Source organism: Delphinus delphis, chromosome 17, assembly GCF_949987515.2.
Source record: "Delphinus delphis chromosome 17, mDelDel1.2, whole genome shotgun sequence".
In the NCBI taxonomy this organism is placed as follows: domain Eukaryota; kingdom Metazoa; phylum Chordata; class Mammalia; order Artiodactyla; family Delphinidae; genus Delphinus; species Delphinus delphis.
Window position 1 is genome coordinate 78,886,156 of NC_082699.1, and position 137,741 is coordinate 79,023,896.

Sequence of the window (137,741 nt, forward strand, 5' to 3'; positions counted from 1 at the left end):
CATCAGAAACCATGGAGGCCAGACAGAAGGAGAACAGTATTTCCCAAGCGCTGAAAGAAAGAGCTGAAGTTCCGACTTCTATGTCCAGGGAAAATACCTTTCAGGCATGAAGGTGAAATGAAGACATTCCCAAATGAAGGATTTCTCTCTCTGTGGAAATTTCATAACCTCCTGTGGGTCTATCATGGTTTTGAAATAAAAAGTTAAGGGAATAAAAAGGGCAAAAGATTTGAAAAGACATACCACCGAAGAAGATATTCAGATTATAAACAGGCATATGGGAAAATATTCAACGTCACTAGTGACTAGGGAAATGCAAATTCAAACCGTGCTGAGATACCACTTCATACCTATTAGAACAGCTGAAATAAAGAATACCAACCATACCTGACAACGTCGAGCAACAGGAACGTTCACTGCCGGTGAGAATGTAAACTAGGACAGCCACTCTGAAACACAGTCTGGTGGTTTCTTATCAAGTTAGACGTACACATAATGCGGGGCCCATAAGATTCCTGGTAAGTGGATACCTACCCTAGGAATTTACCCAAGTGAAACCAAGACTCATGTTCGCAAAAACCTGTACACAAGTGTTCATAGCACCTTTATTTGTCATAACCCCAAATTGGAAATAACTGGATGTCCTTCAAAGGATGATGGTTAAACCAGCTGTGGTACCTGCGTGCAGTGGAACGGTCACCAGCAGGAAAAAGAAAACAGCAACAGTGCGGGTGGATCGCCACAGCTTTACGCGGAGCAGACGAAGCCAGCCTCAGAATTCGGCAGCTGTGTGAGTCCCCGGACAGGACAGCCTCGAAAGAACAAAACTGTAGTGATGGAGGACACACACGTGGTGGCCAGGGATGAGGGGTCAGGGGAAGGCGTGAGCACGGACGGGTAGCCTGGGGGAGTTTTGGCGGGGACGAGACTGTTCGTATCCTGATAGTTGTGGTGGACAAACACCAGCTTCTCCAGGGCAGACAGGTTTGCCACTCCTCCCTCGTCTGGCCACAGCACGTGGCAGGCAGACACACATACATGTGACAAAGCCACGTGCCCGCGCTCTTATACAAGTGAGGTCTGCACAGACCTCGTGTATTTGTGTTTACATTCGCATGCATGAGTGTCCGCGTGTGTGACACGTGTGCACGCCGGCTGTGTTTGTGCAGTGCACCATACCTGTGGCCTTGCCCGTGTGCATACACGTGGGTGCACACGTATGCATGGGTGTGGTGTGCGTGCCTGTGCCTCTGTGCATGCGCACCTGCACTGCGTAGCGTGTGTGCACACACCAGCGTACGTGCAGGCACACGTGGGTTGCACACACAGGCACGTGCCAATACACCTGCTTTCCCTCCAGAGTCAGCCGTGACAGAAGCACTGGGGGTGGCACAGGGTGGGCCCAGGCCCGGCCTGGACTGAGGGGTGTCCTGCCCGCCCCGCTCAGGCCCCCACTGTGGCAGAGCCGTAGGGGTCACTGACCAGACTCTGGGCACAGCTGCGGCCAGGGGCAGATGTCAGGAAATCCAGCTCAGTGCCTACCCTCCAGGCAATGCCTGAGCTCAGTCCAGATCCTCAGACCGCGTCCCCTCTCACCACGCGTCTGCAAAATGAGTGTCCCGTCTCCCTCGCGGACTCTGAGGAAAGCAGGACACGTGGGCTGTGGACACACCAAGAAGCCCTCCAGTCAGGGCGGCCCTGCCCCACCTCGCCCGATGCCGGGACGGTGCCCACTGCCCTCGCCTTCTGAAGCGAGGCTTCCGCAAGTCAGGAGGTTGGCACGTAGACTCGGGACGGTGGAACTGAAGCCCTGGAGCTCTCTGCTGTGGCCCTGATCTCGGCTCTGGGAGAGGCCAGACGGCTCCTTCCCAGGACCCAGGGAACCTCGGCGCCAGTGGAGGTCCCAGGAGCCGAGCCCCTCCCCTCCAAGGAAACCCAGATTCCGCTCTTGGCAGGGTGGGTCCAGGCCGGCTGGCTGCACCAGGAGGCAGGGGTGCCGTGCTTTGGGGGGTGGGCACATAGGTGAAGGCACCACCCACCTTCAGATCAGCGCTCTGGCTCCAAGGGCAGGGAGGGGGCGGGGCGGGGAGAAGCCCTGTGTCTTTTCTCCTTTTATGAGTTGGGAAATGGCCTTCCCCACATTCTCAGGGTTTGGGGAGCTGCTGATCTTCACGCGTCTAAATCTGGGGCCGGCAGGTCGCGGGCGCCGAGGGCACTAAGGAGGTCAGCCCAGGAGGGACAAGCTGCACAGCCCCGACCCTGTTTGTGACCCATATCGCCGCCCATGGCACTCGGGATGCCGCCCCCGGGGTGCAATGTGATTCTGGGGATGGGGGTGGGGGTGTGCTGAGACCATCACTCCTTACACACATGCACACACGCGCACACGCACATGCACACACGCACACACACGCACTGGCCTGCTCTCCTTATAGATGGCCCCTGGGCGTGTCCCCTAGGCCCCTCTCTCCCCACACCTCATCTGAGAAGCTCTGGGTCTGTCCTGGGCAGGAGCCGGACCAGGCAGCCCCTCATGCCAGGCCCCGGGGTGATCCCAGGCCAGGGCGGACCCTCCATTTCATTGCCTCCGCGCCCTCTGTCTGTCAGCTCCACCAGACACCCTGCCCCGCCTGCCACGTCCCCTCCCACCCCCGCCGCCTTTGCCTTCGGGGAAGAGTCTGGCTGCAGAAACAGGAAAAGTCAGAGGTCGAGCAACACAGACGACCTACCGAACAGTGAAGTGACCGGCCCCAGGCCTCATGACCTTTCGGGCTCAGAGCCAGGATCTAAGCCCCGCCCCGGCTGGGGACTCCCATCACCCGCCTGACAGCAACATCACCCAGCCCCCAATCCACCAGCCACCTTGCCATCCATCTCCTTGGCGCCACGCCCTCCTCCTCGTAACAAGCACCCCGCCCTGCAGCCCCAGCACCCCCAGCTGTGCTTCTGTCGCGTCACACACTGTGGCGGCAGCACCGGGGAGAAGGGCACAGGCGGCCAGCGGCACACCTGTCCCGCCAGCTCCACCTTCACCAGGCCCGTAGGCGGCATCACCCTCCTGCCCTCCCCTCCCCACGGATGGCGAGCTCTCCCTCGGGGCGCGGGACCCTCCAGTACACATTATACTCTTCGGAGCCTGCGGCCGGCCGGGCCCTGCTCCAGGTGCCAGGTGAGCCTCACCTGGAGCTGTCCGGGCTCGCACTCCCCCCGCCCGGTGCCCGGGCCTTGTGCGCTCAGCTGGCCGCTCCCCTTCCCAGAATGAGCACTAACGCACCCTCTCGGATGGCTGGGCTGGGTGTTGGTTTCCTGTTTATTTTCTTCCTCTTTGTGTCAAACTCCCTTTTCTCACTCTAAACTGGCACGAGAGGGGGATTCACAATTCACCCTCCCGGCTCCCATCCCAGCACACGCACCTCGCTGCAGTCTTAATCATCTAGTTTGTAATATTTCATCTCCCCTCCCTTTCATCTCCCTCCGAACACCTCGACCGGTTAGAATAAACATGTAGTTTTAATTCTGAGGCACCTAATTTAGTCTGGCAGGCAGCGTTCCGCCACTCACTGGCATGCACCTCCGCTGAGTCACACTCCAGCTCACCAGGCACGCCGGCCCCCGCCCACACTGCCAGGGGCTGCGTGGGGAGAGGGCTCGGGGCCGCGTTCCCAGGAGGCAGGCCTGGGACAGGTGGCAGTGCCCTCCCCCAGTGGTGTCCTTTCCTGGAGAGGCCGCAGGACACCGCCAAGGACTCCAGCGTCACTCACCTTCCTCTCTCCAGGGCTGGGCCATGTACGCAGGAGGGCCTGTCAGCAGGTGAGCGGGTAGAGGCCCCCAGGCCGGTAGCAGTTGCCCCTTCTTGGTCTCCGTGGGCATATTTCTGGCCCCTCCTCCCCTTTGCAGGGCTTGGTCAGCAAGGTGGACCTCATTCTGGGTGGCTCCTCTCAGACCACTCAGAGGCCATTGTCACCTCCCTGGAGACCACCGACACCCGACTGCATTGCCATCCTTGACCCCGGCCTGGGGCCTGCCACTCTGCTCTCTCTCCCCTGCCCACCAAGCTGCTGGGCCTGGCCGTACGTTCCACAGGTCACAGGAGTTGACAGGTGACAGGTGAGGGGTGGCACCCGGCCTGCTTGAAGCAAGGGTGCCTGAGAGGACGGGAAGCCGGAGCCCCAGCCCTGTGTCCCCTGGCCAGGCCTGGCTCTGATGAGGCTGGAGGGCTCACCCAGGGGGACCTCAGACCCCCACTCGCCCAAAGACCATGTTGGAACCCATTACCTTAAGCAGTTGGCTGCAGGTGATTTAACATCCCTAAGTCAGTGGACATCTTGCCTCCCAAGTGAAGTCTTCTCCAGCTAGTCTGTTTTTCATTCATTCATTCATGCATTCATGGGTCATCTGCTCATTCATTGGTCCAAAAAGTGTCTGGCTGGCCAGGAAGGAGGGGCTCCAGGGATTCAGAAATGAGCTGTGTTGGAAGATGGGCTTCTGAAGCCAGGAAGGTTGTGTACTTAAAGCTGAGGCAGTGGGAGTGAAGACAAGCCCCCAGGCCCTGGGGTCTCTCTCACGGGCCACAGCTGCCACTCCCGCCGCTGCTCAGAGCAGGAACCTGAATCTGGGTTACACCTGGACCAGGGCCTGGCCTGCGCTGGCCTGGGCATTTCTGCCAGTCCCAGGGCCTCCAGGCAGCGGATCTGAGGCCTCTCCAAGTCCTTACTGATGATCCGCTCCAACCTGCCCATCTCTGTCCCTTCCCACTCAGCTTCCAAAGCCGACGGAACACCTGAGGGACAGGAAATGACGAATGGCCACCGTGTGAGATTTCATTCGTGCCCCTAGGCAGGACCTGCTACAAGGACAGGGGAGGTGACGGCCAGCTCCCCAAGGGTGTGTGTGCCCCAGGGCTCATCCACACTGGACAGCTCAAGCTTCACGGGCCCTTTGGCCCAGCGCTTCTCTTCCTGGATGCACATCCCAGAGAAAGTCCACCCTGTGCACCAAGGGGTCACCCGCAGGACGTTCCACCCAGCTTGCTGTGGAGACGGCAGCCAGGCCCTGCTGGAAGCTCGTCCACAGAGCCGCACCTGGGGAAACGGAAGTTCCGGGAATGGGAGAGAGGATGGATAAAAGGCCTGTGGCCCCATCCAGGATGGAGCACCTCGTGGCCGGGAGGATGAGGCAGCACTGGGCTACAACCTTCGTGTGCATTCTCCCCACAGGGCTGAGTTAATTGCTGAAAGGAGTTAGCTTGGGACACCACTCACCCATGTCTCAGGGGCCCATAGACCGCGTCAGTTCACTGTTTGGATAAGTGCGTACCGCCCGGAGATGTAGAGAACGAGGCAGAGGTGTGATTGGCTCAAACACGGGCAGAAGAGGGTCCACGTGTGCTGGGAAAGTCACAGAGAACCTGTCCACGTTAGCGAGGTTTTCTCCCCTTAAAACCAGAAAGATCTCAGGCCAAACACTAAGCTCTGATGAAGCTGGGTCCTGGGCCGGGGCTCCCCCATAATTGTTGCCCCCCCATACTTATCAGCATACTTGAAACATTATATAGGGACTTCCCTGGTGGTCCAGTGGCTAGGGCTCCACACTCCCAATGCAGGAGGCCCAGGGTTCGATCCCTGGTCAGGGAACTAGATCCCACGTGCCGCAGTTAAGACCCGGCGCAGCCAAATAAATAAATATTTTTTTTAAAAAAAAAGTGATATAAGTTTCAAGGGAGAAAAATGCATCTATTAACTCCTCACCATGAAGGTGTAAAATGCTGATGACCCAGCAGCCCTGGAGGCTCTGGGCAAGCGCAGCGTTCCCTAAAGGGAACAGGGGCTCATGGGGGGCCATGGGGCTCCTTGACCAGCAAAGGTGGCAGGCTCAGAGTGGAGCTCCTCCTGGACCCTCTGCAAACATCTCGGCGGGTTGGTTCCCAAGGTGGCAGAGTCTACATCTAAGCCCGTCTGAAGAGTTTAGGGACCAACCCCAACCTGCTCAGGGAGAATGGGCCCCCCTTTCTCTCTCCCTGCGGTACTGACCCCGCCAGCTCCCAGGGGCGCTCAAGTTGGTTGATTCTCAGAAAGGATCCTTTGCAGCCACAGCTCCCTCCCTGGGAATGTACAAGTCCGGCTGGGTGACACCCATAAGGAGACTGGCTGGACCCTGTGGAGGCTCGGGGGTGGCATTCAAGGCCACACGGGGTGCAGCAGGGTGAGCACATCCTGGTTTCAGGAGAACAGACCCCCGGGCTGGCTCTGCTCTGCCTGGCAGCGTGATCTGGGCCTGCGTGCTGGGTCGTGTGTGGATGTGGGTGTGTGTGATCGTGTGTGAGTGGGGGGGTGGGGGTTGGTGTCTGCGTTTGTGTGCCAGTGTGTGTGCACAAGGCTGAGACCAGCAGTGAACCTGGAACCAACAGAGCCCTGCGGGCCCTGTGGAGCCAGGTTCTAGGACGAGGGCAGAGAGGGGCAGGAGCAGGTGCCTGCCTGGCCCTGGACGCGGTCATGGGCAGGGTAGGGAAGAGGGCCGCAGAGGGGTGGAGGCTCTTGGGGTCTAAGGAGCTGCTCCCTTGTCTTATCGTATCTCCACATCTGGACTCATTCAGGCATCTACTCATCACACACTGGCCAAGTAAGGCAGCTCCTCGAGGTAGGGGCCAAGACAAACGAAGAAATAAGGATGCCCAGGCCATGCCACCCGAGTGCTGAGAGAGACAGCACAGCCTGAGGGGGCTGCCTGGGAGAACAGGATATGGGGAGAGCACTGAGAAAGGAGCAATTCCCCACCCTCCCAGAGCTCCAGATGAGGAGGGGATGGTGGACTAGCCACAGGCAGAAGGACAGAGGCATAAGATAAGCCAGCCACTGGCTCCAGAATCTTCGAGGAAAGAGGCACAGATTCCTGACTTTGGCTTCATGAGTCATCCACACCGGGCAGGCCCACGCTCTTCAACATCATCAGAATCACCACTGCCCTTACCATCACCATCATGATCACCATCACCACCACCAGCACCAGCACCACCAGCCCCATCACCGCCATCACCATCATCACCATCACCATCATCACCACCACCATCACTATCACCACCATCATCACCATCACCATCATCACCATCACCATCATCACCATCACCATCATCACCACCACCATCACCATCACCACCATCACCATCACCACCATCACCATCACCACCACCACCACCACCATCACCACCATCACCATCATCACCACCACCACCACCATCACCACCATCACCATCACCATCACCACCACCACCATCATCACCATCACCATCACCACCACCACCACCACCATCACCATCATCACCATCACCACCATCACCATCACCACCACCACCATCATCACCATCACCATCACCACCACCACCACCACCATCACCATCATCACCATCACCATCATCACCACCACCACCACCATCACCATCATCACCACCATCACCACCATCACCACCATCACCATCATCACCATCACCATCATCACCACCACCATCACCATCACCACCATCACCATCATCACCACCACCACCACCACCATCACCACCACCATCACCATCATCACCATCACCATCACCACCACCATCACTACCATCACCATCACCACCACCATCACCACCATCTCCATCACCATCACCATCACCACCACCACCACCATCACCACCACCATCACCACCATCACCACCGCCACTATCACCACCATCACCACCACCACCAGCACCATCACCACCATCACCACCACCACCACCACCACCATCACCACTATCACCATCACCACCACCAGCACCATCACCACCACCAGCACCAGCACCACCAGAACCATCACCACCACCACCATTCTCCTCCCACATTAGGTTCTGGGTAGAGGACTGTGTACGTCAGAGCAGGCAGCTGGATAGCCAGGGCTATTGAGGAGTCGGCGGGAAGAGCAGGAGAGGATTTGTGGGATCCAGATCCTTGTCGGGGTCCTTGCTTGTCATGTGGCCTCGCACAACTGGCTTGTCATTTCTGAGCCTCAGCTCCCCGCCCTTTGAGAGCAGGGTTATTCTCCATGACCCCACTACTTTTCGATGTTGTTTTGAGAGTGAAATAAATTGAACTATTTGAAGGTGTTACGTAAATTTGAGAGTGGTGAGCAAATGTTATGCATTCTTCTCAGCATGTAGATTCCATTCCCAGCTGAGCCCCTCTCTCTGCCCCCCCTCCCAGCAACCACACACTTACCAGGTCCTGGGAGTGTGAGGTTCCAGGAACCAACCCCAGGAGCTGGAAGATTGACGCCACCTTTGACTGGAATGCAAACAACATGCAAATGAACAAGCAAATTCCCTCTCCTCCTTCCGGAGGGCCCTACCTGGTCCTGGTTGGGCTGCCCTGCCCTGGCTCTTGTTCAGGACAGGTGGTGGAGGGACAGGGCTGCGGAGTTCCAGGCGGAAGGAGGGGCCTGGAAACACCACACGTCACAGAGCACCCAGCAGGTCCATGTTCTCGCCCTGTCTCTGCTCCACAAAATACCCATGCGTCTTCCGGAGCTGCAAGCTTCCCTCCCTCGTCTCAAACGTGGCATCCGTCCCCGTCACTCCGCCCTCCTCTCTCTCCTCCCTTCTGTCCTTCCTCCAACTTTCCCTGGGGGCCCTTGCAGGCCCCGGACTTGGTGTCCACCACCGGCACTTGGGCTCCAGGAGAGAGACTAACAAGAGGCCATGGCCCCGCAGTCCCAGCTCACGGTGCAGAGTGTCACCCTATGGTCCCCCGGGGGTCCGAGGCTACTCCTTGAGAAGCCTTGGCGTGGAGCTGCGTGTCTGCCACCCTCCACATGTCTGTCTGTCTGGCCACCCACCACCCGGGCTGGGCTGTGTCCTAAGTGTCAGCTAGTGAGACCTCCTGTTGGGGCCACGGGGATGGGACATCAGAGCCCGGGGGGGCAGGGGAGGACCCATGTGGAGGCTGAGGTGGTGTCCAGGGTCCCTGTGGACACCTGGGGCCTCTTTGGCACTCAGGGGTGGTGAGAGTGGGGTCGTGCACCTGTCCTGGGGGCCTGGGCAGGGCACCAGCTCGCGGGGGAGAACTCGGCCTGCGCCTGCAGGGGGGCCAACGCCTCATCCGTGCCACTTGGAGCCCGCGGGGCGCCAGGTGTGGTGGGCAGGTGTGCAAAGCCGCTGGGCCGTCTCAAGCCTCAGCTCCCTCGGCTCTGTGATCCCTGCGATTGTCTGCACTGATTTTCACTGCACGGTTTATTCAATGCTTAATCTCCCTCCACTGAAAGCTCCGAGAGCGGAGCGGCGTCCTCAGTCCCAAGGGCCTGCTAAGCCCAGGGGAAGGCCTGACAGAAGCCGGGCGGCTACTGGCACAGGCCCTGAGTCCACACAGCCTCTGCCCTGGGAACCGGGGCGGCAGGGGTGGCGTGGGGACTGGCCCGGTGTCAGCAGGTGCCAGGCCCACGGGAGGCGCCCGAGGAGGCCGGTCAAATGGCGGCCGTTGATAGCCACCCTCAGGGGTGCCTGGGGAGGGTCAGGGCTCAGTCTGTGATATGGACTAGGGATCAGTACGCCCAGGACCAGGGCTCAGTCAGGACGTCGTGAGGACTGGAAGTGGTGCTTCAGAAGTGTCCAGGGCCGGAGGCAGGAACTGCGTGTAACGACCCTCCTTCCCTTTCTGCCCTGTCCATCCTGAAGACCCCCTTTGAAGAACGAGTCCATGAGTCTCGATCGCACCTGGTCGGAGTGAAGGCTTCGGTGCCAATCCTAGTGCCCGGCTGTGTGAGCTTGGGCCAGTCACATCACCATTCTGAACCACGAGATGCCCAGCTCCAGGATGGCCCCACGCCTTGCAGCCTTTGGGGGTTACAGATGGAGATGGGCATACAGTGGGCTGGCCAGCACAGCTGCTGAGGACATGTCAGGAGGGTGCCCTTCAGCTGCCCACTTGCAGGGCCGTGAAGGCCCTTGGGCGCCCCCAGCCGGCCCCACCCCGGGTCCCCAGAGCAGCAACAGTGCCACCTGCGGGCTGGCGCCACCGCACCTCTCCCTGACCTGCATTTCCTCTGCCGGCCCCCGTGGGGGGTGGGGAGGGAAACCCGCCACTCGCACCTGGTTCTCAGTCAAGAGTTGTGACAACGAGTGGTTGAAAATAGTCTGAAACTATCCCAGCCTCGTCCTCCCCAGGGAGGGCAGGGCAGGCGAGGGGTGCCGAGGAATGGGCAGCACGCTCCGGTTACATAAGCTCGGCGCCCTGGGCGCCCCAGGCTCCCCGGGAGAAGGCAGATGGCTCAGCCCCATGGCCGGGAAGCCAGGTGTCCTGGGCCTGCGGACAGGTCCTGCGGGCAGGGCATGGGCTGTGGGCCCGGCAGAAGCTGCGGGGCACGGTTGGCCGCGCAGTCTTTCCCGGGCCTGAGGACCAGGTGGACGAAACTCTCCAATCCCTTGGTCCTGAGTCCCCCAAACAAGTGCCCCATTCCTCCTCGTTCCCCCAGAAGCCCGCCTGAGTCCCGCCTGATGGAGACCCTCCAGCGCCTTCGCCGCTCTGAGCCTTTCCCGGAGAGCTCAAAGAAACGACGCCGCCCAGCCGACAAGGGCAGCCTCGGCCGCAGAGGCGGGCTCGGCAGGGTCCAGAGTAAGACTGGCCGATCTGCCCCTCACCTCTGCCCACCTGCTCCCCCTCTCAGGAGGCATGTCCCTCTCCTGGGTACCCACACCCTAGTGCCCCCATGGCTTCGATGCCATCCACAGAAGCTGAAGGGAACTCTGTCTTTCCAGGCCTGGTGTCCCCCCGAGTGACCCTCAACCTGAGGTTTCTGCGTCCAGCAGGCCTGCTGTTCTCCAGGGCCTTAGGCAGAGGTGGTGAGCGGGGAGCAGGTGGAGCGCCGGGGCCCGTGCTGCAGCAAGAGAGCTTAAGGCCAGGCGTAGGAGGAACTTCCAAGGGCTGAGGGTAGTGACAGCTGGAATCATGGGCCAGCTCTTCCCTCCTGTCTCCTGCCCTTCCACTCCCGAGGCCCATCACTCAGCCAGCCAGCCCGGGTGTGGGTGGTGGCCCCAGAGGACCCCCGGGGCCAGGGCCACACTGAGGGTGTGCACAGTGGTCCACGGGAAATTCGTTCCTTGGCACTGGGGGCGGGTGGCAGGAGCTCAAGGCGTCAGGGCCAGACAGGGAACAAAGCCATGGGCAGCCAACTGCCGTCTGCTGCCGTCATGCCGCCTGACCCCAAGGGGCTGCAGGGAGGGGGTCCTGTCCTGTGGGCTGGGCTGAGTCAGGGCAGGGAGGCAAGCGGGCGTGGGGCAGGAGCTGGGCCCCAGCCAGGAAGCTTGGCACCAGAGAGCAGGAAAACTGGGGCTCTGGCGTGGAGCCCACACCTCCATTGGTATTTGCCATCTGTGCCAGGCCCTCCTTGATTTACTCATTTAATCCTGACAAAGACCACATAGGTGGTACTATTATCGTCCCCATTACAGATGAAGCAGGCACAGAGTGGGTAAGTTGCCTGAGGTCACACAGCTAGAAAGTGGAGCAGTCAGGACACAACCCAGCCTCCCGTCTGGCTGCAGCCACTGCACCAGCACGCCCTGAGGACACCCCACTCTCACCTGGACCCCCGATGTGTGGAGGGGACAGGTGCTGGGCGGCTCACGAGCTCTGCGGCCGAGCCTGGAGCCGCAGGTCACATGCTCGCCCTCCCAAGGGAGCCTCAGGACTCCTGGATGCCAGACCCCGGCAGGGATGGCCGGCCACAGCCGCAATAGGGCAGCCACCAGCCACACGTGGCTGTTTCAAGTGAAATTAGTCTAAAGTACGTAAAATTACAAATTCAGCTCCTCAGGCACACAAGCCACATTTCAAGGGCTCGGGAGCCACACATGGCCAGTGGTGGATGTGTTGGACGGTGCAACACAGAACGTGGCCACCGTCCATTCTGTTGGACAGCTCTGTAGGGCCATCTTTGGAGACCGGCCTTCTCTGCTCTTTGCCACTCCCGCCCCCGGCCCAGAGGCGGGCAGCCTGGGGAGAGGGGCAAGGGGATGGTGGGAGGGGAGGTCGGCCTCCCTGGGCCCTCTCACTGCCCACCTCCTGGTAACTCACCCTGACGCTGGCCCTGAACCTAGTCTGCTAGAACACAGACCACAACTGGGTCGCTGCTGTGTGTCCAGACCTGGCCTGGGCTGGTGAAGGGTGATGGTCCACGCAGGACCGTGGACTTCACGGAATGGAAGCTGCGGCACATCTGCCCAAGACCCACCATGTGCTGGCCCAGTCACCCAGCTCTGGGCTGGCCCTGGCGTGCAGAGCCCCTGTGGAGGGTCCCGTCACTGTCACTGGGCCCAGGGAGGGTCTCGGACTGTCTGACTTTGTGGATGGGCTGAGATGTGTCTGGTGTGTTCCCGGGATACAGCGAGGGGCCATGCCTGCCGATGAGATCACCGGGGAGGATGGAGGACTTCCTGGAGGAGGGGCCCTTCTGAGCTTCACCCTTTAGAACCCGTGGTTAACCGGAGGAGCTGGGAGCCCCTGGCCTTGCTGTCCTTCCTCCCCAACCATCCCTCCTCTTTTTCCTCCCCTCACAGTTGCACAGCCTGAAGGGACCAGGGCTGAGTGGGGTTGGGAAGGAGGGGGACCCAGAAGGCGGAGCTGCCACAGGGCGGGGCCCCGCTTCTGCTGAGTGGCAGTGCAAGCCCTTCGTGTCCTGGCTGGGAGGCTAATCATGGCATGTTGCATCCACAACTAATTATGTGCATGTGAATCAGCTAATTACTCACCATGCTCAGCGCCCGCCACCCCAACTCTGGCTGGCAAAGTTCACGGAGTGGTTGGAGAGGACCACGAATGTTCCCAGGCTGGGAATCCTGTGCAGTCCCCTACTGCCCAGCCCCCACGTGGCCTCTGAAGGCCCGAGAAGGGCTGCCAGATGCTAAGGGCTCTCGCTCCACCTCTGTCCCAGGAGCCAGGAGTCAGGGAGCTTGGTTCTAGACCACGCTGCTCCGCACGCGACCGCACGTAGGTCCCCCCTTCTCCCCTGAGGAGAGGACTGTCCTATACGAAAATGCTTGGAAATAGACAGGGCCTCGAGGTATGCTTCCTGCTGCTCCACTGGGGGTCCCCCCAGCCCCCCACAGAGTTCCTGTTTCTCATCCCTCAGGGATGCCTGAGCGTGGACACTCAGGCCTGGGAATAAAGAACTGGATGCGTAAGACTGCCGTGAGGACGGGGCTCAGAGTGGGACCAGGGCCAGGGCTCAGAGTGGGACCAGGGCTCAGAGTGGGACCAGGGCTCAGAGTGGGACCAGGGCCAGGGCTCAGGGTGGGACCAGGGTCAGGGCTCAGGGTGGGACCAGGGCCAGGGCTCAGCATGGGACCAGGGTCAGGGCTCAACGTGTGAGCAGGGTCAGTCAGAGCTCAGAGTGGGACCAGGGCTCAGCGTGGGACCAGGGTCAGGGCTCAGCATGGGACCAGGGTCAGGGCTCAGAGTGGGACCAGGGTAAGTCAGGGCTCAGTGTGACCAGGATAGGGGCTCAGAGTGGGACCAGGGCCAGGGCTCAGAGTATGACCAGGGTCAGGGCTCAGAGTGTGACCAGGGTAGGGGTTCAGAGTGGGACCAGGGTCAGGGCTCAGAGTGTGACCAGGGTAGGGGTTCAGCATGGGACCAGAGTCAGGGCTCAGTGTGTGACCAGGGTCAGGGCTCAGAGTGTGACCAGGGTCAGGGCTCAACGTGTGAGCAGGGTCAGTCAGGGCTCAGTGTGACCAGGATAGGGGCTCAGAGTGGGACTAGGGTAGGGGTTCAGCATGGGACCAGGGTAGGGGTTCAGCATGGGACCACGGTAGGGGTTCAGCATGGGACCAGGGTCGGGGCTCAGTGTGTGACCAGGGTCAGGCCTCAGCATGTGACCACGGTCAGGGCTCAGCGTGTGACCACGGTCAGGGTCAATGTGTGACCAGGGTCAGTGATCAGTGAGTCAGTGGCTGTGGTGAGGGATTGGTTCATGGCCATGAAGAGGGCTTTTAATGTCATGCGCTCTCTGCGGCTGGGGGAAGAAGTTCTAGAACCTGGATAGGGTTGACCTGCCAGGGGATCGTCAGTTTCAACCTCCTGTGCTAAGCCCACTCCGGGTTTCTTCAAGCTGTGGCCCCGCCCTCAGGTGGCTGTGAGATGGTCAAGGGTTTGCACAAGCTTTGGTGGAAGGTGCTGGATGTAAACTGGTAGCAAATCTCTGGAAGAGTGGCCATTGGCTTAGAGTTCTAGAATCCTGGGGTGTCTGGGCTGCAAGAAACCTTCAGAACCCTTCTGTCCCGGTACTCACGCGCCCATCGGGACACTGAGGCTGCAGCAGGGCCGGTGTGACTCTGTTCATTTCAGGGCACTCAGCTGGGTGTGGGCCTGGGGCAGTGGATAGAAGCCCTGCCCTGGAATTTCAGGGGCCATGCTGACTTTGCTCCCTCCTCAAGGAGGAGCATGGGGGCAGTTAGGCACCTCTGCTTCTAGGAGGGGGAACTGTCTGGGGTCTGGATCAGGAACTGGGGCAAGGGGACACTTTTCTAAAAGGGGCAAGTAATGGAGGGAGGCAAGGAGTCCCAGAGCAGGGAGGGGGAGACATGGCCCTGCTGAGAAGCCCCGTCTGAGGGGACACCACCTTGCGCTGGATGGCCTGGGTGGAGGGGGTCCCAGCCTTGCCCTGGGAACCCCAGGCGGGGGTCCCAAAGCAGAGGAGTGGGATGGCTGCTATCCTCCCCCATCCACGGGAGAAAGGTTGGTGGCAAAGCGGCAGCTGAAATCCTGACTCAGAGCTACCGGCACCCTTGGCGGGGCCTTGTGGCCTAATACCAGAGGACCCCTGGTGGCCACGAGCTGCTAGTGCAGGGAGGAGATGGAAGCAAGGGCAGCGGGCAGAGAGGATCTGGGCTAGGAAGGGTGGGAGGCGCAGATGGGGCAGCACCTCACCCCCACCCCGCCGGGGGCACCACCTCCATCTCTTCCCCCAGTTCAAAGACTTTGGGAAGAAGGTCCTTTCCCCGGGAGGGAGGGGGAAGAATAAGGCTGGCCTGGAGGTTGACTGGGAAACGGGCCTCCCCTGCCCTCCCAATTGCCTTGGGATCTGTGTCTCCCTAGCTCTTCCGACCAGCCCCTCAGGACACCCCTAGAGGCTTAGGCCACAGGCTGGCCTTTCGAGAGGGACTGGTTTGGACGGAGCTCCACCTGATGAGGGGAGCAATGTGCAGTGACCAGAGATGGTGCTGACTGTGGCGCTGATGTAGTGGCTCTGTCCGGGGGTTGTGGCAATGGTCATGGAGAGAGCAGTGTGGGGGTGGCTGCTGACATTCAGGTTGAGAATGGTGACAATGATTGCGGATTAATGTTTGGTGGTGACAGCGATGACACCCTGCTGGAGCCTCCTGGGAGGAAGCTGAGAAAAGCAGACGGTTGGACCAGATGCTGGGCTTGGGCAGCAAAGGCATTAGTGGACTGCTAAGATGATAAATGTATATAGTATTGGATATTCAGGCGGACCCAAAGAAGATTTTGCATTCAGAGTGGACCACAAGTTATGAAAAAGAAGCAAGGGGCTGGGAGGCATAAACATCCTGGTAGAGAAGGACCCTGAAGTAATCTCCCTGAGGTCATTCCTCCAAGATTCTGTATTTCATTCTAGGGAGGCCCCCTATGGGTATCTGGCCAAAGGTCTCAGAAGAAGAGGGACTGTTGTCACTTTAAGATGGGAGATGAAGCAGCTAAAGGGGCCATTTCCATCAGCTTATGGAAAACAAAATCTAAATATGCGACTGGGATGTCCTCACTGTCACCAAGTCAAAGGAGGATGCATGGAGGATGTGAATGTGGATGGAATGGCTGAGGACAGCTCCACAGGGTAAATGGTGGTCTGGACCTCACTTTCAAACCCTTGGCTCTTCTCCCATCCCCTCCCTCAGCGTCTCTCAGAACAGAGTACCCCTGAGGAGACTCGACAAATCCAACCTGGGCAGTTCAAACTGGCCCTTCCCACGTCCGCCAACCTCTGATCCTCTTGGATGGGGTCCAGAGTCTGTGCCTCTGACTCTGTCTCTTGCCCATCACTCATTCCATCTTCCATCCAACCCGCCCACCCACTCTCATCCACCTATCCATGCATCACCCTTCTAATTGCACGGCCCACCCCATCTCTTCAGCCCTCCACTCATGCGCCATCCATCCATCTATGCACCTACCCTGCCCATCCTCAGCCGCCTCTTTCCTCCATCCATCCACCCACCCTCCACCCTTCCATCTACCGTCCCACCCGTCTCTCTAGGCATCTGTCCATCCACCCAGCCTCCGGAGCACCTCCTCAATCTACACCCACTTACCTCATCCACCCTTCCACACATCCCATCCTCTCATGGACCTCTGTGCATTGTTCACGCACAACCCCATATAACTTCCTTCCCTCCATCCATCTGCCCTCTGTCTACCCATGCATCCCCCTGTCCACCTATCCACCCATCCATTTATCCAGCCGGCCAGCGGCAGCCACTCCTCGGCTCCTGGGAGAGGCAGAGGGCTGAGACCCAACTCTTGGTTTTCCTGCTGCATGGGGCAGGAGCTGGGCTTTCCTCGGTGTGCGCGCTTGTGTGCGTTTTACCCGTGCCCCCAACCCCGTTATCTCTCTCCCCTCCCCCACACCCCGCCCCCCGCTCGCGCTCCCCTCTAATGTGTGATCTGGAAGCTCTATAAAGCCTGATGTAATCCGTAATGCAGTCTCTGGCTCCCGATTCGGGATCCAGTTTCAGAGAGGGAGAGATTGGGGAGCGCCGGCAGCCCGGTGGGGGGAAGCAGCTCGCCTCTCTCCTCCTCCTTCTCCTCGTCCTCGGCCTCCTCCTCCTCCTCCCCGCGCCGCCCCGCCCCCGGCTCGGCTCGGCTCGGCTCGCCCCCCCCCCCCCCAGGAAGGGGAAAAAAGGCGAGAGGAGCGGGGCAGGCGACAGGAGCGGAGCGGCGGCGGCGGCCGGAGAGGGAGCGGCGGGCGCAGGCGGCGGCGGGCGCGGCGTTGGCGGCGGCCCCGGCGGAGCGAGCGTGGAGCCGGCGAGCCGGGAACACAGGCGGCCGCGCCGCGTCCTGGCCGGGCCCGGGCCCGCGCGCTCCGCATCGCCCGCAGCCCGGGCATCCGGACCTCCCCGGCGCCCGGGGGGCGCCGGCAGGCGGGGGGAGGGGAGGGGGCCTGCGCGCGCCGGCGGGTGCGCTCCCGGGGACGTCGCTGCTAGGCCTGGAGCGGGCCGGGGGCGACGGAGGCAGGAGGACCCCCCCGTCCGCCCGGACGCCCGGCTCGGCCGCCGGCGACGCGCGGCGCTCCTGGGTATTTGCAACTCGCCGGATCAAGTCTTCGCCAGCGGGGCCGCTGCTGCCGGGAAGGTAAGGAAGGCTCCGGCGCGCGGCTGGGGGCTGGGGGCGCGGCGAGAGGGGGTGCAGCGAGGGTGGGAGGGGGCCGGGGGAGGGGCGGACGCCCGGACTTCTTAACTTCGCCGTTTGGAGCTTCGCAGCTCCGAGGTTTGCGCTCGGAGCACCGGAGTTTGGACCCCCCTCTCCCCCCGCCCCCTGCCTCCTCCAGCGGCCGCGACGGAATCTGGCAGGTCTCCGCGCGCCCGCATTGGGAGGCTGAGGAGGGGGCGACCTGGACGTGGGAGAGGCTCCTCGGCGCTGCTCACCTGCCCCCAGTCCACACACACGCAGCCTGGCCGGGGTGGCAGGCCAGGCTGGGGAAGACACCCCCTCCCCGTCATAGGCACAGACCCAGGGCAGGCTGGGGAAGGCGTTCCCGTTGTGTCCTCACCACATACGGACGCTGGCAGGGGCCTCAGGGAGCCCCAGATGTCCCCACAGCCACACGCAGACCCAGGTAGGTTCAGGAGGGACACCCCAGTGTGTCCCCCTTCCCCTCATCATAGCCAGAGCCCCTACAGACATTGTAGGGGCCCGAGATGTCCTCCCCCACGCACAGTGCCTCCCTCGAAGCCTCACGGTAGACCCGGCACTGGCGGTGGACACTCCCCGGAGGTTCTCTTATCCCCAGATCGGGCGGAGGGCTACCCTAGCGCCCGTCCGCCCCCCTCCACACACACGAAAGCCCTGACTCGTTCCGTTCTCAGCTTCTTTTCCGCTCGCTCGGACAGGCCGCGCGGATAAGCCGCTCCGAACTTTGGGTCGGCCCTGTGCCCTCTCCGCGGGAAGCGGGGAGGCCAGGCGCCGGGCACTCCTCGGTCCCCATTCCCAGCGGGCGGAGGCCGCCGGCCCTCCGCGGCCGCCGCGCTCGCTTGGAGCCGCGCGGAGCTGCCTCGAGGAATGAGCCTGGCCCCCGCCCCCTCCCGGGCAGGCTGGGGCTCTGGGCCCGGCCGGGTGCCCTCTCCCACTAGTCTCCGCGGCCCCCTGGGCAGGGCAGAACGCGTCTCGGGCCTGCCTCGGGAGGGGGCGGCGGAGCTGAAAATCGCCGCGAAGCAAGGTGGCCAGGAAGGCTCGTCAGAGGATGCGGCTCCCAGCCCCAGTACCTCTGCCGGGCCGCGGCGGCTCCTGCTGGGGTCACTTCCCAGGCAGCCTAGAGAAAGCGCCCGTTCAGGCACCCAAACCCCGGCCCGCTGGGCACCTTACCCTCCCCACTTTTATTTTCGGCTTCCAAGTTTCTTGGAGCGCAGGGAGGCAGGATGGGACCGGACGAGTCCTAACCCGCCCCTCCTTCAGCACCCTTTCCCTCCGCGCGCTCCCCAACACGTCCCATTCCCCCGGGTCTGGGTCGAGGATTCCTTAGCGGCAACTACCGAGGAGTTGAAAGGTGTGCAGGTGTGTGGGTGGGCAGGGGGCGCGCACCCACGCCCCAGAGGAGCGGATTGGCAAACGTGGTGGGGAGGGAGCCGGGAGGTCTGCGCTCCCAACCCACCTTCGGGACCTACGGGGACCCCCAGTGCCTTCCGCCACTACACAGACACACGCCCCCTACGAGCAGCGGCCGCGCGGGCGGGGTGGAGAGGGCAAACGGGAGGCTGGGGTCCCTTTTCACATCCGGAGGTGGCACACGGTGTATCTGGGGTCTGAGGAGGCGGCCAGAGCGTCTCCTAGAACCCGAAGCCTTCCATTTCTTGGCGACCCCCGCCGCCGCGGAGGCAGCGAGGGAGGTCGAGGGAGAGAGCCGCTCCCTCACTACCGCAGGCGGCAGCGAAACTCTGCGTCCCGACGCCCGGGTGCCGCCGGGTCCTGCTTTGAGTACCCGAGCAAGGTCAAGCAGGCGAAGGAAGGGGCGGGGGCTCCTGGGCGCGCCCCCGCCCGTGCAGAGTCGGGGCCTTGGGAGGGGGTGTGGGCCGCCCACCGAGTCAGCCCCGAGAGCCCGCTGCCCGCGCCCGGTCCCCGGAGGCGGACGTTGCGCGCGTTCCGGGATCCCGGAGCGCCCCGCGCCCGGCCCGGTGCCCTTCCTCCCGGCTAGCTTGCTGGCGCTCGGCGCTGCTTTCAGACTTGTTGCTCCTGGATGCGGGGGACGGGGGGGGGGCCGGCCTGGGATCACCGGAGCCCGGGCGGCGGGGGGCCGAGCGCGAGGCCGGCGGGAATGCGCCAGGGCGGCGCGCGGCTCCGCGGGCGGGCGCGGCGCGGAGGCTCGAGCAGGGAGTTTGCCGCCTCCGATCCCGGAGAAGGGCGCTTGTCCCCGCCACGCTCCCGCGCGGGGGCGGAAAAGACGATTCGTCGCCCTCGGCATAACGCCGGTCTCCTCCAGACCCTGGGCCGGGAGGGGACGCAGCCAAGTTGTCGAGCCCTCCCTTGTCCGGCTCCGGCCCCTCTCGGACCTCTGTGGCCGCGTCCGTGAAATGGGGGCGAGGGTGGGGGTCTCGGAGCCCTTCCGGCTCAGGCCCTCGGCGCTCGTCCCGATGTCCAGCGTGCTGGGCCCGCAGCGTGCTGGGTCTGCGGCGTCCCGACCGGCCGGGTCCGGAGGCAGCTGGGCGCCTGCGGACGCGCGGCCGCGGGGACGGGCACGAGGCGGACCCGGCAAAGCCAGACGAGCAGCGGGGCTCGAGCAACCTCCCGTGGAGTCCTCGCCCCCCTGGCCGGCCCGCCCGGTCCGGCCCCGCCTCCGGAACGAGTCCTGGGGCCCAAGCCCGCCCCCTGGGGACGCCTCCAGCTCAGGCAGGGGCGGCGGGCGCAGGGCTGCGGTGGCGGTGGCGGAGGGCGGCGCGCTGTCGCGTTCGGCCGAGAGAGGGCGCCCGCGCCGCCGGCCGCCTGCCCGCCCCTTCCGTCTCTTCCGTGGCCCAGGCGCCCGCCCCATCCTGGGCAGCCCTGGCCGCCCCCGCCCTCTCGCCGGTGCCGCCGGTCCCTCCGCTCCCGCGTCTGGGCGGGAGCGCTGTGACCTGTGTCTCTCCACGCTCGCCTGGCCCCCGGACCTCCGTGCCCTGTGCACGGGCGTGAGGAGCATGTTTGTGTACATGTGTGCTACGCGTGCAGGTGTGTGTCCGGCCGGCAGGCTGGCGGCATGTGTGGGCAGGCACGCAAACTGCCACGTGTGTGTGTGTGGCGCGGAGCGGGTCTGTGTGGATGTGCGCCCTGGATGGCAGTATTTAACCGCACCACATTTTACCTGTGGCAGGTCCTGTAACTGGCTGTGTGCAAGAGGTGGACCCTTGGGAGTAAAGCTCTAACCCCGCCCCCCAAACCTCAAACCTGGAGGGTTTTGTTAACTCTATCCGAGCCAGCAAACCCACACTATCCCATTGTCCTCTGGAACCCTCTGGCCTCCAGCCTCCACGGCTGCAGCTGCGCCATCGGTCAGAGCTGTGATTTCTGTGTAAACACACACGGCCTGGATACCCTTGTGCACAGCTTGCACGCACACACATACTGTATGTGTGGGTGCCCACGTGTACACACTCGCACTAGTGGTGCAGCCCCGACGAGGAAGAGGGCATGCCCCCCACCCGGTGTGAAGGCTGGTGGGAATACGGGAGGAAGGAGACCCTGCTCGGCTCAGTGAATGGACCCTGGGGGTGGAAGGCAGCAGCCTGCAGGAGCCCAGAGGTGGGGCTCCCCGAGAACCCTCCACGGGGAAGTGGCAGCTAAGCTGGGAGAAGAGCAGTGGTGGTGGTGACGATGAGGAGGGTCTCAGTATGGGACCAGCCATGCAAAGGCCCTGTGGCAGGTGTGAGGCGTAGACAGGAGCTGGAAAAGAGGTGAATGGCAGGACCAGGGCTTCAGAGGGAGCGGGGCCAGACCGCAGATCCCTGTAGGCCTCGGGCTATGTCCTGGGAGTGGTGGGGGCCACGGGGGGGTGTAAACAGAGGTGATCACTTGGCCTGATGGACACGCCAAAGATAGCGGGTGCTCCTAGGGGCAGCCAGGTTGCATGGGGCTGCCCCGCCCACAACTGCGCTGGACTCCAGACTTCACTTGTCACCACAGAACAGCCATCACCCTGATACCACCTGAGAGCCCCATCAGTGCGCACCACAAACAGCCCACGGCACAGCACAGAACGCGAGCGTGCGCTGCCCTGGAGTCTGGGCCCCGAGGTGGACATTCATGTCCGGGGACATGGTGTCGCTCCGAGGACCCTGGGGCTGCAGGGCACCGGGAGAGCCCCTCTTCCCACCCACTGCCCATTTACGGTTGTTGGAAAAGTAAGGCCAGAGAGGGGAAGAGCTTCCCATTGGAACTTTGATTCCAGGCCTTTGCCTCCGCGCAGCTGCAGGCGACAGAGGCACAAGGCCCGCCCCCTGCAGGGCGGGGCTTCGCAGGGAGACCCCAGGGCCTGTGGCCTCAGCTGAGTGTAAACCCCTGGGTTCAGATCTCTTAGGGAGCCGTCCCTGCGTCCCAGTGTCCTCCTGGCTCCCAGGGTAGGGGAGGACGGGCGCCGCCGGGGAAAGCACACCGCGGGCGGGAGGGTGCCGCCCTGGGGGGCGGGGCTGCCAGTGCAGGTCTCGGGGAGGGCCCAGTTGTCCCAGAGGGATGCGAGTGCCTTCAGAACACAGAGAGCGCTGTCCCTGCTCCCCGCCAGAGCCCTGACCGTTTGGGTCCCAGCGCGCAGGGGCGCCTCCGGAAAGCCTTCCACGCACACACGTGCACACCTGCACACATTCACCCCGTACATGGCGACCCTCCCTGCTGCCGCGCACACGCTCCCTCACGCACTGCACACGCGTGTGCATAGGTGCCCCCGCGCACGCACACTGGTCCCTCCGCAGTCCTGTCCCGGTCTTGGGGTCCACCTCCCCGGCGCTCACCGTGGGCTGCAGGTTGGCTTGCCCTTTCTCCTCCGGGCCCGCCCTCTGCCACCCTCGCTCACCTCGGCCGTCCTGGAGAGAGGGGAGAGGGCGCCCCGTGGGTCTCGGGGAGGCCCAGGTCCGGAGCCTTGATACCTCTGGGCACCAGGTACCAAGGTACGTCTTGGGACGGCCAGTCCTGCCACAGCTGCTGGCACCATTAGGGTGGGTACAGGGGACGTCAGGAGCCAGGAGACCTGGGTTTCCTGAAGCACGTCCAGGCTAAGCACCCCCTTCCTCTGTTGTCATCCCCCCTCTCCCCACTCCATGCTGTCAGGACCTCTGCGTCCCCACCTGGCCAGGCTTATCCGGGACGTCCCTGGGACCTCAGTGTTGTCTGCCGGCCGCCAGGGCCCTTCCTGACCGCCTCTTCCGATCTTGTCACCGTCCTCACACCCTTCCCGTGTGGCCTTGGACAGGTGACCTTGGATGAGCCCCCCTTCCTGGGAACCTCAGGCACGGATCCTGGTGTGGGGTGTGGGTGGGCATCACTTGTAGGCCAGCCGCTGAGCGGGCGTGGAAGGTGTGTCTCCCTCTCTGGGAACAGGGGCTTAATCTGGGTACCGAGCAGGGGGACACAGAGGGGAGAGGGCAGTGACGTATGTCACACCCAGAATTTTAGGAGCCTCCCCTCCTCAGGAGAGTTCCCCGCTCCGGGGGTTGCCCCAGTTGATGGGGCAGACGCTCTCACTGTCCCCGCCTGGGACTCTCCAGAGAGCGTGTCTGTGTGCACGCGAGGGCATCGTGTGCGTGTGTATGCAACCACGTGTGTGCATGCCCGGGGCGCAGGACGCAGTGGAGCTCAGAGCGGGAGGGGTCCGGCAGGCTCAGGTAAGGCTTCTAGGACAGCCATCTGGCCCGTGTCCTGAAGGACAGGTGGGTGTCTGCTGGGCAGGGGCCAGGGCAGCGGGGGCAGCCCGGGAGCTTGAGGGCACGGGGTGTCTTCAAGGCCTACAGGTGGTTTGGGGTAACAGGCTCCTGGGCAAGAAGAGGTGTGATGAGGGTGAGGGTGTGCACGGGGAGGCCTGGAGCAGAGCCAGAGGGCCCTCCCTCCACCCCCCAGCAGTGGACCTTCCGGGGCACCTTTCTTTTTCCTCCTGGGGAGCTCTGCCTGGCCTCCGGCCAGATTCCCCTGGCAGCCCCTGTGCCCAGGCAGGCAGGTAGGCAGGGGAAGGAGGCCTCCCTGCCGGCAGCCCCGCCCCGCCCAGGCGGCCCCTCCCGCCCCGGGGGATACCTCACTGTCAAGCTCCACCTTTCTGCTGTGAGTGGAACATGGCCGGGGCCTCCTTGGGGGAGGCCTGGGGTGCGCCACACGCCAGTCAGGAGGGCTGGGGGCAGGATCTCCGAGCGGCGCCCCCAGCTCTGCTCATGAACGGAGGCTCTGCCTGTCGGCCTGACCTGCCACGGCCCAGGAGGGCGGCCCCCGCTGGGCGGTCAGGTGCCCCCGGGGGGCCTCCCCTGCGTGTTCTCCCAGCCCCACCCGGCCGCCGGCTCCGAGCCGCGGATGCCCACGCGCCCCTCCCCCAGTGCAGCCTTCCCCAGGACACACAGGCGGGCACTGTTCAGAGTGCCGGGCGGGACAACAGAGCGCCTTTTGTGGCTGGTGTCGGGGGATGCCATTGGCGGCCTGGGGTGGGTGGGGAGGGATGGAGGCAGGGCCTGGGTCAGGCCTGTGTGTTGGACAGTTGCGGTGGGGTGGTGGGGGGGTGGTGGTGGGGGGGGAATCCCACGGACTGAGGTGAGGCTGGAGGCTTCTGGAGGCTGATGGGTGGGCATCCAGCCCACGCCCCTGAGGCGCCCAGGGCTTCTGATCGAGGCCAGGGGCTGGATGGTCCCCCGTGCGCAGATACGTCTGGGACGGTGGTGGGAGGAGGGCGCGTCACCCCTCAGCGGGCGGCGACCCTGCCAGCTGTGAAGTGGGGCCGCTGCTGCTCCTGCCTCCTGGGGTCCCGTGTGCGGTCAGCGCTCAGTAACCAGCCACCGTCTCCCTCTCTCGTCGCCGTGACTCCAGATCCCCGTCCTCCGCCTGCCGTGGTCGGCTCTCTGGGGTCCCCCACCCCTCACCCCGAGGCCACCCTGCAGGCTCTGAGAGGCCGCGTGGTAGGTTCGGGGCAGAGGCTGGCCAAAGGGGTGGGGGCCAGACACCAGGAGGGTTTCCCTGCAGCAGGGCAGTTTGGCCCTGAGAAGGTGATGGGAGAGGCGGGGGCCTGAGGGGGCTTGGGTGCTAATTGGCCACCGTCCTTGGGACCCCAAGATGGGCAGGGGGTGATGGATGCCGCAATGACCCAGGTTGGGATATGGGAACCCGAGGACCAGACAGGGGGCCTGCAGCCCCAGGGAGACAGTCCCCCCGTGAGCACCTCTGGAGAGGAGCGACCCGCAGCCTCGCTGGACCCCGGCCCCGAGGCCAGGAGCCTCCTCCAGGCCCCTCACCTGTGGTCGCCAGGCTTGTAGAGTTTGACCCCCAGCGGAGGCCTGGGCGCTGGGTGTGGCCGAGGGGAGCAGGCGTGAGCCAGCCCGGGGGAGCCACAGCCCCAGTCACCTGCACCCAGTGTGGAGCCGGCCTTCTGCCGGCCTGGCCCTTCTCTGAGGCCCTGCCTTGGCCTCCGTGGGGCTCCGTCCTGGCCATGGGCTCCCCCTCCAGGCAAGCACTCCTCTCCCAGCCCCAGTCCCTGTCCCACTGCCCTGCGCGTCCCATGATTAAACGCTGAGCCCTCCTCCTGCTGGGAGCCTTGCACAAGCGTGCTGCTACACGTGTGCGTGTGTGCGTCTGCAGACACAGTGCAGGCACGCACACACATGTGCGCCCACAGAGACGTAGGTGTTTGCACACGCACGTGCGTGCACATGTACGGGCACACGTCTACTCCCCCCAGCTCAGCGAGGGTCCCCACCGCCTATGGCCCACATGCTCAAGCTACAGGCCTGGTCACCTCCATGACCCTGTTTGTCCTCTGACCACCCTCCCAGCCCAGACACCACACAAGCCTCCCCCCGGCTCTCCCTGCCTGTGCCCCCTCCCCCATCAGAGGAATCCCCCAGTGAAGGTCGACGCTGTCCCCCTCATCCCGGGACCCTTCCCCAGCACTGCCCCCTCCAGGACACTATCCCTGGGTGCCAGGTGGGGTCAGGGGCTCCCCTGCACTCCCCACCCCGTCTCAGCTCTGCTTGCCCGGGCCTGGGATGGATTCAACTGGGCGGCCTCCACCACGGCTGTGTGACCTGGGGCCTGACACGGGCGTCCCCCGGACCAAGGCTAGAGGGGACCTCTGAGCCGTTTATCCAAGGCCTTGTTGGAGGGTTACAGGCAGGCAGTTAATGGGGATGGAGAGGCCTCAGCCTCTGGAAAGCACCTGTGGGTCTGTTGGGGGCGGGGCGGAGGGCAGGGTGTGGGGTGCGGGCAGGTGGAGGGTGAGTGACCGCTGGCAGGCACGGGAGCTGTCCGTGCTGACGGCCTGGGCCTCCTGCCCAGCTCTGCCCCGAGACCCAGCCAGAAGAGGCAGGGCCAGGCCAGTTCTGTGGCACTCAGACTCGGAGCTGGGGCAGCGTTCTGGCCAGCAGAGCCCTGCCCAAGGCCCGGGAGGCGTAGAGGAGGCCTGGCCCCTGGTGGCCCCAGTGGTCGGCGCTGTGGAACCCTGTGTGAACACCCCATGGGCGGGCCCTGCTAGGCCGTCTCCTGGCCCCAGGAGCCTGTCGAAGGCTCATAGCAGAGCCTCAGTCCCGGGGGTGAGGCGTCCTGAGCTGCCACTTAGCCCCTGTCCCCATGGGCGCCTCCCCAGGGTCCAGGCCAGCAGCGTCGCCTCCACATCGCAGCGCCCAGCCGGGGCCGGGGCCGCTCTCTTCTGCGTCCTGCACATCCTTGCCCTGCCTCCTTCCTCGCCCCCAGGCCAAGCCCTGTGCTGCCGCCCTTCTACGGGGCAGTTCTGAACGGGGCGCTGCCCCACACCTCATCCTCGCTTCTCCCTCTCGCCCGCTGTGCGGGACCCTGGGCTGGGCCTCGCTCCCCTGACAGGCCCTCAAGGAGCGGAGTGAGCTGGCGTGGATGAGGGCCAGCCAGCAGGGATGCTAGGAGGGCCCCGGCTCGGCCCAGCTCCCGCGGGCCCTGGGACAGGGGCAGGATCAGGGCCGGTTCTGCCGGGCCTAGGGCAGTGCCAGCTCTCAGAGGGCAGGGGCTTTGTGCGGCAGACCTGGGCCCAGACCCTGCCTCAGGCGCCCAGCACCAGCAAGCCCCCACCAGGGTTGTTCGTCTGTGGCCCCCACGTGCCCGTCCGCACAACCGCGCCATAGCAGGGGCCCCAGGATTGCTCCTACGGAGACAGAGTGCCCCGCGCAGGATCGAGCCCAACATTGGTCCCCTCCCCGCCACGAGCCCTGCTTCTCCTGTGCTTTCCCTCCACGCTGGGCCTGGCTGGGACGCCCCTCCAGGCCTGCGAGCCCACAGGGTGGTGGAGGCAGCTGTGCAGCCTTGAGGCTGAGTGTCTGAGACACCTGAGGCCGGGTGTGTGCGCCAGGCTGTACCCACATTCCACACGGGAGGGCTGTGGCGTGGGCCGCCAGGGGCTGGGGTGGGGAGGGGAGAGTGCGGGCCCGGCCTGGGCCGTCTCAGGACCGGGCAGGCCCCTCTGGGGGAAGGTGCTGTGTTTTGGGGTGGCCTTGACCCCAGGTCAAGGGGGATGAGTCAGAAGGAGTCGGCTGTCGCGTGGCGGGGGTCAGGGTGGTGCTGGGGAAACGCCCGACTGTGATCAGGGTTTCTGCTGGGCTTTGCCGACTTCCACCTGGGATTCTCCGGGGCATCGGAGAGGGTTTGTCCCGGGGCTGGGGCCCCAGCTGGGGGCCTGGTGGCTGCATTAGGTCCCAGCCTGGGACCAAGGGAGGGGGCGCTGCAGCCGGGGCTGGGGTTCAGGTGAGGTTTCGGATGCCATGGCCACCCCTGCAGGCAGCCTCCTAGGTCTGGGATTGACTGTGGGACCCTGGCCCCAGCCTCTCGGTTCCCACACATGGCAGTGGGTGGCCAGGGCAGGCGGCTGTGCTATGCTGGCGTCCGAGGCTGGCCCCCGGATGGCCTAGAGGCGCGACCAGAAGAGGGGCTTCCTGGAGGCAGGGGCCAAGTGCAGGGTCTGCATGAGGGGTCTGCAAGTCCTTTCCTCAGGGGACCTGAGCGTTGGCCACTGAAGAGCCCCACAGGGCCGCCCCTGGTGATCCGGAGCCCCTGCCGCGGGTGCCTGCTGCCCCATCTCTGGGTAAACCCGCAGGCCCAGCGCTGACCTCATGCCGGGAGAATGAGGCTGGGAAGTGAGGGCCTTGGCCGAGTCCACGCTGCCATGAGCGGGGCAGCCCGTGTCCAGCCATCCTGGCCAGCCCGAGGCCGCCCACGCCCAGCTCCCTGCTCTGCCGACGAGGCCTGCCAGGAAGGACGCCAGGAGGGGACTGCAGAGCAGTGACCGACCTTGTGTCGCCGGCCAGCTGGGCCCAGGCAGCGAGAAGCAGCGAGTCCCTGTGGGCAGGCGGCTGGCGTGCGCACGGTCGGCGGAGCCGAGGCGCCGGCACCAGGCCAGGCGGGCTGCGGGGGGCTGCCGTGGCTCCCCCCCCTTTGCCCACATGCTCAGCTGCTGCTGCCCGGACGACGCCCAGCAGGGGCTCTGGGGGGAGGGTGGGGAAGCTGAGGTTTAGGCAGAAGGAGCTTTGCAGGGTCCACGTGGAGGCGCGTCAGGACGGGCAGCGTTGGCTCCCCGGGCCCGGGACGGCTCCGCTGTGTCCCTGCTGACCTGGCCCGGGAGCTGCCCCCACCCCAGGTGTGAGCCGGCGGCACGCAGCCAGTGCCCACTCCTGGTGCAGCGCAGGTGACCCCAGGGCCACAAGGTTGGGGTCAATCTGGGGGTGTTCAAGTGTGGGTACTGCCGCCCCCTGCCTGTGACCCCGTCTGAGCCTTGATGTCCTCATCGTGAGATGGGAGGCAGGGAGCGGCCTGGCTAAGTGGGGAGGGGCAGGCCGAAGCCTGGTCCCGGTGGCGGCAGGTGACTCCGGGGCGGGGAGAGGGAGGCTCCCTGGCAGGAACATGGCTGGTGGGCCAAAGGGGGCACCTGAGTGGCTGTGTGAGCAGGAAGGGGGGGCAATAGGAGGTGGGTGGGTGTCACAGTCACAGCCAGAGACCCAGAGACGGGGCACCAATCCTACCCTCACCCCCCAAAAACTGGTCACTCCTGCTGTGACGAAGCAGAAGTGGGAGGGGTCTCTGCGCCTGCCCCGGGCAAGGCCCAGAGGGGCGGGGCTGCAGGGAAGCTGGGCAACGGCAGGAATGACCTGTCTCCTCTGCTCCCCTGCCCTGCTTCCCCTCTGGCTGGGTTTGCAGACGCTTCCCTGAAAGAGGGCTGGAGAGGGGTACGGTCTGAGAGGCCACAGAGGCCCAGGGGCAGCATGGCCTCCGTGGCCACCCCACGGCAGGCGGTCGGGCCCAGAGACCGTGGAGCCACGCCAGGCTGCCCAGCCAGACGGGCACAGCCGAGGCCCCTGTGGCCTGCGGCCCTGGCCAGGGCAGCCCACCGCTTCCTGCTCAGGCTTGGTGGGGGAGGAGGGGCCCCGGCCCCTGGCTCCTGCCCCTGCAGGTGGACATGCTGGCAGGTGGCAGACAGACAGGTGGGCAGAGCAGGTGCCTGAGAGCGAGGCCAGGGCCTATGTCGGGGGCCCAGAGCCCGGGGCGGGCACTGCCCCCAGCGTGCCAAGTCCCAGCCTCCCCCGGGGGCTCACACGAACCCTCTCTGCTCTTTCTCTTCCAGCTGCTGCTGGCGGCCACAGGCAGGCACTGGGGCCCCGGACGTTAGGAGCCGCCCCTGCCCACTCAGTCGCCTGAAGCCGTCTCCTCCTCCTGCCCTCGCTTGAAGGCCCTGCCCCCGGCCCCGGCCCGCTCCGCTCGCTGCTGCCGGACCCTGGCATGTCAAGGCCTGGCTCGCGCCTGCCTGCCCAGCCGGCGGAACCCTGGCGGCCCCGCGAGCTAGGATGAGGGGCCAGGCCGCCGCCCCGGGCGCCCTCTGGATCCTCGGGCCACTGCTGCTGCTGCTGGGGCACCAGGCGGGCCCGGCCGCGGGGACAGACGCGGGGCCCGGGGCCGAGCCGTGCGCCACGCTGGTGCAGGGCAAGTTCTTCGGGTACTTCTCGGCAGCCGCCGTGTTCCCGGCCAACGCCTCGCGCTGCTCCTGGACGCTGCGCAACCCGGACCCGCGCCGCTACACGCTCTACGTGAAGGTGGCCAAGGCGCCCTCCTGCAGCGGCCCCAGCCGCGTCCGCACCTACCAGTTCGACTCCTTCCTGGAGTCCACACGCACCTACCTGGGCGTGGAGAGCTTCGACGAGGTGCTGAGGCTCTGCGACCCCTCGGCGCCCCTGGCCTTCCTGCAGGCCAGCAAGCAATTTCTGCAGATGCAGCGGCAGCGGCCGCCGCAGGACGACGGCCCCGCGCCCCAGGACGGGCCCCCCGGTCCCAGCGACGACTTCGCTGTGGAGTACCTGGTCGTGGGCAACCGCAACCCCAGCCGGGCCGCCTGCCAGATGCTGTGCCGCTGGCTGGACGCCTGTCTGGCTGGCAGCCGCAGCTCACACCCCTGTGGCATCATGCAGACCCCCTGTGCCTGCCTGGGCGGGGACACCGGCGACCCTGCCTCCGGCTCCCTGGTGCCTCGCGGGGATGTCTGCCTGAGGGACGGCGTGGCTGGTGGCCCCGAGAACTGCCTCACCAGCCTGACCCAGGACCGGGGCGGGGATGGCGCTCCAGGTGAGTGACGGCTAGGAGAGGCCCTGGGGTGGCTCTCTGGGCATACGGTGGGTGGGAAGGGTCTTCTCTGCAGGGCTGCCCTGGCCACCGATCCCCCGAGCACTTCGGGGAAGCCAAGTGCAAAGAGAGAAGTTCTCTGCAGGCTCGCTGAGAATGGGCAGCCTGGGTGCTTGCCTCTGGCCCCCAGGGTGCTGGGGTGCCTGCCTCATGGGTGGTGCTTGCTAAGTGCTCAGGGAAGGGAGGGAGGGATGGAGGGAGGGAGGGAAGGAAGGAAGAGCGGGTCTCATTTCTCCCAGGATGAGGGAGTTTTAGATTCCTGGCTGCGGGGAGGGTCCCTCCCGGTCCCTCCCTTTTCGCAGGCAGGACCATTCTCATGGGCCAGCAGGCTGCTGTGGCCTGTGGCCGGGGTCTGCAGGGGCCTCCTGGGACACGGGAGAAAAAGTGAGCAGAGTGGACTCATGTGGTCAAGGAGATGCAGTGTGGGGCTTGCACTTGGTTACAGCCATGCAAACCGTCAAGCAGCAGTTAGTTACCCAGCGCCTGTGAGGTGTTCTAGGCGCCGGGGACACGCAAGGAAGACAAGAAACAACAAAAACAAAACAAAACAAAACAAAAGCCCCGCTCTCGCTCTCGTGGAGCTGCCTTCTGGGTCTGGGCGGTGTTAAACGGCAAAGCACAAGAAACAGGCACGTCAGGTGGTGATGAAGACACCGCAGGGGGAGGGACCCTGGTGGCGGGGCTGCATGTCACCTGGAGGTCAGGGGGCCATGTTCGAGGTTCTGGGAGGGGTGCGGGTGAGCCCCGTGCGGGTCAGAGGGCAGGGCAGGGCAAAGGTGGGGTTGGGCGTGTGCTCAGCTGGTCCCACCTTCTTAGCAGTTTGGGTTCCTCGGTGAGACGGCCACCTGCACAGGAGGGCGCCATCAGTGGAATGGGACACCGAGCGGGCCCCCTGGCATCGGGCAGGAGGGAGACCCTGTGCGTGCTTGGAGCGGGACGCCCAGGGTGTCTCGGGAGGCTGGGGCCGCGTCAGGGGACAGCTCTTCACCGAACGTGGAGTTTGAGACACCAGACAGCGTGCCAGGCGTCCGGGGCCAGGCTGGGCTGGGCGTTCATGCGGGCAGGTCACCATGAGACCAGGTGACATGGTCCAGGGCTCTTGGTGTCTCCGGAGCCAGTAAGGCCGATGGATTCCTCCGAGTGACGTCTGTAAAGGCATCAGAGAAGCTACGTGGGGTTACAGAGGAAACCAGCTATCCTGGAACATGGTTCTATTCATGGGCCCCGGGCCGTGGATCCCAGATTAGAAACCTCCGTGGAGCGGTGAGCATAGCTGGAGGGGATCAGGAGAGGAGGGAAGAGGCAGGCAGCGCCCCGGGAGGTGGAGGCGGTGTGGTGTCCAGGAAGCCGGCAGAAAAGCCCCATCTTCCATCAGTTGTGTCAGGGCCCCCAGCGATGGCGTGGGAGGCTGGGAGGGCTGACCTTCGGGCTGGGCAAGGTAGAGGTCACTGTGACCTTGGCGTGGGCAGACCCCGCAGCGTGGTGGTGGGAGTGGTCCTCAGGGTGTGGCAGGGAGGAGGATGGAGCAGAGATGCCGGGTCGGCGGCTAGTTTGGGAGGTGGGCGGATACAGGAGGACCAGTGGGGCAGCGGCCTGGCCGGACATGTCGCTCAGCCACTCCCCAGTGGTCACCTGCCCCTGAGCCTCAGCGTCTTCGCTGGCAGAGTGCTGAGTGCTTTGAGGGACTCTTCAGTCACCTCAGACCTGATTGCCCTGGGGCCTGGCCCACACTGGAAACCAAAGCGCAAGAGCTGCTCTCTGTTAGCATCTCGGGGCAGTGACCGTGCCGGGTAGATACCTGGTACAGCTGGAGCCGTGTGGAGCTTGCGGGAGAAGGTCAAGGGGACGGGGCTGGTGTGATACATGTGTGGCAAGTGGCAGGAGCTTGTGGTGCTGTGACGTTGGTGCTGGAGGGAGCAGGCCCTGCTGCTGGAGTCGGGTACGGTGGTGGACAGGCCTCCTGGCCGGAGTTTGCATGTTATCATGAGAGCTGAAGGGCCATGGGGGGCTTTAAGCAGAAGGGTGACATCGCTGGGGCTGTACATGCAATGTCTGGCTCAGAGGGGGAATCCGGGGCAGGGACAGGGCACTGCAGGCATCCAGGAGGGAGCAGACGCTGGCCTGGGTGGGAGGAAGCGGGAGGATCTTGGGGGGGGTGGAGCTGACGGACTTGCTGATGCAAATGATGTGGGCGTGGAGGCAGGAGACGGCTGGACCCCTCCCAGGTTTCTGGCCAGGAGTGAGGACCTCGGCCGAGGTGGGGAAGTGGCGGGGAGGACCGGGCTGGGGTGGAAGATCCAGAGGACAGAGCGGGACCTGACCGTGACAGGCCCGTGGGTCATCTGGTGGGAATGTCGTTTGAGAGGGAGCCTGGGACCTGGCGCCCCAGGATAGGACCAGGTCAGGTTCAAATCCCAGCCCGCCCCACACTCGCTGTGTCCCCGGGCCTTGTCTTTCAAATGGAAAGAGTAAAAAGTCTTCTTTTCTTGATTGTTATGAGGAATGAGAACTGGGGTGAAAGTGTTTCTAAGCAGAAGCAACGTCAGTGACGAAATGCCACTATCTGTGTTTACTATGAGGTAGAGGATCTGGAGGGCTTGGGGGGCAAAGAGGCAGACTGGAGGAGCGGAGCTGTTTGGAGACCACAGCTGGGTGCTTCGGGCTTGCACAGAGATTCTGAGAATGGGCATGTTTGGAACTGGTGCTGGAAAGGGGTGGGCAGGCGTGCGTGTGTGTGTGCATGTCCTCATGCGCCCATGTGCATGTGTGTGTGCCGTGTGTTACGTGAGCATGTGTGTGTTCGTGCATCCATGTGTACACGTATGCGTGCGTGCATGTGTGTGTACACACGGCATGTATTATGTGTTCACATGCACGTTGCCAGTATGTGTGCTGTGCGTGCACGGTGTGTGTGTGCGTGTGTGCAGTGCATCGGGCATGTGTGTGAGTCTGTGCATGAGTGTATGGTTGGTGTATACATGTGTGCGTGCCTGTGTGCAGTGCGTCGTGTTTGTGCGCGTGTGCATGTGAGCGTGTGCAGGTGTGCACTTGTGGTATGTACTTGCTGTGTGTATGTGTGTGTTAGGCTGGCTCTGTGCGAGCCGATTTCAGCAATCCTGACAAAGCGGAAGTCCAGGCTACGAGGCAGGGCTGGCAGTCTCGTGGAAGACAGTTCGGAGGGCATGAGGGCTGGGGCTGCCACCATGAAGCGAGGAGCTCGACTCTGCGGGGCGGGGGGCACGGGACATGGTCGCCCAGGCCCACAGGCAGCTCAGACCCCGTGCCCATGCCCTGGACTCAGAAGGTCCTGATGCTTCTGAGACCTTGGGAGTAAACCTGATCTTAGTAGTGGCAGTAGCCGCGTTCTGCGTTTTCCTTTGTGCAGGAAGCACCCACATCTTAACCAGTTAGCTCTTGCCAGTTGCCCAGAGATGGCTCCCCAGCGAGGCACCTGCCTCCCTGCCCAAGGCCTTTGCGTGGGCTGCTCCCTGGCCTGGAACGCCCTCCCCGCGTGCCCGCAGGGTCCCTCCCTCGAGTGCTTGCCCGGATAGCACCTTCTCAAGACGCCCTGGCCCTGCTGCGGAAAGCGGCAGCAGCCGCAGCCCTGCTGTCGCCTCACTCTCTCTCCCTCTCCCTCTTTCTCTCTCTTCCCACACGGTATCGCCTGTGAGCACTGGAGAATTTCCTGTGTCCTTATTCTCCGCCCCTGCCAGGATGTACCCACCACAGGGCAGGGGAGTTTGCCCTGCTCTCTGACGAAGCCCCGTGTGTGGACCAGTACCTGGCACACAGCAGGCCCTTGATTAATTCTTGTTGAGTGGAAGGAGGCACAGAGACGTTAAGGCAGCAGCCAGGGTCACACAGCTTGTAAGGGGGAGACAGAGAGCAGAGCCAGCTCTTGGTCACCTGGTGGTCCTGCCTGGGGCTTCTCCTGCAAGAAGGAGAGGATGTGTGTGTGTGTGTTCATGTGTGCGTAGGGGTGGGGTGGTATACGGACCAGAGAGGTCCAGCAGTAATTCAGAAGACACACAGCAGATCCAGACCCCGTATCTTGCCTGCCGAGCCTGTGCCCAGGGAGCTGCGTCCCCTCACGCATGCCAGGGGAGGCTGGGTCAGGCGCGTCCCTCCATAGCCACGGAGCCGGAGCCGGAGCAAGCAGGAGGCCCAGGCCAGCCCGTGGCCCATTTTCAGCCCTGCCCCCGCCCGGCCTGTCCAAATGCCACATGGCCACGTCACGCATCCGACTGGCAAGCGTTCCTCAGGCCAGAGCAACTGTTCCCTCTCCCCTGCCCCGCCGGCTGCCCCTCTGCGCTGCCTGCCTGCTCCCGCGTGCTCTCGGGCTGTCCCTCCTTCCCCCTCCCAGAGTCTCTCTGCGTTTTTCTGCCTCTGGTGAGATGTGCCGTTTCTCTCAAGGGTTGTTTTAAATATTCACGTTTTAATTAAAGAATTTTATTGCAGAAGTGACATGTAAGATAATGAAGAAGCCGCATCCTGAGGGCTGGGGGTGAGCGTGCGTGTGTCTCCTTGTGTGTGTGTCCCTGTGTGTGTGTGCCCATGTGCCCCCTCCATATGCCTGCATGGGGCGGGGGGTGGGGGGTGGGCTGGAGCCTGAGCGTGTGAGTGTGTGACATCCCGGGCATGTGCTGGGCCGCGATGCCGGCCTGGGGGCCGTGACCTGCCCAAGGCCACACGCCAGGGGAGATGCCGAGCGCTCCACCCGCCTCCTCCAGGCCCCTCGCCTCTCAGCTGGGGCGCCCCTGCCCTGAAAACCCCCCCCCAAGGGATTTGGAGTCTTTCCAACCCTAAATGCCCCACAACTTCCCTCAGGGGGAGGCTGCGAGCCCTCTCTGGGGCCTGCAGGTTGTGGAGGGGAGCTGGGCTGGGGGGAGGGACGAGTGGGGAATCCCAGGGGGAAGGGCGTGTCTCTGGAGTTTGGGGGCAACTGGGCGCTTGGGGGTGGGGAGCAGGGTCGGGGTGGGAGTAGGAAGGGTTAGGGCCTCCCTGCCAGGACTGGGTTTGTCATCCCAGCCAGGGGAGCTGCGCTTTTGCACAAGGGGCAATTTAGAAAAATCTGGAAAACAAGGTTTCAGGCTCCATTGTAGACAGCCCCCATTCCAGATGGAAATAGCAAGATGTGACCCCATGAAAACAATAAGTACGCACGGGGCATCACCCACAGAGGAACTGCCACGAGCGGCCAGAGCTCACCCCACACCACCCGGTGGCCAGGGAGACTGGAAGCTGTGGCCCTGCTGGGGTCCCACTTCCCTAAAAGGTGGGGAGAAGCGCTGTCGGCCGTATAGCCAAGGCTGAGGGAGGAGAAGAGACCTGCCCAGGTCATCCAGCGCCGAAGGGCAAAGCCAGGTGGGACCCAGCCCTTCGAGCTTGTAACGGGCACCCTTCTTAGGGGGCACCTGCCTGGCTCAGGGAAAGCAGCATTGAGAAAGTGAGCAACCCCGCAGACGGGGCCAAGTCGCCCCTCAGCTTCCCTTCTGTGAAAACAGGGATGGCACAGCTCCTGCTCATAGGGTCTTGGCGCCTCTGCCACGCTTGGAGGAGACCCCCTTGTCCTCCTTCTCTGGCAAGTGGCCCCATGGGCAGTGGGCACGGCTCTCAGCCCGTCCTGAGATCCAGGGGTGCCTGCGGCAGCTGGGCAGACTGCTGGTCACTCGGGCCCCGATAGTGGGAGCTGCAGGCCTTGGTGAAGGATGCACCAGGTCTGGACCTGTGGAGCCAGGGGCGCTGTGGACTGGGGATTGGGTTGGAGAGGGGCTTCAGGGAGCTGTCCAGTTTCCCTGTGGTCCTCGTTTGCACATCCATGTAGGGGGCTGAGAGGAGGAGCCTGCATGCCGCAGTACACACCTTCACTCGGTGGGGGGTAGGGGTCCGCACAGGGGCTGGACTTCGCCGAGGTGGATGTGCACGGAACCCGGCCTGACGGTCGGGGAAGGGGCGGGGCGGGAATGGGCAGGGGCTGACCCCCCAGCCGGGTGCTGCCTGACCTGCTAGACTGGGGAGACCTCTGCTGGAGGAGATGGGAAGTGCACCGCTCCCCTCCTCCAAAGGGGACCCAGGAGGCGGGAAGGCCCAGCGGGAAGAGGGCCTCCCCCCCAGCGCCCTCATCCCAGCTGACTGAGGGCGCAGGGACCAGGGAGGCCATGGCCTGAAGGCTGGGGCACCGGGGTGGGAAGGGGGCCAGGAGCCCCCCTCTCCGTGTGCTCTCTCTCCTGGGCGGCCAAGGCTGCCTGGCGGCCATTAATTGGCTCTATTCATCCCTTAATGAGATGGAAATGAGGCTTCCAGACAGAGGGGGCATTGAGCCCGGGAAGAATGGCGGCTTCTTTCCGGGCCTGGAGGGGCAGCCCACCCCCCAGCCTTGCCCACTCCTCTGCTGCCCCCTCAAAGCCCACCCGGCCCAGGAGCACCGTGGCCACCCAGGAAAGGGTGGCCTGAGTTCCCCTGTGCCCAGCTCTGCGGGCCCCAGGAGCCCTGCCTGGGTAATTCCCTGGTCGTGGCTGCATTTGCTTGACAAACATTTATCAGGTGTCAGCCGTGCGGGGGACACACGTTAAAAATAAAAATGATAACAAAGATAGCAGCTACCATTAACCGAGTGTTCATCGGTGGTGGGAGTGCGGCCAAGGTCGGATCGGTCCGTGACTGGGATCAGGGCTCAGTATGTGACAGGGGATCAGGGATCCTGTGTCCAGGATCAGAAGGCAATCTGTGAAGAGGATTAAGGCCCAGTGTGTGGTCAGGGTCAGGGCTAGGCCTGGGGGGCAGTCTGTGCTCTGAGCCAGTGGACCCCCTGCCTGGCCTCTCCCGATATGACCCCTCCTCTCCTCCCCCTCCCCCCACCACATCCCCACCCCCTGGGTCACCAAGGTAACCAGCCCTGAAATTGTGGGTGTTTTGGCAGCGGAGGCCTAACCTGAGTCTATCCTGAAAGACTGAGCTCTGCGGCAGTTGCCATGGGAACCAAGTGGCATCCCGCGATTAGCCAGCATGGACACCCTCTCTCTCCCACCCACTTCCAGCTTCCGCGTCACTCAGGCTTCCGCGCGGGGGCTGGGCTGGGGCAGCAAGGGGGGCCAGGCAGGACGTGTCCACTTTGTCCCTGCCGGCAGGCCTGTCTCCCTGGACTCCAGGCCTCCCTGTTCCTTTGTCTCAGTATGACGGGACAGGGTGGCTTCAGCAGGTGAGACCACTGAGGCCTGGAGTGCCAGGCTGGGGGTGGTCCTGGCGGGCAGCCTCTGCCTGGGGGGCAGTGTAGGGGGAGCGCTTGGAATCTGATCATGGGTCCAGTCCCAGCTCCTCTCCTTGTCCGTCCGGTGGGTAACTTGGCCTCCCTGTCTGCACCTGCCAGGTGAGCGTGGTTGCGGGGCTGATGGTCCCCAGAGTGAAGGCACCTAGAGTGGCAGCAGTGAGGGCCCCATATCTGCGCAGCCTCAGGGCCGAGCCGCTCACCAGTCCTGCCCACCAGTCCTGCCGTGTGCACCTGGGGGCTCCCCACCCCCTCCCCCGGGGCCCTGGCCTGTTTGTCTCTCACCCCCAGGGCATGGACATTTCTGTCCACAAGGAAGTCGTATTTGTGTAGCGTCCTCCATACTTCTGGTTCTTACTCAGCCCTGGGGACCCTGGCGCCTGTCTTCTGAGGCTCGGGCCTCCATGCCTCCTCAACTCTAGGGCAGATCCTCCTTCCGGGGGGGGGGGGGGAATCGCCAGCCCCTGACTGTCTGGACCACCCCTCTTTGAGCCTCAGTTTGCTCTGCTGTAAGTGGGGTGAGCACTTGGTTCCTGGGTGGACTGGGACTCGAGGTTCCTGAGGCATCTGGCACGGAGTGGGGGAGACAGGGGTGGGGGAGTCAGTACTCGCCTGCCCAGGATGCCGCCCTGAGAGCCGGCCTTGAGGGAAGCAACCGTCCTTGAAGGGTGTATGGGCCGGGTCCAACAACCTGGGCGATTCCTGCTCGGCCCCCTCGTAACTGGGGGAGTACGCGCATCCCGTCACTAGGGCAGGCCTCGATCTTCCCATCTGAACAATGGGAGCAGAGAGGCCTCCCTTGTGGGAGCACAAGCCGTCACGCCCAGACCCAGGAAGGGGCTCAGAACCGGGCCCCTCGGCCCCCTGAAGCGAGGGTCCCTGCAAAGCTCAGTCGGGCTCCCACAGAGTGAGAAGCTCCTCCCTGGGCCGCCGCTGCACGGCTAGGAACCAAGTGTTACTGCGCGTGCGCGAGGGGCAGAGCCGGGTCCACGCCCACCCCCAGACGACAGCGATTAAGGTCCGAGCCGGCCCCCGCTACGGGTCCCTGTCTGGGTGCGTCGGCCCGCCCACCTGCCCCACCCACCTGCGTGACCCACCAGCATGGCAAGTCTGGAGGACAGGAGGCTTGACTTCTGTGTGCCCTTGGCCCGTTGATGCTCTTCGTCTCTGGGCTCAGGGGGAAGTGAGACGTATGGGAGGGTGGGTTCTGCAAGGGGAGAGAAGATTCCTCAAGGGCTTGGGGGCGTGGAGGGAGAAATGAGCCCCGCCTTCCAAACCGGGGAAATTGGGCTCCCTCCCCCGCCTCCCGTTCATTTGCTTCCGGCGCCCCCTGCTGGTCGGTTCCCAGCACAGGCGCAGGGACCACTGGGAGGGGCTCTGGCACCTTTCAAGCGGCCCTCCACAGACCAGAGCACCTGGACGCCCAAGTTGCTGCCAATCAGAGTTCTCTGGGATCGACTCCGACCCCAGTGACGCCCACACCTGTCGTCGCCCAGCCATTTCTTGCCATTTACCCTCACAGGTGTAAGTCCTAGGAAGTAGTGCCCTCGTCCTCTGGCGAGGGGTGTGAGGCCAGGGCAGGGTGGACTTAACCATCCCATGGTCGTGGGTGCTGGGGCCACCATGTGAACCTGGCCTTTCGGCTCCAGTGCCCACCCTCCAGGATCTGCACAGTCCTCATTCCCACCCTATGTGCTCCCCAGATAAGCCAGCCTCCAGGAGGCATCAGGGACGCTCCTGCTGGGCCAGGTGTGACCTGCCCTCGGCCAGCCTGGCTCCTCTGCTCCAGCCCCGGGTGAGCAGGCAGCATGGGGCAGTGGCCCAGCTCTAGTGCAGCTCCCAGTGCTGGGCCTTGGCAATGCCATCTCCTCGCCTCCTCATACATGGGTGCCGTGTCGGGGGGCTGGCTGTGTGCAGGGTGCCTGGCGCAAAGTAGGTGCTCGGTGAGGCTGCGTGCCCTTGTTGAGTCTGCCCTGACCCTGCTATGCTGGGAGTGTAGGGGCCCCGGGGTTCTCCAGGACAAATGGGGTGGCGGCACCAGAGTCCCTCGAGGCAGGAGTGATCTGGGCACCTTAAGTGTGGCCTTTGAACAGAAAGCCTGGATGAAGCGGCCCCTTCCTGAGCGAATCAGTGCAGCCTCCAGCTCTGGCCCAAGATGTGTGGCCTCCCTGCTTCTCACCCCTCAATGGCTCCCCAGTACTTTGAGGCTGTCCCTCTTAGTGTCCTTGGTGGCACTGGGGCCACCAAGGGGCTCAGAACTTCAGGGGCACGAGGTCATGATGGTTGGGGGGATGGGGCCGGGATGGAGAAGACCCTTGAGAGGGCTGAAGGAGGGTGGCCATAGGGGCCTGGAGGCCCTCAGCAGCCAGTGTCTGCTGGGTCTGGGGGACGCTCCGTCTGGTGGGGCCCTGGGTGTGAGACCCCACTCGGCTACCAGGGGTGGGACCTCGGTCACCTCTGGTGTCCCTGCGGGAGCTGGGGGAATGAGCACATGGGTCATGGCAGGGGATGGGGGGATGAGCAAACTGAGGCTCAGAGGATACTGGACTGAGGACCATGGGGAGGGGGTTCAGCAGGGCGCGAGGCTCGGTGCCAGGCAGGAGAGCCCCTCTGCCCCCAGCCCATCACCCGGCCCTCGATATAAGGCAGCCCTTGGGGTGGGCAGGGGTGTCATTCATTCATTCATTCATTCATTCTCCAGACCCAGCTGGGGCTCCAGCTCTGTGTCCAGCCCCACACTGGGGACCTGGATTCAAAGCCAGTGGAGACCCTGGCCCAGGTGCCTGTAGACAGAGCCGGAGAGCACAGAGACTCCAGAGAGAAGTGGGGTGGGCCCCGGACCACAACTTACCTGGCACCTCTGCCCCTCCCGGCCCTGTCGGCCTCTGCTTCACACTCCATCACCAACCCCGTCCAGGCCCACACTTGCCTCCTAGCTGACCCTCCAGGGTGCTAGGCTGGTTCCGACGCGGAGGCCTCTTCGCAGGGGCTGCTGTGCCCCAGATCCCTGCCTGGGAGACCCCTAGAGGTCACTCCCCGAAAGACACCGCAGCCCTTTGCCCCTGGCCCTGACCCCTGCCCTCTGGTCCCCACCAGGCGGCTGGAAGCTGTGGTCCCTGTGGGGCGAGTGCACGCGGGACTGCGGGGGAGGCCTGCAGACGCGGACGCGCACCTGCCTGCCCGCACCGGGCATTGAAGGCGGCGGCTGCGAGGGGGTGCTGGAGGAGGGCCGCCTGTGCAACCGCAAGGCCTGCGGCCGTGAGTGCGCGGACAGGCGGGTCCCGGGCGGAGCCGGGGGAGGGAGGGGCTCGGGGCGGGGTCAGGTGGAGGCAGGAACCAGGACTGGGCCGGGCCGGGCGGGGAAAAGGGCGGGGAGGGGCGGGCAGGGCCTGGCCAGGTGAGGGAGGGAGGGAGGGCGCTCGGGGCGGGGCCGGGCCAGGCAAGGCCTGGGCTACGAGGGGCGGGACCTGGGACAGGGGCGGGGTCAGAGGGTGGAGCCTTCCAGGGGCGGGACCAGTAGAAGTAAGGGCCCAGGAGGAAGGGTGGGACCCGGTGTTAGGACTGGATGGGCCTTTCTTAGCAACTGTGGATTGGGAATTCTGGGGTGCACGTGGAAAGCCGGCTGAGGGGCTTGTTCCGCCACCGCCATCCCTAGCCCTGGCCAGACCCGACTGTCCCAGCCGGATGCTGCCTCCAGGATGTATTTCTTTAATAAGGCTCTCTAATGACCTCATGCATATTTTAGCTGCTTCCATAAAATTAAATCAAGTTATAATGAGATTGTCATTCTTCGGGTTGTTTTTTCCCCGACGAACTTTCCTGGGGAGAGGAGCTCATCTCCGAAGCCTGGAGAGGGCCCTGGGGTGTCGGGGCTGGGCCGCGGGGGGCAGGATCGCTGCCGGGATGCTCAGCAGCGGAGAGCAGTAGCCATTCAGACGTGCTGACCCGCAGGTGACTCCTGCGGGCCCCGGAGGAAGAGAGGGAGGGGCGCAGGGCAGGGGAGACTGGACCAGACAGGGATTGGCGCCAGGCCAGGGTGCCCTGGTCCGGAGTTTCCCACCTGTCCGGTGCGGCCAAGTGGCCCTGGTGCTGACAAGCCCGGACCCCGCTGCGGCTGGGGACCGAGGGACCAAGGGCCGAGAGCGCCCCTCTAGAGCTGCAGGGCGGGGGCTGCAGGCCACGGCCTGGACGCTTACCTGAACCCGCCCTGCAGCCGCCGGGCGCACCAACTCCCGGAGCCAGTCCCTGCGGTCCACGGATGCCCGGCGGCGCGAGGAGCTGGGAGACGAGCTGCAGCAGTTTGGGTTTCCTGCCCCGCAGACAGGTGAGTGGCAGCGGCTGGGCGGGGCTGACAACGCAAATGCACTAAAACCCTGGGAAGTGGGGAAAGTTGGTTTCAGGGGACTAGGTCTTTGGGCAAGTACTATACGTTATTAATTGTTGTTGCTTCTAAGTAATGACTGTAATAATTTTCCATAATTAGACTAACCTCTCAGGTGCCAGGCTCCTGTCTCCAGGCACACTGGATTTAGGGGAAGTGGTGTGAGGAGAAGGCGACTGTCGAGAATAAAAAACGGGTGGGGTGCTCAAGGGCTTTGCTGCGGCCGCCTGACGGTCTGACCGTAGCTCGGCTGCAGGGGCAGCAGCAGGCCTGTGATGCTGTAGGTCTGGGCCCACAGGTGACCCCGCGGCCGAGGAGTGGTCCCCGTGGAGCGTGTGCTCCAGCACCTGCGGTGAGGGCTGGCAGACTCGCACGCGCTTCTGTGTGTCGTCCTCCTACAGCACGCAGTGCAGCGGGCCCCTGCGGGAGCAGCGGCTGTGCAACAACTCCGCTGTGTGTCCAGGTGGGCGGCGCGCCGTGGGGGGCGGGGGAATAACAGGAGCAGGGGGCGGGGCGTCCGGGTCAGAGGGCGGGGCATCAGGGGCGGGTGACCGGGCTGCGGGCTCGGGCAGACAGGGGTCGCAGAGTGCTTTGTTCCTTCCGTAGTGCATGGCGCCTGGGACGAGTGGTCGCCTTGGAGCCTGTGCTCCAGCACCTGCGGCCGCGGCTTCCGGGACCGCACGCGCACCTGCAGGCCACCCCAGTTTGGAGGCAACCCCTGTGAGGGCCCGGAGAAGCAAACCAAGTTCTGCAACATCGCTCTGTGCCCTGGTAGGTGAGAGGGAGGGCGCTGGGTGAGGTGGGACAGGGGCGGGAAGGGAAGGGAAGGGCCCAGTGGGCCACCGGCCAGCCCTGCCCTGGGAGCCCCGCTTTGCCCGCTCAGACCCACCCGCTAGGGGGCTCAGGTTGGAAGCTCAGGCTGTGATCAGGCTGAAGGTTGGAGACCTTGGGGCGTTCTCACTCGCGTACCGTGGGCGTTGGGGTGATGGGCCCTCTTGGGTGTCACACCCATGCCTCAGACTTCGTGGGGGGGGGCACACCTGTGGGGTGTTCACACCTGTGCCCCAGGCTGGGTGTGGGCCCTGGGTGTTCACGCTGCCTTCCTGTCCCCTTCCTCCCCTGGGCCGGGCAGTGGATGGAAACTGGAATGAGTGGTCAAGCTGGAGCTCGTGCTCCGCCAGCTGCTCTCAGGGCCGGCAGCAGCGCACGCGCGAGTGCAACGGGCCTTCGTACGGGGGCGCCGAGTGCCAGGGCCACTGGGTGGAAACGCGAGACTGCTTCCTGCAGCAGTGTCCAGGTCAGGGCCATGCTCCAGGGCCTGCGGGTGGGGGGATCTGGTGGGCGTGAGCCACTCGGGAGGGGTGAGACCTCGGGGGGCTCCTGGTGGGCCCTTGTACACGGCCCTGGGGGGTGTGGGGGGCGGGGGGGTGACCGTGAGGGACCAGTGCACAGGAGGCATTTGTCTGATCCTGTATCAGTCTGGGCTCTGGCTTCCCCGCCCTGGGTCTCGACTTCTTTCTCCTCGTGGCTTCCTGCCCCTGCGTCCCTGTGTCCGCACCCTCCTCACCCCCATCCTCGTGGCTCTGTGCATGGCCGTGTCCCACAGTGGACGGGAAGTGGCAGGCCTGGACGCCGTGGGGCGGCTGCAGCGTCACGTGTGGAGGTGGCACGCAGCGGCGGGAGCGCGCCTGCTTGGGGCCCTTCTTCGGGGGAGCAGCCTGCCGGGGCCCACAAGATGAATACCGGCAGTGCAGTGCCCAGCGGTGTCCCGGTGAGCGTCCCGCACTCCCACCCCACCGCTGGACTCTGGGGAGGGGCCTCCTGAGTGGCGGGGGAGGGAGCTTGGAGCTTAGTTCTGCTGGGGAAGGACTCCCCCTCGTGAGGGTAGATGTCTCGCAAGGGCCTTGGCCTTCCTGACCCTGTTGCCAGGTCTCGGCCCGCCCCCCGTGCCCCACCCCCACTCACGTGTCTAGCCCCTTGGCAGAGCCGCATGAGATCTGCGCTGAGGACAGCTTGGGCGCTGTGATCTGGAAGGAGACCCCGGCCGGAGAGGTGGCTGCAGTGCGGTGTCCTCGCAACGCCACAGGTGAGGGCCGGTGGGGCAGGTGTTGTGCGGGGCTCTTGTCCTCTCCTCACAGAGGTGCAGGGGAGGCACCGAGATGCCCCTTCAGGCCCGCCCACGGAGCTGTCAGCTCAGGGCACGTGGCCCAGACCCTGCCCAGACAGCCCTGTGCACACAGAGGCTGGCACAGTACAGGCGGGGGTCCGGGGCCGCCGCGTCCTGAGAGCTCACCAGGAGCCAGCGCCAGCATGAAGCCCTTTAGTGCGATGTCCCACAAAGTCACCCATTTACACGTGGGAAACTGAGGCACAGAGGAATTAACACACTTGCCCTGGGCTTGGGGGCCATTAAGTAGGAAATTGGCTTTGAACACGGTCATCTTAATCCCCGTGCAACCCTGTGGAGTGATGGGAGGTGTGGAAGAAGCAGGGTGGGCTCCCAGAAGGGGCCGGACGCATCAAGCTTGGCTTGGTTTTCTTTGCCCCTCTTATCTGAGGAGTGCATGCAGTTTTGTACCCCTGTTTGCTGTGTGACATCCGGGAAGTGACTAAACCTCTCTGAACTTTGTTTTCCTTCTGTAAAACAAGTGTGTTGTGAGTTCCCCACCACCCGACAGGGCTGGTCCACGTGGTAGAGGCTGTGTATTTCCAGCTGTGGTTGTAGCCCCCCTACCCAGAATAATACATGTTCTGGGTAGCGTCTTACAAATACAGGGAAGCCAAATGAATAAATACACGTCACGGACTGGTGTGACTCCCCTGGCCTCTTGTCTGCATGTGCGACCTCTCGTCTGGCCTCTGCGCCATGCTGTGCAGCAGGTGTGGTGTCCTGTCCTGCCCCGTGGCTCCTGTTGGGTGACAGGGTTGTGGCAGTTCCCTAAGGTCATCACCACTGTGTGTGCACAGCTGTGCCCGGCTCCCTGGGAGTAAGTTCTGAGTCATAGGCTGTGCCTGTGTTCCAGGCCGTCGACACCTGATGCCAGTCAGCCCCGAGGCTGCCCAGTGTCCGCAGCACACCCGGGCCATCGGGGGCCCCCTGATCCCAGGGGTGGAGCTAGGCAGGGGCCGGGCCGTTGGGTTCTCCCTGGGGCTCTGGATAGGAAGGGGCCCGAGGAGAGGCCCTGGGCTGGACACTGAAGCCCCTCACTCGGCCCAGGGCTCTGCCTCCACGCCGGTGGGATGCCTGCAGGTTTGGCTCCTGCCAGGTGCCAGTGCTTGGCCTGTGGCGTCTGCTCAGAAATGCTTCGAGTGAGGGAATTCCCTGGCGGTCCAGTGCTTAGGACTCCGAGCTCTCGTTGCTGAGAGCCGGGGTGCAATCCCTGGTTGGGAATCTAAAATCCCACAAGCCACACGGCCAAACAAAACAAAACAAAGCAACAAACAAACAAACACTTAAAAAAAGAAATGTTTTGAGTGAAAGAAACTAAGGGATGCCTGGCCCCCACGCCAGCTCTGCTCTTGGAATGAGGCCACAGGCGAGTCCCTGCCCCTAGGGCTGCAGGGTCTCATCCGGAGGGGCTTGTGCCTGGGAGCCGGGGGTGGGCCTCCCACCCGGGACACGGGCATGTACCAGAGAAGTGGGAGACGGAGCTGACCCCCCGTCTCCGCAGGCCTCATCCTGCGACGCTGTGAGCTGGACGAAGTGGGCATCGCCTACTGGGAGCCCCCCACCTACATCCGCTGTGTCTCCATCGACTACCGGAACATCCAGATGATGGTGAGGCCGGCCCCGGGGTCTCCCGCCCCACCCGTCACTCCAGGGCTCGCCTCTGCCCTCCGTCCTCAGACATAGCCCTGTGTCCCCAGTGGCACACCCTGTGGACGTGAGTCAGCCACAGCCACTGGCTGCGGGCTGCAGAGGACCCTCTGGGCATGGGAGGTCCTTGGTACCTGCAGAATCATGGCACTCATACCCTCCACCTCCCCAGACCCGGGAGCACCTGGCAAAGGCTCAGCGCGGGCTGCCCGGAGAGGGGGTCTCCGAGGTCATCCAGACACTGGTAGAGATCTCCCAGGACGGGACCAGCTACAGCGGGGACCTGCTCTCCACCATCGATGTCCTGAGGAACATGACAGAGATCTTCCGGAGGGCGTACTACAGCCCCACCCCGGGGGATGTACAGGTGGGCGCCCAGGAGGGCGGTCCTCCCCCCCAGCGTTAGACCGAGCCCTGACCGCAGATGGAGCCCTGACCCTGGTCACGTCTGGGCCGTGATTCTGTGCCTCATCCTCTGCTCACTGGCCTTTCTCCCTCTTCCTTTCAGAACTTTGTCCAGATCATCAGCAACCTGCTGGCGGAGGAGAACCGGGACAAGTGGGAGGAGGCCCAGCTGGTAGGGATGCCAGTCCGGGACCCTTGCGGCCAGAGCAGCAGGATGGGCGCGGGCCTCTCTGGTGGCTCCCTGAGCCCCAGGCCAGCTCAGGGTGGGGTCTTGGGTTCAAATCCCAGCACAGCCTCTGCCAGTCTCGTGACTTTGAGGACGTCACTTATCCTTCCGGGCCTCGGCTTCCCCGCCCGTCAGAGGACGCACCACGCGGGGCTTGGGGAGGGGCATGAGAAAACGTGTTGGCCGTGGGGTACACACCGGGACGTGGCGTTTTCTCATCTGGAGAAATTGGTCCGCCTCCCTTCCTCCCAGGCTGACCTGGAACCTGCCAATACTCCTGTGCCCTGGGCAGCACCCGGAGTGGGGACCGCAGTGGCCGGAGACCCTCCGCTCTCCTCCCAGCTGGACCCCTGGCCACCGGGCTGGAGCGCAGCGGCCCCTCTGGCCTCAGGGTTCCCGTGCACACAGTGGCGATGGAGACTCAGGTCCCCGTCTGCTTCCCAAGTCAGGTCCAGAGCCCTGCGGGGCTAGGGAGTGACCGACAGGACCCTGATGAGGAGGGAACAGACGAGGGAAGGAGGCCGGCGGAGGCAGAGCAGTGAGAGGGCGTGTCCCTGCTGGGGCGCAGGGGTCTTTGGGGACCCTGAGCTCCGGTTGTCGGCGTTCTCGGCGCGGCTGCTCCCCGCTATGTCCCTGACCCCCGCCTCCCCTCCAGATGGGCCCCAACGCCAAGGAGCTGTTCCGGCTGGTGGAGGACTTCGTGGACGTCATCGGCTTCCGCATGAAGGACTTGCGGGACGCGTACCAGGTGACAGACAACCTGGGTAAGCCCAGCCCTCGCTGCGCCGACCTCCAGGCCCCTGCCCCGCAGTCATGGGCAGGGCGGTTCGGTCAGTCTCCTTGTCTATAAACAAGCAGCGCCAGGTGCCTCCTGCAGGACCACCGGGCCGGGTTCTAAGATGACCTCTGTATCCTCAGGTGCACAGACCCGAGTCTTCTGATGATGGTCTGATGTGACCCCGGGAGGGGGTCGGTGTAGGGGCTCTCAGACCCATACAAGGTCCTGGAGAGCTCGAATCGTGGGACACACCAGGAAGTCCCAGCCACAGCCAGTCCCTTGCTTCCACCTCCCTGGGGCTGGGGGCCAACTTGTACTTGTCCCCACCCCGCCCCGGGGCCCCCAGTGCAGGGACCTTGAAGGCAGGACTCTGTGGTCCTCCGCTCCCCGAAGTGCCTCGTCACAGGGGCCTGGCTCCACCCAGCTCCGTGGCACTGAGCGACTCTCTCTGATGGGAAGGCAGGGGCGCTGGCCTTGTGGGTCCGAAGGAGCAGTAAGTGGGCCGGGACCTGAGAGCTCGGTGGCGACCGTCGGCACAAATACTAGAGCAGTTACATTTAACGATTGTCATCCGCGTCCTCTTAAATAGCTCTTTTGGGCCTCATTTGTCAAGTCCTCCCTGTTTTGGGGTGCCTCCCCCGACAGTCTCCATTGTCAGGGTTCCTCCTCACGGTGGGGAACCCAGGAGTGGGCGCTGGACCCGGCTGTGGTCCTGACAGCACCTAGGAGGGAGATTGTCGCATCCCTTGCAGAGACACTCGGGCCTCTAGTGACATATCCTAGCTCAGCTGTGCTGCCTTAGCACACACCTGGGGACCTGCCTGGGCCGGGACAAACGTTTGCTAAACTGCAGGTTCCCAGAGTGCTGGCTGGCCCTGCCTTTCTGCCTTAGAGCTCAGGACCCCAGAGCTGGGGAGACCTCTGAGGCCAGGGGATCAGGGACAGCCATCATCTCGCAGGTGGGGAGACTTGGGCCTGGGGGGTCAGGTGCTAATGGAGGTCACCTGGCAGGTGGGATCAGTGGTGGCACCAGGCCGGCTGGGACTTCCTTGCCTTCCTTCCCTTCCTCGCTGGGCTGACTGGGCCTTTCTTCACGGTGAGATGGGAGTGGCCCAGAGAGGGGAGGGCTTTCATGAAGCCTTGCGTGAGCGGGCATGGGACCGGGTGGCTACTGCAGCTCTCAGCCCCCCTGGCCCAGGACCTCACTGTGGAGTCTGGTTCCCCAGCCGCCCAGCCCCGCCCGTGGTCCCTGGAGGGGCGCTCAGGGCCCACCCTTTGTCACCAAAGGAGGCCCTGGAGTCCTTCCCATTAGTCCTCACTAGCCATCCCACCCCACGCACCCTCACACCCCCGATCACCCCCTAGCCCCCCCATATACTCACACACCCATGTACCCCACACGCCTACACACCCTACACATTACCCATGCACCCCATGCACCCCGTGTACCCTACACCCCCAATTCACCCCCTACACCCGTCATATACTCACATACCCGTGTACCCTACACCCCGTGCGCCCCACGCACCCCGCACACCGTGCACTCCATGCACCCCCATTCACCCCCTATACCCCACGCATATACTCACACACCCCATGTACCCTATGCACCCATACACCCTGTACACCCCACGCACCCTGCACACCCATACACCCTGTACACCCCACGCACCCTGCACACCCATACGCCCTGTACACCCCATGCGCCCTACACATCATACACTCCCTACGCCCTGCTGCTGGAACACCTGCCCCAGGAATCCAAGCAGCCTAACCTCCTCCAGGGGCCTCCGGAGGCCACCTCCTCAGGGAGGACTTCCTGACCACCTTGTTTGGAAGTGCCCCACCCAGGGGTCATCACTGCCCAACAGACCACAGTCCATCTATTTCTTCCCTACTTGGGTCACTGTCTGTTTCCTCCGCTCCCTGTCAGCTCTGGGAGAGGGTCTCGCTTTCCTCTGCATCCTCAGCGTTAGAACAGTCCCAGGCACATGGTTGGGGTTCGGAAGCGTGTGGCGCGGATGAATTTGCTTCTTCGTTCTGTCCTTGGTGAGGGCCTCAGCCACAGAGGGCCAGCCATGTGCTGGGCTGGGCGCCCAGAGAGGGGCGCCCGTCCCTCTTGCAGGGAAGGTGCCCTGGGCCCCAGAGCTGACCACACAGGTGCAGGGAGGGCATGGCCAGTGGGGGAGGGGGGCACGTCCGGGTAAGCCAGGCCTGGAGGGGTACAGGAGTGCGGGCAGGCGCTGCACAAGCAAAGGTATGGAGGTGGGCATCAGCTGGTCAGTGGGGTTTTGCTGGGGAAGAGAGCCCAGGGTTGGGGGAAGGCCAGGTGACAGCCGGGCAGGTGAGGCTGTTGGTTCCTAAGCCCCTACCCCTTCCCCCTACATCTAAGGCCGCCCCGGTGCAGACCCCAACCCAGGCCGTGGGTGCTGGGTGAGGGGAGCAGTGTCTGCCTGGAGTGAGTGTGCCTGGAATGAAGGGGCTCAGAGACGATGGGACCCCACCCCACCCGCTCCTGTCCTCCCAGGCCCGTCTGCCGCTCCACCTCTGGGAAGCCTGGGGCGGGCTGGACAGAGCCCACTGGGGCTGGTGTCTTCAGGAGGCCTGCCAGGCGCCCACAGGGAGAGCTCGGGAGAAACAGCTACATGCTGCCAGCTCTCCCTGCCCTGGCCTCTCCCCATACGTGCTGTGTCCCCGCAGCCCGTCCCCCTCCACCCTGAGTGGAGCCCTTCCCCACACCCAGCACCTTCCTTCCCGGGTCCCCACTCCACCTTGGTCCATCTGTTGGCCCCTTTACAGTCCCGGCCCTGTGAGGGGGGATCTGTCCCTGTCCCTGTTACAGAGCAGAGCCCAAAGGGGGAGGGCTGGGCTCCAGTGTCCCAGGGAGGGGCACCAAGGTGGACACCACGCCCTGTGGGTCCCTCTGTGGCCGCAGACCTGCCCACAGAACCCGTCTCTGGCACCTCTGGGGCCACGGGGACTGGGTCCAGGCCTGGGTCCTCATAAGGGCCATAGGGCTCCTGCTGGGGTGGGAGTGTCATTTGAGGGCTTGGAAGGAACCAGGAAGCCGCCTGGGCCCTGGACCTCATGGGGAGGCTGGTGTCAGGCTCCCGCCTGGCTGGGTGGCCCCATGCGCGCTGCACCCACTCTGAGCCAGGAGCACCCCCGTGTCATGGTCCTGGGCTCCAGGGCCCCCTCCCCGTTCCAGGGCCGAGGCTCCTCTCGTGAACCGGCTTTGCGTCTCACTGTCTCTGTCTCCCTTCGTCTCTGTCGTCTCTCACTCCCTCCCGAACCCCAGTTCTCAGCATCCACAAGCTCCCGGCCAGTGGAGCCACGGACATCAGCTTCCCTATGAAGGGCTGGCGGGCCACGGGCGACTGGGCCAAGGTGCCAGAGGACAGGGTCACTGTGTCCAAGAGCGTCTTCTCCACGGGGCTGGCAGGTGAGGAGCCTCGGGGTGTGGGAGGGGCCCCCCAGGGTCCGAGGCTACCCCCCAGGAAGTTCCTTCTGGAGTCTGGCCTGCTGCTTCAAGAGCTAGGGTGGCGTCCGTTTCTTCTCAGTGTTCCCCAGGTTGCCCCCTCCTCCAGGAAGCCCTCCCTGCCCTCCCTGTGTTGGGAGACTCCCAGGCAATCTTGGCTGAATGGACCAATGGACGCCCTCACCACAGGGAGGGAGAGGGTCTTGCCTGGGTCACACAGAAGGTGACTCTGGTTCCCAGGAAGATGAACTGTGCCCTGCCAGCCCCCGGGTCTCAGGAGTCACTCAGGGGGACCCAGGCAGTCCCCCCAGCTCCAGGCAGTGCTGCGTCCGCAGTCGGTGGGGGGAAACACACTCCCCTTGCCCAAGCAGGGTCCCGGTTTGTGGGTGGCCAGGAGGAGGGTGACCGCGGTGCTCTCTTCCAGAGGCTGATGACTCGTCCGTGTTCGTGGTGGGCACCGTGCTCTACAGAAACCTGGGCAGCTTCCTGGCGCTGCAGAGGTGGGCACCGCGGGCACGCGGGGTGGGGGTCAGGGAGGCCAGGCCTGGGGGAGGTGAGGGCGCAGGGCTCCCGACCCCGACACGGCCCGCCGGCTCTCCCCCAGGAACACGACCGTCCTGAACTCCAAGGTCATCTCGGTGACCGTGAAGCCCCCTCCCCGCTCCCTGCTCACACCCCTGGAGATCGAGTTCGCCCACATGTACAACGTGAGTGCCCTCCGTGTGCACGTCTGCGTGCGCGTGCCCCTCTGCCTGATCCCACGTGTGGTGCGTGCTCACACGTCCCCACCTCGCATCAGCCTTGAGGGAGAGCTCCTTTACGCCCAAGTGACAGGTGGGGATGCAGGCTGGCAGAGCTGCGGGGACTTGCCCAGGGTCACCCAGCAGGGCCGTGTGGGAGCTCAACCCAGCCCCGTCGGCCTGGCCGTTCCCTCGGGAAAGAGAGAGTCGTCCTCTGCTGAGAAACGCACCTGCCCCGGCCTCACGGACCCTCTACACCCTGCTCCTTGGGGCTTTCCCTCGGGCCTCAGAGCAGCCGGCGCCACGAAGCCCTGGGACCAGCCGAGCGCCGGGAGCCGCCCCGGTTACCCAGCCAGGACAGGGCAGCGCCGGGCCAGGTTGTGGGAAGAGCCGGGCCTGCCTTTCCCGCTGTGAGGCCTTGGGGCTTTGCTCAGCCTCTCTGTGCCTTGGCTTCCCTCCCTTACAAGTGGGAACCCTGCTGTTACCGCACCGCAGCCCTCGGGATGGGGGTGTCTGCTGAGCCCCACCTGTGCCCCCGGCCCCAGGCTTTCTGCGTTAGCCCGTTTTGCGTTCAGCTGGACTGGTCAGTGGGGCGTCTAGAGTGGGGCTTCGGCCGCTGCTGCCCAGCTCTGCTCAGAGAGGGGACAGAAGATACCCAAAGCCACACAGCAGGGCTAGGGGCTGAGCCAGTCCCTTCCCTGCTCTGGGCCTCAGTTCCTCCTCCTAAAACTCTGTCTCTGGGGAACAGCGGAGGGAGGGCGCCTGGCACGCCCACGGGTGGACCCCACAGTGACCCTCGGGTGCGGCTCATAGGGCGGCAGGTGGCCTGACCCCTCCCCTCTCTCCAGGGCACCACCAACCAGACCTGTATCCTGTGGGATGAGACGGATGTGTAAGTTCATCTGGGCTTTGTGGCCTCGGCCCGACTTGGTGGGCGGATGGGGGAGGAGGCTGACCCAGTAGGGGAGGGACACGGGCTTCGGGTTCCGGGCTTCCGACCGTCCCCCCGACCCCGTCTGTCAAGCACGGTCTCTCCCCGCCTAGTTCAGGCTCTGAGGCAGCAGGGGGCCCACCCAGCCGGCCTCACACTCCTCCCAGGGAAGTCCACGGTCAGGGGTCCCGAGGGGTGTGGAAGTCCCCCGGACCAGGAGCGCCGCCACTGACCGGGGCAGCTGGGTGACACCCAGAGGGGTCAGAGAGGAAGCAGAGGCGGGGGCTTCTGGGGTCCCAGGCCCAGTTTCCTGTGCGGCACGTGGCGCAGGCCTGCGCGCGGTGCGGAGAGCACAGGTGGGTGCGGGGCATCGGTCTGGACTGGCCGGGCTGTGATTCGGGTCACGGGGCCGTGTGGGCACCCAGCGCAGGGTGTCCTCCCAGACACAAGGAGGCAAAGGGAAAGGTGGGTGGGGTCTCGTGTACTCACAGGGAAGAGTTTGCAAAGGCCCTAAGGTGGGGGCGGCCCTCAGAGGGGAGGAGGGTCAGAATCTGGGGAGACCAGGCAGGAGAGAGCTTAACGTCAGGCTCCTGATGGGCCAGGTGGGCCTGGGGAGGGCTGGGCCTTCCCCCCAAGGGGTAGTCAGAGAGCTGCGTGTCATTGTTACCACCCGCCTCCCTCAGCCCTGGCACCGCCAGTCCCCAGGCCAGCACCCGGGCCAGGGGGTACATGCGGCGAGTCCCTCGTACTATGGGCAGTGCAGTGACGGAGGTGCGTCCCAGGAGGTCAGGGGGGGCTCCCGGAGTGGCTGACACTCAAGGAGGACACCTTTTCCCTGAAAAGAACGTGAGGGAGGGGTCTCGGGCAGAAGCACAGTTTGAGCAGAAGTGTGGAGGTCGGAAGGTACAGGGGGAACATGGGGCGTGGCCAGGAAGAACAGGCAGTTAGAGAGGTGCAGGGCTGCAGGGAGGCTGCAAGGGCCATGGGGCCAGTTTGTAGGGGCAGTGTGTCAGGAACTATGGGAACTGTTGGGGAGGGATGTGATCATCATGTATCCATCCATCCTCCACCCACCCATCCATCCACCCATCCCCCATTCATCTATCCATCCACCCACCCACCCTTCTATCCGTCTATCTACCCACTTACCTATCCTCCCACCCACGTATCTACCTATCCACTCACTCATCCACCCATCCACCCCCCATCCATCCACCCATCCACCCCCCCATCCATCCACCCATCCAACCCCCATCCATCCACCCATCCACCCCCCCATCCATCCACCCACCCACTCACTCATCCACCCATCCACCCCCCCATCCATCCACCCATCCATCCACCCCCCCATCCATCCACCCATCCATCTATCCACCCATCCACCCCCCCATCCACCCACCCATCCACCCCCCCATCCATCCATCCATCCACCCACCCACCCACCAATCTACCCATCTACCCACCCACCCACCCACCTATCCCCCAGTGATTACTGACCACTGAGAAGGCACTCCTCTACAAGGTCCTGGCCCTCAGCCTCCTCCTGTGCCTGATGAGTAGGAACAGGAAATTAGGAACGTATAGATCCCTGTGAAACTGTCAGGGCGTGCCACGTGCCAAGAAGTGGAGGCAGTAGATCTAGTGGCAGGTGGGGTGAGGTGCCTTTCAGAGCAGGTTCACGGAAACCTCTCTAGGGTGGTGTTTGAGCAGAGGCCTGACACAGCACTGTACACATGGGTGTCTGGGGACAAGCATTTTGGCAGAAGGAACAGGCAGTGCAAAGGCCCCGTGTGTGCAGGGAGTGTGCAGGCCATAGGGCAGACTGCACTGCCCTTTCCCACTCTGGCTCTGAGGGTGTGAGGACAGGATCTGGGGCCGGGAGCTGGGCTGGGGGAGAGCTGGGGCGGACCCTGGAACCCTGGGAAACTGGCCCTCTGGCTTTTGTTGTCGTCGACTGTTTTTCTCTGGATTTCGCAAGCGGCATAAACTCTTTGTACAAGATGGGGTATCAGAAAAGGGTGAAAAAAGAAAAAACAAGAAAGAGGGCCCACGTTCTCACAGTACCCAGGCTGGACCCCCTGGCCATCGTGGGAGGTTGTGCAGCGGCTGCATCCCTGATGTCAGCACAAGCCCCTCCCCACAGCCCAGAAACCCTCCCAACAGGCTGTTCAAAGGCTGCCTGCAGCTCCCCGGCAGTGCCCGGTTCACCCAGCGGCCCAGCATCCTCGCTTGGACAGCGCTGCTCACATTTCTGGTTTTTTCCTTGGCTTTGAGTCCCCCAGACCATTTCAAGGTCTTGGTAGTAAGTTGCTTTCCAGAGAGGTGGACCCGTCCCCTTTGCTCTCCCAGGGCAGCAGGTCGTGAGAGGTCTGGCCAGCCCAGTGTCAAGTTCACTGTCCTTTGGGGCTGCATAGTCTGGGGCAGATTCCACCCTCCAGAAGCCTCAGCCTTCCATCCCCATGGCGGAGTCTGCCTGCTTGCGTGTGAGAGCAGAGTGGGGGAAAGGACAGCGGCCAGGTCCGTGGGGTGCTCACCCCTGGCCGTGGCCTCCACTTGCCCTTCCTCCCTCAAGTGTGGGGAGCCCACCCACTGCCCCAGGCCTGCTTTGCTCACCGCTGGTCACCTCTGGATAGATGGGATTGTTAAGCTCTCTGCACCTCGCTCCAGGGCCCCGAGGACAGTGGGAAGGTGACAACAGCTGTGCTGTGTTTGAAGCCCCCTGAAGTGCATTTTGCCCACAAGCTCCCTGTTCAGTTCTGGGTGCAGCCCTGGGAGCCCTGCTGACTGTTCCTGTTACCGCTGGGGAATCTGAGGCTCCAGAAGGACTGTGGTCCAGCTCAGAGTGGGGACGAGGCATCTGATGCAGACTGGACAGCCTGGGACCCAGAGGCTGACAGTGGGGGAGGGGGGCCACGGGAGAGGGGGGCTGGCCCTGTCCCCTCCCCCGCCCTCCCCCCTGCTCTGTGCGGAACAGCACCTCCTTCCACCGCAGGGCGGGGCCCCTTCTCACATAAATGGGCTCAAAGGAGCCAAGGGTTTCCCAGGTGACCTGAAATGGGGACCAGGGACAGGGCCCCAGGTCTGTTTCCACCAGTGTGCCCAGGGATCAGGTCTGTGCTGGTATGGGCTTGTGTTTGTGTGTGTTTGGATGAGAAAGGGTCTCACGTGTCTGCAGAATTCTGTGTGTGGGGGGCGTGCCAGTGGGGGGTGAGAGCCGTCAGTGACCATCAGCTGAGAAGTAGTGATCTCTGACCCATGACTGGGCCCCAGTCACTGAAGGAGCCTAGTTTCCCAATCCCAGGCTGAGCCCTTGTCCTGGTCCCACGCTGAGCCCTGATCCTGGTCACACTGAGCCCTGGCCCTGGTCACACGCTGAGCCCTGACCCTGGTCACACTCTGAGCCCTGAACCTGGTCACACTCTGAGCCCTGACCCTGGTCACACTGAGCCCTGGCCCTGGTCACACGCTGAGCCCTGACCCTGGTCCCACGCTGAGCCCTGAGCCTGGTCACACTCTCAGCCCTGACCCTGGTCACACTCTCAGCCCTGACCCTGGTCACACTCTGAGCCCTGAACCTGGTCCCACGCTGAGCCCTGAGCCTGGTCACACTCTGAGCCCTGGCCCTGGTCACACTCTGAGCCCTGGCCCTGGTCACACTCTGAGCCCTGACCCTGGTTCCACGCTGAGCCCTGGCCCTGGTCACACTCTCAGCCCTGATCCTGGTCACACGCTGAGCCCTGACCCTGGTCACACTCTGAGCCCTGAGCCTGGTCCCACTATGAGCCCTGGCTCTGGTCCCACTGTGAGCCCTGGCCCTGGTCACACTCAGCCCTGACCCTGGTCACACTCTCAGCCCTGAGCCTGGTCCCACACTGAGCCCTGACCCCTGGTCCCACACTGAGCCCTGATCTTGGTCACACTCTGATCCCTGACCCTGGTCCCACGCTGAGCCCTGATCCTGGTCACACTCTGATCCCTGACCCTGGTCCCACGCTGAGCCCTACCCTGTGTCTCATCTGGAGTCATCACGCATGTTCACGTGTAGTCATTCACGTGTCATGTGCGTGGAGGGCTGCCTCCTCTTCCAGCCACACGTAACAGTCCAGCATGTGACACAGTCGTCTTGGAAAGTCTGAGTCAGAGGCTTCCACCCACAGGGCAGACCCCCTCCTACCTCGCCCCCAGCTGTACACACACACAGACAACATTTACAGCCGAGGCGACTGCTCACAGCGAGGCTCAAGGCCACCCCTCCCCACCCCCACACCCCTACGCCAGCCTGACCAGTGGCAATGAGGGCCTTGGGAGCAGGGCTGTTAAGGAGGGAAAGGGGGACTTTGCAGAATTCTCAAATGTTTAGGGGGATGGAGGGGTGGATGGGGGGGTGGAGGATGGGGGCGTCGGTAGGTGGATGGATGGATGGAGGGTGGATGGGTGGGTGGATGGAGGATGGGTGCAGGGAGGATGGGCTGGTGGTGACGGGGGTTGATGAAGGGCAGGAGCACATCCTTGGAGTTAAGTTCTGTGGTTCTGAAAGGACAGCTCCCTGGATCTCTCACTGGTAGAAGCTGCAAATGTTTTGCAGTTTCCTTTTTAAAAACAGCCAAGTGTTACATAGAGCATAAAAGTCAGAGCTGGCAAGATCCTCAAATCATTTGCTCTGCCCTCGCTTGAAAATGGTGTAGTTGAGGCCCGGTGTGGGGACGTCAGGACAGGCCAGGCCTGGGCCACACGCGCTCCACGGTGCTCGTCCTGCTACGCCAGCGTTTCTTTCGGGAGGTGTTTCGCCCGATACCAGTCCCGCGTGGGCTCCAGGGAGGGCAGGGTCCTATGCCCACTGTGTCTTGGGCTCCCGGGCCCACACTCAAGTCAGCTATGAAGGCTCTGAGAAGTCCTGCAACAGCCTCTTCAGTCGGGTGGGGCGCTTGGCACCCTTACTCTGTAACTTGAGCCGGCAGAGCAGACGCTGGGACAGGCTGGTGGAGGGCATGATGTTCCCGCAGAGTCTGTGGGGTCCTTTCCCGAAACCTGAGCCCACTCCAGGCACCTTCGGAACCCTCTCATTTACTCACACAAGCTTTCTGTCCGGCTGAGGACCGGGGCTCAGAGTGACAAGCCCAGGGTCGCCCTCTCCCTGCCCGTGCCGACCCCCAGCCCTGCTGGGTGCAGCTGTCCTGGGGGACGCTGAGGACCCAGGCCCAGCCCCCTCCCCGGGGTCCTTGCCCAAGTACGTGTCCTGGTCCCTTTAAGAACCGTGCCCCTCCCCCATCCTTGGTTTCCTTGGAGAGGGCGGTGAGGGGCCAGGACGAGGGGGGCAAGCGGAAGGGAGTCTTGGCAGGGTCCCCAGGTCGCTGTCAGCAGCCGGTTCCCAGCCCAATTTCTCCCACGCCGGCTGGTTCCTGATGGGGGCAGAGGAGGCCGGCAGAGGGGGACACAGAGGGGGATGGGGTAGGAGACGGCTCGACACAGAAGGCCTCCCTGGTGGCCTGGGTAGGGCCTCGGGATCCACGTCACCAGTGAGCACGGGAGGGAGGTGGGGGGATGTGCTCTGCTCCCCCCACCTGGATGGGGGCTGGGGCTGGGGGAGGGGTGCAGAGCTGCTCCCAGAGGCGAGACCACCCACCCGTCCTAGCCTCTGCTCTGGACTCAGCCCAGCCCCTTCCCCAGTGCCTGTCCCTTCTCTGAGCCGCCCCCTACTTCGTCCTTGGGGAGCAGGGAGGCTGGCAGAGGCCCACGGTGGGCCTGCCCTCTCTTCGAGGGGCGTCTGAGCCCCGGGCCTGCGTGTTCCCTGCCGGGTTTGGGAGCTGGAAGGGACAGACAGCCATGAGGTCACGGCCCAGGGACAGCAGCTGTGCTCTGAACCTGGGGCAGTGAGCGTCCCCACTGCCTTGCTGGCAGCCCAGCTCCGCAGCCACCGCCGGCCGCCCCACGGGCCCCCTCGCCACTCCCCGCTTTGGTGCCGCTGGAACACTTGGCGCCTTTGTCCGTGGTCCCCGTGCGCTCTTCTCCAGCCTCAAAAGCCACCTGCTCCTGGAGGCCTTTCTGCCTGTTTTTCTGCATCCCCAGCCCTGTCCCCTTCCTCCCAGCTCTGACCCCCATTTGCAGCAACTCCGTGTATCCGCAGAGTGTGAGGCCCGCCGCGCGCAGGGCCTGGGTCTCCTCATGCAGCCGGCCACCTCCGCCCAGCGGGCGCACAGGAAGCCCTCGGGAGGGCTCATTCTAACGGCCCCTGCCCTCGCCCTCTTCTTCTTCCTGCTGGAAAGAGCACTGCTGGGCCAGTGGCGCCCTGGTGAGGCGCGTCTGGGGAGGGGGGCAGGGTCCGGTGCCAGGAGAAGGCTGGGAGCATCACAGACGTGTGCTCGAGGTTCGGGGGCGGGGGAATCCTGAGTGTGGGGGGCTTTCCGGGGCGGAGTCAGAGCCCACGAGTCTCCTGCTAGGCGTGTCCAGCTGCGTCCCATCCCTGTGCTTTCCCACCAATGCGGGGCCCCGTGTGTCTGGGTGCCCCTGTGTCAGTGGTGTGGGTGTGCGCCCCTATGAGTGTGGTGTCCATGGAGACTCGAGGGTGAGGCGCCAGGGCTGATGGGTCAGGGGAGGCACAGGATGTGGCCAGCCCTGAGCTCCCCGGGGCTGCTGGATGGGAGCAGGGGCCACGCCGGGCAGTGCTGGGTGGCTTGGGGTTGGGAGGGTGCCAGGGTGCCCCGGGCAGCTGTGGGTGGGGGCAGGTTGAGTCAACCACGTTGTCTTCCCTGGTCAAGTGGCCGAGGGGTCAGCGGAGTGTGGCACCGCCGGGGCCTGGGGCTGGGCGGGGCCCCTTCAAAGCCTCGCCTCCTCCTTGCCTCCTGTGCCCGCACTGGTGATGGCGGCGCTGGGGAGACAAGGAGGAGAGCCTGGCGTTGCCCTCAGGGAGGAGGGGGCGCCCACAGGGAGGTCAGTGCCGGGCCCTGAGCGCACGGGGCAGTGCCAGGAAGTGGGGAGGTTGCTCAGTTCCCTCCTCCACTGAGACCTGGGGGCTCCAAGAGGGGCCGCCTAGGGGGAGGGGGACAGCTGCCTGTTGGGCCACTTGGTGCAGGGAGGGCGCAGGTGAGGACAGAGCAGGGGCCTCTCCGGGAAGGACCAGGCCTGGCTGGAGACAGAGGTACTTGAGGCTGCTCCTGGCAGGGATTTCATCTGTCTGTCTGTCCTTCTGTTTTCGATGTTCCCGAGCTCCGTGTCTTCATAGTCAGCCCTCGGTTGAGCACTCACCCACGCCCAGCACTTGGGCCCCCTTCGTCCTCCCAGGAGGAGGGGTCAGTGCGGGGGCTGCCCCTGCCCAGACCCTGCCACCTCCCGCAGGGCCCCCGTCTGCCTCGCATCCTCCCGGAGTCCCCCGCACACCCGGGCTGCCAGGCCTTGGCCCCTGCTCTTCCCACAGTGTCCCAGGGTCGTTCCATCCGCTCCTTGCGCGGTTGTGTCAGATGGGAGGTGCGGGGCAGAGCTCTAACCTCCAGCCTGGACGCCAGTCCTGGCCCTGTTCTCACTGACGGGTGACTGTGGGCGAGCCCTTTAGCCTCCTTGAGCCTCAGTTTCTGCATCTGTCCAAGGGGCGGCTGCGATTCCTTGATGAGCTGTTGTGTTAAGGAGCTGGACCAGGAAATGCTCAGCAAGTAGACGCTGTCGTTACCGCCCCCCCCCCAAGCCCCGTTCCAAGAAGCCTGCGGGGGGACAGCAGTGAGCCACTCAGGCAAAGCACGTGCCCTCGGGGGCGGGGGGGAGGGGCACGGCTGCCCCACGTGCTGGGAATAAGGGGCCACCTCTAGGAATGGGCTTCCTGGGGAGGGGGAGCTTGGGCTGATGGTGAAGGGTGAGCTGGAGTCCCGGGGCAGGAGGGTAGTAGAGGGCCCCCATGCCCAAGGCGCAGTATGTGCAAAGGCACCGAGGCAGAGCATTTGGGGTGCTGGGGTACAAGTGGTCCAGTGAGAGGGGGCCTGGGGGCCTCCGCCAGCTCCTCTTTTTAGGAGCAGAGAGGGGTGAGCTCTCTGGCCTTGAGGTAATCAAGCACAGGCAGAATGGGACTGGGTTTTGGAAGGACAGAGTGACACTTCCTGGGCACCTGCTACGGGCCTGGTCCTTCTGCCAAAAGTTCACTCCAAGTTCAGACCAGGCCCCAGACCTCACGCAAGAGGCCTGAGGTTCAGAGTGCTCGGGAGGCTTGCGCGGGTCCCACAGCCCTTTGCGGGTCCTGACCCTGCAAAGCCCTGAACCCGGATGGCCCCAGTGATCTTGAAGAGGCCTGGTGAGGACAGGGCTGGGGGACTGCAGGGTCCCTGCCACTGGGGCGGGCCTGGAGGGCGCACGGTGACCCTCCTCCCTCGAGACACTTTCTCCCCTCTGCTCGGGGTGTGCAGTTGCTAGTTTCCTGAGGCAGGAAAGTCTTAATCAAAACCCCAGCTTGGGGCTTCCCTGGTGGCGCAGTGGTTGAGAGTCCACCTGCCGATGCAGGGGACACGAGTTCGTGCCCCAGTCCGGGAGGATCCCACATGCCGTGGAGCGGCTGGGCCCGTGAGCCATGGCCGCTGAGCCTGCGCGTCTGGAGCCTGTGCTCCACAACAGGGAGAGGCCACAGCAGTGAGAGGCCCGCGTACCGCAAAAAAAAAAAAAAAAAAAACCAGCTTGCCAGGCGGCTCAGTGGTTTGCTGGTGTGGTATTGGGAGGGCAGGGACTAATGTCCTCATCTCTGCAGGGAGCTGACTAGGGATGCGGGAGGGCAAGATGTGGGGTAGACACAGGAAAACTTGGCAGAGAGGGCAGGGTGACCGTGGGTGTCTTGGCCTTGGTGCAGAGGCACCTGGAAAGGGGGGATGATGAAACAAACTTGAGGTTCATCCTGGGGGGCAGGTGAGCTAGGAGATGCCTGGAGGGTGGGGTGTGGACACGGGTGGGATGGATAATGGCAATGGCGTGGTTGCCTGGGTTCAGCCCATCATGGTTGATGGGGCTGGTGGTGAGGCCTCCTGCAAGACGGGTCCCGCCTACACGGTGCCCTGGACGTGGCGGGTTGAGTGTTGGTGATGGGAGTTACCATCACCCTAGTGTTGGTCCACAGACATGGTGCCGGTTCAGAGGTGATGGCAGTCAGAGTAGTATTGCTAACAGCGGAGGTGAGGCTGGTGACCATGGTGATCATGTAATTGTGGTGACCAAAAAGATGGAGAAATGGTGGTGACATGGCAGTGATGATTGTGCTGTTGGTGGTGGTAGTATTGGTGGTGAGAGTGACGGCATTGGAAATGGTGTGTTGTTGATGGTAGTGAAGATGGTGACGGTGGTGGTGATGATAATGTTGGTGCAATGGTAGTGTCGCTGCTGATGGTGTGATTGGTGGTGGTGGTGGCAATGGTGGTAATAATGGTTGTGTTATTGTTGCTGCTGTTAGCGTTGGTAGTGGAGATGATGGTGAGGGTGGTAGTAATGATGATGCTATTGATAACATAATGGTGGTGGTGGTGGTGGTGATGGTGTTGCTGGTAGTGGGGATAGTGGAGATGGAGTGGAAATGGTAGCGGTACTTATGATGATATTGATGGTGATGGTGATGGTGATGGTGGGAGTAATGACTGTGGTGATGTTGGTGGTGGTGGTGATGGTGATGGTGGGAGTAATGACTGTAGTGATGGTGGTGGTGGTGATGGTGATGGTGATGATGGTGATGGTGGGAGTAATGACTGTAGTGATGGTGGTGGTGATGGTAATGGTGATGATGGTGATGGTGGGAGTAATGACTGTGGTGATGTTGGTGATGGTGATGATGGTGATGGTGGGAGTAATGACTGTCTTAGTGATGATGGTGGTGATGGTGATGATGGTGATGGTGATGATGGTGATGGTCGTAGTATGACTGTGTCGTTCTTGATGCTGACGATGGTGGTGCTGTTGATAATATAATAGTGGTGTTGAAGTTGATCGTGTTGGGAGTGGCGATGGCAGTGATGTGTGGTAATGACAGTACTGATGACATTGGTGGTGGTGGTGGTGGTAGTAATGATTGTGCTGTTGGTGGTGGTGGCGGTGTTAATGATGTTGCTGATGGTGGTGACATGGTGGTAATGGTGGTGCTGATGGTGTTGGTGGTGGTGATGGTGGTGGTGTTGGTAGTGGGGATGGTGGCGATGGAGTGGAAGTGGTGGTGGTATTGATGATATTGGTGGTGTTGGTAGTGGCAATGGTGGTGACGCAGTGGTAATGATGGTCTGATGATGTGGATGGTGGTGGTATTATTGTGTCATTCTTGATGCTGGTGGTGGGGCTGTTGATAATGTAATGCTGTTTCTTTTTCAATGTAGTAATTGTATTTTTTTATTAATTTTTATTGGAGTATAGCTGCTTATACTGTTGTGTTAGTTTCTGCTGTGCAGCAAAGTGAATCAGTTACACGTATACATATATCCCCTCTTTTTTGGATTTCCTTCCCATTTAGGTCACCACAGAGCACTGAGTAGAGTTTCCTGTGCTATACAGTAGGTTCTCATTAGTTATCTATTTTATACATAGTAGTGTGTGTATGTCAATCCCAATCTCTCAATTCATCCCACCCCCTCTTTCCCCCTTGGTTTCCATAAATTTGTTCTGGACATCTGTGTCTCTACTTCTGTTTTTGCAAATAAGTTCATTTGTACCAATTTCCTAGATTCCACATACAAGCAATATTATATGATATTTGTTTTTCTCTTTCTGACTTACTTCACTCTGTATGACAGTCTCTAGGTCCGTACACATGTCTGTAAACGGCCCTATTTATTTTATTTTATTATTTTTTTTCTTTCTTTTTTTTTTTTTTTTTGCGGTACGCGGGCCTCTCACTGTTGTGGCCTCTCCCGTTGCGGAGCACAGGCTCCGGACGCGCAGGTTCAGCGGCCATGGCTCACGGGCCCAGCCGCTCCGCGGCATGTGGGATCTTCCCGGACCGGGACACGAACCCGCGTCCCCTGCATCGGCAGGCGGACTCTCAACCACTGCGCCACCAGGGAAGCCCATGCAAATGGCCCTATTTTGTTCCTTTCTATGGCTGAGTAATATTCCATTGTATACATGTGCCACATCTTCTTTATCCATTCATCTGTCAATGGACATTTAGGTTGCTTCCATGTCCTGGCTATTGTAAATCGTGCTGCAGTGAATATTAGGGTGCATGACTCTTTTTGAATTATGATTTTCTCAGGGTATATGCCCAGTAGTGGGATTGCTGGGTCATATGGTAACTCTATTTTTAGTTTTTTAAGGAACCTCCATACTGTTCTCCACAGTGACTGTATCAATTCACAATCCCACCAGCAGTGCAAGAGGGTTCCCTTTTCTCCACACCCTCTCCAGCATTGTTTGTGGATTTTTTGATGGTGGCCATTCGGACTGGTGTGAGGTGATACCTCACTGTAGTTTCGATTTGCGTTTCTCTGGTACGTGGTGCTGGTATTGATGTTGATGGTGGTGGTGATGGTGATGGTGATGTTATTGATGTTGGTGGTAGTTTCAGTGAGAGCCATGAGGGTGGAGGTTGTGGTGACAGTTAAGGTGGTGGTGGTCTCAGCTCTTTGGGGGATTTGAAGCCCCCCCATGGGAACCAGGACGCTCCCATGGCACAGTTTTGGAGGTAGACTGCAGCAGACAGGGTCAGACGCCAGCCCGAGGAGATGAGAGGGCGGGGTGGAGGGTAGAGGGGAGTGCTCGCGAGGCCACGCAGTCTGGGAGGGTGTCTTGGAGGAGGCAAAGCTGGGCCAGCTGAGGGTGGTGAGGTTTGGGGTCTCCTGGAGCCAGGGAAGTGCCTGTGGAGGTGCCCAGTGCCCAGCACAGGGCCTGAGCAGGCGGGCGAGGGACGCGCTTGCTGAATGAGTGAGTGATGGACCAGCCTGAGCCCCAGCTGCACCAGCGGCTGGAGCGTGAGGGGGTGGGGTGTCGAGGCGCTGGCCCCTCAGCTGGTAGGGGTAGGTGACAGGCTGGACAGAGCTGGGCCAGAGGTGCACCAGGCGAAGGTCTGAGTGAGGGGCAGAGGGCTCAGGGAGGGTTCCTGGGGTGCCGGGCTCTGAGATGGGAGGAGGTGGCAGGTAGGCTGGGGTTTAGCGGGACCCTGGCCCTCCCAGGCCAGATGACTTCCTTGCGAGGCTGGGGAGCTCAGGGGCCCCAGGGGCCTTGCCCAGGTGGGTGGGGTGGGCCAGGCGAAGAGCCGCTGAGCCCTGAGGATGGCCAGGTTGCTAGCCTGGGGGCAGGCCTGCGGCCGGAAGCCCTGACTCAGAGCGTGGCTGGTGCCAGGTGGGAGCCAGGAGATTGGCATCGTGGGGAACGTGAGAAGCCCTGGAGGCCCTGGTCACAGCGCCACAGATGCTGAGCCAGCCTGAGACACTATCAGCGCCGCGAGAGCCAGCCCCACATGCGCAGGGACGCAGGCCTGCGGGGGCATGGGTCTCACCTGGCGATGCACTCAGCAAGACCCAGGGCAGGTGGATATCCATCCCCCAGCGTCCCCAGGGCCACAGGCATTGCCCCCGGGCCCTGAGCCAAGAGGGGATGGAGCTGACCTGGGCTTGCCCTGGGGGTTCTCACAGGCCAGTGACCAGCTCACCTTGGGGTGAGCTGTGCCCACTCTGGCTGCCCAGGGAGCGAGGTGGGTGGGTGAGGGTGGCGTGGTGGTGGAGGGAGGATGCACCGTGTATTCAGGACTGACCCCAAGGCGTCCAAGGGGTCGGGGGCGGCAGAGGAAACTCAGGTCTCAGCTCAGGGGGTTGGGCACAGAGCAGGAGGTTGAGGAGACTTCCTGGAGATGGCAATGCCCCGGGGGAGCCCCGAAGGACGAGGCTGAGTCAGCCAGGGGGCAGGCGGGTGTGTGGTCAGAGGGACTGGTCAAGATCAAGGCCTGGAGGCAGGAGAGGGCGCCTGCGTTCTGAGTCACCGGTGGTTCCTCTGGGCTGGCGCATGGAGGCAGGGCTGCCAGGGCTGGGATAGTGGGGGTGAGGGGGTGCTTGGGAGTCATGATGAGCTCCAGCCGCTGGGTGAGGTAGGACCCAAGAAGGGAGCCCCAGCACGGCGGCAGGGTAGGACCTGTTGGAGGAGCCAGGTGCAGCACTCAGGAACTCACGGCTTATCCAGGCAGGCTCCCTGGAAGAGGAGGCTCAGCACAAGCCTTGGTCTGTGGGTCAGAGGTCAGTAGGCGGAGGTGGGAGGTAGGCACCCTGGATGTGTGAAGTGTGATTCAGCAGGGCTTGTGCCTGGAATGCATGGTTTGGGGAGCACAACGGCCAGTCTGAGGAGTTTTCAGGGGCTCCTAGAAGCCCCTGCCTGCAGAGACACCTTGCCCACTCCCTGTTCCCTCATTGGGGTGAGCTGTGCCCACTCTGGCTTCTCTCTGCTGTGTGGGGGGACACCTGAGTCACTCACACTCCAGTGTGAATTAGCCCATCAAACCCCAGGGGACCCTGATGCACACAGTCCCATAATAGCACCTGCTTCGTGGGCCGACAGGAGGCATCCTGAATGCAGCGGAGGCCCTGGCTCAGCGGGCCGGCGGGGGGCTCTCCACGCACCCTCTGTTACTGTCCCCTGATGTCCCACGAGTGTGCTGGGGCCTGTGCTGGGCATTGTGTCCCTGTGGTCTCCCTGGACAGCATGTGGGGGAGGATTTATGCCCACTTCATAGGGGAGGCAGCTCAGCTCTGAGTGGCCGGTAGGGAATTGGCCCAGAGGTGGGAACAGGCCTCAGGTGCCCAGTTCCTCCTCCCGGGGCGGGGATGGACGAGCACGTCCGGGCACGGCAGGGACCGGGACGGAGGGGCACCATAGGCCGAGCCTCCTCCCAGGGCCTCCGACATGCCCTGGCCCCCACCCAGCCTGGGCCCCAGGGGAGGTCCCTGCGGGGTCTCCTGCGCGGGGCGGGGGCCCGGCTGCCTGCTCTGAGCCACTCACCTGGGCACCAGGTTACGGCTGTGGCTCTGGGACAGGCGCTGAGTGAGGCGGGTCTGCACTGGGCGCAAGTTGCGGGGAGCTGGGCTTCGCGGTCTGAGCGTGGCTGGAGGGGAGGCTCAAGGGGGAGAGCGGGGAGGCTCAGGGAGGAGGTGGCCAGTCCCCAGGGGCTGTGGGTCCCTGAGTGAGGAGGGAGCCGGGGGAAGGTCTTGAGTAGAGGATGACGCGTCCTGGGATATTTCAAATGGTGGCGCGGGGACAGGCGGTGGAGGGCAGGGCGGAGGCTGGCAGTGGTGGGTCCCACCAGGGTGGCAGCCACAGCGTGGGGAGCAGAAGTGAGACTCTCAGTGCATCGTGCAAAGAAGGTCAGTTGCAGATGGGTCTGTAGGTATGAGAAGGAAGGAGGGAGGGAGGGTCCTGGAGGCGGCCGCCAGGTTGGAGCGGTAAAGAGGGGCCTTGCTTGTCCACCCATAGCAAGTCCTGGCTGAGCACTCCCACCCCACTGGGGTGCGGGCAGCGGGGTGAGCCAGCCAGGCCCCAGTCCTGCCCTCCCAGAGGAGGATGCAGGTGGGAGCATCAGGCCATCACACGTGGCGGGAGAACCGGGCCGAGGCGGCAGGACCCACGGATGGAGGCCACGGGTCAGGGACGGCCTCGCCGTGAGAGCCAGGGCGCTGGCCCGTGGCTGTGGCCGTGGAGGCGGAGCCGTCCAGGCCGGGCCCAGCTGGCCGGTGTGCAGGGCACGGACAGCCACCGGAGGGGCCGTGCTCACCGTGGCGGTGACTGGCCTAACACTTTCTCAAGGAGCACTTGGGGCCGGGGAGGCCGGGGCAGGAGGCAGCTGCCCAGGGAGCGAGGTGGGTGGGTGAGGGTGGCGTGGTGGTGGAGGGAGGATGCACCGTGTGTTCAGGACTGACCCCAAGGCGTCCAAGGGGTCGGGGGCGGCAGAGGAAACTCAGGTCTCAGCTCGGGGTCAGGACGCACAGTGGGGGCCCGTGTGGAGGGGTGCCAGCTCAGAGCTCAGAAGTGGAGCAAAAGGGACGGGAAATTGTCCCTTGGGTTTGGTGACTCGGGGGCTTTGCTAGGAGCAGGGTGGGAGGAGCCTGTGGTGAGGAACTGGTGGCCTGCAGAGGGGTGGGTGATGGCTGGACCTTCCTGGGGGCCCTGGTCGATGGGGGAGGCACAGGCTTTCTCTGGGAGCTCTGACCTGAGGGGCCCAGGGCCCCCTGCAACCTCCCGTCAACTCAGGCAGGGAGGGGCTCCCGCCCTCCTCGTGCTGGCAGGGGCCCCGGCTCCAGCTCCTTCTCTCGCCCTGGACCTGGGGGTGGGGAGGCGCAGGTGGGTGTCACTGACCCAGATTCCTCGGGCCTGGGCCTGGGAGGGGGCGTGGCTCTGTGCCCCAGATACTCCAAGTTTCTGAAGCTCAGTTGAGAGGCGACCAATGGTCTCCCACATGTGGGAGTGTGTGTGAGGAGGGAACAGCCTGCCTGTGTTGCAGAGATGGTAACAGGTGTCACCTGCAGCAGAAGGGATTTCGGTCAGACACGGTGAAGAACTTCCAGATGTTGTGGGTATAAGAGGATACGTCCTAGAGGTTTTGTTGAAGAAAGAGGGCTGAGGGTCCCCGACCTCTCCCAGTTCAGGGTGTGCCTACGATGCAAGCGAGGGTCCACGGGTCAGGGACCACCCGTCCTGCTCCAGCCAGCCCTCAACTGATGCCCAGCGCAACACAGAAAGCACAGCTAATGGCCTGGGAGAGCTCCATTGACCGAGCTCTGCCCTGGTGTGGGATGGGCCTGAGGCAGGCCCCCCCCCCCCCCGCCTGGTCTGGGCCTTGGGCCATCCTTGAGGGTCCCTTTCAGATTTGCTCCGCAGAGTTCAGTGGCTCAAATACTGTAGGCCTTGTAGGTTGGTCAGACAGATAAAAAACTGGAATCCTGGCCCTCCTGCTGTCTTGCTGCATGGCCTCGGGCAATCACACCACTTCTCAGAGCCTCAGTTTCTCTATCTACACAGCTGAGTTGAGGATTATTGCAAAGATTAAATGATAAAATGCACAGGAAGCGATTAATATTGAGGTGAGGTGGGGGAGGGGACGAGGAGAGGGTCCCTGTCCCTGTGTCGCGTGTCAATGGCCTGCCAGAGCCAGGGGGACCATGGAGTGGGGAGGGGCCAAGGCCAGGGAGCTTGCAGAGGTCCTGCAGGGTCTGGGTGAGCCCAGGAGCTGCCCACCTCCCAGGCTGCCAGCCCCAGCAGTTGGTCCTCTGGACCAGGGGCGGACGCCTCCTCGTGCCCTCCGTGGCCTGAGGCTGCAGGGGCAGGCCCCGGCGAACCCGTTAGCAGGGTGGGCCCTGCTCCTTGTTGTCGCCTCCCCTGGGAGACTGATAAGCTAATTGGTGCCCATAGCAGGAGTCCTGTGGGGCGAACCAGCAGGCTGGGCTGGACTTCTCCCAGGAGGTGGCCAGCAGCCGTCAGCCTGGCGCCCTGCAGACCCGCCAGCACTGCCTGGGAACCTGCCAGCCTACCGGCCCCAGCCAGCCTGGCTCCCCTCACCCCGGCCCTTGGGGTGCTGTCCCTTCCCAACCCTCCCAGCAGCCTTCAGCAGGCGGAAAAGATGGGTTCGGGGTCCCCCCCCCACTCAGAGTAGGAGGGCTGAGGCAGCGTCGTGGCTGGACTGTGAGAACACTAGAGCTGAGATTTGAACCCAGGACCGGCCGGCCACAGACTCCTGCTCTTAGAAGCGGGCACGTGGCCAATGTCGTGGACAAGCCTGAGAGAGAGGGAGGCGCTGTCTCCAGGCCGGAACAGCCCACAGGCCTCCTCCCCGGAGCGTCCTGGGTCTTGGGGACTCCTGGCCTGCACTTCCTTGGCCATCTTGGCGTCTGGTCAGTGGCTTGCACGCGCACCCCAGGAGTGAGAATGGGGTGCTCTGGGGCCGGGAGGGACCAAGGGCAGCTGGGGCTCAGCACTCTGTGCCCATTCTGCGTAGTGCTGGGGGATGAGGGGAGACAGGAGTGCGATGTGCGCAGCACAGCTGAGGGTGCGGGGGGACCACGCTGGACCTCCCAGGACTCTCCAGGGCCCCGCACTCCCTTTCCTGATCCTTCCATCCCCCAGGTCTTGTTTCTGGTTCTGTGGTCATTGGGGTCTTCTTTTCTAGAGGAAGGAAGGGGAGAAGAGGTCTCTACCGGGCCCTTAATAGCTTTTGACTTCTGCTCCACTCCACGCCAGGGACGCCGGGTGTGCGGGATGGCGGCCCAGGAGGTGGGACCACACAGGCAGCCGAGCCCCTGGCCTCCATCCCAGGGGCTGCGGTCAAGGCTGTGGCCTTGGCCCTGGCCCTGCCTGGGCACTGCTGTGCTGTGTAGTCAGGCACACCTCGGCTCCTCCCGGGGCCAGCACGGGTTCAGGTGGGCCAAGGTGGGAAGGCGCAGGTGGAGGCATGGTCGGGAGCCGAAGAGGTGGAAGCCCCGGGGGGCCCTCCCGTGGCATTCTTTATGAGGGCCCCTACGATGGTTGAGGTTTGGGCCCCCCAAACCCTGGCCCCCATGGGCTCAGGGGCCAGTGCTAGTGAGAGGGATGCCACAGAGCCCTGATGCACCCCACGGAGCCAGGGCCTAGCCTCTGCCTAGCTGTCACCTTGGGCCTCAGTTCTCCTCTGTAACACAGGGGCAGGCCCTTCCCTTGGGGGGAAAATGAAGAGAGAAAAGCAGACTCGACCGGCCCAGAGTGTGTCCCTTCTCCCCTGGGGCCTGAAGCTCAGAGAGGAGATTGTATAACATCCCAAATTCAACAGAAGCAGCTCTGGGTTCTGGGATGCCCAGAGCTGAGACCCTAAGCTTTCCTAAAGACGTTCTTGCAGGTGCTGGGCTGGGGGGCAGGGGGGCCTTTACGGTGTCCCACCGTCAACCTCCCGACCGTCTCCTCCCCATTTTAGAGATGAGGAAACTGAAGCTAGGGCCGGTAGCTGACTTGCCAGGTGACACAGCCAGGAGGTAGCCCAGGATGGTTGCTTGCAAATCCAGGTGTTGAGCAGACGCCCGCTCAGAGTGTGGGGGTCAGGGCTCCCCTGGGAGTGCACACCCCCAGCCCGCCTTCCATACAGAGGGCCTGGGATGGGGGAGACAGGCTGACAGCTCCCTCCTTCTGGGGCTGGGGCTGAGGGATCTAGGGCGGGCAGGGGGTGGACCCTTGCCGCAGAGACCTGGAATTTCCCCCCCAAAGTCCCGGGGCAGACACCGGGTCTGAGTTATTTGGGGGCTGAGGGGGCTTTTTCGGCCCTGGGGTCAGAAGGAGACCACTCCCAGCTGTGGCTCCCGAACAGCGGTTTCAGTCTCCAGCCTGGAGCCCTCCAGCCTGCAGGCCCAGGGCCCTGGGGAGGGCACTCCATGGGCACCTTCTGCGGGCGCGCCTGGCTGGACGCTGCCAGACAAGTGGGCCGGCATGGGGGTGGGGGACTTAGATCAACAGCGACTGGTTCGCAGAGTAGTTCAGTCCGGCGCACTGAGGCCCTAAAAAGCGCTGGTTTCAAGGGAACCAGAGCCACCCCAGCGGCAAACAGCAGGAGGGCCCTGGGTCAGACGGCAGGGGGCACGCTCAGGCTGCTTCCCCGAACCCCCGGGGTCGGGGGGGGGGGGGGGGAGCGGGAAGAAGGCCGATCGGGGCCGGGGGAGGTGGCTGTGGGAGCGGGGTGGTCCCAAGGTCACCAGCGCGACGCGGAGGACGGGGGCGGAGGCGCAGAGGCGCCCCTCATCCCGCCCCGGCCCGCGCGCGCACCGCAGGCTGCCGCGCCCCCCAGCTGGCGCCCGGCTCCACGTGCGCCCACGCGCCCCTCCCGGCCCAGCGCTGGGGCGGGGCGCTCTCCGGGCGCGGGGCCAGGGCTCGGCACCCCGCCGGCCCCGCAGGCCCGCGCTCCCGCGAGTCGCTCTCCCGTGGCTCGGCGGCGGCCATGGGGCGCAGGGCTCCGAGGGCCGGCGGGGCGCGCGCGGCGGCGGGCGCAGGTGCGGACGCGGGCCGGGGACGCGGGGCCCGGGCGCGGCCGGCAGCCGCTCACGCCGCCCCTGTCTCCCCTCCCCCCGTGTGTCCCGCCCCCCAGACCCTCCTCCCCCGCCCCCCCGCAGTTCGGGCCCTGGTCGTGGCGCGGCTGCCGCACGGTGCCCCTCGATGCCCTCCGGACGCGCTGCCTCTGTGACCGGCTCTCCACCTTCGCCATCTTAGCCCAGCTCAGCGCCGACGCGGTGAGACCCCAGCCGGGCGCGCGGCGGGCGGGCGGACGGGGCGGGGGCGCGCGGGGCGGGGGCTTCCGGGGCCGACTGTCGCCTCCGGGGCCGGCGTGGGGAAGGGCGGCTGCGCCCCGCCGCCCCCCGTGGCCTGGCCGGCGGGGCCCGGGCCTCTAGAGAGGGCGGGTGGGAGCTGAGTGGGTGGCGATGTGGAGTTGGGGACTGACCTGGGAGGAGCCAGGCCGGGGCCCAGAGAGTGACTGATGGGTGAGTGAGTCCCCCACCCAATCTCTTTGGGGGCCTAGGACCCTGGAGGAAGCCGATCCTCAGGGGAGCCGGGCAGTCTGGGCCCCCGGCCCTAGGGGCTGGAGGAAGGCTTGGCCTGGCAGAGGCGGGTAGACACCTTCACTTAGTGGGCTTCCTTCCCCCAGCTGGCTGCAGGCTCCTGGCCTGCCTGGGACACGGAGGGGGAGGAGCTGCCACCTTCCTTGGAGTCCTTCCCCACCCACCCCAAGTGGACCGTGGGCTCTGGAGGCAGCTGCGTCCCCAAGTACGGGTCCCGGGGGTGGAGAGGGTGCTGGGCTTGGCCCAGGTTGGCAGCCCTCCCCAGGAAGGCCCCATCATCTCAGGGGCCTCCTTTTTGTTCTCGTGATTCTTGTGGGGGCTGCCAGTTTCTATGGCGACAGCATCTGGGGCCAGCTTGCTGGCCGGGGCCGGCCAACTGGGGCTGGTGGGCGCTCCTGCCCAGGGCCAAGCCGCACTCGCTGGATCTAGGAAAGCCGGATCCCCCAGCCGGGTCACTAGGCCCCCCGAGGAGGGAAAGGGTAGGGGTCTTTGCTCATTGAGGCCCCTGGCCCCGGCCTGGTGTGGAAGTGTCCTCAGGCGGCAGATATGGAGGGCGGACTGGGAGTGGGACACCGATCTGGGGGTGTTTGGGGTGGCTGGCCCTCGTCAGATGGGGGTAGCGCAGCTCTCTGCTCATGGAACCCCAGTTTCCATGTGGAAGATGGTCCCAGGCCTCTCTGAGAACAGTTTGCCCCCCTCCTTTGTCCTCTGAGACGTGGGGGGAGAGAGCGATATTGTCAGCCAGGATCCCCTGGAGGGTCAGAGCTGGACAGGACCTTAGAGGTCATTGCCACTAACCCTTCTATCGACAGGCAGGGAAATCGAGGCTTGGGGTGGGGGGCTTGCTCAGAGTCTTGGGGTGACTCTGCTGGAGGGGTCTGTGGTCTTGGCCCAGATCCCAGTGTGCCCTCCCCCTCAGGATGTCCCTGTGACAGGACTGTCGGTGTTACTGATTCTGGGAACCCGCCCCTGAAGGCAGCAGCCGGGGCCATGCTGGGGGCTCCCCAGAGGAGATGGCTTTCTGCACAGGGGAGCAACCAGTGGGGCTGGGACTTCCTGGGTCCCCTGCGAGGCCGGAGCAAGCAGGGCAGGGCCCGCCTTGGGGGCTGCCCTTCCTTGGGGGGCAGGGGGGGCTCCAGAGCGGGACACATGCCCAGATCCCCTCTCCCAACCCAGGGTCTGGCCTGTAGGAGGTCAGTGCCAGTCGAATCTTGAAATGCAGGCTTGTCCCTTACACACGGTGACCCTAGACTGGCCTTCAGTCTCTCTGAGCCTCGGTTTCTTCACCTGTAAAACGGAAATGGCCCCATGCTGCTCCGGGTGGCTGCGAGGGCTTCGCCGGTTGACAGGGACCCTCCTGGACGGGGCCTGGAGCGTGGCAGGGCCACTGCATCCTCGAGAGGTGGCATCCCGCTCGGGGGCTGAGCCCAGGGCCACCTGGCATGGAGAGCGTGTTGGGTGAGGGGTGAGCAGCTGACGCTGGTGGAACTCGGGGGTGGAGGAGTGGGATGCCCAGGGGGCCTTTCTCGGAAGGGCTGACCTGTAGCGGTGCCTCTGAGGGTGCGCGGACGGGAGCCCTGTGCCAGGATGGGCCGGCAGAGCTTTGGTCTCTGAAGGGTTCAAGGCTTTGCTTGGCAGGGCGCTCAGCTGCAGGCAGAGGGGCATCTGGTGTCAGCCTGATCTGCACGGGAGGGTGAGACGCAGGCTGGCAGGTCGGGGCACCCCATCCCCACATCCCAGAAGAGGCAGCTGAGTCTGAGGGTTCGGGAGCCGTCAGTGGCCACAGAGCCACCCACTGGCCCTGGGACCAAGGGCAGGCTGCCTGGCCGCTGGGAGCCTCGGTTTCCTCCTCTGTGCGATGGCACAGTAGTGGGCTCTGGCTGACCCTGTGACCCCCTGAAGGCCTGGGCGTGGCTCAGAGGAGCATGCTGGGAGGGCGCGGGGCGGGGGGGGGCTTGGCCTGTGCTGGGTTGCTCGCCTGTGCTCACCTGCTCTCAGAGCCATCGCCACCTTCCTCTCTTCTCCCAGCCAGCTCTGGCCCCAGAGATGCTGAGCGGGCAAGGGCCGAGAGGGAGAGAGAGACTGCTGGCCTGCAGCCCATCACGCTGTGCCGACCCCTCTGAGTGCCTGCGGCTGGGCCCTCGAGGGGCACGGGGCCTGACGGGGAGACAAGCCCAGGCTGGAGGGAGGAGGTGCTCTGGGGGCTCAGCGCCAGCCTCCTTCCTTCCAGGGGTAGCTTGGGAGACGGGCACGAGCAGGAGGTGTGGAGTAGGGCCCTGAGGGGTGAGCAGGAGTTCCCAGCAGGCTTGGCGGGGAGGAGGGATGGTCGCCCCAGGGACGGGGCGAAGAAGCAAGCGGAAGATCGGGTGGAGCTCGGCGGGCAGGCAGGGCGGGGGCCCGGCGAGCTAGAGCTTCAGCCCGAGGTCCGGGGAGCTGGGTGGCTGGGAGGTGGTGGGCTTGGGTCCTGGAGGGATCCCAGCAGGCGTGAGGGCAGAATAACCCACCAGCAGGTGGGGTGGTGGCAGCAGAGAGCTGGGCTGTGGGTGGGGGCGGATGCTGCCCGTCTCCACCCGCAGAGTCGGGTGTGTGCGTGGGGCGTGGGGATTCAGTCTGAGCAGGCAGAGGCCGCTGGCATCTCGGGGTATGGAGTGGTCTCGGGACGGGAGTCCAGAGCAAGGCCCCCAGAGAGGACGGAAGGGAAGGGGTGCTGTGGTCACAGCCCAGGAGCCAGGGAAGGGTTAGATCCGGGGGCACGGAGTGCAGGAAGATGAGACGCAGGCAGCCCCCGCTTGCGTGCAGCCGGAGTGTCAGGTCCCGCTGTGCCGCTGCAGGCCTGTGACCACGGAGGGTTGAGTAACTGCTCTGAGTCACATCTGAGGGGGCGAGGCCACCTGCCTCAGCCTGGTGGGGACCGAACCTGGTGAGGTATTTACAGCATCCACACAGCCTGGCGTGTAGTAAACAGTCTGTAAGGCGTAGTTGTTGGAGGCATCGCTTCTGTGATGTGCCCCAAACTGGGCTACTAATCTGACCAGAATCAAGGCTCAGCGTGTGCCCGGGATCAGGGGTCAGGCAGTGTGGAGTAGGGCTCGTTCGCGTGGGTAGCTGTGAGCCACGTGTGGTGTTGGAGCGGAGACGGGATAAAGACAGCACCATAGGAAGGAAATCAGTGTTTAGGGCACATGAGACATGTAAGAGTTGGGAGAAGATTGCAGGTAGGGAATTCACGTGGTGGAAACTGACAACAACCACGTAAATGACAAACAAGTAAAGGTGGGCGGGGGGGGGGGGGGGGGGGGGGGGGCTGGTGCCCTGAAGAGACTCAAGACAAGGGGGCGGGCAGAGAGATGAGGGGCTGGCTCAGCTTGAATGTCCAGCGAGAGCCTGTGTGCGGAGGTGACAGCCAAGGCGAGAGACGCGCCAGCCGTGTGAAGGTCAGGGGAAGAGCGCTGGGTGGCGGGACCAGCATGTGCAAAGGCCCTGGGGTGGCTCGGAGCCTGGCTGGGGAGCCAGTCTCCAGCAGGAGGCCGGCCTGCTTCTGCCTGATCTCTGTGTGGACTGGGACCAGTCTCTCACCCTTAAGGTCTCCGGTCCAGCCCTCCGAACAAGACCTTGAGATCCCTGACACCCCTGTCCACATTGTTGAGAACCTGCAGGGCTAGGGCTATCAGGAGTGATGGATGAGCCAGGCGGAGAGGAGGAGGAGGGCACAGGAGGGCAGGTGGGCGAGCTGGCGGGCGTGCGGCTGCCAGGCCTAATGAGGGCAGATGGAGGCAGATGGCCACGGAGGTCGGGGCCGGAGCCAGCCACGAAGCAGGCCTGAGCCACTTACTCGGCCACCCATGACTTGCGTGGCTGGCCGGGCCTCTGAGGTTACCGGGCGAGTGCAGGGGTGCTGGCCGCAACCCGGCGCCCTCCAGCTGCCTGTATGGAAACGCAGAAGTTTGTGCTGGCGCCTCACCCGGGCCAGGCCCCCAGGGATCGCGGATGCCTGGGTGACCTTGAACGACTTTCTCGATTTTCCCGGAGCCGCTGCCTTCCTGGTCTCCATTCATCCAGCCAGTCACACTGACCGAGCGTCCACGCCAGGCCTGCCCACGGGGGGCTCACAGGCATGAGGAGGCGGGGCTGCAGGGACAGACAGGCACCCCCAGCCATGGGACACGGCTGGGACAGAGGGACAGCAGAGGGACCTGGGGCGGGAGGTGGTACCTCCGGTGTGGGGAAGGGCAGTCCAGGCCTCGGATGGGGAGCACAGCACGGTCACCGTGGGGGGGGGGAGGCAGCTGTGTCAAGTGGGGTGGGCCCTGGGGTGCCCTGTGCAGGAGCCCCGGGACCTTAGGCTCCCAAGGAAGGTGGAAGGTCACATCTGAGGGCGGAAAGGGCCACCGTGGCTTTAGGAAGTGGGTGGGAGTCTCGCTCTGCCACGTGCTGGGGTCAGCAGGGGGTCTGAAGGGTGTCGGCCAAGTTAGACTTGGGACGGGCAGGAAGGTGTCAGCTCTGAGGTGGGGAAGCCCACGAGCAGCCCCTTGTCCCCTGGCCGAGCTTTCCCGTCATCTCCAGCCCTGGAAGCGGTGGGCACTCGCTCTCTCCAGTCCCTCCATTTGTCTTCGGGTTTTGGACACAGAGGGACCTGGGTCATTCCTCGGCAAGCACACGCGGTCTGCCTGCCGTGTGTGTCGGGCACTGGGCTGTGGTGTGGCCGTGGTTCACGCGGTCACGTCGGGGGGCACACAGGGATGCGTAAGCAAGGACCAGCCGGTGCTTAGGGCTGCGCTGGGCCACGTGGTGGGGAGCAGTGGGGTCCGTTGGCCCCTCTGAGAGGGGACAAGACCAGAATGGCCCGAGGCACTGCCACGCAACGGCTGGGCAGGGCTTCCTGGCAGAGGGCATGGCTGAGCCAGGCGCGGAGTGGGAACGAGGGGGCAGCCCAGTGCGGGGGGCTGGTCTCAAGAGCTGAAGGGGGGCAGGGCCAGACCTGGTGGCCTTTGGGGCCTTCGGACACAGCTTGGGCCGTGGTGGGGTGGCATGGGAGACTCTGAGACTGGCTCCTGCTTGGGGAAGAGCCCGGGGGCTGGCCTGGGGGCATGGAGGGCAGAGGCCCAGCCCAGACGGAAGGGGCCCACTGGAGGGAGGAGGTGGATGAGCGCCTGGTGCAGGCTGTGGGTGGAGCGGCTGTCAGGGAGGGGCCAGGTCTGGAGGGGTGGGCGCTGAGTGCCCCGTTAGATGCAGCTGGAGCTCTGGGCCCCTTTCAGAGAGCGGTGGCTTCTGCCCGCGGCCAGAACTGCAGAGCCACGGAGCCGGGGAGAGCTGTCCGTGGCGGGGCGCTGGGCCTGCTGCCTCCGTGACCTCACCTGTGACTCAGGGTGGGGGAGTCCTTCCCTGGGATTGGTAGGGGGGCGTATTGCCAGGCTGGGCACACGACTCATTCTACCAGTGGGGCCGGGGCGGGGCACAGACAAAGACCCTGCCCTCAGCAGGGGATGAGACCCCTCGCCGGGGACAGCCCAGGCCAGAAGGTGCTGGCGTTGGGGGGGGCTCAGAGCGCTGCAGAAGGGCAGCCGAGGGCTGCTGGGCAGGGGCGCCTGCGGAGGATGCAGGGGTGGAGGGGGAAGGCTCCCCCGGCATCCCCCACGGCCTGCAGGACCCTCAGTCTGCATGTCTGCCTGGGCCCCCTCACCCTGTTCTCTGTCCCCGGCTCCGGAACCCACCAGAACATGGAGAAGGCGATCGTGCCGTCGGTGGCGCTCATCGTGGGCTGCGGCGTGTCCTCCCTGACCCTGCTCATGCTCATCATCATCTACGTGTCCGTGTGGAGGTGCTGCTTCCGGCGGGCCAGGGGAGGGGGGAGGGGGGAGGGGAGCGGAGGGGGAGGGGAGCGGGCGGTGCAGGCACTTCCCAGGAAGGGGCTGACTGGGGTCGAGTCGCATCCCTTCTCCCATCAAGGGCAGCCGTGGGGGGCGGGGACCCAGCATCCTTCCTCCCCAGCTTCCCAGTTAGCAGCACCTGTCACTCCGTCGTCGCCACCACCCCGCCCGCCCTGGTGGCTGCTCCGTGGAGGCTGCGTGGCGCTGATGGCGGGGGCACAGGTGCAGGCCAGGGATGCCAGGCCTGCCTGCTCCTGCATGGCGCTGGGCCCGCACCACCGCTCACAGGGGCTGGCAGGTGCGCCCCGAGCCCACTCCCCAGCTGAGCACCCTGCCCCGTGACCACGGGGACCCCAAGATCATGACTTCCCTGCCTGTTGTCTGTTCCGTCACGTGGATGTGCAGGGTCACTCCCCAAGCCCGGGGTCAAGTGTCAGGATGGGGGTCTCTGCTGGGCCGCCTGCCCCACACCCTTTCCCCCAGGCCACAAGGCCTCTTCACAGACCCCTGTGCCCTGGGTGCTGTCTGACCAGTGTTGGCCCCTGGGGTGTGGGGCGACCCCGTCGCTGCCGGTCACCAGCCCTGGGGCAAGGGACACGTGTGCACAGACTCCCTTCCCCCAAGCGTCCCACTTTGGGCCCGGAGGAGCAGGGGTTTGGGACAGTAGGACAGGGAGGGTCAAGCCAAGGTCACCCGCCCAGCAGCCACCCGCTGGGCCCAGCCGGATTCCCAGTGTGTCAGCTCCAAGGGCAGCACGATGTCAGCCAGAGGCCAGCGAGGAGGGGTCGATGTGGCCATTGGGGGAGGGGTGGCCTCTGCTTTCCTGCCCCCCACCACCCCATCCTGCCCAAGGTCAGAGGCACCAGAGGGTCAGCGACCCGGAAACATCCAGTGCCCCCCCCACCAGCCCCTGCCCAGACCATCCGTCCTGAATCCCCTGGAGGCGTGCTTGGCCCCCTGGCCCAGCCCCTCCCCCGAGGCAGCTGTGGTTCTGAGGTTTTGGCCCACGGTCTTCAAACACCTCCTTCCCTGTGAGCTGTGTTCGGGACCCCGTGGAGTCGGCGACCCTGAGAGGGAACGTGGTGGTGGTGGAGCTGGAGATGGTGGGGATGACGGTGCTGGTACTGGCAGCGGTGCCTGCAGGGAGGAGGGGGCGCTGGCCTTAGTGGCCACAGCACCCCGGTTCTTGTGAAGCTGAGACCCTTCCGGGCGCCGATCATGGCCGCCCACCCTCTCGCACAGGTACATCCGCTCAGAGCGGTCCGTCATCCTCATCAACTTCTGCCTGTCCATCATCTCCTCCAACGCTCTCATCCTCATCGGGCAGACCCAGACCCGCAATAAGGTAAGCGGCCTGTGCTGTGCGGCGCGCGCCCCGCGTCCCAGGTTGGGGGGCGCCGGTGGCGGTGATGTGAGCCTCCACGCAGAAGCTTAGGGAGGAGGGTGCCACAGCCGTGCGGACCCCTTTGCTGTCCTTTGGCCGCAGCAGCCGCGTGGCTCAGTCCGGAGGGGCCCGTCACCTGGCCAGGGGTGGGGACTCGGTGTCTGTAGCCTCCAGCTGGACTGGCGCTTTGACACGAGCCCGCTCAAGCCCCGGCCCCGGCACACCATCGGTACCAGGCTGTCGCCGTGTGGCCTCCGGGGGACCAGCTGCTGAGCGGGTGGGCTCACACCGGGGCTTTTGGGTGGGCTCCTGCGGCATTCGGTGCATGTGTGAGTGGGTGAGGAAGCCGGGGAGAGGGGTGTCTGTCCCTGGCATTGGTGGGTGGAGTCGCGCAAGCACCCACCAGGACCGCGATGTACCACAGCCCGTCGCAGGGTGGTGGAGCGGGTGAGCGCTGGCTGGCGTCCTACCTGGGGAGTTGATTTGGTCACTGTGCGGACGCTGGACTTGGGCCCTCGCCGGGGCAGGCGGGGTCGCCGGGGCAGGCGGGGTCGGGTGAGCGAGCACCTCTCCGCCTCTCCCGCCGCTCAGGTGGTGTGCACGCTGGTGGCCGCCTTCCTGCACTTCTTCTTTCTGTCCTCCTTCTGCTGGGTGCTCACCGAGGCCTGGCAGTCCTACATGGCCGTGACGGGCCGCCTCCGGAACCGCCTGGTCCGCAAGCGCTTCCTGTGCCTGGGCTGGGGTGAGCGCCACGGGGCCCACGGGCGGCGGGGCCCCCCTCTCTGACCCGGCCCTCCTCCTGGCCCCTGGCAGCTCTCTCTCCTCTGAGCTTCCCTCCAGGCCTCCACTCCAAGGGGTTGCCTCGTTGTGTCTGAATGTCAGGTGAGGGAATAACTCTGTGGTATGAGGACGCCCCATCCAGTATTGGGGCTATACTTCTGATAGAAAGTTTTCCCATTTTTTATCTGAAATTCAGACGCGGCCAGGCGTCCCATCTTACTTGCTGATCCGGCGCCCCCCCCATTTCTGTGGGTCCTCATCCTGTCCACCTCCTGTCCCCTTTCTCACATGCTCAGTGTCACCCTCTGTTCAGGGGCTTCAGAGGTGCGTTTTGTTCCCCTTCCTGAGACGGGCGGGGCCTTGGGCAGTGGGGAGACCGACCCTTTCTTTCTGCTCCTCCCCTAGGGCTTCCTGCGCTGGTCGTGGCCATTTCCGTGGGATTTACCAAGGCCAGAGGGTACAGCACGATGAACTAGTGAGTCGGGGCGGTGGGGACGTGGTGGAGGCCGCACGGCTCCCCCAGACCCTCCCCCTGCCCTAGGAGGTGAGGGCTGGCTGGGCGCCCATCTCACAGATGAGAGAGTCAAGGTTGGGCGAGAGTGAGGGCCCCGGGAGCTGGAGGCCGGGCCCTGGGGAGGCACCTGCCTCCCATCAGCCAGCTCGTCCCGGCAGTGGGCAGCGGGGTGAAGAGAAACAGGGCTTGGGGCGGTTGGAGCCTCATTTCCTCCTTCCATGGCCTTGGACAGATGCCTTAACCTCTCAGAGCCTCAGTTTCCCCATCCGCACGATAGGGGATGCGCCCCTGTGCCGGTGTGGGGATAAGGGGGGCTGTATGGCCCCTGGGCAGGCGGGGCAGGTGGGGGTGCCCGTTTCACAGATGAAGTCACTGAGGCCCTGAAGGGTCGGCTGGGTCAGTTCCAGGGGCCTCGAATGCCAAGCCAGGAAGCTCAGGGTTATCCTGGAGGCCGTGTGGCTTCCCAAGACGGGGGGAAAGGAGCCAAAGCCTAGAGGGCCATGGCTGTGGATGTGGGGAAAAACGGGCAGCGAGAGCCAGGAGGAGGGGCCGGCAGGGCTGCGCAGGCCTGGCCCACTGCAGAGCCCCAGGGGGACAGGACGTGACCAGGCCCTGAGGCGCCCCCTGCACTCGAATGAGGACCCGTGGGGTGAGTACTGGGAAGGAAGTACGAACACCGTCCCCAGGGCTGACAGGAAGGAGCACCCAGCCTGCCGGGCTCAGGGGTGCATCGGGAGGAGGCGGGGTGTCGCAGCCGGGTTCTGAAGGGTGGAGAGCTGTGCACTTGGCACGTGGTGTGGCCGTGCAGGAAACCGAGCAGCCTTCACTGGGCTCAGGGCTCCTGTGGACGCCCTGGGTGGTGCCCAGGAGATTTGGGGAAGTAAGGCTGGGGCTGGTGACCGAGTCTGGTGGAGGGCCCAGGTCATGGTGTGAGCAGGGGCCCTGATGCAGAGGGCCTGGGTTGAGTGGGTGGGTGGAAGTCCAGGCCGGGGACCCAGCCCAACATTTTGGCATCACGTCAGGAAAGAGGGTCTGCACGTGAGATCGGGGAGGGTCTGTGAGGCAAGTTGGGGAGCCCAGGCCTGGGGGGAGAGTCGGGGGAGGGGGACGGTCAGGGTCCCTTCCTCTGGCGGCCTGGCCCTCTGCTGTGTGGTCCCCTGCTCTGGACCTGCTTCTTCATCCATAAACTTCGTCTGTCAGCTGCCTGGGGGCTCCCGTGGGTTCTGAAGCTAAAGAACGTGCGGTCACCTGGCTTCCTCCTGCCCCTTCTCAGCGTCACGCCGCCCTCCTGGGAAGCTGGTGGTGCCCAGGGTGTGACTGGATGGGGGCTCACGCCTGGCCGCTAACCAGCCTGTCTCCCTCCCCAGCTGCTGGCTCTCCCTGGAGGGGGGACTGCTGTATGCCTTCGTGGGACCGGCCGCGGCCGTCGTGCTGGTACTGACCCCCGTCCCGACATCCCAGGCTGAGCCCCTCGCCTCCCCCTGGGTCGGACTTGGGTTTTACCTGCTGCTCCATCAGGGTTGCCCTGGTCACCAGGGGTGGGTGGTGTCCACAGATCGCCCCCGACCTGCCGCAGGGGTGCGGAGGCGCGGCTGGGCTGGCAGCCTTGTGCTTCTCTGAGCACGTTCTGCCTGAGGGCTGGACCCCGGCGGTGTACCTGCCAGGAGGCCTTCCGGATTTGATGAGCGAGTGACCGTAGGGCGGGGAAGGCGGACAGGCGGACGACCGGGGCCGCAGGGCACGGCTGGGCCTGGGACTTCTCCCTCGATGGGGAGCCCGTCGCCCCCGGAGGAGGGAAGCACCTCCCCTTGCTTGACCCTCAGTGGGTGTTTTTTTCTGCTGTGCCCACGTCCGCTCAGCGAGGGTTGAGAGACGGTGCCACACGCACACGGGGTTATTGTCACCCGGTTACGGATGAGCAGGGCGAGGCTGGGGGGTATCCCGAGATCGATGGCTTCTGCCAGGCCTGGCTCAGAGCCCATCTCGCCCTCCCCTGTTGCCTGCCCCCAGGAAAGGGCATCACATCTGCAGAGTCCTGCTGTCCGGGCAGGGCCACACCTCCTTGTTGCTATATCCGAGCCAGGCTTGGGCGCAGGCTGGACAGGGCAGAGGAAAGTGAAGCCCAGGGCACCGAGGGGAGGCTGAGCCTGCAGGGGGCATGAGTTGGGGGAGCCGGGTGGGGGTGGCGTTAGTGGGCAGAATCCGTGGGCCAGCCCCAACCGGAACCAGCTCCTTTATTCCTAGAAGACGGCGGGCAGGGAAGCGGCAGTGGGCCGGGCATTTGAATGCCACTAGGCAGTGGGCCGGGCCTTCTAAGGGCAGGCGCCCCAGGAGGGGCAGGAGGGGGGATGTCAGAGGCAGGAGCCCCCCAGGTCCCTTCCCACAAAGCATCTGGAGGGCAGGGCCGGTCCTGACCCGCCGTGCGCTCCTGCCCGGGGCTCCTCCCGTAACACGGGGACATGCAGGGAAAGGCAGGCACAGAGCCTGCTGCAGGCGGGGCGGCGGCCACTGGTGTCCTGCCCTCTCCCGCCCCAGCGCTGCCACCCGGGAAAGCTGCTTTCACCCAGACGGCCAGGAGGCAGGGCTGGGGTGTGTGTGCGGCCACGAGCTTGGCTCTGGGGGGCTGCGGGGAGTCGGCCTCCCCAGACCTCTGGGTCCAGGGACCCATGGAGTCCCCGTCCCCGCCTGAGACGCAGGAACGTGGCTGGGGGTCAGGCAGCCTCTGTGCAGAGTGGAAGCCCTAGGGGAGTGAGGATGTGCGCTGGGAGCCCCCTCCACGCAGGCGAGGAGGCCAGAGGGGAGGGGAGACCAGGGCCTGCAGGCCGTGGAGGAGCTGGATGGGTGGGACGCTGGGGCAGCTTCTCTGTCTAGGCGGCAGTCTGGGGGGCAGTAGGAGAGTAGCCTCAACACCCAGAAGCACCTCCAGGGCCGGATGCCCCGCGGTGGGGGATTGAGGGAAGACGCCTGTGGGGTGGCAGCCCTGGCTTAAGGTCCCGAAAGGGCTGCGCGGTGCGGAGAGCAGTGTGGCCCCGGCAGAGCCAGACAGGAGGTGTCCCGAGGCGTCAGGTCCCGCTTGAGCTGGGCGAGCTCGTGTGTGGAAGGCGCACGAGGGGCGCTAAGGAGGGGACGCGGGGCGAGCCTGGGCGTGGGCGGCGGCTGGACTGGAGGTCCCCTGAGGTCCCTTCTGTGGTCTGAGTGGGACAAGTGCCCCAGCAGCGTGGTTCGGCCAGCCCGCTCGCCTGTTTGACTGCTCTGGTCATCCCACTCCGGGCAGGGACAGCCTCACCGTGACCCCAGCCCGACCTCTGACCTCTGGACTCCATCCCTGATGGAATCCCAGCTTCATAAACTGCCGACCCCAGTGGCGATGGCCATGGGCCTGGGGACCCGTCATGTGGGAGGCTCGAGCCGCGGTGCCCAGCCCTGGGCGGGGTGGGGGGGGACCGTGTGGCACGGAGAACCCCACCTAGCGGCTGGGGCTGTGGGAGGAGACGGCGGGGTAAAGGGACGACAGCGTGAGGGCCCCCCCACAGCCGCCCCTCCCTGCCCCGCAGGTGAACATGGTCCCTCTCCTGACCTGGGGGCCCCCCACAGCCGCCCCTCCCTGCCCTGCAGGTGAACATGGTCCCTCTCCTGACCCGGGGGCCCCCCACAGCCGCCCCTCCCTGCCCCGCAGGTGAACATGGTCCCTCTCCTGACCTGGGGCCCCCCACAGCCGCCCCTCCCTGCCCCGCAGGTGAACATGGTCCCTCTCCTGACCTGGGGACCCCCACAGCCGCCCCTCCCTGCCCCGCAGGTGAACATGGTCCCTCTCCTGACCCAGGGGCCCCCCACAGCCGCCCCTCCCTGCCCCGCAGGTGAACATGGGTCCCTCTCCTGACCCGGGGGCCCCCCACAGCCGCCCCTCCCTGCCCTGCAGGTGAACATGGTCATCGGCATCCTGGTGTTTAACAAGCTCGTGTCCAAGGACGGCATCACTGACAAGAAGCTGAAGGAGAGAGCAGGGTAGGACGGGGCCGCCGCGCCACGCCCCACCTGCAGTCGAAACGACCCAGAGCCCAGCCACCCTCGAGCCCCACCCCCCTCCCAAGCAAGTAGGAAACGGAGGCGCGGAGGGTTGCGTGGCCAGCCCCGCCTTGCTCTGTGCCTCACTTTCCCCATCTGCCCCATGACAGAGCAGGGCCTCCGTAAGTTCTCAGAAACGGTGGAACTGATCACTTTTGGAGACCCCAGGCCCACCAGAGTAGGGGGAGGGTGCCCCGGGCTTCTCCCTTCCCCACCGTGGGGTTGGATGACCCTGAACCAGGACGTGGCCTGCCCATCCTTGTGATGCCTTCAGCATGGGGACAGTGCAGGGGCCGGGCCGGATGTTCCTCCCACCTGGGAGGCTGAGCTCAGAGAGGGCAGTGCCTGGCCAGAGGGCGCACAGCACTGCAGGTGGGCGGTCCTGAGTGGCTGTGGTGCCCAGCCCTGGGGGAGGAGCAAGCTTGGAAGGGCGCTTCTCCTCCGGCTGCCAGGGGACAGGAGCACCCTGGTCTCGGCGGCCCTGCCATCACGGGTGGGGCCAACTGTGGGCTGGGACAGGCCCCCTCTCTCCTGCCCCAGCACTGAGCCGTCCTCACCTCGCCTCTGCCCGCTGCTCTGTCTGTCCCTCTGCCCTGACTGGTGTCTGCGTGGGGGTCCCCACCCCCTCCTCCACCACCCCTCCGTGCCAGTCCTGCTTGGTCTCTGTCTCTCATTGTCTCTCTCCCTCCCCCTGTCTTCCTGCTCTTGCTTTTCCCCGGGAACGAGAGCTTCTGGAATCCTTCCCCTTGGGTCCCTGGTGGGTTCTGTCCTGGTTAGAAACTTGCTTTGGGGGAGGCGTGTGACCCTGGAGAGCCTGCGGTGGCTGGGAGCCTGTCCTGGCCGTCTGTGGGCCTGGGTCCTACACTCTCTGGGCCTCTTCTCTGAGTCTGTGAAGTGGGGATTGGCAGGCTCACCACCCCCCCAGCCCAGCGCACACTGCCACCCACACGTGCTCCCAGAACAGTGGGTCACACACGGAGGAGGCCCCGGGGTGCGCAGGGGGTCAGGGCGCCAGTGAGGCGCGGCGCGCCCACCCCGCAGCACCGTCTCATTTGCTCCCTGCGGTAACTCTTGAGGCAGGGTCTGCTGTCTTGTGCCCACTCACAGCCGAGCAGACGGAGGCTGAGGCCTGGGAGCGGCTGGTGAAGCAGGGCTGGGCGCTGAATCAGAGCCCAGTGTGTCCGGGCGGCCCCCTGCCCCGTTGGGCCCCGTCCCCAGGTGCAGCGGTGCCACGGCGCGGAAGCTCGCGCGGACCCGCCCGTGAGGCCGCAGCAGCCCTGCTCCCACCCAGACAGGAGGCACCCCGTGCTCTCTGTGCCCACGCGCACAGGCACACGCTCAGGGCTGGCAGGGAGGCCACTGCCCAGGTAGCTCACAGACGCCCCCGTTGACCGTCTGGCGAACCCCTCGCTCCTTGGCGGGGGCAGTGCCTGGTCAGACCAGATGTGGGCCGACCAGAGGGAAGGGACAGTGGCTGCGCCCAGATGTCCTGCTTTTTTGTGTGAATGTGGGCGGATAGTGTCACCCTCCTGCTGGACGTGGACGCGCACGGTCCCAGCCCTGCCCTGCCCTCAGGCCAGCCGCGTCCAGCCACAGAGCTGGCGCCCCGCTCTCCACCCCTGCCCCCGCCGGGCTCCGGGTGCGTCAGGTGGAAAGAGGCCCGAGGACCCCGTCCCCGCCCACAGCGCCCCGGGACCCTGTCCCCGCCGGGGGAGGCTCGGGCTGGACGCCATCTGGTTGCTTTTGCTGTCCCCGCCCCCCGCCCCCACCCCGTGTCTGCGAGAACAGTTTTGCTTTCGTTTCAGTCTTTTAATTTCACTTGCAGTCAGCTGCCCCGGGCCCCCCTCGGGCGCGCCCTCAAATGTGCCGAGTGTGGAGCCCTCTCTGCGGCCGCCGCCACCTCCGAAGCCGCCAGTAACGCCATGTTAGTGCCGCTCATCGCCCGCCCGTCCGCCCGCCCGCCGGGCTCTGCTCGCCTCAGTTACATTTTGTTTGTTTTAAGCTTTTTCTGTCATTTCTGTCATCTCTGCCGTCCACCCCAGGGGGCCTAGGCAGCCCCTGCCCACCCTCCCCATGCTCTGGCACCTCGTTTCCTGCCCTGCCCCCACCCCTCCCCGGCCAGGCTCCCCCCGTCCATCCTCCGGGGCCTCGCGGTATCAGACTGACCGGAGGGCAGGGAGCTGGGCCAGGCCTCGGGCCGTGAGAACACGGTCAGCTGGTGGCCGTCATCAGCGTGTGGTCACGCTGGGGTCGCAGCGCTCTGCATGAGTGTGCAGGGGTGCGGCGTGTGTGCGTGTGCGTGTCGGTCACGAATTTGAATGGGAGCGCGAGAGGCAGGCGTGACCTTGGAAACAGGACGTGCTGGGGCAGCTGGCTTGTTCGCTGAGCCCGGGCCGCCACCAGGGGTCTGTGAGCAGGGCAGGGCCAGTGCGACCTGGGGTCCAGGGTGGATGCCAAATCCGGAGGGACCTTGGCTCAGATGACCCGAGAGTGGTCGTCTTGTCCCCAGACACACAGGTCCCCTGGGACCCTCCTGTTTGCTTCCTGGGATTCAGGGGCCCCGTGGAGAGGGCATTCTGGCCGCAGGGAGCGAGTGAGCAGAGGTGGACACGGTTCCGGGGTGGGGACTTGTCCGGTGGAGCCAGAAACCTCCGGGAGGGCGGGCTGCTCCTCCGTGCTGGGGTCCACGGCCCAGACGCCCTGGGTCTCCTTTGTTACACACGCAGGCCTGTGGGGTGGAGGACACAGCCTCCCAGCGGCCCTGCCCGCCCCCCTGCCCCCATCCACACTCAAAGCCCCTCCCCCAGAGGCATCTGAGTTTCCAAAGGGGGGCGGTGGTGCAGCTGCCGGGCCTCTCCCCCACCCGCCTCCTGTCCTCCCCAGCAGTCACGCCTGGACCTGCGTGACCCCTCCACAAGGCTCTCTGCAGAAATGTTTCAGAAACTGCAGAGGCTGGGCTGCAAGAATTTGAATAATTTACGGTCCCCAAGCCCCGGCCATCTGCCAGCCTGCTGCAGCATCAGGCAGTAAATGCCAGGCCTCAGGCCCAAGGGAAGATGACTCACGGTGGGATGGGAAGTTTCGGTGGGTGGGGGGGGGGTCTGCGCCTCTTGCTCAGAACACGAGGAGCCGTGTCCAGGGCTCTGGCTCGAGCAGGCCTGCTTTGGAAGGGAGGAGACAGACTGCAGCGCCCCACCCGCCGTGGTGGGCACACTGAGGCCAGGCTGCCGTCACGGGAAGGCCCCCTTCTCTCAGGCCCTGTGCCAGGTGCGGCACAGCAGGTATGGAGGGGAGAACGCCCGCAGGTGCAGGTACCCCGCCCCGGAGGCCTCCACCTGGATCGCCTGTCCTCAGTGCCGGGGGGCAGCAGGGCCCTGGAAGGGGAGGCGAGGAGAGCGGTCCGCGGTCTAGTTCTGGGGCCCGTGCTGTGCCCAGGGAAGAGGCGTGGGTGCCTCAAGGTGAGCGGTGGCTCTGGCCTGAGCCGCCGGGCAGGGGTTGGAGAGCTGTCCCCTGAGCTGGGGCAGGCCTTGGGAGGGGCAGGGTTAGAGGCTGCGTCCTGGAGGAGATACGGGGCTGGCCCTGGGACGGGGGACCCGGGTCACAGAGACGAGCTGAGGCGGACGTGGAGGCCCAGGGCCCTGCCTAGGGGCGGGAGGGCAGAAGTTCCCCATGGGGCTGGGCCCCTTGCAGGTCCAGTTGCAGGGGTGACACGGCTTCAGTGGCTGAGCCAGGCTGGAGAGGGTGGAGAAACAGAGTGTACAGTCTGGGGGGGACCTCTGCCCCCACCCCGGTCAAGGCCCCGCTGGTTTGGGGGTCCTTGACCTGGCCGGATACCAGCCTGTCTCCCCCCAGCCCTGGTGCCCCCAGCTCCTTCCTGGTGGCCTCCCTGAGGTTCTGTCCCACCTGTTCCTGCCTCTCCTTTTGACCAGGGTGATCCATGAGGGAGGAGGGGGTCCCGATGCCCCCCCCGGTGATAGTGGCAGGAACACCGGGAGCCCCTGCAGGCAGTCGCCGGCCCGGGGGGCAGAGCTGACCCTGGCTATGGTCCTCAGGCCGCAGTGGCCCCGAGACTGGTGGTAGCCGCGGGGATGGGGTTGGGGTGGGTCAGGCAGGTTCCCGACACTGTACTTCAGGCATCCTGCGGGTGCGCTTTCTGTCCCCACGCAGCCCCTTGGCTGGCGTAGTGTCCCTGCTGTGCGGACCAGGAGACAGGCTCAGAGTGGCCATGTGTGTAGGCGGTGCAGGGAGGGGCCGACTGCAGAGGGCCATGCCTGCCTTGGGGGTGCTCCTGGAGCACTACTTGGAAGAAGGGGCAAAGGCTTCGGAGCAAAGGCAGGTCCTCCCCTGGGGAGGGCAGAGCAGGGCCCGCCAAGAGGAGGAAGCGCCTGTCGTCTCTGTTCCTGTCTGTCTGTCTGTCCGCCCCATGCCCTCCCTGCCTGGCCCTGTCTGTCTGTCATCTGTCTTCTTTCCTCACAGGTTTCCTCCTTCCTTCTCCCTGAGGAGTTCTCTGGTTTCCCCCCACCCCCCACCCCGCTTCTCTCTGTCCAGAGCTCAGAGGCCTCACCAAACGCCCTCCCCTGTGGCCATCTTGCAGTTCTGGACCTGGACCCCTGGCTGGGGGCCTGAGGGCTCTGGGAGGAGAAACCTCTTCCCCCTTCCCCCAGCTGTCCCCCCTCCCTCCAGTGTGCCTCGCTCCCTGGGGCCTCCTGGACAGTCAGGAACCTTCGTCTTCCAGAGATCTCACCCCCACCCTCACTGTTGCCCAGCCCATTGGGACCACCGTCCTGAGTCCCCAGCCGCCCTGGGAGCCCTCGAGCTGGGGGTGTTGGGGCAGAACTCTGCTCCCCAGGAGAGGCGGCAGCAGGACTGAGTAGGAGAGGGTCTCTAAGGGGATGGGGAGGAGAGGATGCAGCCCAGGGCAGGGAAGGCCCAGTGGGGCCCCAAGGGAGATGTGCCCCAGGTGGGACGGGCAGCCTGGCCCTGGCCCCGGCCCCGGCCCCGGCCCCGGCCCTGGTGAGGGAGTCGGGCTGAGGCCGGGTCCCGGCCTGGGTGGCCCCTCCCAGGGGCACGGCGTGGGTGGCAGGGCCCAGGGCAGCCCTCATGCCGCCCGCCCGCCGCCCCGTCCGCAGGGCCTCGCTGTGGAGCTCCTGCGTGGTGCTGCCGCTGCTGGCGCTGACCTGGATGTCGGCCGTGCTCGCTGTCACCGACCGCCGATCCGCCCTCTTCCAGATCCTCTTTGCCGTCTTTGACTCACTGGAGGGCTTCGTCATCGTGATGGTGCACTGCATTCTGCGGAGAGAGGTGGGCCGACGGGCGGGCAGTCGGCCTTTTCCAGGCGCCACCTCCCCACGTGCTGCAGCGGGAAGGTTCTGGGAGGAGGCCCGCTAGTGGGGAGGGGCTGCTTCCTTGGCCCAGACTCTTCCGCAAGGCTGGACTTGGGCCCAGCACGCGGCCACGGCTGCCAGGAATGGTCACTCATTAAGGTGACAGCTTCTTCTAGAAGACGCCCTGGTGCCCCGCGCTGGCTCAGACCAAGGTAGCGGGTGGGCTCTGTCCTCCCGGGGCCCAGGAGCATGGGAGCCGCCGGAGGTGGGAACAGCTCTTGTGGCACCTGAGACTCCCGTTCTGGCGTTTTCTGGGCTTCTCCAGGAGGTTCAAGAGAAGGTTTTTACCAAACCATCCCGACTGCTCCCTGACCGGTAGCAATGGCTCGGGATGGGCCCCTATGTGAGGCGGGTGGGAATGTGAAAAACCACGCCTCTGGACGTCGGCGCGTGGGAGCCCGCTTCAGGGTCGTGGGGAGAGCAGCGGGCAGCACAGGGCAGCCGAGGGGCATGAGGCCGGAGCGTCCCCGGATGCCAAGGGAGAGTCTGGAGTGGACGACTGGGCATCTGTCTGCTGAGGCAGCGCTGCCCACCCAGCCTCCCCTGCCTGGAACTTCCTGTCCAGGGGGTGGACACCAGGGCCCTGGCCTGGGGGCCTGCACAGCTGAAGATGGGGATGCCACGCTGGGAACAGCTGAGTGTCCCCCCAGCTCACACCTGGAGGAGACGGGCCACCCCTCTCCAGGGGCTCCCATTGCAGGAAAGACAGGAGGAGTGAAGACCTGACGTTTCTCATGTGGAAACGGCGTTTCCACCACCTGCGAATGTCCAGCCGGTCCCGAGCGTCCACTCTCAAGTCCTGAGGGCCTGAGGAGAGTCTCCCCGGGAAAGCCGCAGATCCGCCAGCACTGGAGCCACGGAGACAGCCCAGGAGGAGGCGACCTCACAGACCCACGTTGACGCCCTCGTGCCCCCGGCCCCCGGCCCCCGACCTCCTCGCATTAGGGAGTCTCAGGACAGCCCCCCAAAGCAGCTACTGCCTGCTCCCCTTGGACAGACGGGGCGGGAGGGGGGCTGACCCAGGCTCGTGGTTCTCAGCTGCCTCGCTTCTGTGAAGCAAGGCCCACAGCTGGGACGAAAGGACACCCCGAGAACGGAAAGAGAGCCTGTAGGAATTACAAGAGCAGGAATGGAAATGCTCAGTAGACGGGGCAGACAGGGGCCGTGTCCCTGAAAGGAGGGAAGGTGGAAAACGGAAAGTGATGAGAAGGTGGGGTCGGGTGAAGGAGCCCCGAGCGAGAACAGGAGGTGCAGAGGGAGGGCTTGCCGGGTGCCAGCACGGACGCGGGGGTGTCTGGAGCACCGGGCCGCTCCATCGGGAAACGAGAAGGTGGGGTCGGGATAAAGACCCCAAGCACGCCCGCGGGGGCTGGGCCAGAGGACACGCGGGCCAGACTTCTCTGTCTGCCCTCTGTGAGCTCTAGGGTCCTGTGTGCAGGGGCCACGCTCAGGGGCCCTGCCGCCTGGGCCAGCTCGGCCATGCCGGGGAAGATGGGCCAGGAGGGGCAGACAGAGGCCGGCCCCGGGGGCATGGAGCGTTCCAGCAGGTGGACAAGCAGGGTCCTCGTCTGCGCCAGCAGAGCCTGGATGTCCTGAGGGGGGCAGAGTGGGGACGCTAGGCATCGGGGAACCCCAACTGCTGTTCAGGCCGGCGTAGGACGTGCTCTCACGTCTGCCGTCCCCTGGGTGCAGGCCCACCCCTGCTGGGCGCGTGGCAGGGCTTAGCGGGTGTTTGTCAGCCGGGTCAGCAAGTGCGAGGATGGGAGGAAGGCACACCTGTGGTGGGTTTGCTCTGAGTGTCCGGAGCTCTGAGGCCGGCAAGACCCTGGCCCTGCCTCTGACCAAGTCCCTCACAGCAGCACAGGCTCAGTGGCCGGGGTGAGTGGGACCAAGTCCGGGGGTCCATGGTGGGTCTACTGGGAGCCCTCCTCTCAGCTCTCCCCACCTTCACTCAGGACGCCTCCTCCAGGAAGCCCTCTGTGCTCAGCCCACCCCACCCTCCGTGCTTGAGCAGGCTCCCCCTTCGTTTATTCCCTTTGCTTCCCTCGGTGACCTCTGAAGCATCGGCTCCCTGAGAACGGGCACTTTGCTCACTGCTGCCCCCAGTGCCCGGCGCCTTCCATGGCAGGTGGAGGTGCCACCCGTGGCTCTTGCCCGCATTGACCGGCAGCGTCCCTGGATACACGGGCCTCCTCCTCCTCCTCTGGCAGCTCCTTTCTGTTGACCAGCTCTGGGCTGGCTGCTTGCGCGGCCCCTCGCTTGGAGCCTCCCTTACCATCCCCTCTGAAAAGTCCGAGGCCGTAATTGTTCATTTCCCTTTGGTGGAGCACGCTGGTCTCAGGGATAAGGGAGTGGGGGCCTGACCCCAGCTTGCCCCGGACATTCAGGGATGTGCAGGTCACGGTGACTCAGGACAGGTCTGGACACCAGGTGACCCACTTAGGCCAACAGTGGGCTCTTAACGGCAGATTCCAGCTAGGAGGGCCTGCAGCGTATTATCAGGGGCCCAGAGCTCCATGATTTTGAGTTTTCACCCAAAACGGGCATAGAGAAGGTGTCAAAGGTCAGAGGAGAGGCTGGGCCCCAAGGCTGGCTGCTGGCAAGGCTGCCCCGAGCCGCTGTCCCTTTTCCAGCTCGCTGATGAGCCTGTGCTCTTGGGAGCACCCCCTCCCACACTGCAGGCCCTTCCCCACGGCACGTGGGCCCGTGTGCGTCCAGGGGGCAGGGCTGCCCCTCGCTGAAATGCTGCCCTGGTGGGACTCAGCCTCCCCTTCCTGCCGTCGCGGTCGCGGGGGGCGGGCTGCCCATCGACCGCCTCTGCTCTGCTCCGCAGGTCCAGGACGCTGTGAAGTGCCGCGTGGTGGATCGCCAGGAGGAGGGCAACGGGGACTCGGGGGGCTCCTTCCAGAATGGCCACGCCCAGCTCATGGTAGGGCTCGGGGCCGGGACGCAGGCTGCCCCTGCTTGGCACCCCCACTGGGCGTCTCCACCAGGCCCCAGCAGCCCAATTAGGAGGACCTCCAAGCCCAGTTTAAGGTTGGGGAAACGGAGGCTCGCCGAGGTGAAGTCCCCAGTCCAGGGTTTGAGGATGGGCAGGGTCCAGGTGACGAGGGATCTGGGCGAGGCTGGCGTCCACCCAAGCTTACCCCCTGGTACCAGCTGTGCCCTTTGGCCAGACACCACTCTCTGGGTGTCCGGCCCTCATCTCGGCTCCTGCCCCACTCTGTACGTCTTCCAGACTTCTCATTGCGCTCCACCCGGGACGGGCCCTAGCCTGTCCACTCACTCCCCACCCCACCATGGCCTCGTCCTCAACCAGATCCTCTAAGGACCTGACTCCCTGGTCTTCTGGCATTACACACACTGTCCAGCCCCAGGCACTGCACACCCTTGTCTGTTCCTGCTGCCCACTTTGTAGGTGTCACCTCCTCCAGGCAGCCCTCCCTGACCCCCATCAGGCCACCTGTTCAGACGTTGGTAACGTGCTGGGGGAATTCCCTGTGCTGTCATTGTTGCCTGCGGCCCGCTGGGTGCCCCCTGACAGGTGGGAGGTGCTCCTTCGGTCTTTAGGTTGCTGGCCACCTCATGACAGTTGTGAGGGTCACAGGCAGGGCCTTGGCAGAAGCCGGCAGCCAGGCTCAGGGAGGCGTTTTCAAGGGTGAGGCGGGGGCCCACGGTGGGAGGAAGCCAGGTTCTGGACCTCCTGACACTTCTCCTGGCCTGATCCCTGACCTCTGGGCAAAGATCTTGTGATCTTCCCGACAACCTGACGTCTGCGTTTGCCAGGAAGGAACTTCCAGGCTTGACTGAGGGCCCCACCATCCCCTGAGGCCCCACAGTCCCTGGAGAAGGCCACCTTCCAGCCTGGGGTGGCCCGAGCTGGGTTCCCCAACCGGCCGAGCTCCCTGAGGGCGGGGCCGAGGTCACCCACTTCCGCCTCCCCCAGCTCCTAGCCTGGGACGGGGCAGGTGCTGCAGCAGGCACTGCAGCCACTGCTCCAGGGGTAGCTGGTCCCACCCTGGCACTGGACACTTGCGTCCCAACCCCACTCTGCCTCTGCTGGGCCAGCTGGTCTCCATTTCCTCGTCCCCAGGTCTGTGGTGAGGACCAAAGGGGTGATGTGGGACAGGCCCCCCCTCCCGGCACATCAGTGGGTGGTGGTGGCCTGGGCAGCAGGGCCTCTGGCGTGGGGCCCTCTGTGTGCCCCGTCCCATTGGAGGGACTCGAGGCCAAGGGCATGAGTGAGCTCTGCCTAATCCACGAATGCACTGGAGGGAGCGCGTGCTCACACGTGCGTGCACGTTCACACGCCCACAGCTGTGCACACGCGGCGCACGGGGCTTCGCTGTGGGTGAACACGTCAGCCCGTGGGCACCCTCGGCCCTCAGGAGCGTGAGCGCGCGCGCCCACACACGGCATCATACGCGCCGCTCCGAGGCGTGGCTGCAGCTCCAGGGCGGCCCTTGCCCGCAGCCCACAGGCAGCGCGGTGTGCGGGGCAGCAGCCCAGCCCTGCCCACTCGCCTTCGGACTCACTCTGCCCCGTCTCTGCCTTGCAGACCGACTTCGAGAAGGATGTGGATCTGGCCTGTAGATCAGGTGAGCGCCTGACAGGTGAGAGCGACAGGTGGCCCTTCCCCGGGCCCCCTGCCTTTTCTTTTCTCCGTGCGTCTGTCTGCTTGTCTGTCCTCATCCCACCCCCGCCAACCACCTCCATGCCTCCCATCCCCCAGCCGCTCCCCTGAGGCTGCCGGCAGGTCTGTGGGGGCAGGAGCAGAAGACTGTCCTGGGGCTCAGGCCTGGCAGGTGCGCGGCACGTCCAGTGGTGGTGGAGCCCTTAGCGCTGGAAGGAACCACCTGGGGCCTCCCCCGCCCCAGCCCTGGCCCTCTCCTCTCCCTCAGCACGCCCCAGCCCTCAGCCCACCAGCCTCCTTGTAGGGACAGTGAGGCTGGGCCAGCTCTGTGAGTCCCGGAGCTGCCCTGCCCCCTGCCCCGCCTCCCCCACCCTGCCTGCCCTCCCTCAAGGGCCCATGTTCTGTGTTGCCTCCTTTTCTTCACTGTTACTCCAGCCATGGAAGAGGGTTTGGTCGAGCTTTCAGATTGGGGGCCGTTAGTGGAAGCAGGAGAAGAGCAGTGAGAAGGACCCGCTGCTGAGCCCCAGGCTAGCCATGAGCTTCTTGGAAGAAAGTGCAAAAAGGGAATCAACCGCCTAATAGCAGGAAGCTGGCAGGCGTCGTTTCTTATGAGTCAGGCGTTTGCGGCAGAGGAAGGCCGTGTCTGGGGCTGCGGACGACTAGCTGGTTTTGGCGTTTGCGGCAGAGGAAGGCCGTGTCTGGGGCTGCGGACGACTAGCTGGTTTTGGCGTTTGCGGCAGAGGAAGGCCGTGTCTGGGGCTGCGGACGACTAGCTGGTTTTGGCGTTTGCGGCAGTGGAAGGCCGTGTCTGGGGCTGTGGACGACTAGCTGGTTTGGGTTCCTCTGCTCTGTCAGATATTTGTGGAGCATCTTTCCTAGAGATAGCCGTGGGGAGGGGCTTACAGCCCTGGGTGGGGAGTGTCTGCTGCTGCCAGGTGGACCCCAGGAAGCCTTCGTTGAGGAGGTGACCTCTGGCTTGGGCTGGACAGGAGGTGAACAGAGCATCCTTCCTGCCCCATCTTAGTCTTGTGTGCTCCAGCCAACCTCCCTGAGAGGAGAGGTGACCCCAAGACTTAGGGGCCTTTGGGGGCTTGGGCACAACCCTTTGTAGTACCGGCCTCTCTGAGCCTCCAGTTCCTTCGTCATTAGTAACATGGCCCAGCCTGGCCCTTGGGCTCGAGAGGAGTGAGCGGCCTGCAGCTGTGGGTGGGTGGTGCTGGGTGGAGAGAAGGCAGGGACCGGCACGGGGCAGCTGGGGGCCCCGGCGAGCGCACAGGAGGCCTCCTGCAGCTGGATCTGAGCAGGGAAGGCCCACGGGGCTCGACACCGGCTCCGACTTAGACAGCCGGCGGGAAGGGACACACACGGGAGAGGCAGCGAGGGAGGGAGCCTTTTCTGACCCTGACCCTGACCCTGATGCGAGGGGTGGGAAGCAGGTTTGGCAGGGAAGATGGTAGGTTCGTTGGGCCACGGGGACTGGGGGCAGAGCAGGACTGCAGACCTGGGTGCTGGTGTTGGCATCCGGAGGGTGGAGAAGAGAAGGGGCCCGAGACCTCTGGCCATCGGGGAGGCGGAGGAGGAGGACCAGGGCGGGCAAGTGACCAGCGGCCTGGGCAGCTCGGAGGGTGTGTGCTGAGGAGGTGGGCCGCGGGGAGCAGCTGGTGAGCTCTGGAGGCCGGGCGAGGGTGTGACGTGGGGGCCTGTCCACCCAGCAGTGCCAGCGTGAGAGGGTTTCCAGAGGATCAGCCCCGAGTGGGCTGTGGACTGCAGCTCTGGGCCCTCTGTGGGCCAGTGCAGGCTGCACTGACTGGCAGGGGCGAGCCGGGCGGTTGGCAAGCCTGAGCCCAGGTCAGAGGTCCAGGCAGCCTGGTCCCCACTGCTGAACAGAAGAGAGGCTGGCCCCTGGGAACGGCTGTCCCGCCCACAGTGAGGGGCTGGGTCCCCACACTTCCAGGTGGCTCGGGCCGCCTCTCACTTGCCCTTCCCAGCTACTGCGGGTGGAGGTCATCTGTCCTCTTGTGGATTGTGGAGAGGACAGAGAGGCGCCCCTGCGTCCCAGCCTTGTTTGAAAGGACAGAGAAGCTGCGGCAGCACCGAGCACAGGGCGGGTGCCCAGAGCTGCCAGCAGGTCAGACCCAGCGGGACCCGGAGCCCCTCCGCCTCCGGCCACCCTGACCCCCCTCGCCTGTCCCTACAGTGCTGAACAAAGACATTGCAGCCTGCCGCACCGCCACCATCACGGGCACGCTCAAGCGACCATCTGTGCCCGAGGAAGAGAAGCTGAAGCTAGCCCACGCCAAGGCGCCCCCCAACTTCAACAGCCTGCCGGCCAACGTGTCCAAGCTGCACCTGCACGGCTCGCCCCGCTGCCCGGGCGGCCCGCTGCCCGACTTCCCCAACCACTCGCTGACCCTCAAGAAGGACAGGGTGCCCAAGTCGTCCTTTGTTGGCGATGGGGACATCTTCAAGAAGCTGGACTCGGAGCTGAGCCGAGCCCAGGAGAAGGCCCTGGACACGAGCTACGTGATCCTGCCCACGGCGACAGCCGTGCTGCGGCCCAAGCCCCAGGAGGAGCCCAAGTACAGCATCCACATCGACCAGATGCCCCAGACGCGCCTCATCCACCTCAACATGGCGCCCGACGCCGGCCTCCCCGCCCGCAGCCCGCCCTCCCGCCAGCCCCCCGAGGCGCCCCCCACCCAGCCCCCCCCGCCCCCGCCCCCGCCGCCCCCGCCCCCTCAGCAGCCCCTGCCCCCGCCCCCCGCCCTGGAGTCAGCGCCCCCCAGCCTGGGGGAGGCTGGGGACCCCGCTGCCCACCCGGGGCCCAGCACGGGGGCCGGGGCGAAGAATGAGAACGTCTCCACCTTGTCCGCGAGCTCCCTGGAGGTAAGGGCAGCCTTGGGGGCTAGTGGACAAGGGACAGGTGCGTTGTGGGCACTGCGGGTTTGGGCGGTGGCTCCACAGGTGGGGCTGGCAGCCACCCTCAAGGAGCCCAGGCCTGGGAAGCCCGGGGCCGGCATCACCCCTGTTGGAATGAGTCCTGTTGGCAGGAAGGGAACCTGAGGCCTGTGTAGGGGAGGACTTGCCTCCCCCTCCCCCTCCCCTCCCCCTCCCCCTCCCCTCCCCCTCCCCTCCCCCTTCCCCATCCCTTCCCCATCCCTTCCCCATCCCTTCCCCATCCCTTCCCCATCCCTTCCCTTCCCCTTCCCCTTCCCCTTCCCCTGTGGGCGAGTGGCAGGGCTCTGCCTGGAGGGGGCAGCATCTACCTGTTCGCCAGCCACGCTCCCCGCACCGCCGGGCCTGCTGGGCCACCGTGACTGGGAGCTTGCGCCTGTGCTGAAATGGCCACTTGTCAGGTGGTTGCCCTCGGTGCTGGTCTCAGCCATCACTTAAGGGCTCGAGAGCTTTCGGCCTGGACACTGAGCTACACTTGAAGCGGCTTGAGTCTAGTTCCTTCCATGGCTGGGCACTCAGCGGCAGCAAGGCTCCCTTAGACCAACCTAAAACCTGCAGTTGACCCCCGAGCCCTGCTCAGCCTGTAGGACAGGGGCTCGGAGACGGCGGGGTGGGGAGCAGCCAGGCCCAGCACCCTCGGGGAGCCCCACCCTCCCCAGGCTGGGCTCCCACCTCCTGGCTCATGGCCTCTGGTGAATGCAGCCCCGGGTACCAGTTCTGTGGCCGGCCAGCAGTGCCACGGCCCTCTGTCCAGGTCTCCTTGTGCCTGGGAGCGTGTCCTGGGCCGCCTGAGCTGGACACCCTTGCCCAGCCCTGGCACTGGCCTCAGGGTGGCACAGAAGGTGAATGAGGGTTCGCCCACAGGGTGCCCCTGCCTTCTGGGTCCTTGGGCTTCTGTTTCCTTACGTCCAGTGGCCCTTCTTTCTATCCACCCTCTTCCTCCAGGGCCCCCGGCTGGGCTCCCGGTGTCTCCGGGCAGGGCTGGCCTACAGGGGGCTTGGGCACTGAGACCGATAGCTTCAGTGTAGTCAGAGGTGTGTCTGCCAGGACCAAGGGTGGGCGGGGGTGAGGGGGCCCTGGCCTCCCTCATCCTCAGGCAGGAGCTTGTGGGCTGGGGGATTTGGGGAACTGCTTGCGAGCGTGCATGAACCCTTCTCCCCACAGCGGCGGAAATCGCGCTATGCGGAACTGGACTTCGAGGTGGGTCCTGGTGTGCCCTGTCCGGATTACCTGGGCCCAGGCCTTCCAACAGGCAGGGAGGGGCTGGGGAGGAGGACCCTGCCCTGACAGGGAGGCCAGTCCCCAGGAGCCTACGCTGGGCGGGGGCGGGGCAGGGCAGCCTCTCTCCTGGCTCAGGACCGCCGCCCCTCCTCCCCCTGCAGAAAATCATGCACACCCGGAAGCGGCACCAGGACATGTTCCAGGACCTGAACCGGAAGTTGCAGCACGCCGCGGAGAAGGACAAGGATGCGCCGCTGGGCCCGGACAGCAAGGTCTGGAGGGCGGGGCTGAGGGTGGGGAGGGGTGGGGGGCAGGGTCTCAGGGGCGGAGCCTGGGCGGGGCTGTGGGACAGCCCTTAGGTAAGCTCTTCTCTCCTTCCTCCGGCCCTACTTCGTTCATTCATTTGTTCCTTCACTCAACCCTTCCCAAGGACTGGCCTGACCCAGCCCATGCTAGACCCTAGAGGGACAGGGCAGGTGGATGGGTCTGTCCCAGGGGCCATCTAGAAGCTGGGTTGTGGCTGGGCTGGGGGAGCCTGGGTAAGCTGGACTCAGAGCCAAGCGAGGGGTGCTGGGTGGGAGGCGGCCTCCAGCTGCCCTTCCCTGCAGGCCAGCCCGACTCACCCAACGGCAGGGGTCGCGACCCTCGCGCGGTCCAGGAAGGGCTCTGCGCCTGCGCTCACCCGTCCGTGCCGGGGTCTCCTTGCCGCCCGCACCTACCTGTCTGGTCCCTTCCTCACTATTCGCCTTCTTTTCTCCACTCCCCATCTGTTCTGCTCTGTGTCTCTACGTCGGGGCCCTCACCCCCTCCGCTGCCCACCGGCCAGCAGCCAGAAAAGCAGCAGACGCCCAACAAGCGGCCCTGGGAGAGTCTCCGAAAAGCGCACGGGCCCCCCGCCTGGGTGAAGAAAGAGCTGGAGCCGCTGCCGCCATCACCGCTAGAGCTGCGGAGCGTGGAGTGGGAGAAGTCAGGCGCCACCATCCCGCTGGTGGGTCAGGACATCATTGACCTCCAGACCGAGGTCTGAGCGGGCGGGCGGCGGCCACGCACCGGGCCACGGAGGAGGGATGCTGCTCTGCCCGCTCCTGCCACAGGACGGGCACAGACACGCTCACGGGCGGCGGGCAAGACCCGCGCCCCGGCCTCAGGGCGCTCGGACGGCGGCCAGGCAGAGGCCCGCAGTGCTGGGACCAGAGCCAGACGGGACAGGAGGCGGCGGCTCCGGTGGGCACAGGGCTCCAGAGGCCCAAAGGTGCCTCAGACTCTGCCCTCCTCCGGCCCAGCCCCGGCGGGCGGGCAGGCCGCCGTGGACAATGGCCAGGCCGGGTGCGGCCAGCATCCCTGGGGTGCCCACCTAAGCTGCTGCAGCAGAGGACCAGCCTGCTTGGCCTGGCCAGCCTGGCACCGTTTTTTAGACCCCCCCACCCCTCGGGAAGCAGCCAGCCCCCCCGCACCCTTCCAGGGCCCAGGGGCCCCTCCCCAGACCCAGGCGGAGAGCACAGCCCTCCCACCTACACCACCCCAGGGGCAGGACCAGAAGCCCACTCCGGGAAGAAGCAGGGGTGGGGAATCTATTTTTTCTCTCCTTTTCTTTTCTTCAATAAAAAGAATTAAAAACCCACGTCCTCACTGTGTGGCCCTCCTCTGTCCAGCACGCAAGCCAGCACCTTGGCGGGCTGGGGGTGGTCTTTGCTGACCTCGGTCCCTGGGTCCGGGGGGGCTGGGGAGGCCTAGTGGGCACTGCGCCCCGCCTGCGGTCAGGCCCATTTCTGAGCCTGAGCTCTGAAATGCTCGCCGAGAGTGCAAGTGCGGGATCCCACCTCTCCTCCGTGCTTCCAGCAGGGGGCAACCGGAGCCGCCGCAGGGAGCTGGCTGGAGAACTTCCAGGCTTGGGGGTGGAGGGCGGCTATGCAGATCCCCTCCCCTCAGGCTGTGCACCCCGCCCCGGGAAGCCAGACAGAACCCCTGGGCTCCGAGAGGCAACAGACAGAGGCCGCCTGTCCAAAGAGGAGGTGTGCAGGTGGGCCATCTGGAGGCCCAGCACCCCGAGATTATGGGCCCCCAACCATGTGATCCAAGATGAAACCGATGGCAGGCCCAGCAGAAAGGCCGGGGGCACTGCCTAGCACGGGGTTCCCATGGCGGCCTTGCTCTCCCCATTCAGGGCTCAGCTTGAGGGAATCTCACCGGGTGTGGATGCGCCTGTGACCCACCCCCCATCCAGAGTCCTCACCAGCAGGTGACGATGGGATGGGGAGGGGCCCGCTGGGTGCTGCCTCCTGCGTGAGTGACCACAGTGCCCGCGGGTGATCACGAATGACCGAGGATGGAGAGAGACACTGGTGACCACGCGTGCCTGGGAGGGGCTGAGTGACCGTGACCACAAGTGGCCCTACATGAGTGGACAACAGCGAGGGAGGGAAGTGTGGCCACAGCAGCAGCAGCAGGAGGACGTGATGCTAAGCCCTCCGGTCACGCGGCCAGCGCTCGGGAACCAGCGCTTCACGAGGGCACATGGTGTCTGAGTCCGATTCTCAACACTTCAAAAAGCCAAAATCGGTGAGATTTGGCAGCAAGACCCGACCCCAACTGAAGCTTGTTACAGCTCATCTGAACCACTAAACGCACGCATGCACGTTTTAGCGTGTCCCCCGGGGTGTTCGGTGAAATCTCACACGCGCGCTGTACTAGCTCTAAACCCGAGCCCATCTGGTCTGGGGTATTCGGATGAGGGCCGTGGCCTGCGCTGGCTTCCTCGTCCTCTGGCTGTTACAGAAGGAAGCCAGAGGGTACCTAGGAGCAGAGGGTCCAGGTGGACGATGTCCCGAGCCCCCAGCGACGCCCTCTGCTAAGGTAGCACAGAGCACCAGGCCAGGGTCTGCGAGGCTGGCTCCCTGCAGAGGGCTCGCCACCGTCCTTGCAGAGTGACCAGCGCGAGGTCTTGCCAGCTCCCTGACCTCCCTTGCCCTGTTCATGCCCAGCACCACGTGCAAAAGAAAAACGGAAAGAAAAACAAAAAAGACAAGAGGCACCCAAACCACACACTCCCTGCCTCCAAAAGGAGTGACTCTGGTGGCGTGAACCGCTGGTGTCAGGGCTTTGGCGTGGGACCAGCCTCAGGATTTAGTGAGAGGCCAGGCTCAGGGGTCAGTATGTGACCAGGGTCAGGGCTCACCGTGGAACAAAGGTCAGGCTCAGCATGTGACCAGGGTCAGGGCTCAGCATGGAACAAAAGTCAGGGTCAGCATGTGACCAGGGTCAGGGCTCAGGGTGTGACCAGGTCAGAATCATTCTGTGACCAGACTCCAATTTCCCCTCCATCCTAGGTCCTCTTTGCAAGAAGACTGTGTCTTTCTGAGATAGGCCACACACTTTGTTCTGCCTGGGCCCCACGTTCACAGCGGTTCAATGCTCTGTGACAGCCTGGCATGGTGACCAGTCACAGAAGTTGCTCTCTGCTCTCTTGCTCTCACTGCAAGAAGCCTGCCAGGGATGTTCCCACAAGACTTGCCAAAACCCTCGGGCCCTGCCTCGGGTCCTCCATCACCTTCTGGTGGTGAGCCCTGTGCTGGGCAGCATTTCAGGCCAGAGACAGTGAGGTGCTCAGAACTGGGGCAGGGACCACTGCAGGTTGAGGTTTGCCTCTGTATTCATCCAGCTGTTCAGACTGCTGGGCTCCCGACGCAGGACAAGGGCATTGGTCCTGATGGATCTGCAGATGGGAAAGCTGAAACTCATGGCGGCGAGGGGATGCTGCCGGTGCTTCACGTGTAGTGAGGGTGGGACTGCGTCTGAACCCAGCTCTCCTGGTTCTAATTCCTGGATCCTCCCCTCAATGGGTAAACTACCCAAGGGCAGCCACGCCACCTGTCACGGGTGAAGCTGAGAACACATCCTCTGCTACCCTTCATCTGCCATCAGCAGCACCACCATGCCCAAGGGGGGGTGGGGGCTGAGTGTGGTGTGGTTACCATGACGAGCAGGGACATGTGCAGTCCAGGGTGGTGGTAACAGTTCTGTGGATGGAGCTGCAGGTCTTGGTGGTCATGCTGGTGGTGGTGATGCTGCTGATGGTGATGGTGGTGATGTGGTGGTGGTCGTGGTGGTGAAGGTGGTGGTGATGGTGGTGGTGATGGTGGTGGTGGTGGTGGTGGTGGTGGTGATGGTGGTGGTGGTGGTGATGATGGTGATGGTGATGGTGGTGGTGGTGTTGGTGGTGGTGGTGGTGGTGGTCGTGGTGGTGGTGGTGGTGGTGGTGATGGTGGTGGTGGTGGTGGTGGTGGTGGTGATGATGGTGATGGTGATGGTGGTGGTGGTATTGGTGGTGGTGGTCGTGGTGGTCGTGGTGGTGAAGGTGGTGGTGATGGTGGTGGTGGTCGTGGTGGTGAAGGTGGTGGTGATGGTGGTGGTGGTGGTGGTGGTGGTGGTGGTGATGATGGTGATGGTGATGGTGGTGGTGGTGATGGTGGTGGTGGTCGTGGTGGTCGTGGTGGTGAAGGTGGTGGTGATGGTGGTGGTGGTCGTGGTGGTGAAGGTGGTGGTGATGGTGGTGGTGGTGGTGGTGGTGGTGGTGATGGTGGTGGTGATGGTGGTGGTGGTGGTGGTGATGGTGGTAATGGTGATGGTGGTGGTGGTGATGGTGGTGGTGGTGCTGGTGGTGCTGGTGGTGCTGGTGGAGCTGCAGATGGAAGTAGTGATGGTGCTGAGTGATCTTGGTGCTGATTATGCCTAAGATGGCAGCCACCATGATCTATGTTGCTGATGGTGAGGCTTCTGGGATTGAAAATAGGATCTCACCAGGTCACCTTGTCCCCAACGCCCACAGACTGGGAGCATGTGGAGGGTGAATGGGTTGGTAGGTGGAAGGAGGGATGCATAAGGACAGTGCCTAGAGCCTCTGAGTCACCTGGGGGTGGAGCCACCAGGAGTGGCAGCTGCCAGGTGCTGGCATTCCATCAGCACCCACACTCCTGAGACGGGAGGCAGCTCCTCACCTGGCTTCCACCTGCTCACTCCCTTTCGTGTCACCGACGCCAACAGTGCAGGAGCAGAGGGAGACCCAAGAAGTCCCCCCCGCTTCCCTGGGGCGGCCCTCCCTCCAGGCAGGTAGAGACATTATCTGGCCAAACCTGGTCACCCGCCTCTCCGCGCCTACTTCCTGGCCTCAACGCAGTCACAAACACACTCTCTGTCGGGAAGTCCTTCCTGTGTCTAAATTCATGCCGCAGTGGGAAAGCTTCGTGTCCACATTAGATGACATGCACTCAGTTCTCACCCTCCCTGCAGCCTGGCAACCAGTCCCTCAGTGCCGTCTGGGCTGCTCCGTGACCACCAGTAGGGCACCCCACAGCCTCTGCTGGCTCCTCTAGGTCTCATTCAAGAGGAAAGACGGAACCCCCCAGGCTTCCCACAGCAAATCCACCGTGCGCTTCATGCTCCAGGACTTGTTCCAGAATCTTCCACTAGCTGGGAGTGTCCTTCCCAGCCCTGCTCCATCTGTCCCCAGCTCACCGTGACCTCCTGAAACCAGGCCCTGTGTCGGAGAATGTAGGGCTGGGAGAGCTGCCACCTCCCTGCACCTTCGCTGTGTGACACCCCGAGGTGACAAGGCAGCTGGGGTCCCACTGAAGAAGCCCGGAAAGTGCCACATCTCGGCCATCTGCCGCCCTGGGAGGCGACCAGGCCGCTCTTTCTGATAAACGTAAGATTGGAGGCCTGAGCTGCCTGCCATCCTTCCCAGGCCCCAACAAGTGTCCTGGCTCAAGGCTTTATCCTCTCACTCCCAGGCCCTGGGGAGGGCATCAAGGCCCTGCCTGGAGCTGCCCCCAGACCTCAGAGTGCACCAGTCAGGGAAGTGAGGGTTCAGCTCTGCCACCTGCTGTCTGCGGCCGGGGAGGTCTCTCACGCCCCGCAGAGCGGGGATTCCGCAGCCCCCTCCCTGCAGACCCATAGGAGATGGTGGGGGTGAGTCTGGCCCCTGCAGGACGTCCTCCGATGCGTCCCGCTTGCTGCACCGCTGCCCACTGGGGCGTCCGTTCCCCTGGCCGGGTCTGCTCAGAGAGGCCGGTCTCCCCCGCAGCGGTGTGGGGAGCAGGGCTGAGCTGCTGAGACCCCTCCGGGCCCGCAGTCTGACTCCATGCGTCTCCGCGCGTGGGTAGCAGCAGCTCCCGAGTTATTTTGTCAGGCCCTAAAAATAACCAGGAGAGGAGGGGTGTCTCTGAACACTCCTGACTGTGCCAGTCGCTGCCCCACTCGGAGCGGAAGCACCTCCAAATAAGGCCTCAGCAGAGTCGGAAGCGAGCCCCCAGCTGGCACTGCTCACGTCAGCTCCCAGCTGTGCAGCTCCAGAAACTTCCTCCCAGGGATGCCAGCCCCAGGGCTCTCCCAGAAGGCGGTCAGGCCTGGGGCGGGGTGCGGCCCAGGGGTCCTGGAAGTCGGGCTCAGGCTGGATGCCCAGAGGCTGCCTGGGCTGGGCACCACTGCTTGATGAAAAAGCACTGGCTCCCGGAATTTAAAACACAGAACCTACATTGAATGGTCTGGAAACCTGCCTTTACACTGTGGAATCTTAGCACCATCAAGTTCAGACCCCTCCCCCCAGCTCAGGGGACAGGAGGGCCCCTCTCCTGCCCCCTCCCCACACCCACAGCCCCAGCCGCCCTCCCAGCCAGCAGGGACCCCGACTAGGGATGGAGACGGCCCGCCGCGGGGGAGTGGGGCCCAGCCGGCCCAGGAAGGCGGAGGAGGTGTTGCTCAGAATGCTTTCCGGGAGCTATGTGGACCCCGCCCCAACAGGAGTCAGCCTGAGGCAGAAGACAGCGCCCCGACAGCTCCCTCCTCCTCCGGCATCTCCCTCCTCCCTCCGCCACTGCGAGTTCCTTGGGTGGCAGATGGTGGGTGGTGGTGGCCTCAGGGGCCCTGTCCCCTCGCAGTTGTCCTCATCTGCCATCCCCACGCCTTACCTCCTGTGTCCTGCTAGATCCTTTCCAGGCTAAGCGTCCCCCAACCCGTAGAGCGGAAGCAGCTGACAGACTCCACCCCAGTCTCTCCTAAAGGCAGCCTCTGCGCCAGAGGGGGGTGGGGGGGCAGGGGTCCCGGACAGGAAAGAGGAGGGACGGAGAGGTGCTGGGGTGCCGATTCTTCAGAGGAGAGGAAGGGGAGGCCGGCTGGTGATGGGACCCTGAGAGCCGGCGGGGGCAGCCAGGACAGGGACGTGAGCCACCAAGGCTTCCTGGAGGACGGGACAGGCTGAGCCCGCAGCACGGTGGGGCAGGAGCTGGACACCCAGGTGGGCCGCCTGAACACAGACTTGGGGCCCGCTGGTGGGTGCAAGCACTTGGGAGGACAGAAAGTCCACTCTTGGACCCCGGCCCTTGGGGAATGAGGAGCCTTCTGGGGCCCATCCCAGGTCACCACCTAGTGGCTAAGAGGGAGGTGTGGCCCGGGTCACACGCTGGGTCCAGGACTGCTGCTCGGCCAGCCCCAGAAACACTGAGTCCCGTCCCCACGCCGGGAGGGCGGGCCAGCCCCCAGCAGTCTCCGCCCTCGGCTGCCAGACACTCTCCTGGCCCAGTCTCGCTGGAGTTTCCCGTCCTTGCCCCTCCCTGGTCCTGAGTCTCTCCAGAGTCCCGCGTGTTGCATCAGGCTTTGGCCTGGGCGTCCGGTCCCCCTTGGGACAGGGGCCAACCCAAACCCCAGCAGGCAGCCGGGATCCACTCTCCAGACAGCTGCGGGGGCCTGAGAGGACCTGGGGGAGCAGCCCCTGGAGCCTGCTGGGGAGGGTCCCCAGACCAACTTTACTTGCCTCCAGGCGTGCGCCAGAGGAGGGGGACAGCAGAGTGAGGCAGGACAGGCAGAGGCCGGCGTCCAGGCCTCCAGGGCATGGGCTGCTCCGGACATTCGAAGCCAAGGCAGCCTCAGTCCAGGCAAATTGCTCCGCTGGTCTCACTGGCCCATCGACGCGGTGCCTGCTGTGCGCCAGGCCTGCAGGGGCGGTGACGGTGGGTGCAGGGCTCCTGGCAGAGGCTCCTGGAGCGGGTGGACCTCAACGAGGACCAGAGCCATCACAGGACCGTCTGTTGGGACTGAGGGGTGGTGGCAGCGGGGCACATGCTGCTCCTATCATCCGCCTTCACAGAAGACTGGCCTGCAGGTAGTGGAGTGACAACACTGTGCTGGCCATCTGGGCACAACTGAACGTGCATTTCGCCTGCACCCAAGCCTGGCCCTGATGCGGGTCTCAGGCCGGAGGGCAACAGCAGCTTCTCTTCACTCCACCTGCCCACCCCGCACCCCTCCCCACACCCCTCCCCACACCCCTCCCCGCACCCCTCCCTGCACCCCTCCCCGTGCCCGTGCCCGGACGCCCTCCACTCCGCCTGTCTGCCCTTTACACCAGGGATTTGCCTCTCTTGACTCTCCCTCTCTCCCTCCCTCTGTCCCCCTCTCTCTCTCCCTCCCTCTCTCTCCCTCCCTCTCTCTCCCTCTCTTTCTCTCTCCCCCTCCCTCTCTCTCTCTCCCCCTCCCTCCCTCTCTCTCCCCTCCCTCTCTCTCTTTCTCCCTCCCCACCCTCCCCTCCCTCCCCTCCCTCTCCCTCCCCCTCCCCCTCCTCCTCCCTCTCCCTCCCCTCCCCCTCCCCCTCTCTCTTCTCCGTCTCCCTTAACTAGTCCTGCTCATCAGCATTTAATTGCAGAACTATTCAGGCTTTCTGGTTCTTCCTGAGTCACTTTTAGTAAGGCAGGTATTTTTAGAAATTCATCTATTTCAACTAAGTTTTCAAATGTATTGGAATTAAATTGCCCATAATATTCCCGTTGCTTTTTGATTCTGACGTGTCTGTAGTTGGGTCCCCTTTGTCACCCCTCGTTGTCTGAATCGCACCTTCGCCCTCTCTTTTCTTTTGTTCTTGTTTTTCAGTTATAAAGCACAAACTCTGGGCTTGGTGTTTCACTTATTTTTTTATAATCACGGACCTCTTTGGGCTTGTGTCCCATCTACTTTAGTGCTCTATATTGGCCCTGCTCTCATTCTACCTTTTTTTAAAAAAAATCCTCTTTCTTGATTTTTTTGAAGTGATTACATTTTTAAAATATTTAGTTTGAATTCACTTTTTTATTGGTCAGTAAACTGTACAGATTCTTTCTATTCCCTTTCAGCTTACCTTTGAAATTTAACCAGTTATATAACTTAACAAGGACTAAAATTTATCAATATATTACCCCCTTTCATACAATACAAGGACCTCAGAACACTTAAATAATTTTCTTGGGGCTTACATGGTAACATTTTCTATGATTTTCGTCCTGTATTTTTTTTTTTACTGCCATCAGTTAGACACTATTATCATCTTTGTAAAACAATAAGCAACATTTGGTTATATTTACTTATGTGTGTAACAGTTTCTTTGCTCACCATTTAACCGGGTTCTGCACCCAGTTCCGATTTGTGGGTGTGTAGGGGGGTGTTTCCCCACACCACCAACAAGCTATGCTCCAGACAGCAGCTGGGTGTCCTGATTCAACTCAGTTCTGACCATCTATCTGGGATAGCACCAGCTCCCACAGGTTAAGGGCCCAGGCCCACAAGGCTGCCCCCTCAACCCACACTTCAGGCGCCCATCTCAAGTCCAGGGCATCACCTGTGCTTCTGACCACCGGCTACAGGTTGAGGGTTGCCACGCCCCCACCTCGGGTTTGATTAATGGGCTAGAGCAGCTCTCAGGACTCAGAGAAACATTTCACTTGCTGGATCACTGGTTTGTGATAAAAGGGAAAGGCTCAGGAACAGCCAGCTGGAAGATGCAGAGGAAAAGCACGGGAAAAGGGCCTGGAGCTCTCAAGGTCTCTCTCAACACCTGCTCTTCCCAAATCTCCACGTGTTCACCAGCGTGGAAGCTCTCCAAATCCCATCCTTTTGGGTTTGTGTGGAGGCTTCATTACAGAGACACGACTGATTAACTCTCTGGCCTTTGGCAGAAGATTCAACCTCCAGCCCCTCTCCCTTCCCGAGGTGGGGGTGGGATTGAAAGTTCCAGCCCTCTGATACCAAGGTTAGTTCTCCTGGCAACCAGCCCCATCCTCTGGTGGTCCAAAAGTCACCTCTTTAGCATACGAAAGACTCCTCTAAGCTGTCATCACTTAGTAATTTCCAAGGGTTTGGGGAACTCTGTGCCAGGAAAAGGAGGAAGACCAAATATATGTTTCTTACTATAAATCACCGTATCACAGCACGTCATCTTATTGATACATCTCATGCCTCCTTCCTTCTTCCTGAAGTGCATTTTTCTGAGTCCTTCAGTCTGTTGATGGTAAACGCTCTCTTCTTTCCGCAAGTAGAGGACTGGAGTCTGGCACGTTATCACCGTTGGCCCACGCGTGTCCCATTCCGGCTTATTTATGTGTTTATTTATTCTCTTTTATCCCCGTAATCCTCCCACCAACCTATAAGCAACTATCCTAATTTAGTTAATGTGCCTTTTTTGGTTTGTAAGTGCTCTTGGGGAAAAAAAAGAAGTGTTTTCTGAAAGTTTTTTATTCTGAAATGATCTTAGCTTACAGAAGAGTTGCAGAGATAGGACTTCCCTGGTGGTGCAGTGGTTTAGAATCTGCCTGCCAATGCAGGGGACACAGGTTCGAGCCCTGGTCCGGGAAGATCCCACATGCTGTGGAACAACAAAACCCATGCGCCACAACTACTGAGCCCATGCGCCACAACTACTAAAGCCCACGTGCCTAGAGCCCGTGCTCCGCAACAAGAGAAGCCACCACGATGAGAAGCCCACGCACCACAACGAAGAGTAGCCCCCACTCGCCGCAACTAGAGAAAGCCCGCGCGCAGCAAGAAAGACCCAATGCAGCAAAATTAATTAATTAATTAATATTAAAAACTATTCTTCTTTAACCAAAAAAAAAGAAGAGTTGCAGAGATAGTATAGAGAGTTTCCTTACACCCTTCGCAATCTTCATCTAATGTGAGCATCTTCTATAACCACAGTACAATGACCAAGGGGATATATTTTAAATTTATCTAAATTATATATCTCATTCTGGTTTTTACTTTTTTTCCACTAAGCACTTTTTTTCTTAAAGATCCATCTGGGTTGCTATGTGTGCATCTGATCTGTTATTTCTTTTTCTTTTTTTTCTTGACATAGTTTCTTTTAATAAAAAATCCTGCCAAACGTGTAGCACAGATTACATGGAGCTGTACATAACGGCATTCTCTGTGCATAATAACGAATGCTGATGTATATCCTTGAATTTTACATTTTTTTATTCAGCTTCGTTGAGGTACAATGTATATATAAGAAGCTTCACCCATTTTAAGGATTTGATGAGTTTTGACAGCGTATAACTCTCGCAGCCAGTAGGACTGGGGTGGGGTCTAGAGGGAGACACTCATAACCTTCACACAAGTGGGGCCCGGAAGCGTCCGTTTTCTCATTGTTGAGTTTGAGTTCCTCGTATATTTTGGGCAACACTCTTCATCAGATATATGTTTTGCCGGTATTTTCTCCCAGTCCCTGGCTGGTCTCTTCAATCTTCCAGCAGTATCTTTTGCAGAGCAGGATTTTTTAATTTTAAAACCAACTCTAACATCATTTTTTTCTTTCATGGATTGTGCTTCTCGTGTTCTTCCTAAAAACTCATTGTCACGTCCAAGGTCATCCAGATTTTCTCTATGTAAACTTCTAGAAGTTTTATAGTTTTGTATTTTACATTTAGCTCCAAGATCCACTTGAGTTCATTTTTGTGAATGGCTGTGTCTGGATTCTTTTCTTTTTTTTGCTATGGATGTCCAATTGTTCCAGCACAATTTATTGAAAAGACCATCATTTTTCTGTTGAACTGACTTTTCCCCTTTATCGAGTATCAGCTGAGTGTAATTGGGTGGGTCTGTTTCTGGGCCCTCTGTTCTGTTCTATTGACCCATGTGTGGATTCTTTCGCCAATGCCACAGTCTTGGCATTTTACTCTCGTCTGCCTTCCGTTTCTCTGTTCTAGGTTTCTGTTCGCGGCACTGCTTTTTAGATCATGGTTACAACAGTTGCTTTAAAGTCTGACAATTTCAACGTCCGTGTCATCTCTTAGTTGGTATCTGTTGCACGCCTTTTCTCTTGCAGTTGAGATGTTCTTGGTTTTTCATACGCCTAGTAATTTTGGACTGCATCCTGGACATTGTAAATATTTGGTTGTGAGACTCTGGGTCTTGTTCAGATTCCATGAAGAATGTTGATTTGGGGGTTTGTTTTTGTGGGCAATCAGCTGCTGGTCCCACTTTCTTTCAGGTCAGAGAGGTTTCCAGATCTATTCAGATGTGTCTTATGTATGCATCACCCACTGGCAAGTCTGGGACCTGAGCAGTGGTCTACCCTTTAGATCAATTCTGAAAGGCTATGGTATGTTGTTTAGGGTCGGATGCAAACAGTGAGATCGGGGGAGCCCAAGGGTGCACATGCGACTTCGTGTGTTTGCTCCCCTGAACTCCACCCTCTGTGTGATTTCCCTATACGTTCTGGCTCTTAGGGGACCCCCCCACCCCCATCCTGGCCTTCTGGTTAGAAAGTTGGGCTTTCAGCTTCCCGCCCTGCTGTGCACCTTCTGCGAGTGGTTCTTTCTCCCACACCAAGTGCCAAGACAATAGAAAGAGCAAAACAGAAAAGCAATGGGCCCTCCCTCCCCACACTCGCTTTTAGGTGCCTGTGCTGCCAGAGGCTCGGGCACAGCCACGGCCTCACTGCAGATTTTCTGGGGCCTGGGGCAGAGAACAGAAAACAAGCAGAAGCCTGAGACGCCCCCACCTCTTCCCCTGCCACGTAGGAACCCAATTTCCAGCTCTTTGGACCAGACCTCGAGGGTTTCTTTTGAAGCTCTTTCTGTCTACACCTGGTGAACGCATCCAGGTCTGGCAATACCAGAGGATAAAGCAGGACATTTATCACCAGTTCAGCGGTACTTGGAGCTCCACAATCCACATGCTGGTATTTACTTTTCAAAGTCCTCAGGGAGCTGCTCCGTGCACGTGGTCCAGGAATTTTAGCTGCGTTCACAGGACAGCAGTGTGGAGGGCGCTGATCCCCTCTTGCCCAGATCGGGGCTGGTTCTCGTCCATTATTTCTTTTTTTTTTTTTTTTTTTTTTGCAGTACGCGGGCCTCTCACTGTTGTGGCCTCTCCCGTTGCGGAGCACAGGCTCTGGACGCGCAGGCCCAGCAGCCATGGCTCACGGGCCCAGCCGCTCCGCGGCATGTGGGATCTTCCCGGACCGGGGCACGAACCTGTGTCCCCTGCATCGGCAGGCGGACTCTCAACCACTGCGCCACCAGGGAAGCCCTCGTCCATTATTTCTTACTGTCTCGGGCGGGGATCTACGTGGCACGCTTTCCCTGTGTTCCGTCTGTCCACTTCTCAAACGCTTCACCATCACCAGCACTGCTGTGCTGTATATCCTCACAACGAGCCCCTTTTGGACTTGGACAGGGATTGCTTTGTTTTGTAAACTCAGAAGTGGGATCCCTGGGTCATCAGATACGTGTATTCTTAGTTTGGTCTAGGGGTCAGATTGCTCTCCACTTGCCCACACCAGTGTTTCTGAGAGGCAGCAATACATTAAAAAGTACAGTTACTGTACTTTATCCAAGATCTGGCTGTATTTTGGTGGGAGGCATCTTCAGAGCATCTAGTCTGTGCGCCGCGGAGGTGGGAAACTTCCGTCCCCACTTGCTGAGCCCGAAGTGACCTCAGGAAGAGCTCAGCCCTTTCGCCTTCCTCATCCCCAGCCTCGGGAGCGCTCCGCACAGCCCGCCCCCCGTCTGGCTGAAGATGCGTCCCTTAGCGGCTCCTGAGGCCCCACGCTGCCCCGCTCCCTCCTCTCTCAGGCAGCGTCCCCGCTGGGCTGCTCTCCTCCATCCAGCCCTGACAAGCAGGAATTCCTCAGATGCTGGCCGGCCTGCTTCTCCTTGGGGCCCAGGTGCACTGGTGCTGCAGGCGCCTCTCCACAGCTCCCTCGCCAGGCCCACACCTGCTGCCCTCAGCTTCTCTGCCCGGCCAGGTGCACTGGTGCCCCCGCCCCTCAGCACCACGTTCACACGGAGCTTGGATGCCGCAGTGGGGCCGGCCGAGCACCCAAGGACCAGCACTGTTAGGAGGAGCGCTCTGGCCTCCGTCAGGGAAGGGCCGTGGGGGGATTTTCTCCCGCCCAGTGCCCGCGCGGGCCCACATCCTCAGCAGACGCAGGTCCAGACCCCCCAGGCGGGCACCCTCAGCTACCAGCCTGGCCCCGGCCTGCCCTTCCGGCCGGACTCCCACAATCCACCCTCCCCTCCCCTCAAGCAGCACCTTCTGCCCAGACGGGCTCCCAGCTCAGCGCCTTCCAGCACCCCCTGTCCCTCAGTGTGGACCTCCTCCAGGCCGGGGACAGCAGGCCCTTCCCACCGAGCTCCCTCCCTGCCCTGGCTGGATGTGGAAGTCTCTGGGGATGCCGGGGCCTCGACACGGTCCATTCCCCACAGCTGTCCGGGGCGCGTCTGTGCTTCTCCCCAAAAGGGCCTGTGGTGCCCCGTGCAGACACGAACCGCGTCCCGGGCACCGTCCTCACTCGTTCATTGGATTCGCGTTCACTGAGGGATGACCTCGGGCCAGGAGTTTTCGGAGCAGCTGTAGATGCCATTCCCAGACCAGCCTCGGGGAGCTCAGGGGCCGTGGGGCACTGCTCGAGGGCACCCCACCTGGGCCTGGGGCAGGAAGGAAGACCCCGAACTGGAAGTGGTGGAGCCTAGGTCGGGCAGCAGGACCGCTCTGGAAAGGGCCAAGCACTGCCCACTGGGCACTGGGGAGGCAGGGAGAAGACCTCAGGCCAGAAGGCAGTGGAAGGCGGGCACCAGATCGCCAAGGGTCCCAGGGCCACGCTCCAGAGTCAAACAGGACCCTGAGGGCAGGACAGGCGTGGGGTGGGACATGCATTTAGAAATGCATGGGCGCAGGGCAGGAGGCTCGTGGCCCTGGACCAACGTGAAGCATGTGGGAAGCTTCTAGCAGTTGGGAGAAAGCATCCCTGGATCTGGAAAGGCCGGGGAGGGGAAGGGAATGGGTGCCAACGATGACCCCCAAGGCTCTGGGCCCAGTGCCCGCGGGTGGGACCCTGGCTCATGCGACCAAAGGAAACACCCAGCCGAGCTGCTGAGGACCCTGTGTCGCAAGGCCCTTTGGGCCCCAGGGCCAGTTAGTGTCTGGGTCTGGAGGGGAGGCCTGGCTGAGGAAGGGGCAGCAGGAGGGCGCGGGGGAAGAGCCCGGGGAGGCCGGAGGGAATTTGTCACATTTAATACCGAACCAAAAAACACAACGCAACACAACGCAATCAACCGCAGCCATCAGCAGCCACGGACTCAGAAGATCAGCACATGCTGGGACGGTTCAACGATGTCTTCGAAGAAGCTCTTATAGAATTTACGGCTCACGGAGCCTGGGTCCTGCTCGAGCATCTCAAAGTCTGCAGTGGAGACCCAAGTGCCCAACTGCACGGCCACTCCCGCCGCAGCGCGGCCTGCTGTGGTGCCGAGGGCAGGCACGGATGGAGGGACGGGAAACCTCGGTCTGTGCAGACACTGCCCTTCCAGGGGGCTCCGTCTCAGGGGTCCATGGGGGAGTCCCGGCCTGTCCCCGGGCCCACGTGGGGTGTGTGTGTCGGGGGATGGTCACGGCCTGTCCCGGAAGCAGTTCTCAAGGACAAGATGCTGGCCTGCCCGCGGGAGAGGCTGAGGCTGGACACAAGCCAGCAGAGGCCCCCCAGCGTCAGACGAGAGGCCCTGTGTGGGGTCCCAGCCCGGCTCAGGGTGGCCCCGTGCTTACGTTTCTTGAGGGTCTTCACGTCACCCTTCTTCAGGCAGAAGCAGAGATCGGTGAAGCAGTCCTGCAGGATTCCCCCTGCGGGGAGGGAGGGTGGAGGTGTGGTGCCCCTGCAGGCGAGCCGGGCACGGACAGGAGGCTGGTGTTTGGCTGATGGGACTGCCCGCTGGAGTGGACCCCAGGGCCCAGAAGTGTGGCTGCCACGTAGGCGGGGTGACGGCCGGCACCTACCGATGAACTGCATGGCCGTGAGCTTCAGGCGCCTGTCGGGGCTGTCCAGGGGCACCAGCGCCTGCATGAGAAACTGGTGGTAGCTGCTGCAGTTGCTTTCCACCCGGGGGGGAGGAGAGATGGGGTCGGCATCGGGCGGGGGCCCACGTGCCCCCTGGCCCTGCCTGAGGCCCCGGGCCCGGCAAGCACCCCACTCGCAGCTGTGCTCGCGAGGGTGGAAGCGGTGCCCCGATGACAGTCTGCACTCCCCAAGCCCCGTGGGTATCCTGTTCCGATTCACAGGAAGATTCCAGAGAGGCTAGTGGCGCCCTGGCCACGGAGACTTCCTTCCCAACCCCGACGGCCTCTCTCAAGGTCCAGGGGACGGGCGCCCAAGGAAAAAGTGCTGGCCCTTCACTCACCAGTCCCCAACAGCCACAGGCCCTGGACTCACGACCCCTTTAGAGAGTCCCTGCATCTCCGTGATGGGCAGAATTGTGTCGCCAAGACCCGTGTGTTGAAGTCCTAACCCCCGGTACTTCGGGATATGAATGTATTTGGAGAAAAGGTCTTTAAATAGGTGATTAAGTTAAAGCAAGGTCATGAGAGCGGCCCTAATCCAGTATGACTAGTGCCCTTATAAGAAGAGGAGATCAGGGCACAGACACGCACAGAGAGATGACCACGTGAGGACACAGGGAGGAGATGGCTGTCTAAACGCCAAAGAGAGAGGCCGCAGGCGAACCAGCCCTGCCAAGGTCTGGATCTCAGTGGCAATATCTGTGGTGGTTCATTACGGCAACCCAAGCTGGCTAAGACAGGCCCCATTCCCAAGCCTGGCCTCTCCCTCCTTGCTGAGTTGGGAACAACCTGACTGGTCTTCGCTCTGCAAAGCCCTCAGCCTCTCCCGCTGAGTCCATGCTGCCAGGGTGCTGTGGGGCTCACACCTCTGTCCCTGGGAGGCAGTGCTCCTCAGGGGAGGGCCACCTCCTCTCCAGCACCTCCTGATCACAGGAGGACCCTCTTTCCCCTCCCCCTATGGGCAGTTCATCCGAAGAGCAAAGACCCAACTCTATGCTTCCCATGAAAAAAAACCTACTCTAAGACACAGATAGGTTAAAAGGAAAAAGGCCTGTGATGCTGACACCATCAGAAGCTACATTAACACTAGACAAAGTCGACTCCAGAGCAAAGAACAGACCCGTAGTGAGGATGGTGGTTCTGGGGTCCCTACTCCAAGAGGACAGGTGTCCTAAGACACCTGTGGAACAGAGCTTCAAAGTAAATGGAGCAAACCTGATGCCGCTACAGGAAAGAGACAATCTACAGTTGTACTGGGATTTCCACACCCCTTTCAGTCACCGATAGAAGAGACAAAACTGGTGAGTACACAGAAGATTTAAACAGCGCTACCCCCGCCTTCACCTGGCTGGCGTTCTCGTGGGCTCGCCTCAGGGAGAGTGGGAGGCACCGCCTTTGTCAGCCTGCCCAGCATGTTTACCGACACAGGCTGTAGTCTGGGCTAATACATTTTAAAAGATTCACACTTGTATAAAGTGTTTTCTTTGACAAAAAAAGGAATTAAACTAGAACCTAATTAACGTACTTCTAAATAAGTCATAGAACAAATTTTTAAAAATCTAAACTGAATTTAGAAAGTATTTTGAACTAAGTGAAAAGGAAAGTACAACATATCAAAATCGATCATCACAGTAGATACAGCAAAAGCATTTGACAAAGTCCAACCTCCACCCTCATAAACGCTCTCCGCAAATTAAGAACAGAAGGGAAGTTTTTCAACCTGACGAGGAGCTTCTAAAAACCCACCACAAACCACAACTAGCAGATGCTTGAGCGGAAAGACAGGTGCCTTCTCCATCGGATCAGGAGCAAGATGGGAGGTCTGCTCTCACCACTGCTGGCCAGCACTGTGCTCGAGGTTCTAGCGTGTGCAGGAAGTTAAGAATGAGACAGAAAAGGCACTGAGATTGGAGAGGAAGACTTTATTAAATAAAACTGCCTTTATGCACAGAAGTCATGCATCAAATCCTATGGAATCTACAGGAAATCCAAAAAGCTAATAAGTGAGTTGAGCAAGGTTGCAGGAAGGTACAAGATCAATATACAAAAATCAATTGCATTTGTATATACCAACAGGGCACAACTGGAAATTAAAATATTTCTTCTTTTTTTAATTTTTATGGAAAATAAAAACTTTAAATATCATCAGCAAAGTCTAAAAAGCATGAAATACGTTGGAAAGATCTGACAAAAGATATGCAAGAAATGAGAAGCATGGTCTGGAGGAATTAAAGAAGCCTGAGTAACTGGAGAGGTGGATAGAGGTCACAGAGCACAAGGTAAAACAATGTTGAGATGTCAGTTATCCCCAAACTGATCTAGAGATGAAACAGAATTCCAGCATGCTGTTCAGTAGCGGCCAGTCTGCTGATTCTCATTCATATGGAAACGCAAGGAACCTACAATAGCAGAAGGGGCTTTGAAAAAGATGAACAAAGTTGAAGGACTCATAGCGCTCAACTTCCAAGACTTATCATAAAGCTGCCATGAGCAGACAATGTGGTGTTGGCATAAAGACAGTTCTAGATCAGTGGAACGGAATAAAGAGGTCAGAAACAGAACCAGACATGGTCAATTGATTTTTGACACAGGTGCAGAGTTAATTCAATAGAGAAGTGGGCTTCTGGAACAACTAGGTATCCACGGGCAAAAAATTCATCCTCAACCCATACCATATACCATATAAAAACTAATTCAAAACAGATCACGGGGGCTTCCCTGGTGGCGCAGTGGTTGGGAGTCCGCCTGCCGATGCAGGGGACGCGGGTTTGAGCCCCGGTCCGGGAAGATCCCACATGCCGCGGAGCGGCTGGGCCTGTGAGCCATGGCCGCTGAGCCTGCGCGTCCGGAGCCTGTGCTCCGCAGCGGAGAGGCCACAACAGTGAGAGGCCCATGTACCGCAAAAAAAAAAAAAAACAGATCATGGACCTAAGTGTTAAACCTAAAACTACAAAACTTGTAGAAGAAAACGTAATTTAGAAAATATAGAGAAAATCTCTCGTCTTGGGTTCAGCAAAGATTTCCTAGATAGATTCATCCCTTGGTATCCGTGGGAGATTGGTTCTAGGACCCCCGCAGATGCTCAGGTCCCTTAGTGTATAAAATGGTGCAGGATTTGCACACAACTTATGAACATCCTCTCATACACTGGACATCGTCTCTAGATTACTTATAAGTAATAAGTAACCTAATGCTGTGTAAATGCTATAGAAATAGTTGCCAGCCTGGCGAATTCAAGTTTTGCTTATTGGAACTTTATGGAATTTTTTTCCCCAAATATTTTCTATCTGAGTTTGGTTGAATCTGCAGATGTGGAACCCATGGATGCAGAGGGTCAACTGTACGATACCAAAAACCAAAATAGATGAATTGAACTTCCTCAAAATTAAGAACTTCTGCTCTTCAGAGGAGACAGTGAGAGAATAAAAAGACAAGCCACTAATTGGGAGAAAATACTTTCAAATCACATAACTGATTAGGGCTCACGTAGAGATTATAGCCAAACAAATAAAGCGACTTAAAACTTAGGCATAAAATTTGAACACACACCTCACCAAAGAAGATATAAGGATATAAAACGCACATGGAAAGATGTTCCCCAAATTAGTCAGTAGAGAAATGAAAATTTAAACCACAACGAGACACCACTACAAGCCCATTAGAACGGCTCAAATTTAAAAGACCCACCTTACCGCGTCTCAGTGAGGATTTGGAGCTGCAGGAAGTCTCGCTCCTGAGGGGTGGGAGGACACTTGGCAACTGGTTGAAATGACCCAGCCATTTCACCCCTAGGGACTCACCCAACAAAGGTGAAAACATATGTCTCTACAGAGACCTTACATGAATCCCACGGCAGCGTTGTGTGTAACAGCCCCAAACTGGGAGCAAAACCAACGCCCATGATCCAGCGAGTGGATCGGCAAATGGTGGGAAAGCCATAAATCAAATACTGCTCAGCAATAAAAGGAGTGAACTATCGATATTGATGCACGTGCAACGTGGACGAATCTCAAATTCATTGTGCCGAGTAAGAAGACCCCAGGCAAGGGTAACTGTGTGTGTGCGATTCCATTAGTACAGGCTTCTATAAAATGCAAGCTGATCTATAGTGACAGCAATCAGATAGTGGTTTCACTGGCGAGGGGGGGAGAAGGAGGGGTTCCACAGTGGCACAAGGAAGTTTTGGGGGTCATGGATCTGCTCATTATCTTGATTTGGGTGATAATTTCACAGTGAGAGGTCAAAGCGTGTGAAATTGTACGTTTCAAATATGTCCAGTTTTGGGTATGCCAGTTACACCTCAACTGTCAAATCTGTTAAAAAACCAACACCAGTGCCTGCCCAGTGTCACGTCCCGTGGCCCTTCCTCCGATGCGCCAGGACTGGCTCCAGTTAGACACACGGGTGAACGTGCGTGCTGGCCCAGGCCCCCTCCAGGATCCAGGCACCCACTCCTGGCTGCCGACAGCTCGGACTTGCCCTTCAGTATTATGCCCCTTTACCGAGGGAGCCATAGCCAGTGACTGGTCAGCTCAGGGGCTGGACAATGCCCCAGTTGAGTGTCCCCAGGGCCAGAGGTGGCCCACTTCTCCTGGGACCCCACCTGTCTTCTAACATCTACACCGGCCTCCCAGCTCACAGTCTGCTCCCAGGGGCCCAGCCCAGGTGCCTGCTTGGCTGCCTCCCCACCTGCTGTCTCTCAGTGATGGGCTCCTAGGCTGGGGAAGGCCAGAGCAGGGTTTATGGCTGGCTGGCTTTGTTTTCACAGATCTGAACGTCAAAGAAAGTGGTGGCCTGCCCCGCTGGTTGGGTCTGGGTGTCCTGGAGCTGCCAAGGTATGAGCAACGCCTCTCCATTCTCTTTCCAGCACTTTCCGGGCCGGGCTTGGCATTTGGGAACGGGGGGGTGATCTGTGCAGTCACAGCCCCCCAGGGGTCTCCGAGCCACACCCGTGGGAAGCCCTGGCAGCCCCACCTGGGCACCGACCTTCTCCAAAGGAGACTTGAAGTCCAGGTTCAAGGGCTCCAGGAGCTCCTGGATGCTGGCATCTAGAACCTTCTCCCTCCTGATGAGCTGCAGGCAGAGCGCAGTGCTCAGACCCCCCACCCCCAAGGCTGGCGGGACAGAGACCAGAGTGCACAGGGCAGCCAGGGCCCCACCAGGACTGAGACAGGGAGCTGGAGGCCAAGTCCGCTGGGAATCTCCAGGGCCAGCAGTCACCCCTGGGCAGGCAAAGAACACACAACTTGTTCCCAGAACGGGTAAGGCGAGGGCCAGGATGCTACCCCTCCAGCAACCCTCCAGGGCGCTCATTCTAAGTGGATTCTGGCCATGCCCACCCCTGCCTGACCCCTGGCAGCCAGCTACCCATAGGACAGAGGCCCAGTCCCTTGATGTGGCTGATGAGACCGGCCTGGCCCTGCAGTATCTGCAGAGAGTACTCCCCCGCCTCTGTGCTGCTGTCTCGAGCCTCACGGCCTTTGCACAGGCTGTTCCCATGGCTGGACAGCTCTCCCCACCCCGAGCCAGATCTCCTGTGCCTGGGTCAGCCGTCAGCCAGGTTCCCCTGAGGCAGAGCCGAGCTATGCTTGGAGCCTGTCCCCCTCTGTAAGCACACGTGCCCTGCTGTGACCCCTCCCCATTGGTCCTGTCCATCAGCCCCAGACCCCCAGAGAATCTGGGACAGGAATGAAGTCCGGCGGCAGCCCAGGCCTTCACGCTGGACAGAGGGCCGGAGCGCGGGCGGCGTCCCCTCGCGTCGGTCTGAGAGCAGCCGCAGGAGGCCCGAGCCGAGGAGTCTCCTGCGCGCTGCAGAGGTGGGCCAGTGCCGCCCAGTCGTCGGGAGCACCCAGGGCCCCGGGGCCCTGGCTCCAGGTGGCGCCCAGGCCCTCGCCCGGCTGATAGGCACTGACGTGTGGGGTCGTGTGCCCACCTGCCCTCCACTCGTGCCCTGACTCCCTCCTGCCTTGGGGAACCTTCCCCTGCATGTGCCAGGAGGTCAGGGGCTTCAGGGACTACAGAGGCCAGTGGTAGCCAAGGGGCGGAGTGGACCCTGAGGCCCAGAAGACCCCACCCTCAGTGGCAGGGGGGGGGTGTGAGCCTCCGCGAGGGCACAGGCCTCTCTCAGCGGCCCACCTGGCCGCGCTGCTGGACGCAGCAGAGGATGCACTCCGACACCAGCTCCTCTCCACGGCTGACCGGGTCCTGATCTCGTTGACGAGGGCTTCCTCCCCGGGCGGGCTGCCGCTCAGGGGCCTGTGCAGAGTCACGCTGCCCGAGTGGTCTGTAGAGCCCAGAGAAGCAGAGCGGCAGTGCTGGGGGCACCGAGGAGGAGCCAGGCCTCCCGGCTCCAGCTCCAGCTGGAGCCCCAAGTCACAGCAGCCCAGCTGCTTGGTGCACAAGGCATCTGCTGTGAATGTAGCCAGGAAACTCTAAACACAGCATCAGAGGGCCCACGCCTCCCCAGATGCTGAGACTCAATCAGGAGGCGCGGTGCCGAGCCAGCACCCAGTCCAGGAAAGGGGGACACGGTGCAGGGCAGGAACTCAGAACCTCCGATGAAGGGGAGAAGGGGGTGCCAAGGACTTGCTAATCATTTGGGGCCCAAATTAACCTGGATCCCAACCCTGCTCCTCGCACCAAAGTAAACAGCAGACCGTCCTGATATCTGAATTTCCGAACTACAACCGTGAATGTTCAGAGGAGACCGAGGGGTTTGTATCTCTGAATCCTGGGATAGAGAAAGGCTTTCTAAATATGGCGCAAAGGCAGAAACCGAAGGGAAGGAACTTGTAGAGCTGGCGACGTGAACTTGGGGCCCAAGCAAGCCTTATATTCAGTGTTTACTGGTTAAACACTGAAAAAATGTTTGTGACATCTATAACAAAGGGTTACTACCAATCTATAAAAGGCTCCTATCTCTCAGTTGGTAAGGATTTGCACCATCATTTCAAACTCAGGCAAAGGGGATGGAGAGGACGCTTCCAGAAGAAATCCTGCTGGCCAATAATTAAACCAAAAGGGGGTCCCCTCACCAGTGAGGAAAGAAACACAAACTGGAATGAGGAGAGAGGCTCTTTTCTTGTCAGCGAGACAAAGATGAACCAGTGTGAAGACAGACCTCCTCATGCGGCTGGAGGTGGGAGGAGGAACCATTCGTTTGAAAGATAATTTAGCAACCGTTCTCAAATGCAAATAAAAAGCATGTTCAGACCACTCAGCTGATAGGATTCCTCTCTCATGGACAGAAGAAAGCCTGGAAGCTCTATAACGGTGAGGACGGGTTTCTAATTGTCCCTCACTTTCACAAAGATAATCAATATTTCTTTGATCCAAAAAAAAAAAAAAAAACAGGGCTGTGAAGCCAGTGTCCCGCTGGGAATGGAAACAAGTCAGGTGGTCAGGTGCAACACGGGCCCCGCCCTCTCAGGTACCACCTGTGGCCAGGTGCGAGTGTCGCCCACCTTCTGCAGGGCCCCACGCTTCCCCAGCCAGCCCCATCGCCTTGGGCTCGTGCTGGCCCAGGCGGCGGTCTGCTCTGGGAAGGCCCCAGCTGCCACCCACAGCCAGGGCCACGTCACATTGCAGGGGCGCTTGTTAGGTGGCCTCCCTGCTGGCACTGAGCTGCCAGGCCCTGGAGCCCCAAACAAATGCAAAAGGCTCGTGTTTACCTGGCTCTTGGGGAGGGTCTGTGCCCCCAGAGTTCGAAGGGTGATGGGTAACTGCCCTGTGCCTCCCTCACAGGGGAGAGGAAGGGCGGCACGGAGGGGGGACCAGGTGCCTCGCAGCCCGGGCGACAGGCCCCTGGGCTCACCTCCTGGGTGCAGGGACAGCTGTGGCCCTTTGCTGGGCTCAAGGGTGACGGGGGGGACCTCGCCTGCCTTGTAAGGCTGGTCCCTGGTGATCACTGAAGCCCTTCCAGAAGTTTCTGTCTGCCGCTCCCCCACAAAGTGTCGGGAGAGAATCCCGGAGGGGAGGGTGTGAACAGAGCTAATGCTTAGCCATGGTGATGGGAACCAAGACCCAGAAGAGGGGATCCGCTCGGAGCCCCGGGGGCTGGGCAGCGCTGCCCAGAGACAGCTCAGCGGGCCTCCCGGGGCCCCGCCCAGCCCTGTCACCAGTGTCCAGCTCTGGCTCCTCGGGCGAGAGGCGGTAGGACCGCCGGGGGGGCGGTGGAAGCCGTCGCCGGGGTGGCTGCCATCGAGAGCGGCCCCTCCTGGGGGACGGGTCCTGGGATGACAGGGGGTGGGCGACATCGCTCACACCTGCCGGAGCAGGGCCAGCCCACCTGGTCCCCCACCTCAGTCAGCCATCCCGACCTGCCAGCCTCCCGCCACAGGGTCCTCACCCCGACCTACCAGGCCGTCACGGTCCGTCAGCGGCTCCGTGGCCTCCAGGGGACCTGGGGAAGGACAAGGAGTTGTTTCCTAACTCAGGCTGACATTTGAGCTCCTCCCTCACGCTGCCCGTCCTCCAAGGCCCCTCGGCCCCAGCCGGCCCCGCAGGCTCCCTTCCCCAGCGGCTCCGTGATTCCAAGTCTGGAGTCCACGTGGCAGTGGCCACCTGCCCCTCACGCCTAGACCCACAGCTCAGGCGTGGCCACCACAGGGGCCGCCAGGCACGGGGGCTGAGGGCCGGCCCGAGGAGCTCAGCAGAGCCTCTACAGGACCCGCTGGCCAGAGCCCAGGTGCCCAGCCCGCCCCACCTCCAGACTGCGCCCGGGTGTCTGGGCCCGGGTGGACAGGTCACCTGCCCTGGGAGACGGTGCCAACCCCAGTGCCGACCCCTGGGGGCCGCTGGGACTCCCTCCCCGCCCACGCTTCCACTGCGCTTCCCAGCATGACAGGTGGCAGGCGTTTATTTTCCGCTGCCCCTTCCGGCCTGGCAGGTCTGGGCCAGGCCAGAATCTGCGTTTCTAACAAGATGCTGCCCGTCTCGGGTGGCTGAGGAGGCCCCACAGGTCCCTCGCTGACCTGGACCCAGGTAGTGGCTGCAGACCCGGTAGGTGTACCTCCCTCAGGGCCCCGACAGCACAGCTCCTCCCCTGGGAGGCGGCATCTCCGTGACCACCAGCCGCCCCGACCCACCACCCCACCCCCGCTCCCTCCGCTTCCAGCCGTAATTCCTAAGGACTCCCCGAAACTGCCCATTCAGCCCATCCCACTGCGCTGTCTCTCCCCAGGCCCCCAGGAGACCCTGATGCCCCCTGATGCCGCCATCCCATTCATTCTTGGCCCTGACCTCTCAGCTCCAGTGCCCCAGCCTCGTTCTTCTCAGCACCTCCCTCCAGGCCCCCCACTAGCTGAGTGCACACGGCCCACGCTCCGGCTCCCTCCCTCCCTCCCAAAGGACGCCCAGAAGAACGCCTGGCACCTACCCCTGCACGCTGCCCCGCCCAGCCCGGCGCCCTGGGTGGGTGGGGCCCACCCTCGTCCTTGGGACCCCCAGTTCAATGCGCCCAACCTGCATCTCAGGACTCCTGCAGCCTCACAGGTCTCCCTCCCCTCCCACCTCTCTCCCCTCATCCCAGCCCCACCCTCCGAACCCACACCTCTGGCCCGCCCTTCCTGTCCAGACCCTCCAGGGCCCTGTCCCTTCCGGGTTCACACTCCGAGCCCCACCAGGTGCCAGGCCCTGCCCCACCCTCCTCTCTCCCCACCGCCCCTGAGCTGGCCCTTTCCCCCTCAGTGGCAGCGTCCACTCCTCCCTCGGCCCTGTTGCCCACCCAGCAGTCCCCACTCTCGTGTGACTCTTAGCGGTGCCCCCTCAGCAGCCATGCCCACAGAAGCGCCCGCCTCCACGCACACCGGCTCTTGGCTTTGGCTGGGGGGCTGTTGCCCTATTTAGAGGAGACAGTTTTCTCCGGAGGTTGAACCCCCCCTTCTGCAAACTGGTTCCCCAAACCGCCTTCATGGAGGATGGATAGGCCCTTGTCATCCATTCCACACCTGGGGTGGAAGTCACAGTGGGCAAGAGTCTGCGGAGGTAAGACCCAAGTCAGCAAAGGGGACGGTGAACCCAAGGAGGTAATGTTAGGGTGGCCCAGGGTAACTGAACCCCAGAGAGGATAATTTGGCCGGAGAGCAGAGGTCCGCTGGTAAAGCAGATGGCGGAGGGGAGAGCGCAGGCGCCTCGAGCTCCGCTGCTCTAAGGTCCCACCAACACTATCCTCCTCCTTTTCCACCTGCTTCCCTCCGCCGTCAAAGGGAGGGAACCGCCACAGCCCCATGGAGCCTGCCCATCCTGCCGCCTTGGCCACTGCTGGCCCCCAGGGCCCGCCCACAAAGGCCACAAAGGCCTTCTTTTCCATTCCTGCACTCAGCCCTGCCACTCCCACTGCCACGGGGCCTTTGCACAAGCTGTGCTAATGCCCGGAACATTCCTGCCCTTCTGCCCCTTGTGTGCCCCCCACCCCCCGTCCTCCCCATCCTTCCAAGCCTGGGGTTCCCTTTATCCCCCTTTAGGGTGGGCCTTCAGTCTGTCTCCCTGAAGCTTTACGTTCACAGCAGGGAAGAGTATCCCCAAACACGAGGGTCAGGTGCCTGGAGAAGGACTCAACCCTGGACTCAGAAATGAGCTCCAGGCAAGCGCGGAAATCACTTACAGAAGGTGCTATTCAAATGTAATGATTGTTTAAAAGGTTATAAAAGACAACAGCCTCCCCCAGAGGGGAGTCTCTGATAAGACCCCCCCAGGAGCACACACTAGTTGGCCGAGAATCCCACTTCTGGGAATTCAATCAATGGAATGAATGAGAATTCCATACAAAATTCACTACTCAAGGATTCTTCTCTGGTTTAAAATAGCCACGCATGTGCAAAAATACAGGCGGAAGAGGCAGTGGTTCAAAATCCTGTTTCTGAAGATGAACGAGGTGGATCCCACGTGGAATGAAAAACCATACGATTCTAATTTAAAATTAAGAGTTATCTCTGGGTGTTGGGAGTGGGGGGATTTTTCTTCCTGTACCCTTTTCAAATTCCAACTTGTCTGCAATGAGAATGGATTACCCTTATGAGAAAAAAAAAAATACTTATTTAAGACCAAAGATGACGTGAGGTTTAAGCAAAAAAAGAAAAACGTCAGCAGACACTACCTTAGGTCCTGGGGACGGGCTGGGCAGGGGGCCAGAGGGGGAGTTGGCACGGGGCTCTGCCCAGCTCTGAGGTCCAGAGGGCCTGGCAGCCTTAAGGGTCCTGAGAAGATGGAGAGGGCTCAGGACTCGATGCCGGGCTCAGGCCGCGGAGGGGCTGGTGTGGCGGGAGAGGTTGGAGGGGGCAGGACCCCAGCCCCTCTGGCCGGTGGTAAACGTGCTGCCCACCCTGTGGACATCTGAGAGGAGGCGGCTGTGCCCGAGGTCACTCAGGACCCTGCGGGTTGGCCTGGGTCCACGTGGCTGCAGCTTCCACTTGACGCTGGCAGCCGGCAGAGCAGCGAGGAAGGTATTCGGAGAAAGCCCGGCTGATGACGGCCAAGGCAGGAGGTTTTGAGGACTTTTATGAGTTCACAGGGTGGGGGCAGAAACAAGCCACAGGGTCCCAAGACCCAGCAGCCCCGACCAGGAGCAGTGTATGCAGGTTCTCAAGGTCATTCTGAGGTCAGGAGGGCCCACTGAGGACAACTGAAGTGGGCAGACCAACGTCATGGTCAATGTCGCCAATGGTGGCAGGCAGGTGTCACTCTCTGAGCAAAGCAGCTGAATGGGCACCTGGCGGTGGGGGGGTCTGGGGACGCTGGGAGCCCAGAAGGGGGCAGGCGGCGGGGGATGGGGGGGGCTGGCATAGGTAGGGTGGGTACCTCCCGAAAGACCCCTCTGTGAGTCGAGTCCTGTCCCAGCGCTCCTGAAGCCACAGTTCCTGCTTCCCAAAGGCCACCCTGCCTAAGAATTCCATCCTCCAACCGCTGCCAGTGACAGTTGAGGGGTCCTTCAGGTGCGTGGCCCTGAATTTGCTTCTCTGGGGCCCAGAATGATCCGATCCGGGCACAGACAGTTCCCTGAGACGGTGGCGGCCCGAGGACAGGCCCTGCCGCCCCAGGCTCCGCTCTCCGGATTCCCGCGCCCACTCCCTCCCGCCAGCCAGCAGGAAGGGCCCGGCGCATGTCCCCACCACCAGCGCTGGGTGCTGCCCGCCTGCATTCATTCCATGGGTTTGGGCTCGCGGGTTCCTTCCAGAGTGTGTGGTCCCCCCCTTGCCTCCCTGACCTCAGCCTTGGCTCTCAGCCACCAGGAGAGCAGGAACCTGGCCAGACCCGGCTAGTACTCCCCGCAAGACTGGCGCCTCCACCGGTCACACCCCGGAGCGCAGCTGGGGGCGTGGCTACACCAGCTGCTTCCTCCCTCCTGGGGCGGGGCATCTGGGTAGCAGCCCATCCCTGCCTGGGCCCCCCAACCCCTTCAGGGATCTGAAAAATTGTAGGAAACCCTCCTCCCTGCCCCACACCCCAGCACAGGGCAGCTCCGCAGCAGGGTCTGTGCCCTGTCGCCTTTCTTTCTTGTAGCAGTCTGAAGGGATAACTCCTCCGGGACGCCCTGCCCATTCAGAGAGGGGGTCGCAGGTTTCCAGCTGGCGTCTGGGATGCTTGGAGGGAATCTCTGCCCGGCAGCGTGGCTCCCCGATTCCTGGGGCTGAGGAAACCTCAGAGCCACACACCGTTGAGATAAAACAGGGCCCCCGCCCACCCGCGGACAGAGGGCTGCACTGGGGTGGGCCCGCAGGTGGCTTGAGGCTTGGGCAGGTGGGGGGACGAAGAAGGGAGGCGAGAAGAGTGACCCCGGCTCTCGGGGCCCCGCAGCCGCCAGCAAGGTCCCCGAGGAACCCAGGGGGCAAGCCCACAAGACGATCACTTGGGGGAGTTTCTACCATAAGTGCCCCCATGCCAACAGCACCTTGGAGAGGTGGACCCCGGGGCTCGGGGAGAGCGGGGGGCATGGGCAGCTGGCCAGTCTCCCTGCAGCCAGAAAGCCACTATAGAGGGAGGGCCCACAGCACCAGGCCTCCTGGGAGTGGCAGCGACGTGGGGACACATTGGAGGCTTCGACCCTGCCCGATGCTCTCAGACGAGGTCCCGCAGGGTCGCTCTGGCCTCTGTGGGTATTTGGGGGAGGACAGACGACCCTGACACAGCCCAGTCCAGGCTCTGGGGCACTGGAGGGACACACGGGCGTCTCCCGGTCCCTGCAAACCCTTTGGGCTTGTGGCAGGACCATTTGCCACTGGAAGAGGTACCAGAATGGGCCCCGGCGGTGTGTAACGGGGGGACCTGTAAAGACCCCTGATACCCCTCAGATCCCAGCGGGGTGGAGCTGGACCCACCAGGCCACACTGGGGCCACGTGACCCTGGAGGATGCATGGTCCTCAGAGGCCCCAGATCTGAATCAGCACCTCCGTCCGTGGGGCTCCTGGAGGCTGGTGCCATTTCCATGGCAACAGAGGCCGCTGAGGGGGAGGGGCTGAGCTGAGGGCCCTGGTGATACGTGGGCACTGGGGGCCTCTGTTTCGAAGCTCTGAGCACCACGGCAGGTGGGGGGTGGGAGCAGCCCCTTTTAGGGCAAAGCAAGTTGCCCAGTGGCAGGTTCAGCGCAGGGGGTCTACACCAAGGGGTGCAGCCCTAGTGCTGGGCAGAGGGGGTCACTGAGGCAGAAACAACACGACCCCTTCCTGGACGAGAGTTAGGAAGTGCCCCCTGCCAAGTCTCCACCCAGGGCCCTGCTGCCCAGCACAGCCCCGAGGGGCTACTCAGCACAGCCCCCTTCCAAGGCCACATCCGCCCTTCCCCCAGAGAGCTCTGCCCCGAGCCCTCAACCAGCCTGGATGGAGGCGTCCTGGGAGGGGGAAGAGAGGGGAGATGGGGAAACAGAGGCCTGAGGCTGGGCCTGAGGAGGTGGGGAAATGGAGGCTCAGGGACCCTGAGATAGAGGTGACAGGGTCCATCGCAGTTGGGGTCAGACATTAGTGGGTGACCAGGGCTTAAAGGGCGATTCTTAGGAGAGCTCAGGTGCCTGTGGTGTTGCCAGTGTGCTCTGGTCTGGGGACCAGGGACAAAGGATCCAGAGGTCCGAGCGAGCTGGGGATGCCCCTTGCCATGGGGAGGACACAGAGCCCGCACGGCCTGGGAAGGCTTCTGGCGGAGGCAGGAGAGGGACAGAGGACCGGGGGCGGGAGGGCGCTCTTGGGGAAATGGTGTGAGCTGCGTGTGGCTGGAGGGCAGAGGGTGCCAATACCTGGGAGGTGGTGCGACCTGCTCAGTGGCGGGGGAGGGGGGAGGAGGGTGTTACGGACAGACGCTGCACTGGTGGAATCCAGAGGTGAACATGGCGGCGAGGGACAAGCAGGCTTCAGGGTGGGGGAAAATCCCCCCTGCGGCTGCTGGAGTTCAAGCACTTGTGAGCGACCCGGGCAGGGGGTACTGGCACCCATGCAAGGGCGAAGCTGGGGTGGCCCGAGTGTTCCCAGAGAGCAGGCTCCGTCCCCCGGGTACCCCAGGAGGCTGGGGGCCAGAGGAGGGGCGAAGACAGACCCACCCCCTGCGTGCCCCCTGTCGCCCCGGAACTCGCCTCTGACCCCTCAGTGTGCACCGGTCACCACAGAGCTGGAAAGCCCAGAGTCTGGCATGTAGAAATCTGGATGAGCACTGGGGAGAGCAGCGCGGGGCACGGTCACCCTCACAGAGGCTGGGGGTCTGGCAGTCCAGCCTGCTCCCCCCTCGAGGGGCCGGCTCTGCCCAAGGCACACGCTGTGCCGGTGCTTGGTGATTTGCGCATCTCACACGCTGTGCTGGTGTTTGGTGATTTGCGCATCTTACGCGATTGCTTTGCTCCCTGCTGCCAGACAGTCCACGTGGGGGTGGGGCAGGGCTGGGCAGGATGTCGGAGGCTGCATGGAACTCAAGTTTCAGATGGATCCCATCTTGGTGGGGAGACAGGATGGAAACGACACAGGCTCTTCTGAGTCCTGCTGCAGCCCACGGCTCCCCATGACAGGCTGTCACCATCTGACTCATTCATTTATTCAACATATAATTGAGCACCCAGAATGTACTGTCTTCTATCAGCTTGGAAAAGGAAGAAAAAGATGTGAGCAAGGCAGTCTGTGCCCCCAGGGGCTCACAGCCTGGTAGGGAGACAGACTCATAAACGGACAGCCGCTCAAAGAGACAGGTGCTCAGTGGAAACAGTCCACTTCTGCCTGGGAAGTTCAGGTCAGGCCTTGCAGAGGAAGGGGCATTTGAGCTGGGGCTTGAAACATGCATAAGAGTTTGCCAGATGTTGAGGAAAGAAGAGGAATCGCAGCAGAGGGAATGGCACACAAAGGCGTGGAGCTGGGAAAACGCAGCAGGTCTCAGGGCAGGTGGGACGGGAGCAAAGGCAAGTCCCAGGGTTGGGGTGGGGGTTGTTCTTGCAAAGGAGGTGCTTGTGGGGGGGGGGTCACATGGCCCACGTGGCAGGGGGAGTGGGTTGGTGTCCTATTAACATGTAGGGCTTGGGATTTAGGTTCTGTCTTTGGCAGGAGGGAGCCTTCTGGGGTTTCAGAGCAGCAGTGGCGAATGGGGCTTTGATTTGAGGAAGGTCACGTGAGGCAATCAACGGGCGGCCGATGGAGAAGTCCAGCCAGCAGGGACGCCAGGTAGAGGCCAGGCAGGCTGGAGCCACCCAGCCACCTTGCTTCCTTCCGCTCGATTCGGGCAGTCACTCCGTGGTCACTCTGAGTGTCCACGTGGCCCAGGCCAGCAGAGAGCACGTGGCGTCGAGGGCCCCACCAGACTCCAGGACCCTCCCACCTCTGGGCAGTGCTGCTAACACGCCTCCTCCAGCCGGGCTCCGGCCCATGCCAGGCCCAGCTGCTCCTGCGTCTGTCTCCCCAGGGCCCCCCTCCCCCGCCAGTTTCCCCCCTCCCATCTCCCACCCCTCCCTCCTTCCCACCCCTTTCTTCCCGACTCTCCTCCCAGACACCCAAGGGTAAGAGGGGGGCCAGGTTGGGGCGGGAGGGGGAGGCCAGGCTGGGCAGAGACACTCCAGCGGGTGCTGGGGAGGGACCTGGGACGTGGGGAATGGGGGGCATCAAGGTGCTCACGGCCGAGTGGCCCGGGCCCGGGCTGACTCCTCCTGTGGTCATCCCAGCTGTGGTCCAGTCCCACAGGCCACTCCTGCTCCGAGCTCAGGCTCAGATCTGCTCCTCCACTGCAGGCTGTGTGGCCTTGGGCAGGCTACTGAGCCACTCTGTGCCTCTGCTTCCCCACCTGTAAAACAGCACCTGTTCTTTGTGATGGTTGTGATGAAGATTAACTGAGCATTTATTTATAAAGCACAGGGACAGCCCTGGGCTCAGAACCACCTCTGCTAGAAATAGGATAGAAATACGAAACCAGAAGAGGAGCACAGGCCCTGAGTCACCGTCAGCTGCGGTAGGGGTGGGGGAGGGACAAGGGGCTAGAAGAGACGCAACCACTGTCCTCGGGTTCGGTAAACGGGAAGATGGTGTCTGAGATGGTGGTGCTTGGGCGGGGATAGGAAGGAGCCGGCAAGCACAGGTTGGAGGGCCCGGGCGCGCGGGTTCCAGGCAGAGACAAGCACGGGCACCAGAGGCCTCGCAGGGGCCAGCCAAGGCCTCGACCCCAGGACGGGGAGGAGCGGGTGAGATCTAGGCAGGGGAGCCACACGGCCGGATGAAGCCTGCTTTGGAGAAGTGTTTATTGTCCTCACTCCACTCCTGTCTCCCTCCCTCCCTTCACCTGGTAAATGTCAAATGAGTGCCCAGCACAGGCCAGGCACTGGGGTGGCCCCCCTGAGCGCAGTGGGGGAGGGACTGCTGTCTCGCGGGGCTCCTGGTCTAGCTGCCACAGGTGGCCACCAGTGGTTTAGCTGCCACAGGTGCCCCAGCCTGACATCACAGCCAGCCTTCCGGTCCCGGGACCGAGGCCGGTCAGCTACGGCCCACAGAGCCCACTCACCTGCAGTCGCTCGCTGGCCAAGGGAGTCCACCCTGAGGATGGACCACAGCGCCGGCCTATCTTTGCCTCCCTATTCCACCTGCAGTGTCCCGGCGGGTCCCCACACAGGCCAACCGACAGAAGGCCAGTAGAAAAAGGGGGATCCTGGCCAACTTGGGGAGGGGAGAAGCAAAGGAGTAAGGGGGCGGCAGGTGGAGAAGGAGTGCCGTCCACCTGGTGCCCTGCATGGGCCTCACCTGCGGCCCAGAGCCCACTGGAAAGAGCCCCACCAGGTTCTCGGCTCTAAAGCTGGACGCTGGGGTCACCCCGCGTCCCATGGTTCACCAGCTGGGTGACCCAGGACACGGCATGAGCGTCTGTGCCTGTTCCAGGTAAATGGGGTTCCCCAGTGAAGAAATCGGAGGGTGCGGCCCACGATGCACGCGGCTGGTGTCAGTGGTGAGGTCAGCGGCTCCCACGTTGTGGGGGTGGGAGCTGTGCCCTGAGGCAGGCCGAGGAGGACCTCGCAGATGCCTCCCAGCCCAGGATGCTGTCCCAGGTGGGTGGCGGCAGGAAGGAGGCCTGGGAAGGGGCGGGTGGGGAGCAGAGTCCGAGGGGCTGACCCCGGGAGGGAGAGGGTGTCTGGGAAGAGGGGCAGCTCTGTCCCTTTGGGCTGCAGGGCCCTGGGCAAGCCCTCCCTCTGAGCCCGTGTCTTCATCTGCCATTGGATCACATGGGAATTAAACAGAGTCAACGGCTTCCCTGGTGGCGCAGTGGTTAAGAATCCGTCTGCCAATGCAGGGGACACAGGTTCGAGCCCTGGGCTGGGAAGATCCCACATGCCGCGGAGCAACTAAGCCCATGCGCCACGACTACTGAGCCTGTGCTCTAGAGCCCGCGAGCCGCAACTACTGAGCCCGCGCGCCTAGGGCAACTACTGAGCCCGCGCGCCTAGAGCCCGTGCTCTGAAACAAGAGAAGCCACTGCAACGAGAAGCCCACGCACCACAATGAAGAGTAGCCCCTGCTCGCTGCAACTAGAGAAAGCCCGCACACAGCAACGAAGACCTAATGCAGCCAAAAATAATAAATAAATAAAATAAATAAATTTAAACGGAGTCGAATGAGACGATGCTCTCAGAGCCCGGCCATCTGCCCCTTAGGGTTGTCCCGCCCACGCCTCCACGCGCAGGCACGTGGTGGCAGAGACTGTGTCCACCGCTGGGTCCCAGTGCCAGCCAGGGTGCTCCGTCTGTCAACGTGATTGACCTGTGGAACTAACGGGGGCCCAGCATGTGGAAGGAGTGCACGAAGGAGTGAAGGCGCGAAGGACCGCCTGAAGACCAGCCGCCGCAGCTCAGAGGGGACGGTGCCCCCAACCCCTCAGTTTCTTTGCCCTCATGGCAATAGCATCTGACCTGCGAAGGCTCTTCCCTCGTTTTTTGGTCTCTCACAGGAGGTTCGAAGAAGGTGGGAATAAAGGAGTCCTCGTCTTACTTTCTTGGCACATTGTGACGCGCCATGAGCGTTGAATGAACGAGTGGGAGGACGGACAGGTGGGTGAGCAGAAGGACGGGGCACAGCTGGCGTGTGCATGGCCGGCCACGGCCAGGCCTGACACCTGGGCGGGGACTCGGCTCTGGAGCAAGTCCGGCTCATGGGGAGTGGAAGCGGTGGGGAGGCCCCGCTCTGGCCACGCCAGGAGCCCTTGGCCCAGAGCCCAAGAGCCCCTGGGCCTCCCGCTATCTGTGCTGACCTAGCACCGTCCTCCCAGCTGTTCCGCTCGGTCCAGGCTCCAGAGCGCACGCCCGGGGCCAGGCCTTGCCTCCCCAGAGCCCGGGGACCTGGAGTGGGTGGGGGAGACCTCCTCCAGCACCCTGGAGGCTGGTGCAGGAGAAGCCACGGCCTGTGTGTCACCCTCCCCTGTAGACCCTGCTCCCAGGAGGCATGGTGGAGGACTGGACGCTGCCCGGCTCCCCAGCTCCGGCCGAGGGGCGGGCACCGTGTCTGCTGGCAAACCTGCTCTCCTTCCTCCACGGAGGCAGGGGGCTGGAAATGATTAGCTCGCAGAGTCAGGCGCTCTCTGACAGGTGGAGGCTGGACACGGAGGCAGGGGGCTGGAAGTGATTAGCTCGCAGAGTCAGGCGCTCTCTGGGAGGTGGAGGCTGGACACGCAGGCAGGGGGCTGGAAGTGATTAGCTCGCAGAATCAGGCGCTGTCTGACAGGTGGAGGCTGGACAGGATGACCTGTGAGAAGCCATGCAGCTCTGGCAGCTCAGGATGGAATGGGATTGCACGTACGTCAGTGTGTGTGTTTTCCCTGGCTCACGCGCTCCAGGGCACGTCCAGCCTCCGGTCACTGCTCTCTCTGGGGATGACCGTCCATCCTGCTGCCTCTTCCTCCTCCGATATGTGTCCACAGGACGTGGAGCCAGGCACAGGCTCCTTAAGTGCCCTTTGGGTGGGCCAAGCCTTCTCGTCCCCAGCCCCGGCCTCTGCCGCAGAGGATGTGGGCATCCCAGGCTGGCCGAGTCTGAAGGGCCAGGGTCAGCCTCCTTCAGCCCCGGGCCATCCCTCAAGCAGCTGCTCTCCCAGCAGGCCTTGGCCGTCGGCAGCCCCCAGATGACCCGACTGCCCTTGCTAAAGCAGCGGCACTAAGACCTCCCCACCCGTCAGGGTCTCCAGCGCTTCCGGGCGAGCCCAGCTGTGTCATGTGAGCCCCGGCAGCCCAGCCCTGACAGCCTGGCCCACCCCGCCACCTCCCCAGTACCCACTGCACGAGTGTCAGGGGTCGGGAGCTAGACCTGCCTTCCAGCCGCAGACCAGCCCCGAGCCGTCTGCTCAGGCAGGACAACTGGCCCTGGAGCTGGCAGCTCGTCAGTTAAGGACAGAAAGCTTACGGGGGACCGGAGCTCGGTGCTGTGGTCAACTGGCCACTCAGAGGAGAGTGGCCCACCTGTCCGCCCACTGCTGCCCGCGTGAGTGCGGGCGGCCTCTGCCAGTCTTGACTCCTCTGCACTTCCCGGCCAGGCCTGCAGCTCCAGCCCTGCTCTTTGGAGGTAGCCCTGAGCAAGGAAGAAAGGGGGAGGCTTGAATGGAAAGTCATGAGCTTGCGCAGGTGCTGTCCGCTGTAGCAGAAGTCAGAGATGAGCTCAGAGGGTGTGGCAGGGGCTAACCCCAACCCAGCGGCAGTGGGTATTCTTCTCATCTAATCAGAAGTCTGGAGTGGGCAGCCCAGGGCTGGTTTGGAAGCTCTGTGCCCCAACAATGACCCTGCCTCCTTCTACCTTCTTAAAATGAAAAAAAAAAGGGCTTCCCGGGTGGCACAGTGGTTGAGAGTCCGCCTGCCGATGCAGGGGACACGGGTTCGTGCCCCGGTCTGGGAGGATCCCACATGCCGCGGAGTGGCTGGGCCCGTGAGCCATGGCCGCTGAGCCTGCGCGTCTGGAGCCTGTGCTCTGCAACAGGAGAGGCCACAGCAGTGAGAGGCCCGCGTATCGCAAAAGAAAAAAACAAAAATTTTTTTTATACCTCTTACCTCCAGTATTGCTGCTTTGCCTCCAACCATCACATCACCACTCCAGGCAGCAAAAAGGGTGAAAGGGTCTGTGTCAGATGAAAACAAGAGCTTTCTGTAAGCCCTCCCCAGGGCCTTTTTACTCCTCATTGGCAAGAAATGGGCCACATGGCTAGAGATTCTGGGGAGGGGCTCTGTGAAGGGCCACATGGCCGCCTCAAACAGAGTCAGGGCTTCAGGGAGGAAGGACAGGGGCGCGGATGTCAGGCAGGCAGCAGGGGAGGTAGATGCTATTATTTGTGATGATTCCTTAGAAACCCCCACTTCTCCCACTTCACTGCTTGACTCTGTCCTCACCTGCTCCCTGGGCACTGCGTCCAAGTGGCCCACACTGAGTTTGCCAGTGTGGCCCGTCCCCCCATTTGACCGCGAGCCCTTCAAGTCACCTCTGAGCCCCCAGCACGGGGTCAGTGACGGTGCCCTGTGTGAGGACTTCCATGGGCTGGGCGCCCACCAGGGGTGTGGACTCTGGGGTCACATCCTCCGCCCCCTCGACCTCAGCCACAGCACAAGCAAGTGGACGCCCCAGACGCCACGGGTAGGGCACCAGGATCATTAGCAGTGTATTGGGGCAGCGACCTAATGCTGCCCTAAAATGCTTCACACGCATAACCCACAAGTCCTGGCCTGAGTCAGAGCTGGTGACAGGCGTTGTTTCTCCTTCAAGGACCACCTTGGCGACCGGTGACCGTGTGGGGTGACAGCTGTGTGAGGGAAGGTGGTGGGTATTTCCTCTGGGGGCCAGGCTCCCACAGCCTCCATCTGCCAGGGTTGGACAGTCACTTGATTCCTTCACCTTTCCCTTGGCCACCTCTTTGAGGCTGGCATTGGCCCCACCTATCAGCCTTGGAAAGGACCAGCTCACTTTGGGAGACGCTGCCTCAGCTTCCCTAACCTACTGAAGAGAGTTTTCGTGGCCAGTCCCCCACCTTCCTCGAAAGGAGTCCCTTCCGCCAGCCATCGGTTGGTTACCTCCAAGGCTGGGGAACTTACTCTCTCTCCAGGCACATGAATGAAGCAGGGAGGGAGGTTTGCTGCTAATACGTAGAAATATACAGTTGATTTTTGTGCGTTGGTCTTGCATCCTGCAACCTTGCTGAGCTCACTTACTAGCTTCAGGAGATTTTTCTGTTGATTTCTTGGGAGGTTGTACACAGACAATCATGTCATCTGCAAACAGGAGCAATTCTGTTTCTTCCTTTCCATCTCTATGCCTTTTATTTATTTTTCTTGCTTTATTCCAGTGGCTAGAACTTCCACTACTGTGTTGAATGAGAGTGGAGAGAGAGACATCCCTGCCTTATTCCTGATCACAGGAAAACATTCAGCCTTTCACCCCAATGGCATGCGGTTGGCTGTCAGGTTTTGGTTTGTTGTTGTTTTTGTTTGTTTGTTTGTTTGTTTTGTTTTGTTTGTTTGATGCTCTTTATCAAGTTGAGAGCATATCCCGCTCTTCTTGTTTTTCTGAGCATTTTTATCATGACTTGACTGTTGAATTTTCTCAACTATTTTTTCAGTATCAACTGATATGATCATGTGACTTTTCTTTTTTAGCTTGCTAACATAGTGGATTACATTGCTTGATTTTCAAATATCGAGCCAGCCTTGCATCCTGGGAACAACCCTAACTTATTCTCTCCAGGAGAAGAGGGGCGACCCCCCCAGGGAGGCCTGAGGCACCTGAGGTTGGGGTGCCAGGGAAGCTTGAGTTTAAATAGGGCCAGGTCTCTGTGGGTGAAAGGAAGCCCATGCTCTGGTTTTCTGGCCATCGATGAAATGCACACGTGTCAAAGGCATTATTTCCTTCACCAGTGAGGGACGCAGGAAAATGTTTCAACCAGTTCAAAGGAAAATCCAGGGAACACACATAAACAGGGCGGAAGAAATGCTGAAATGAGCTGACAAAGAGATGCAGCAATAGTCACGTGTGTCCCGTGGGCCGGGATCACCTGTGTGATGGTGGTTTCCTACAACCGGCTGACATGTAGGTAGCTCTGAGTCAATGGAAGGCAGAGGCCACCTGGGACAGTGGTCCACCCTCTCTGGTGAAGTGGTGAAGTGCAGACAGAGGGTGGGGCTGGGGCCCGGGCACTGGGGACGTGGCAGCCTGAGGCGGGGTGCTCTGAACAGCTGGCATCTTGGGGACAGGCATCCGGGTTAGGAAGTTTCCCACAGGGCAGGTGGCAGAGCCCTCACACCAGGCCTGGGGACAGAGGAGGTCACGAGCAAGGGTCCACTCTGTGGGCTGGGCCCAGAGACCCCTCCCAGACCCCTCCTGTCCAGGTACAGGGATGCCTCTTTGGACCAAGGGGTCACCATCCAGGCGGAGGCTACAGGTGTCCCTGGCTGAGCCCCTGCTGGTCTTCTGGGCCAAGCCCTGGGGCAAGAACAAAAGGGCCACAACCAGCCCAGGGGAGAGACTGGCGAAGACTGTCCATCAGGGTGCCCAGGCCGAGCGCATGGCGTCATGTGGTTTCCTGCATGTGGAAGGGACAGGGCAACCCCCACAGGGCCTGAAAGTCAGATGCCACCCTTCTACCCCAAAAAGATGCTGGTAGATCTGGCCTCGGGCTAGGCTCTGGAATCTGCGTCTCTAACCCAAGCTCCGGGAGCTGAAGTGCCTATGAGGGGCGTCCCTGTACATCTGGGGCCAGAAACCCCTCCCCATGGCCGGGAGCCCCTGGGTCAGGGAGACTGACCCCAGGGGCAGCTGAGCCCTGAGCACGGAGAGGGAG

At 62.8% G+C, this 137,741-nt stretch overlaps 2 protein-coding genes across 8 annotated transcripts; one reads left to right on the forward strand and one right to left on the reverse strand.

Annotated features, from left to right (window-relative positions):
- Positions 1-16,688: 16,688 nt before the first annotated feature.
- Positions 16,689-20,253, reverse strand: LOC138414318 (basic proline-rich protein-like). Its single transcript, XM_069541557.1, has 2 exons — positions 18,943-20,253; positions 16,689-17,396 (listed from the first exon to the last, which is right to left on the reverse strand). The coding sequence occupies exons 1-2, from the start codon at positions 20,251-20,253 to the stop codon at positions 16,689-16,691; spliced, it is 2,019 nt and encodes a 672-aa protein (XP_069397658.1).
- Positions 17,224-99,991, forward strand: ADGRB1 (adhesion G protein-coupled receptor B1). 7 transcript variants are annotated; one of them, XM_059995258.1, is made up of 32 exons: positions 17,224-17,366; positions 29,014-30,005; positions 40,423-40,584; positions 41,540-41,650; positions 42,006-42,170; positions 42,314-42,478; positions 42,840-43,004; positions 43,314-43,478; positions 43,692-43,793; positions 45,379-45,485; positions 45,697-45,891; positions 46,033-46,101; positions 46,811-46,919; positions 50,232-50,375; positions 50,836-50,911; positions 51,016-51,118; positions 52,000-52,043; positions 71,101-71,242; positions 77,284-77,387; positions 78,679-78,781; positions 79,412-79,562; positions 80,006-80,075; positions 81,482-81,548; positions 84,034-84,119; positions 86,005-86,103; positions 89,309-89,480; positions 92,397-92,492; positions 94,122-94,176; positions 96,394-97,082; positions 98,316-98,351; positions 98,534-98,644; positions 99,199-99,991. In XM_059995258.1, exons 2-32 carry the CDS (start codon positions 29,234-29,236, stop codon positions 99,397-99,399), a joined length of 4,836 nt encoding a protein of 1,611 aa, XP_059851241.1. In that variant the 5' UTR covers positions 17,224-17,366; positions 29,014-29,233; the 3' UTR covers positions 99,400-99,991. The 7 variants fall into 7 exon arrangements, with proteins under 7 accessions (XP_059851241.1, XP_059851242.1, XP_059851243.1 ...); XM_059995259.1 differs by having other exon boundaries at positions 99,202-99,991; XM_059995260.1 differs by having other exon boundaries at positions 94,122-94,161.
- The last annotated feature ends 37,750 nt before the right edge of the window (positions 99,992-137,741 follow it).

Coding starts and splice junctions, on each gene's coding strand:
- ADGRB1 (XM_059995258.1), top strand. CDS start 29,234: ATGAGGGGCCAGGCCGCCGCCCCGGGCGCCCTCTGGATCCTCGGGCCA. Junction 46,920..50,231: donor CCAGGTGACAGACAACCTGG/GTAAGCCCAGCC, acceptor CCCGAACCCCAG/TTCTCAGCATCCACAAGCTC. Junction 51,119..51,999: donor AGTTCGCCCACATGTACAAC/GTGAGTGCCCTC, acceptor CCCTCTCTCCAG/GGCACCACCAACCAGACCTG.
- LOC138414318 (XM_069541557.1), bottom strand. CDS start 20,253: ATGGGGCGGGCGCCTGGGCCACGGAAGAGACGGAAGGGGCGGGCAGGC. Junction 17,397..18,942: donor CGCCCGCGCGGCCGCTGCTC/GTAGGGGGCGTG, acceptor CCGCGCCCCCAG/CCCCCAGCCGCGCGCCGGAG.